This window comes from Podarcis cretensis (assembly GCF_951804945.1).
Source record: "Podarcis cretensis genome assembly, chromosome: 3".
In the NCBI taxonomy this organism is placed as follows: Eukaryota; Metazoa; Chordata; class Lepidosauria; order Squamata; family Lacertidae; genus Podarcis; species Podarcis cretensis.
Genome location: NC_137172.1, coordinates 119883363 through 120005258, shown reverse-complemented (window position 1 = coordinate 120005258; position 121896 = coordinate 119883363). Strand labels below are relative to the sequence as shown.

General features: G+C 44.5%; 1 protein-coding gene across 3 annotated transcripts; it reads right to left on the bottom strand.

Annotated features, from left to right (window-relative positions):
• Positions 1 to 885: 885 nt before the first annotated feature.
• Positions 886 to 82113, bottom strand: SPRED2 (sprouty related EVH1 domain containing 2). 3 transcript variants are annotated; one of them, XM_079969982.1, is made up of 7 exons: positions 39229 to 39334; positions 34982 to 35134; positions 24167 to 24344; positions 21149 to 21317; positions 19272 to 19336; positions 8743 to 8892; positions 886 to 5525 (listed from the first exon to the last, which is right to left on the bottom strand). In XM_079969982.1, exons 3-7 carry the CDS (start codon positions 24308 to 24310, stop codon positions 4872 to 4874), a joined length of 1182 nt encoding a protein of 393 aa, XP_079826108.1. In that variant the 5' UTR covers positions 24311 to 24344; positions 34982 to 35134; positions 39229 to 39334; the 3' UTR covers positions 886 to 4871. The 3 variants fall into 3 exon arrangements, with proteins under 3 accessions (XP_079826108.1, XP_079826106.1, XP_079826107.1); XM_079969980.1 differs by lacking the exons at positions 34982 to 35134; positions 39229 to 39334 and adding an exon at positions 81887 to 82113; XM_079969981.1 differs by lacking the exon at positions 34982 to 35134 and having other exon boundaries at positions 39229 to 39344.
• Between the last annotated feature and the right edge of the window lie 39783 nt (positions 82114 to 121896).

Below are 121896 nucleotides of genomic sequence, written 5' to 3'. Positions count from 1 at the left end.
CCAGTTTGTGGAACTGAATTTCTCCACCGGAGATCAGTGAAGGAAAAAGTAAGATGAGCTGCAATATCCGCGACTGCACTTTCTAGATCAGCTGCTGTCGTGGGGAAAGGACATGACAACGCTTTCTCAGCTCACGCTACAATTTCCTTGTGCTAAGAAATTATTGCTCAGAAAATGTATTTGGGTACACCTTTAGTATTCTGGAATGCAGCACAAAGATACACCTTGATTCTCATCTTTCAGAGACCCAAACCTTTTAGTTAAAGACTTGCAAAGCATGTCACACAGCTTTTCTTTTGATATGATGTATTTATATTTACATGGTACATTTTTAAAGCAATAGCTACAATGATCATACATATTAGAAACAATAAAAAAAGAAGTTAAGAACTAAAATATACATCATACACTTGTATATATATTCTTTACACAGAGGTAAAAAGGCTTATAAAAATCAATACAACAGAGTTTTAAACTTTTAGTATACAGATACATAATAGAAGGTTTGCTTCAGGCACTTAAATTTGTTAATGTGAGCAAGAGCTTGGGGGGGGGGGAAATGTTCTGAACTGGGGGGAAAGAAACAGCTTTTGGTTAATGGATTGTTACCACAGATACAAAAATAAAATCTGAATAATTTCTCAGATGATTAATGTCAGTACTGAAAAACCAGGAGAGGAAAAACACTACACGCTGTTCAGCTGCAGTGTGGAGATCAATGGGGAATATTTACAGGGGGGAAACCCCCCTCCCAGCCTCCCATTTCTACCCTTGTGCCAATTTCGCTGCACTAACGAAAACAAAAACACCCCCCAACAACTCACATGGAGGGGGAGAGAGGGAGAGGGAGAAGAAACATGGAACAACTGAATCAGGATTAAAACAAAACCAGAGAAAAGAGGGAATTTACAGAAGAGGACATACATCGAGGCTCGGAGTATGTCTGCTTTAGCAAAATAAATAGGGACACTTGAACTGAGAGGCTTGACAACCTGTAAGATCTCTTCTGTAGTGTTGTGCTTTTGTTGGGCGGGGGGGGGAGACCTTACAGAAATTCAGAAAAGCGGAACAACTTGCAAAACCAAAATACTGTCCCCACCACTTTGTTATTATTTTATTTTGAGGCTGGCATGATGTTTGCTAGTCACCATTTACAGCGATTTGTCATTTGCTATTAGGCACAAAATATTTATTCCTTCCACGAGTTTACAAAATAAAAATTAAAAAAGAAAGAAAATGAAAAGCTTCCCTTGCCATTTAGCAGTCCATTTACATTTACAAACGTAAAACCTAACCAATGCAAAAACATTGAAGCCTACGTTATATATGTTACAGACAAATCCCAAATCTTGAATACCAAAATATGAACTAGAGAGATCACACAGCCAATCTACACATTATATAGAATTTTAGACTGTATCACTGCAGGTTGCAGATTTTTTTTTTTTTTTACCTGCTTAATAAGCCTAATAGACTAGCACATCAGAAAAATATGCATGCTTAATCTCTGGTCTGTTAGCTTGTTACAAGCAACGAGTCTTTTGTTGTTGTTTTTTAATATGGGGGAAATTAAATGTGACTCCCTAACTTCAGTGGTACAGTCCAGAATTCTTCTGCCTTGGTTCTTTATATATATATGATGATGTCTGGGTCCATCTTTCCACTGCCTCTGAGGAAAGGTAATGTGGGAAGTCCCTAGCCACCTGGGAAGAGCCCATGCTGCAGCTCCTCCCAGAAACGAGGGTAATTATTGGCATGGGGAGGAGCTCCAACACAAATTCCCACCCCACCCCACTGGCCTGGGAGCTTATGGCTATGCCTTTGTGGTGAGTGGGAAAAGGGCTGTGCTCCAGTCGTCTTCTATGCTGCAAAGGCAACAAGGAGCCCGCAGAAGTCCCTAGGAATGTTCAAGTTTCAACACAGACCCCCACCTCCACCCTAAAGGTCTCCCCGCTTGGTTTCTGAAACTGCTCCTGAAGGTCCCCTGAGTTTCACAACAGTGGCTTGTCTGGTGGAAAGAGGGTGCAGGGTCCGTGTTTGCAAACAGGCCTCAAATGATTGCTTTGCCAAATGGCCCTGGATCCTGGCCCATGAGTTTCTGGGTTGGCCCAATGGGTGCCGCCATGTGTCCAGGAGTTTAAAAACCAAACAGAAAAGCTCGTAATCAAATCATTAGGTCAGTGCCTGAGTGTAAGCAGATCTGCTCAAGCTCCAGGTTTCAGCCGTAACATATGCCACACACACCCATTGCATATGTGACAAAAAGCTGTGGTGACTCCTTGTGGCCCGTTTTCACAAGGAGAGTGGCAAGCATGTTGCTATTTGCATCTATTTGGCAATAAAATAAAATAAAACTCAGTTCCTCTTCCTTTAAGACTCTTGTCAATGTGCAAGAAGGAGGGAGGGGGCAAGGGCACGCACTCACTTGGCTGCGGAAAAAAGATTATGGCAGAAACAGCAGCGCCAGTTCTCACAAGCCGGTGCCTATAGCTGCCTCGGATTACTCAGATTGTACTATGCTATATTATAGCTAAACTTCTCTACATTATTCCTTTGAATAAAAAAAAAATGGCCATTCCATGTCATATATTAGAAAAATATTATTATTTCCCCAGATAATTACAAGCCTTGTACACAAGACATGGCTTTGAAGAAGAAAATCAAACCCACACGAAAGTCAAAAGCATCGTGTCACCCTACTGTACGCATTTCACAACCAAGAAAGAAGCAGCCTGTTAGAAGGTACAGATCCTGCAAAGCACACACGTTTTATGCACCACCAAGTACTACGGAAATCAACTGCCTTTCCGTGTTGGGGCACCCACGGATTTCCGCAGGGCCTGCCTCTAACTTAGGGCAGGGCTGGGGGGAAATGCTTCAATGCTCCTAGTGTTTGGTTTGAAGGCACCAAGGGGACCAGGTGCCTGGGAATGACCCAGCTCTGGCCTAAGGGATCTCTGCCCTGGGTTCTCTGCAGATCCCAAATATGCTGGTTCAGTGCATTTGGAAGCAGAAAGAGGCATGACCCTCTGTTGACCCCAGGCGGATCCTGCAGTCTGCACAGCAGACAGAACTGGGGGGTCAGATCAGGACACACCATGGAAAACCCTGGTAACAACACAGCACATCTTCCCCCCTCGGTACTTTCTGCTTCCTATCTGCGCATTAAATCCACCAGGAATTATTCGTGCCCACACTGCAAGCGCGCCTACTTTGCAGATCCAAAGGCTTGGGGGATGGAAGAGACTTGCTGCCCAGGTGGGGGGAAATCCTTTATCGGTCAATTTCACCAATGAACTTGGGGGGGGGGGGAGTGGAAGAAAGAGACCCTGCAATGCGCAGCAAGGTTAAAGCTTTCTTGAAACTGACACACACACATTTCTCTACAGCTAGCTTAGAGAATCCCAGTGAAACTGATTAGCTCAGAAAGTTTTACTAGGCTTCTCCGGACTGGTGGGGGTGATGTTTGTCAATTTCACTTTTTTCCCCCTTCAGATTCCTGTAGGCCTTCTGAGGAAAACTGAATAATGAAAAAGAGAAGCCATGCCCTTACCTGCGCCCAGGTGATTGTCAAATGCTGTGATGATAGGATGCCTGCGTGGTGCTGGATCCACACCCACACCTGAAAGTCTCAGATGCAGGCAGTGGTGTTTTTCCCTCTGTCCAGAAAGCTTTCCCCTCATGGCAAGTGGTCCCAGGAGAAGTTTCAAAACACCCTCGCCTGGTCCAAAAGGCCTCCAAGGAAGAGAGGCAGGCAAAGCACAAATGAAAACACTTCGCTGGCTGGGGGAGGCTCCCCTGTATTCCTAGGTTGGTTTGGAAACGCTGGAAAAACACAGGGCCCCAGATCCATTCCCCAAATGCTCCTGGATTCTAGAGAGAGCAGAATTGTCACCCATCCTTAGTACACAAGACTGTAGACATGGTTAAAATAAAAATAAAAGACAACTATGTTCCCTCATATGTTTCAAGGTACACCACAAGCACGTGAGTGTACCTGCTAATTTAGTAACTTGTGAAATTCCCCCTTTGTTTCAAATAGAAACACTGTAGGATAGAGGAGTATTTCCACTGTGAAGAATATCAACACTAAAGCTATAATTTCCAATGTTATTTGGAGGAGAAAGACTAAGGTGTGGTGTGTGGGGGGAGGGGAGAAGAGAGAAGACACTTAAGGGTTTCCCTTTCACGTGTAAAATTGGTCTGAAACACAAGTTCTCAGATTCACAAATGTTATACAGGTGATACTAAGGCTCATTTCCCACATTTTGCTTGAATACTTGGTGATCAGACAAATCATTCAAAGCAACTGTCAAAAGAACTGATGGACTCACAATAAAGATTGTCAGCGATACTGTGTCATGGTACACATTTGTTATTAGCACAATTTCTACACACACACACATTCTCTCTCTCTCTCTCTCTCTCACACACACACACACTTACTGGCTGCAAGTTGAACACAATTTAAAGTGGGATTTCATTATACCTTATTTCCACATGTGTCAATAGGTTGCTAAATACAGATACAGCCATAATAAGTTCTGAAAGTCCACCACACTCAACCATTCAACTGAGGGGAAGGGAAGAGGGGAGGTATAAACATGTACAAGACATTCTTGCTTGATTACAGATCAATAATACAAAAGTCTTTTATGCTGCACATCAGTCTGTTAGAACTCAGTGAGCAATCAATGCATAGCAGCCGAGTGGGAAGGGGAGAGAAAGAAAGGGGGAAGAGGAAGAGGGATGAGCCCACTGGTTTCTGAACTCTTGTCAGTCTCCTTGGGCCGTGTGACGACGTACGTAAAAATTGAGAACGCTCTGGACCAAGATGCTCCTTAGCTCAAAGGGGAAAGCTTCGAGTGTTGTCATCCAGCTGCTTTGTGTTTCCCACCGCAACACCGGCACATGACCCCACAGTGATAGCAAGCCCGAAGGGGCAGGTAACAGCACATACAGGGGGCAAGGAAAGACAAGGCGATAAGGGCCAACCACCGGAGGCAAAACTTGTCATCACTGGTATCGCAAGAGCAAGGGTCTGTATAGTCTCCTTCTGGGTCAGACATACAGTGATAGAGCATGCTGTCCGCACACCACATACAGCTGACTTGGCGGATGCAACTCTTTATTCTGTCTGGAGCATCCTGGCACTGACCCCGCCTGTTCTCCTCGTGGTTGAACATGTCCCTGCAGTAGACGCACCTCGACCTCTCCCCATCCTCCTTTCGCCGCCGTGATTTGCACCTGGCAGGCTGAGTCTTAACCACAGCGCCCTTGATGTCTTCGCACAGATCGAAGTCAGAGTTGCCCACGTAAGGGTAATTGTAATCGTGTTTGGAGGCCTCGGTTTTGGCAAATCGCACATACGAGTCCCCATCGTCCGGATCAATGTACTTCTCCCGCATGGGGGTGTGGCGGTAGTCCTCATAACCCGTCACCCAGATCTTTTCTCGTGGGTTAATCCGAACAATCTCCTCGTCATCGTCCGGGAAGCTGACGTGCCGATAGGATCGTGGGATGGACTGTTGGAGAAGCATTTCAAAAAGAACATTTCAAAAGCTGGCAACGCATGACACGCTCAAGAAGTTTAGATATTAAATATATTTTCTGTTATTCTATCATCTAATCTCTCTACATAGCAACAGGATACAAGCAAGGCAGACTTCGTTTTAAATTTCTCACTGCTCCAAACACCAAAAGGTATTTGAAGTGGATGAGGAGCGCTTTCATTCATTTCAAATGCCAGAAACAGTAATTCTAAAAATCCCATTATCCATGTTATTGTGGTACATATAGCTGGAAGTGGATCAAAAGCATTTCACAGATATAACCCGCACGATATCCCAACTGTACTCAGTGAGGAACAGCAAAATGACCCAGGCTACCAGCAATGGCTGCAGTAGTTGGAGAAAGGGCCACTGCAATTGAAATTCTTGCCTGCTGTTGTCAGCTGTAAGTCTCTCTCTCTCTCTATGATTTTTATTGGTTTTGCATATAATCACATTACATAACAACGTACCCTCTTATTTATCTCTTCGGATCAACTGAGCGTTACGACTTCCCTCTCTCCTGTCTGATGGTTTACAAAATTAAACTTTGCATTTCGCTTTGTTTCCTAACCTTGTTATACCATTACCTAAAATACTATATTACTCAGCCTGAATAGGTAGCAATTTCATCTTACAGATCTTCAGATAACCCTGCTGATGATGTTAATTGCTTACGGTTGTCTTTAAAATATACCGTATTTTTCGCTCTATAACACGCATCTGACCATAACATGCACATAGTTTTTAGAGGAGGAAAACAAGAAAAAAAATCTGAATGAAACAGTGGATGTATCATTTTTGTGCTTCATGCTGTGGCCACAGACATGTGATCTGACGGTGAGTTTGGGGTAGCCCAATGCAAAAATCCTGAGGATCCATGTGGATCCGTGCTTTGTCACCACGTTTTTGCACCATTGTGGCCCCAGGCAACAGTGGGTGCGTGATTGTTTTGGTGCAGGTTGTAGCCACGGACATGCTGTGTGATCTGATGGTGAATCTGGGGTGACCCAATGCAAAAATCCTGAGGATCCATGTGGATCCATGCTTTATAACCACGTTTTTGCACCATTGTGGCCCCAGGCAACAGTGGGTGTGTGATTTTTTTGGTGCAGGCTGTAGCCATGGACATGTAATGTGATCTGATGGTGAATTTGGGGTGACCCAATGCAAAAATCCTGTGGATCCATGTGGATCCGTGCTTTGTCACCACGTTTTAAATGGGGAGGGAAGGAAAAACACAGAAGGGACAAGGAGCACGAGAGGGGTGTGCGGAGAAGCAGCTGGCTAAGAATGCAGGGGAGGGGTTTAACGGGGGGGGGGGGGGGGAGGAAGGCAATAGTTCCCCCCCCAAGCCAGCCCCCCCTCTTTCTCCCACCTGCATGTTTTCCGGCTGCCTGCGAGTCCCTAGAGCATGGAGAGGAGGAGGTGGTTGGCTGGAGCCTGCGCGCAGTGTGACTAGGAAAGAATTAGAAGGAAGGACGCGATCCTTTCCTTTCCCCTCTGCTTGCCAGGAGGGAAGGGATTTCCCTGCTCTTTGTTGCGTTTGAGCAAACACAGCAACCGAAAACATAAGAGGGTGGGCAGTAAGACCCTGAGGCAGAATGCAGGAAAGCAGCAGCCTCCTCTCCTCCGTGACGCGCGATCTGATTTTTGCCTGATTTTTGCCCCTGCACTCGGGCCAGTCAACTCCAGGGACCACACATTCGCTCAATAACACACACAGACATTTTCCCTTACTTTATAGGAGAAAAAATCTGCGTGTTATAGAGCGAAAATTACGGTAATATAAATTTGTTCCAGTCCTTTTAGAATGCTTCATCTCGCTGGTTCCAGATTTTCCTGTCAGTTTCGCCAGCTCTGCAAAGTCCATCAGCTTCATCTGCCACTCTTCTTTTGTTGGCAACTCCTGCTGTTTCCATCTTTGGGCTAAAAAAATTCTTGCCACAGTTGTTGCATTTAAGAACAATTTTTTATCTTGTCTCGGTATCTCTCTACCCACAATACCCAATAAATAGGCTTCTGGTTTTCTTAACAAAGGTGTTTTTAAACAGTTTCTTTAACTCATTATATATCATTTTCCAGAAAACTTTTACCTCTTTACATATCCACCACATATGGTAAAAAGTACCTTCCTTTTCCTTACATTTCCAACATTCATTTTTTGTTCTATACATTTTGGCTAGTTTAACTGGTGTTAAATACCACCTATACATCATTTTCATAACATTTTCTTTAAGCGTATTGCATGCTGTAAACTTAATACCTGTATATTATGTATATACTTTATATTATGTCCAATATCTTTAGCCCAATGTATCATTACCAATTTTACCTCCTCATCTTTAGTATGCCATTCCAATAATAATTTATACATTTTCGACAATATTTTTGTCTTATCATTCAATTAATCTATCTCAAATCTTGATCTTGTTGTTTCAAAGCCATTTTTTTATCCTCTTTAAGCACTTCATTTATCTGACGATAATGCAACCGATCCCTCAATGATTCTTTTATTTCCTCAAACATTTTTAATTCTTACTGGTTTCCTTCCTCCATCACTACATCTCCGTAGGTGGCCCATTTTCCTTCCATATTAAATTTTTTAACCGCAATCGCTTCCAATGGCAAGAGCCACCATGGAGTTTTACGTTCTAATAGACTTTGATATGTATTCCACACCTCATAAATTGACTTTCTTATAATGTGGTTCAGGAATCCTTTATGTATTTTTACCGTCTCATCCCATAGATATGTGTGACATCCAAATCTGTTATTAAATCCTTCCAGATCTAACAGATCTGTGTCAGCTGTACGTATCGTGCAGCCAGGCTCATGCTGACATTTCAATTTATCTCAGAAACAGGCCAGAAGAACAGCATTGGTGGAGCAGCTAGCTTTTACGTGCAAGGCTTCTCCTGAAATGCTAAATCACAGGGATTCATCTCTGACTTTCTAGGCAACTGGCATATACCAACCTTGCAAGAGAAGTCTTGCACTGCTTCCTGAAGGTCAGCCAAATAGTCCTTGGAAGACTGTGGCAAGCAAGCCTTCTTATCAAGAGATAAGCTCCCCAGCTTCAACTCCCACTAGAAATGCATCCACAGAGAATTATTTGAAGCGTATGGACTCTGGTGTGCCCGTGAGTGGCAGGGACAAGACGGCAATAGGAAAACACTGAAAACAGACTTACTTGTTCTAGATGATACTGGTCAGGGTTAAACTGGTCGTGCAAATGTCCCCGGGTGCAAATTCTGTGGTGCTCACAGGATGGAGGAGATGCCAGTGTTCGCAAAGGCTGCTCCCTCTTCTGAGAAGAATTAGAGGAGCTGTCTGTAGCATTCTGTTAGTAACATAAATGGGAACAGGGAAGGTAAGTAACACAGCTCCATTTCCATAGACAATCTGAGCTGCAATCCAGATTTCTCCTTAGGCACTGGGGCCTATCCCCCGCCCCCCGCCCCCAAATCACACTGCCGCCCTATAAACCTCTTTAGAAACACGCATGTTTTTCAGGAACAGCAACATGGTTTGAGAAATGTTGGTCTACAATATATATTTACCGTATTTTTCGCTCTATAACACGCACCCGACCATAACACGCACACAGTTTTTAGAGGAGGAAAACAAGAAACAAATATTCTAAATGAAACAGTGGATGTATGATTTTTGTGGTTCATGCTGTGGCCACAGACATGTGATCTGACGGTGAGTTTGGAGTAGCCCAATGCAAAAATCCTGAGGATCCATGTGGATCGTGCTTTGTAACCACGTTTTAAGTGGGGAGGGAAGGAAAAGCACTCAAGGGACAAGGAGCACGTGTGGGATGTGTGGAGAAGGATGCTGCTAATAATGCAGGAGAGGGGTTTAAGGGGAGAAGGAGCACACATGGGGTGGGTGGAGAAGGATGCTGCTAATAATGAAGAAGAGGGGTATAAGGGGAGAAGGCTCCTCTCCTCTCCCGCTTTGCTCCTTTAAAGCAAGCAGGCTCTGCTTTTCTCCCTCCTCCCCGCTCATCTCCGGCTTAGCGAGCTGAAAAAACTTTGCTGCTATTTAGCAAGCTGAGTGGGGAGGAGAGAGGGACAGAGAGCCTGCTTGCTTTAAAGGAGCCAACCGGACAGGAGCCGCTTACACTCATGTAAGCGGCTCCTCTCCTCTCCCGCTTTGCTCCTTTAAAGAATCAGTCTCTCTGTCCCTCTCTCCTCCCCATTCAGCGGCTCTTCTCCCGCTTTGCTGTTTCAAAGCGAGCCACGGAGGAGGGAAGGAAGGGGAACCATGGATCCTCTGCTCACGACTGCAGCAGATCCCCCCTGCCACCCGTAGGCATTCCCTCCATAACACGCACAGACATTTCCCCTTACTTTCTAGGAGGAAAAAAGTGAGTGTTATGGTGCAAAAAATACGGTAATCTGCTCACAGAAATGAAGTTGGGCAGTTCCTTGGGTTTTGCCTCCTTCGTTGGACACAACTTTGCTTTACAATAAAAATAACGTGCCTTGCGGCACTTGAAAGACTTCGGAAGTTATTGTGACATAAGCTTTCATGGGCTGGAGTCCACATCAGCAGAGACTAACATAGCTACTCCCCCTCCCCCCCAAAAAACCGCCTAGTCCAACACACACACACACACACACACAGCACACAAAAAGGGTGGGACAAGTGCCTATTTTTAACCACGTTTTAATCTAAAATACATGTAAGCTGGGGTCCAACCAACACTTGTGTGCCTCTTAAAAGTGGAATAACGTTAAAAATACACACCCTGATTTGATTCTCTGTACTTATTTTGTACTCCTTGGGTAGTCATACTCAACTTCAGCTCTCAGCACTGGCTGGGAAAAATATAGCCGCATTCTCATATAGCTATGTGACAAGACATGAAGATGCCACACTGACAAAACTGAGCTAACCAATCAACATCAGTTTATTGTCTGCTGCAGCTTATGTGCAAGTGATTTTTTTTATTTTATCTCCACATAGGTTCCCTTCAGGTAGATTAGCATCTTTGCCTACACCAGAGCAGAGAAATGGAACACCTGTTGCACCCCCCCTTGCCGGCTACAAGGAGGCCAGTATCTATGGAATAGTCCAAAATTATTTTATAAATAAATTCGCTGGCTGTTATCTTCCTTCCTTTCTTCTGAAAAAGGAGAAACTGGAGATCAATAAATGTTATGACACTTTACATAAAGCAAAGATGTATCTTGGAGAAATATTTTGGAAGTTTTAGTTGCATCAGCTGTTGGGTTCTATTTCAGTGGCAGATTCCAGTTAAAGTTAAGAGTAGATGATCATAACTGCAAATAAGTGACCCCATCTGACTTCTTAAAATATCGTTTCTGTCTGCTCAGAGAAGTCTCTGCCTGCAATAACCTCCCTTTCAACTCTTAAGCACAAGCTCATGAATGCGCAGCTGAAGTCGGGAGGAATTTTTAAAAGCTGTAAATAGCAAAAGTATGAATGTAAAGCATGTAGATCTGCATGAAATATTTATCACAAAATTTGCACTCAAATACTTCTATTTTAGACAAATATAATATCTCACCTGTCATCTTATTCATTCTTGCATATAAATCTGGAGGGATGGACATCTGTCCCTGGAAAGTATTTTCTTTCCTCTATCTTGCTTCAAAACCTTTAACCCCCTATTTTGAATTTTATGACTAATTTGCAATTTGCTCCAACAGTTTATAAAACTATGTGGTGGTGTTGTTGTTGCTGCTGTTTAAAGTTCTGGTCTTTTATAGTTCTGGCAATTAAATGTCCAGAACTATATTTAAGAAGTCAAAACTTCATGATCCCAACCAGTTAAGAATTACTTGTCCACAGGCCTGCTGCCTTGATTCATCATATTCTGCATCATCAAGAACAACCTCTTCTGGCACTGCTAACCGTCAAGCAAGCTAACAGTGGAAAGATAATAACTCTGTATATGCCAATGAAACAGTTAAGCCGGCCACTTTAAGTAGCCTATGCCTGGGAAGGAGGGGAGGAGGGAGGGATTTGGCAAGTCGAAACACTTGCCTTGATGGAATAATCAGCTTAGCAAGGCGTTGAATTCCTCCCTATATATTTTATTTTTAAGAGATTTTTAAACTGCCCTCAAGTAAAGCTATCAAGGCAGAGCAAAATCAGGACTAAATAAACATCAATTAAGGCAACACACTGGATGCATCCAACACTCTTATGAGCTTTGGAACAGGTGGGTCTTGTGCAGCATTGCAATTTCTGCCCCTTGACAAGGAGAGAGAAAGAGAGAGAGAGAGAGAGAGAGAGAGAGAGAGAGAGAGAGAGAGAGAGAACACCTTGGGACTCCCTGACACAGCCTCTGCTGCAGCAGAGACAGGCGCAAGGGAGTTCTGGGAACATGACTATGGTCTCTGGCTCCTGAGCACTTGTTGCACCTACAGGGAATGGATCTTCTACAAGAAGACAAGGGTGAAGGGCACAAGAAAGAGCAAGGAAGCCAGAACTGTGCAAGCCACAAGACCTCCAGGGCAGGAAAAAAACAGCAGCAGCAGCAGTCTGGCTCATCAACAGAACAAGTTAGGAGGCGGATGAGCTCCTGTTGTTCTGTCCCAGCTCCTGCCAACCTAGCAATTCGAAAGCATACCAGTGCAAGTAGATAAATAGGTACCGCTGCAGCAGGAAGGTAAAGAGCGTTTCCATGTGCTCTAGCACTTGTTGTTGTGTTTCGTTGTGCCAGCAGCGGTTTAATCCTACTGGCCACATGACCCAGAAAGCTGTCTGTGAACAAACACCGGCTCCCTTGACCTGAAGCGAGATGAGCGCCACACCCCAGAGTCGCCTTTGACTGGACTTAACCATCCAGGGGTCCTTTACCTTTACCTTACTCACTATTTCCAAATTCCACCAAAAAAGAAACCTAAACACGTTATCAAGGGACGTCGAAGGACAGATCAGCCCAAACAACTTTCTAATCACTGCATTCGGCTCTGAATTTTCTCTTTTTAGGGAAACCCTGATAAGGTTCTAAGGAACCCCTGGAACATCTGGAGGGCCAAGGTTGAAGAAGCCTGGCCTAACCATCCTATCTCAAGCAGATTGGAAAGAAACAAACAAACATCTGCAGAAACCATTTTTTAATCCTCTTTTCCACCAGATGGTGTGAAGACATCATCATTATAAGAGGGTCTTGTTTCTCATTCAGATTGTCAATCTTCATTATTTTCAGGGTTCCCCTGTCCTCCCTAATCTACATTCTGGCGAAACAAACAAAAATTTGTTTTACAAACTTAGCCGAGATGTTTTTTGGGAGAAAAAGGGAGAGCGGGTGGGGGTAGGGGATATGTAAGCACTGCTCTCCCTCTTGTGTGCAGATTTTAATAGTGTGGCTGAAACATACTTGACACTCATCTGGGAGACCAAAGTAGGTCAAAGGTTTTATGAAGGAGGCAGCAAAAAGAGATCTGGTTTCTTCATTTCATGTTATTTATGCTGACTACGAAGAGAAAAGGATGCTTGAGTTGGTTAGCAGGATCTAAAGGTCCAGATAAATCGTTCCCATGTGAACAGTTATGGACCACAGGTATGAAATTTACGGCATGTAATGCCCTAAGAGAAAACTTAATGAAAATGATCTACAGGTGGTACATGACACCAGTCAAGCTTGCAAAAATTTACCATTTGCCCGATAACAAATGTTGGAAATGTAAAGAGACCGAAGGTACATTCTTTCACCTTTGGTGGACATGCCCAAGGATTAAGACTTTCTGGGAAATGATTTATAATGAAATGAAAAAGGTATTTAAATATACTTTTTTGAAGAAACCAGAGGCCTTTCTCCTGAGCATGGTTGGCCAATTGGTGCCAAAGAAGGATAGAACTTTCTTTATGTATGCTACAACAGCAGCAAGAATACTGATTGCAAAGTACTGGAAGACACAAGATCTACCCACCCGGGAAGAATGGCAGATGAAGGTGATGGACTACATGGAACTGGCGGAAATGACTGGCAGAATCCGAGACCAGAGAGAAGAGTCGGTGGAAGAAGATTGGAAGAAATTTAAAGATTATCTACAGAAATATTGTAAAATTAAGGAATGTTAGAAAGATGTTGGAATGAAGTTACATGGCTTTAGCAGAAATGTTATAAAGAATTAAGTATAATAGATTGTAATTGGATTAAAGGAAAAAATAATGTTAGAATTTGTTAAGTTAAATGATAGGACAGAAGCTTGAGGAAGATGGAAAGGATTTGCTGAAACAATTAATCGAAGTGGAATACAAAAAAAGGGAGGTGTGAGGAGGTAGCTGAAACAAGTAAAAGAAAGTTAATAACATTGAAAGTAAAGGTTGTGTTTTTTTTGGTTTTTTTTAATTGTTTTTGTTTTATTTTTGTCATGTATATGTAATATTTTTGTTTTTGTATTGTATTGTATTGTATGGTTTTGTTTTGTTAAACTCTTTTTCTTTTTCCTTTCTGTAACTTTCAAAACTTTAATAAATATTATTAAAAAAAAAAAAGATAAATCGTTCCCATGTGCTATATATACTGCATTATGTATACGGAAAGTCACTTATAACAAAGCTAAGACAGTTGTCAACAGGTGGGGTCAAGCATATGCCATAGAAACCTTTTGCTTCAGGCTTCACAACTCCCATGTTCTAAGTAGTCATCAACTACCATGAGGTGTGAATTGCCATGTTGTGTTTCAGAGGCCCTCTCCTTCACTGAAGTGGTGATATTCTTAATTGTGTGGCTTTGGGGGTTAACTAAACCCCTATTGGGGTGACTGAGTAAGTCAAATATGCACATGACAGGCGGCAAAGTGACCCCAGCAAAGGCTGTACAGATCCATCAGTTGCTACTCTCCATGCCTATGGATGCTTGGCCCAAGGTGAGGTCTGCCTGCTTGCCCATTTCCTTGCCCATTTCCTTGGTGCCAGCAGGGGCAGTCCGTTCCAGTTGTTGCAGGGTCTTTGAGTGTCACTAATTGTTCATCATTTGTATTATTCTCATTTTGGCACAAAAGCACTCTCTCTCTCTCTCTCTCTCTCTCTCTCTCTCTCTCTCTGTGTGTGTGTGTGTGTGTGTTGGGGAACACAACTCACAGATTGTGCACAGGGGACACCTATCAGAAACATAGGGAGGGAAATACTTCACATTGTGTCAAAAATATAGAATTTGCAGTACCAAATGCAGTGGTGGCCACTAGTTTTAAATGCTTTAAAAGCACAATAGTCAAATTCATCAAAGCAAAAGCAGCAGCACTGGTCATGATGCCCGCACAGACCCATCAGGTTCAAAGGCAACATGCCACGGAGTATCACTGGCTGAAGAGGGATGGTGGCCGGACACTCTGGGTGTGGACTTCCCAAAAGCACGTCGTTGGTCACTGTGAGAAACAGGATGAACATTTGTCTGCTCTAGAAGGAAGTCAACAGCTAGCATAAGCAAACCAGGCTGGGAATAGCCTGTCAAAGACAAGTGTGGACAGAACACAGGTCCACACAGAGATGCCAGCTCCACTGACCTGGTCCACACAGAATGCTAAGCCATAGGCTTAGGTAACCAAAGTTAAACTTTCTTATTTGAACCCAACACTTATTCACCAAGGTTTGCTGTGGTATACACTGTACTTTTCCGTCTATAAGATTCTAAGATGTATAAGATTCCCCCTATTTTGGGGGACTCAAAGTTAAGAAAATGGAGGGATTGCCCAGGATTGTTGAGCTTCATTTAGGGGGGATTGCCAAAAATTGCTCACCTGCACGTGTCCCAAAATCCGCCTTCCGTCTGTCCCATCCCAGCAGAAGCTGCCAGTCGCCTGCCCAAGTGCAGGAGCATCAGCCAATCAACACCACCCATTGACGCAGCAACCAATAACACGCACAACAGCTACTGACAGCTGCGGCAGCAACCAATCAAACGTCCACCCTGTGCACTACCCATGTATAAGACGACCCCCACTTTTTGGCATGATTTTTATAGAAAAAAACGTAAGTCTTATAAATGGAAAAGTTAGGTACCGTATTTTTCGCCCCATAGGACGCACTTTTCCCCCTCCAAAAATGAAGGGGAAATGTGTGTGCGTCCTATGGGGTGAATGCAGGCTTTCGCTGAAGCCTGGAGAGCGAGAGGCATCGCTGCGCAACGACCCCTCTCGCTCTCCAGGCTTCAGGAAGCTATCCGCAAGCCTTGCGCGCCCGGCGGGAGGTCCCGCCAAGTGTGCAAGGCTTGGGGCAGCAGCCTGTCGCCCGAAGCACAGGGAGCCCTCCGGAGGGAATAATTTTTTTTTATTCATTCCCCCCCCCCAAAAAAAAACCCGAGGTGCGTCCTATGGGCCAGTGCGCCCTATAGGATGAAAAATACGGTAATTCTTGGTCAAAGTTAACCTTAGCATTAAGCATCAAACATTGTATGCAAAACCAGAACCTCTAGTTGCAGCTCACAAGTTGCAGAGCCACAAGAGAAGAACAGCTCAAAACTCAAAATAATGGGGGGGGGGGGGGAGAAACTATGCTGTGACTAGGTCTGAGTGACTGCCTGTGAGATGCTCTGGCTTACCCACAGTATATAATAAGCTATGATCAACATTAATTATGGTTACTGCACAAGTCCAGGCTTTTGTCACAGGGCTGGAGAAATCACTATTCAGAAAGATGCAGAGCTGTGAAACACTCAATTTCTCAGTGGATTTTTTTTTTTTAAAGAATCAATTCACACAGCCTTCACAGTCCCCAAAAGATGTTGGGGCATAATTCCCTGCCACCACAAAACTATTTGCATCCCTTCAAAAGGCCACACAGGAGGTTTACAAAGACCCCCATCTTCCAGAATCTGCATCTATGCTTTCAAGGAAAGCAATGATAATCTGCACCGTCAGCTTTTCTTAGCTCCCTGAGATTGATTTCAGGACGGTCATCTTGGGAGGGTTCCGACAAGTTTTGCTATTTATTGTCCTGCTGCAATAAGGAGACAAAGCAAATATGGTAGTTGCAGCCTCATGTCACTTCCCTTCACCGCTGCACAGAATGAGTGGCTATGCAATAGACAGAGCACATTACATCATGATTCAGTGGTACTTCCCAAAAGATGAACATTTATCCAAAGGGGAAAACAATCTGAGTGCAGAAAGTGGATTAATTAACTGGAAGCAAAGTGCAATTTCAGATTGCTGGCAAGCAAGATGCATTCTCAATCAAGGCAAAAATGAACAACTGGCTTTACTCAGGTCGCCTCTAGAGAAGAGCAAGCATACAATGCGCAGAGGCTGGAGAAATTTGTTTTCAAGCATATGGAAAACATTTGTGGATTGTAATGAGGCTCTGGAGTTAAGGTAACATTACATTACATCGCAGAGATGCCTCCTAAAGGGAAACTTCATCTTTGGAAAACACAAAGAGCATAATTCAGCCATGGTAAAGACCTTTTAGCTCCCTTTGATTTCATTGAAGGGGGGGGGAGGAGAAGGGAGAGAGTTAAGTGCATAGTAAACATTCACTGGAAATCAATAGGGCTCATATATGTGCATTGACTTTACCATCTTCCAAATAAACAAAAAGCTTGTTGTCCTTTCTGGAGCTATTGAGGTCTTTGTTCTTGGCCTGATTCAGGGATAGAGCACCATCTCTGCACAGACTGCAATTTGCGTTTTTTTGGGGGGGGGGCAAAGATATACACAGCTGATGTTTTAAGCAGTACAGACCTGATGCAGAGGTATGAAGGTATTTTTGCTGAATAATTTGCTATTAAATAGTATGCCATTCCAGCTCTCCTACAGCAAACCCCCCCCCACCTTCCATTCTTCCCTCTCCATCACAGAATCTATAAATCACTGCTGGCAGGTAGCTGGGAAGCAGCTGCTAATGATAGTTTTGCTCTGGAGGAGAGGAAGTCACCTTTTAACCCTGCCTGCTGTTGTTTGTCTTATAACTATGACAAAAGAACAGGGGAAAACGCTACAGGAAGCCCATTTCAGGCCCTCAGCATTATCAAGCCTTTCAGGCTGATGATGTTCGTCCTCTATAATCAAAAAGATTCGACTGCATGGGTCCCAATCCTCCCCCCTCCAACTATCTCCACTATTTTCTTCTCATGCAAAAAGAAAAGTTCAGCAATACATTAGAGAGGCAGTCGTGGTTTTCCATTGAAACAGAAATGTCAAAGAAGTCTGTTCTTTCAACTTTCATCTCCTTATTTTAAAAACTTGCAGATACTTTCCGCAGTCCCCTCCTCTGCTTACATGACGGCAACCAGATTTTACATTGCTCATTAAGAACAGACTTAAAACTGGGTCACACAAGAGGGTTTTTTTTGCTTACGGACAGGACTGAGACTCTGCCTCCCCAGTGCACACATCTGTTCTGTTGTGACAACTCTGCTTCAGCCGGCAAGAAGGTCTGAAACAGGGTATTGCAGAGGTTGCTCTGCTGGATCCAAAGTTTGTTGGCTCACCTGACAGGCCCCTGGACTGGATCCCTAAACTGTGGCTGCCTGGAGGTGGCGTAGCTATTGCTAGCTCTCTAGAATGCAAAGAACTGAACAGCAAGTCCCTGTTTCAGTTACTTAGCAAGAAAAGCAAGAAACAAAAATAGGGGCGGCATTATTATTATTTTCAACATGCACAGTATTTTACAGAGTACAGTCATACCTCATGTTACGTTTGCTTCAGGTTGCGCGTTATCAGGTTGCGTCCTGCGGTGACCCGGAGGTACCGGAAAGGGTTACTTCCGGGTTTTGCCACTCACGCATGCGCAGACGTGCAAAATGACGTCACGCGCATGCGCAGAAGTGGTGAATCGCGACCCTCGCGTGCGCAAACGTGGTTTGCGTACTTTTCAGGTTGCGATCCGGGCTCCGGAATGGATCCCGTTCGCAACCAGAGGTACCACTGTACAAGGCCCTTACAATTTAAAAATTGCCACTGGGAAAACTGAGGAAGAGGGAAGTACAGTAATGTTTTGTTGTTGCAGTTTCAGGCTTAGGGAGCAATCCTTAATCTTTTATGCCCTTGTCACTTCCAGGCTGGGTTATTGTAATAAACTGTATGTATGGGTTTGTCCTTGAAGACAGTCCCCAAGCTTCAGTTGGTTCAGAATGCTGCAGCCGGACATCGCATTGTGCCAATTTTGTTCCGGCTTCATTTGCTACCAATTTGTCCTGGGCTCATTCCACGGCGCTGGCTTTGGCCTTGAGACGAAATGGCCCTGGGACCAGTGTCTCTCAAGAATCACCTCTTCCAGTATAAACTTGCTCAAGACCTGTGCTCTGTTTCTGAGGCCTTCCTTGTTGCTTATTCACCAACAAAATGCATGGCTTGTGAGGTCAAGAGAGTGGGCTGTTCCAGCTCTGGTGGTCCCAGGAATAATTTATCCCGCCCCACTTCTGCCCATTCTTAAAAAACCTTTGGATCAGGATTATTGTTTCTATCAGAACTTGTGCAGGTCTATACTGATGATGCTGCGTGTTTATAGTTAGTATTCTATTTTAACTTGCTCATTGATAATGCAATTTATTTATTTATTTGGTAACGTAGTCTTGAGTATGATTTTTCACAGAAGGGTGGGAAAAGAGGTGCTGAAATAATAGAACAAAGAAATACATGTTCACATCAAATTTTGCCAAAGCCTCTTTGGACTCCGAGAATATCTTTCATTGTACTGACAGCAACCAGTCAGATACACGACAGCCTTTAGTGGAGAGCAACAAAGCCATTCACAGGGCATAAAGAGCAATTCCTATTGAGAGATACTTACTGTAAAGACATCATCATCTCCAACTTCAGTCTCATTGTGGATTGTTGAGGATGAAGTTGTAGATCCTGGAAAGACATTTTAAAATGTACACTGTTTCTGTATGTAATTATCACAACCCACAACAAGCCTACTGACCCTGGTGCAAAGCTGTGCAACATGTACAACTAGGGAATTTGCTTCGTTTTTGGCACAGAAGCGTCTTATAACTTATATATAAAAACTTGCCCATGTTTCAAAAGCCAACTGGTGATGAGGGATGGTGGAAGGTATGCTCCAGAAAAAAGAAGAAAAGGGAAAAAACTAAACAAAGAGCCCAGCTGCATGCTTAGAACGGACGTATATGTTCTCCTGGAATGTGGCCAATGTTTTTCCCCCTGCTTGTTTTTACAGAAGCAATTAATTTTATCTGAATATTCTTGGCAAGATCCAAAACGCATATTTGAAAATGGTAAAGGAAATTGTGTCAAAATAAGGGATCGTTATTCTATGTAGGTAAGAGAAGTACCGTATTTTTCGCTCTATAACACGCACCTGACCATAACACGCACATCGTTTTTAGAGGAGGAAAACAAGGGAAAAAACATTCTGAATGAAACAGTGGATGTATCATTTTTGGGCTTCATGCTGTGGCCACAGACATGTGATCTGATGGTGAATTTGGGGTGACCCAATGCAAAAATCCTGAGAATTCCTGTGGATCCATGCTTTGTAACCACATTTTTGCACCATTGCAGCCCCAGGCAACAGTGGGTGCGTGATTTTTTTGGTGCAGGCTGTAGCCATGGACATGCTATGTGATCTGATGGTGAATTTGGGGTGACCCAATGCAAAGATCCTGAGGATCCATGTGGATCTATGCTTTGTAACCACATTTTAAGTGGGGAGCGAAGGAAAAACAAAGAAGGGACATGAGAGGGGTGTGCAGAGAAGCAGCTGGCTAAGAATGCAGGAGAGGGATTTAACGGAGGGAGGAAAGAAAGGCAAAAGTTTCCCCCCACCAAAGCCAGCCATCTCTCTCTCTCTCTCTCTCTCTCTCTCTCTCTCTCTCTCCCTCCCCCCCCCTCTCTCCCCCCTCTCTCTCCCTCCCCCTCCCCCTCTCTCTCACTTCCCCCCTCTCTCTCCCTCTCCCCCAGCAGCACCCGAGCACAGAGAGGAATTCCCCTCTGCTTGCCTGGAGGGGAGGGGCTTTCCCTGCTCTTTGTTCCGTTTCAGCAAACACAGCAACGAAACAGAGGAGGGTGAGCAGTAAGACCCTGAGGCAGAATGCAGGAAAGCAGCCGCTTCCTCTTTTCAGTTTTCCCTTCTCCGTGAAGTGCCGCGATTTGATTTTTGCCTGATTTTTCGGCTCCAGGGACCACACATTCACTCTATAACACGCACAGACATTTCCCCTTCCTTTTTAGGAGAAAAAATCTGCGTGTTATAGAGGGAAAAATACGGTAACTAAGAAAAAACTGCTTCAACAAATTTAAGTTTGGTTTTTTAAATTGCTTAATCTGGTAGCATAAAATCCCAAACAATTCATTCAAGACAAACAACGATTAAGGCTGAAGTCACAGAAAGCTGCTTAAGAAGTCATGTGCTAGAATCATTTGAAACTTCATTCAATATGAGACTTTGTGAGTCAATTAATATTGTATTCATTTGTGGATTAGCTTCAAATATATAAATTCCTAGATCTTACAGAGATTGAAAGCTGACTAACTTGAATCACATCCTCCCTAAGAAATTGAAAGCTGATACAAAAGACTAAGACTTTGATTTAAGGAGTAGCTCATTTCAGTGAAAAATTTGTGAAATTCAGCCTTCAAGTTATAACAACAACAACAAAGCGACTTAGAAACAAAAAACATAGTCCCTGGGTGCTGGTTTTGTACCTTCCATGAGATCTTCAATGGCTTTTCTCACACCTCTATCAAATGCTCGTGCATCAGCAGGGCTTAGAAAAGTGAGCCCAAACTTTCTGTTGTCGACTTTCCAGTGATGAAATGTAGGGTTTGCTTTAGTGTAGACCAAGTCCTTCTTCACATAGCATTCCAATACCACCTGGGGTTCAAAATGCAAAGAGGTAAAAGTGAAGGTCGTGGGTTTGTTAGTTTGGTTCATTTACTGCCTCTTGCATTGCCAAAACATGTCTAGTCTCTATGCAATTGTTTTGGTGAGAGAAGCTCTCTTCACAGAATAGGTCAGCAAAAATAGCTTTGCAAGTGAAACAAAAATGTTTCAAACACTTCCCGCTGGAATGGCAAAGGAACACCATTACATTATACAGTCATACCTCGGGTTGAAGTAGCTTCAGGTTAAGCATTTTCAGGTTGCGCTCTGCGGCAACCCAGAAATAACGGAGTGCGTTACTTCCGGGTTTTGCCACTAGCGCATGCGCTCAAGTGACGTCCCACGCATGCGCGGAAGCAGCGAATCGCAACCCTCATCTGCGGGTTGCGTTCGCTTCAGGATGTGAACAGGGCTCTGGAACGGATCCCGTTCGCATCCAGAGGTACCACTGTACAGAGAGCCATAGCTGGCGTAGGGGGTGGGGGCTAGCCAGGTGTTTTGTCCCAGATGAAGCCTCCAGAGGGGCACCATTGAGGCTCCCAGTGTGTAAAGGTAAAGGTAAGGGCCACTGACCATTAGGTCCAGTCGCAGACGACTCTGGGGTTGCTCATCTCGCTTTATTGGCTGAGGGAGCCGGCGTACAGCTTCCGGGTCATGTGGCCAGCATGACTAAGCCGCTTCTGGCGAACCAGAGCAGCGCATGGAAATGCCGTTTACCCTCCCGCCAGAGCGGTACCTATTTATCTACTTGCACTTTGATGTGCTTTCGAACTGCTAGGTTGGCAGGAGCTGGGACCAAGCAACGGGAGCTCACCCCGTCGCGGGGTTTCGAACTGCCGACCTTCCGATCGGCAAGCCCTAGGCTCAGTGCTTTAGACCACAGCGCCACCCGTGTTGTGTATGAAAATGTGCGTGGGGAGAGTACCAACCTGGGTCTTGGACCTGGGTTAAATTAAGCCTAGTTTTGCCCCTGACATTATACACTACCATTGCAAACCATTGATGTAGTACAGTATTTTAATATTTTTTTTGGAAGCCCCCCAGAGTGGCTGGGGAAGCCCAGCCAGATGGGCGGGGTATAAATAAAAATAAATTAATTATCATTATTATTATTATTATTATTGCAAACAGATTCCAAAACTTAACCAGAGCTACCCAACTCCCTCTGCAAAATGTGCACCTTTGTCTTGCTTAGCATAAAAACCAAGAAGTTACTCTAGTAGACAAATGTAACAAACAATAAAGTACAATTGCAGTACCATTAATAAGGATATGCACATTTTGTGCATAATGAAATCAAATATATGCAGATAATGCGCACACACTCTAACTGCCCCACGGCAAACTAACTTGTCACACCCTGCCACTTATTCTGCCTTCTTCTGTAGTGAACAGCTTGCCTCATTTCTTTGATTCAACTGCAAATATTGAAAGAGAAAATGTGGTGCAGTGGATCTTGAATTGCAAGTTGGATGGGGAGACTTTGGTTCAAATCTCCACTTGGCACAGTTGCTGAGCAAGCTTCGCCTTGTGGCTCTAACCAACATCACATGCTATGAGGATTAAATGGCAACGACCCCACGTACAGGGGCTCCAAACTTCTTGGAGATTACAAAAAAGTGTGTTCTGCAAGTGTGTTGGTACTATGGATGCACCCAGTTAAGTTTCTGCTTATGGGACATTTTATAGTTTTACATTTCATGTGCCCATGCAGGGAGAGCTGCTGTTGTTTTCTCAGTAGCCAGCCTTTTATCAAACAGAGACCCACAGTAGGTGTATTTATCATATTTCAGAGCCCAAACCCCTTCTATGAAATCAGGATGTATAATAAAGATAGCAGCAAGAGGTCTGTGGTTATAGGGCACATTCTTAGATGTGTTCAGATAATGATATATACATACTAATAGTGAACTAGTTCTCCAGAGGTAGCCAGAACACCACCATCTATGCACAAGGGGGGGTTTTATCACCCCAAATTTCTGCAGATTGACCAAAAAACCCTAGGCAGAGAAGGACAAAATATGGATTGAGCATGCTCCCTGGGCATGGAGCACTGAGTGTCTGGAAAGAGGATGGAATGGAGTGTCGTGGAGAAGAGCATGGCTGGCCAAAATTCAGAACAAGGGCACGCCGTATACTGCAACATTTTGTTGCAGATCCAACTTTTATCACATAAAACAAAAATGTGTTTAAGTGATGTTGGGCCAACAACTTCTGAAAACAAGAATTTGGTAAGGATCTACTTCACAGGTCATCCGTTGGCCATCCCTGGTTGGGCTAAATCTGTAGGTGGAACCTACGTCTGGTAGCTAGCTGATTCGTTCTTGCAGCTTCATGATTTAAATGTGAATCCCCCCCCCTTCCCGTTTTATTTTGTGCAAAGAAGCAGGAACTCTTGGTTCTATAAACAGCCATGGTAAGGAGCAAAGTGTCAATCCGCAAGATAAATTACCCTTGCATTTTTGCTCTGCCAGCCTATACCTCAAGCAGAAGGTGGCATAAATAATTCATTGCCATTTTAAAAGCTTGAATTACTCAGTACAACGTGACTGGCTTTTTCTATTCTTTATACTACAATCTGCGATGCTACAGGATTTTGGCAGGGTGGGGGAAAAGTGTCAGTTTCACTTCTTTGAATAAGAAGGTGTTAACTACATAAAAATGGAGGTTTTAAAACATTAATGTGCAGCTGCTATTTTGGGGAGAAAATAGATTGTGCTCCTTTGAAGTAGGAGGAGGGGTTTTTGCCTGACGGGTCATGTATGGTCTTGTGAAATGCTAAGAAAGCTGTGGAGGCGGGGGAAGGAACCAGAAGCAAATACTGAATTAGATTAAATTACCAGTTTGTCTTTTTGCCTTTCTCCGTGGATCAGAAATCCACTTCTTCCATTGCCCTCTGGGCACATGACCTTGCAGACACCAACTCTACTGAGACCGCCTCCTTCTTGCGGCAACCATCCTCCACTGGAGTCATCTCGGGTCATAACCACAGCTTTGACTCTCACAATATAGCTGTCACTGAAACAGACAACAAGAACAAGAGACCGTTAGATCAGGCAGCGAAGTTCACAAATATTAGCATCCACTTATCAGAATCCATGGGGGTGAAATCAGCCAGCTTCTGCAGATGAAGCCGCTAACAGTGCTCTCTGATATAATAGAGAGATACCAGGAGCCTCTCATGCTCCAATAAGCCAAAGTGGTTGATTCATAGACATGAAGGGAAGTTCTTACTCTGTGAAGGAGAAATGAAACTCAGCATCCTAAAATCTCAAATATTTTGGTTTTGAATAATCAAGAGTTTGTTTTCAGAAATTGGTGTGTGCAGGGAAAGTGCTCCATTTTCATGTTTCATTCTGAAACATACATTTTGGAGGTAATAATGTATTGCCCACAAAAGCTCGTGCCACAAAAATAAGCCTTTGTTTCAACAGTCTTGTGGCAGCTTAGGCAGATGTGAACTTTTTGGGTTAAGAATCAGCTGGTGGTGATTGGAAATATGTAATTATTTTGAGGGGATTATGAAGGAGCCATTTGACTAGAGGCTGAGCTGGAGCAACAAGAAGCCTTGTGCCATAAATTCTAGGGTCACCATAGGTTCCAACTGCCTCCATCCACTAATCTGTCTCCCTCCCCCCCCCCCCGACTGGATTACTGCGCCCAGTGGGGTCACCACTCAGCGGTCATAAAAGACAATTGAACTTTGGAACATGGAATATACGGACTTTGTTGGATAACACAGATAATGAGCATCCTGAATGCAGAACTGCCATCACTGCAAGAGATTTGCAACACATTAACATCGATATTGCAGCACTTCAAGAAACTCAAAGAGCAGGAGATGGAGAACTGAAGAAAAAGGAGGCTACCCATTCTTCTAGAAAGAAAACGTTGAATACATGGAGTAGGCTTTGCTATCAAAAACAATCTTGTGAAGCTCTTGTCAGATGTCCCTACAGGCATTAATGAGCGACTTTCAACCCTTCAAATAAAGCTCACCAAAAACCAGAAGGTCACTATTCTAAGAGCTTATGCACCATGAGACATGAAAGAATTTTTTACTCTCAGCTGGATACCATCCTATCAGAGATTCCAAAGGAGGATCCTGGGTGATTTTAATGCAAGAATTGGGCGAGATTTCGAAAAGAAGGAATTGGCAGCAGCAACCAGAACGAAATCTTACTTTTGACTATATGTGCAACAACCTTGTTATTGCCAAAATACTCTTTCAACTGAAGAATAAATTTAGAACATCATGGAGGCATCCTCAGTTGAACCACTGGGACCTCTTAGACTATGTTATTGTCCGTGCTAAAGATCGCCGTGATGTGCTCCCTACCAGAGCTATGACGAGCGCCGACGACTGCTGGACAGATCACAGATTAGTATGTTCCATGATGGCTATCAAGATTATACCTCAATGCAGGCTTCAGAAGGAAACCAAGGCACAAACTGAACACTCAATCCCTTCAAGATCCCATTAAGTGGGATTGCTTCCAAACAACTCTTAAGGACCATCTGCTTTCAGAATTCCCTGAAAACATCAAGGAACACTGGACCAAGCTAAAAACATCCATTATTGCAACCTGTGAACAAACTATTGGATACCAAACCAAGAAACACCAGGACTGGTTTGATGAGAATGACAGTGAGATTGAATGCATTATTGACAAGAAAAGGAAGGCCTTTCAGATCTGGCAAAGAGAAAGAAACTGCACCACTATGAAGAAAACCTAAGCCAATGCTAAGGCTGAGGTTCAAAGAAGAACCAGAGAACTAAAGAACACCTGGTGGGTAAAAAAGCTCAAGAGATCCAGCACTTAGCAAACACTCATGATGCATAGAGTTTCTTTAAAGCCACAAAGACCATTTATGGGCCAATAAAACATGGCATATGCCCCCTACACTCAACCAATGGTACCACACTTCTAAAAGAAAAAGAAACTATTGCGCTGTGCTGGAAAGAACATTACCAACATCTCCTTAACTGCAACTCCTATGTAGCTGCTGAGGTCCTCTCACAAATTCCGCAAAAACAAATTAGAGATGAGTTTGCAGTACCTCCAAATCTGGGAGAATTGTGTACAGCTATTAACCAAATGAAAAACTACAAAGCCAGCGGACCTGTTGGGATACCTGCCGAAGTCTTCAAAGTGGACGGAACTGAACTTACACAACAAATTCACAAGCTCATGGAAAAAATCTGGGAGAGAGAGAGGAGATCCCAGCAGACTTTAGGGGTGTGAAAATTATCAATCTCTTTTTAAAAAGGTGATAGAACAGATTGTGGAAATTATCGAGGCATCTCTTTATTAGATGCGGCCAGCAAAACTCTTGCAAGGATCTTAGCAAACTGTCTTCTAACAATATCTAAGGCTACCCTGGATCCCAAAATGGTTTCCGACCTTCTAGTGGGACAGTGGATTCACCACTCGCCAGCTTCAAGAAAAATGCAGAGAGCAAAACCAACCCCTGTATATGGCATTTATTGACCTGACTAAGGCCTTCAACACTGTAAATCGTAGTGTCCTGTGGACCATCCTTCTGAAAATTGGCTGCCCAGATAAATTTGTGAACATCCTTTGACTCCTCCATGACAATGTATCCATTCACAATGGATTCAGGTGTTAAACAGGGTTGTGTTATTGCCCCAGCTCTATTATTTTCACTGCCATGATCCTATACTTTGTCGAAGGGAAACTCTCCACTGGAGTAGAAATCATATATCGAACAGATGGAAAGCTCTTTAATCTGAGTAGGCTGAAAGTAAAGAGTAAGGCTACCATAATGTCTGTCACAGAGCTTCAGTATACTGATGACAACGTAGTCTGTGCTCACTCAGGTTGACTTCCAAACCATCCTAAATATTTTTGCAGAAGCTTACGAAAAGTTTGGCCTATCGGTCAACATCAAAAAATCTGAAGTGTTGCACCAACAAGCACAAAACAACCCCTCTGCAGCGCCACAAATCCAACTCAATGGTGTAATGTTGGGAAATGTCGATCACTTCTCCTACCTGGGCTGGCATTGATGCCAAAATCCAGCATCGTCTGAGCTCTGTGAGTGCAGCTTTCAATTGAACTGCAGTGTGTTTGAGGACTGGGACATTTGCAGAGAAACCGAAATGCTTGTTTACAAAGCTATCGTACTACCAACCTTACTGTATAATTGTGAAACACGGACCACTTATAAATGCCATCTCCAACTCCTTGAAAGATTCCATCAATGGTGACTGAAAATTTTTGCACATCACTTGGGAAGACAGGCAAACTAATACCACTGTACTGGAAGAAACAAAGATCACCAGTGTCGAAGCCATAATTCTTCAACATCAACTTCGTTGGAGCCCCTTCCATTTCTCCTTTTCATTTTCATTTTCATTTCATCAGAGGCTTCGCATTGCTTTTGCTGAAGCCATGGAGCCTGCACTCACTCCATAAGATGCACACACATTTCCCCTCACTTTTTAGGAGGGGAAAAGTGTGTCTTATACGGTACTTATCCTGAAGCTACTTCAACCCGAGGTATGACTGTACTCTATTGTATGGCCACTGAACCTTCTCTCTCAGAATGAACACAAGAAGAAACGGCCCTTCCCCCCAGAATAGAAACACATTTTGAACTCTTCAAGACAAAACTCACACAATAAATGTACCACCATCTCCCCAGACAGCCAACAGAAGGATCTGGTGGAAACAAGAGATTGGCATATGCAGTAATATGTCATTCTGCAAAATGCAGGACATGACGGCTGTATCATGGCAGGATTAAGCCCTGGTGCTATACTGAAGTGAAAGTGCCCCTGCCCAGCAATAGCTCCACAGATCCTTTCCTGTATCCACTTTCCATAGCAGAACCACCAATGTCACAGATACCCTTGAAAGCGTCCCTTGTAATGTGTAACCTGTAAGCCCAACAACTCAAGTCCATTCTTGCAGCAGAGTTTCATCTGTGCAGTCTGCTCTTACTTGTGTTAATTGGCTGATTTAGCTACTTTAGCTCAACTGATATCTATAGTGGTGGAAGCTTAGGGAAAATGCAGGTCTCTGGACTCCTGAGCTACCTGGAAACCTGTCAGCCCTTTCCTTCTATCACAGTGTCCCAAGGTTTGCATTCATCCCACCCAGAACAAGACTCATCAATTCATCCAATACTGAGGTGGGTAGCCCCACACCAATTAGAAGGGAAAGCAAAATGGAGACTCCCACATACAAGGTTTTCTTCAGCATAGCTGGGCAGTATACCATACAGAAGCGAAATATATTGGAGTCTTGGGGGTGTGTGTGTGTGAGATGCCTATCATATGCCTTACACGCCAGCATCCACCAAGCCCTTGCACTGTTTCCATGCGCTGCTCTGGTTCGCCAGAAGCGGCTTAGTCCTGCTGGCCACATGACCCGGACAAACTGTCTGCGCACAAACGCCGGCTCCCTCGGCCAGTAAAGCGAGATGAGCGCCTCAACCCCAGAGTCGTCTGCGCCTGGACTTAACTGTCAGGGGTCCTTTACCTTTTTACATTTCGTCTGCTATTCACTGAAACAGATTCAATGCAACAACAGTACCCTTTCAATTTATTTATTTTCAAGTCTGCACTGCAGAATCATTTTGCTTTGACTTAAAATACAACTACAGTACTTGCAGTTTATCTCCAGGGGTGCTTAAAATCTAAAAATACTTTCTGGACTGTATTCTTTAAGTGTTCCTTGGCAAACATAGGACTTGGGTCAAGAAGCAGAACATATGCGTTTAATTATCTGCTGTCTCTAAATGTGTGGCGCTAACAGCACTCCAACACTCCCCCCCCCCCATTCTCTCTCATTTAGAAAGCAGCAGGGACAAGACTCACAAATTTGGTTACTCAAATATAGCTCAAAACACACTAACTGTCAGCTTTCTTGCTATAACATAAACAACTAATTTCCTTCCAAAATGCGTTTTGTACAATAATTATACTTATTATTAATATTTACTATTTATGTAGTGCTTTTAAGTAGTTTAAAATACTTGCGCAATAATCCTTACAATGGGGGTCAGCAAGGTTTACATCGCCTGGGCCGGTTCACTCCAGCGGAGGTCTCCTGGTTGGCCAGATTGCGCGGGCATGTAAACGCGCGCCCACGATTTCCGGTGTCTGTGTCTTCACAGACGTGATTTTTGGCGTCTGTGCAGACGCAATTTCCGGCGCCGCAGAAGCAAGTGCCCACACCACGCTGGTTTAGCGCAGCACGCAGGGACTCGCTAAGTGGACAGCTTGGTTCACGATTGGCTTGTGGGCCAGTTAATAATAATAATAATAATAATAATAATAATTTATTATTTATACCCCGCCCATCTGGCTGGGTTTCCCCAGCCACTCTGGGCGGCTTTCAACAGAATATTAAAATACAGTAATCTATTAAACATTAAAAGCTTCCCTAAACAGGGCTGCCTTCAGATGTCTTCTAAAAGTTTGGTAGTTATTTTTCTCTTTGACATCTGGTGGGAGGGCATTCCACAGGGCGGGCGCCACTGCTGAGAAGGCCCTCTGCCTGGTTCCCTGTAACTTGGCTTTTCGTAGTGAGGGAACTGCCAGAAGGCCCTCGGCACTGGACCTCAGTGTCCGGGCACAACGATGGAGGTGGAGATGCTCCTTGAGGTATACTGCTTAACGATCCCCGTGGGCCGCTTGTGGCCCATGGGCCTTAGGCTGCCGACCCCTGCTTTACAACAATCTTTTAGTTAGGTTGGAATCGTTATCCCCATGCCAGGCTGAGAGAGTGTGCATGTTTGTGTAATCAATGCACCAAGATACACAAGAACTTCATGCATCTTTGAGTATGGATTAGCTGACCCTTCGCAGCAGCTGGTACCAAGTACTTTGGATGGAAGAAAATCTGATGAGACTGAGCTAGAACTCCTTCGAGACCCGAGGACCAACAAAGAGGGCTACCAACAAAATCGGCAGAGAGAGACTGACAGAGATTTAAAGGCCTCAGATGTGAGGAATCCAGGCTAAAGACTGTTTTTGTGGACATGGGGACATTGGGAAGGGACAGAAACAAGGGCGGGGGGGGAAGAATTTTTAAAAATATGTTTATGACCTTTGTGTTTGATTATTATGACCTATTTTTAAGATAAAAGGGAAATTTGTGGAAGGAATTCGAGTCGACCTTACAAAAAGGATTTAATATATATAAGAAAATTGGATAAGTAAAATTTGGCCAAGTAATAAGAATTAAGTATTTTTTAAAAAATATATATATATATAATAATAATATGTAAAGGATGAGAGATATGAACTTGCTGAGCTAATTTAATTGAATTAGGATGTATGAAGGGGGGGTGGGGGGAGGTCAAGAACTGGGGTTAGGAAAGTAAGGATATGAAACTTTATATGTGTTGTCTTTGTCTGTGTGTGTGTGTGTCTGTGTTTATAAAATGTGAAAATTCAATAAAAAAATTATAAAAAAAAAAGAACTTCATGCATCTGTATGCAGACCTCTTATTCCTGGCTTCCCTTCATGTAAGTGGGTAAGATGACAAACAAACCAAAGAGACCCAGTTTAGCCACAGCTTCCCGTTCTCCGCAAGCTGGGAATTATGGTTCATGGTTTCCAAACAAGCCAGGATCAGGATGCCAACCTTAAACATGGATTCAACATTCTAGTTTGTGTGCAAGAGAATAACCAAAATTAATTCAATTTGCTCCCAAGCTGCAGCCATCATCACAAGCTCCAACAATTCATCAATGGGCTCTTTTTAAGTAATCAATGTGAACATTTTCATTCTTAGTGTTGTATTAAGGTAAAGGGACCCCTGACCATTAGGTCCAGTCGTGACCGACTTTGGGGTTGCGGCGCTCATCTCGCTTTACTGGCCGAGGGAGCCGGCGTACAGCTTCCGGGTCATGTGGCCAGCATGACTAAGCCGCTTCTGGCAAACCAGAGCAGCGCACGGAAACGCCGTTTACCTTCCCGCTGGAGTGGTACCTATTTATCTACTTGCACTTGACGTGCTTTCGAACTGCTAGGGTAGCAGGAACAGGGACTGAGCAACGGGAGCTCACCCCGTTGCGGGGATTCGAACCGCTGACTTTCTGATCGGCAAGCCCTAGGCTCTGTGGTTTAACCCACAGTGCCACCTGCATCACATTGTTGTATTACCTTGATTAAAATTATGGTAAAAGGGGAGAGGGAAGTCCCAACCTGTTAAATCTTCTGTCTAAAGTTTAAAAGGAACGGCTAAACTGATACAGGAAAAGCAGTAGCTGTGCTAACTTGCATTAGGCACAGTGTGAAAACATTTTGAGTGCCACCTCCTCCCATTAGCCTTAACGCTTTAAAACAGAAGAATTGTAGCACCATAACAGATGTAACACTTGAAACAGACTTACTGTGGCATAAACCTCCAAGGAGGAGGGAGCTCACTTCATCATATGCATGGAAATAGTAGGCAGGTAAACAACCAGGTGTAGAGAAAACATATGTAAATGCACCCCCAATCTCATGCCAAAGTACCTTAATATGGCTGAAAGAGTATTTAAGAAGGAAAAGGAAATCAAAGTAAACAAGAACAGCAGTGTGTGTCTGTGTACAACCCTTGCAGCAGCTCAAAGGTAAAGGTAAAGGTACCCCTGCCCGTACGGGCCAGTCTTGACAGACTCTGGGGTTGTGCGCCCATCTCACTCAAGAGGCCAGGGGCCAGTGCTGTCCGGAGACACTTCCGGGTCACGTGGCCAGCGTGACATCGCTGCTCTGGCCAGAGCCAGAGCCAGAGCCGCACACGGAAACGCCGTTTACCTTCCCGCTAGTAAGCGGTCCCTATTTATCTACTTGCACCCGAGGGTGCTTTCGAACTGCTAGGTTGGCAGGCGCTGGGACCGAACGACGGGAGCGCACCCCGCCGCAGGGATTCGAACCGCCGACCTTTCGATCGGCAAGTCCTAGGCGCTGAGGCTTTAACCCACAGTGCCACCTGCGTCCCTTGCAGCAGCTCAGTCAGCCTCAAATCATAGAATCATAGAGTTGGAAGAGACCACAAGGGCCATCGAGTCCAACCCCCTGCCAAGCAGGAAACACCATCAGAGCACTCCTGACATATGGTTGTCAAGCCTCTGCTTAAAGACCTCCAAAGAAGGAGACTCCACCACACTCCTTGGCAGCAAATTCCACTGTCGAACAGCTCTCACTGTCAGGAAGTTCTTCCTAATGTAAAGCTGTCTTTACTTTTCACTAGAAAGCTGAGAGAGGTGGTCATACTTCCCAACAATTATAAACAGTTGAGCCAAAAGACCATTAAAATCCAATGACTATTCTATGCAAAGTCCAGTTCTATACAGAATGACCACAGTCACTTTTTGCAACAGCAGTAATAGAAAATACTTGAATTTTCTAGTGGGAGCGAACACTTTTGATTTCACTTGAGTTCTGAATGGGGATGGGAGTGTTAGAAACCAAGCGTCATATGGGAGGCTGGGGGACAGCCCTTCTCTCAGGTCCTTTGATGGTGAAGTTAGAAGCAAGTCTCTGGCCTTCAACAGACCAAGCTGGGGAGCTGAAACTCTTCCAAACTTTAATAATTCTTCTTTACACTTTTAATTTAAAGTGTTGGCCAATACAAGAAATAACTTGGAAAACCCTAAATTGCTTCTTTCTTAGAGGGGTTTCATTTCATAGTTAACACCTCCCATCCCCCTCACCACTCAAAAGAGACAATTGCAGTAAAGAAATAAGCAAAGCAACTTTGAATTCACTGGCAAAACAGAGACAAACTGCATAAAAACGAACAATTACTCCTCTCGCCATAAACAAGTTGTAACCTGAAATGATTTCAGAACATGTTTATTTTTACAAGCAAGGGGGAAATTAAAATGAGCAAACCTTTCTATGCCTAAGCATTTGACTTATAATTCTTCAATAATTCTATAATTAGACATGCATTAAATTACTTTGCACTGATGTGGCTGAATGCATGTAACCCACATATTCTTACACTGTCCGCTATGACCAAACTGAGTTCTGTGGAGCACAAACCCCCTGATTTCTCTCCAGAATCTTCAAGCATAGAACAAACCATTTGGCACAGCAAAAAGCTTTAAGAATGGAGTGCTCCTAATGACTCCACAATTTACAATGGAATAATCATCTGGCTCTAAACCATCCATTCAGCAAAAGAACATTATAGTGTCAGAGGTCAAAGGTGGAGGTTGTTAAATGGGAACAGACAAAAGAAAAGGGCGGAATCCAATAAAGAGGCAAATTAATGGCTGAAACACCATTCAGAATCTGCACTAACTCCATTCAGCTTCACATTCTGCATTCGCATTCACATGAGGTCATGCTAAAAAGGAATAAACCAGATTGATCCAATTACTTGGAAAGAGCAAATTTCATTGGCTGCCTGGTAGGTGTTTTTTGTTTTCGGAAAAAGCAGAGCATTATTTGAAGGCTAGCATTCTCTAAAAACAGAATTGAACTCTAATCTCAAATCTAGCTGGGGGAATCATTTAACTACAGCAGTTCCTCAGATCTTTTACCTAGGGCTGCCATATTTTGAAGAGCAAAAAAAGAGGACGCATTTGCCGACTTCTACTTTTAACTACGGGTCGCTATGGCGACTCTCATTTTAAACACCGCTACTATACGTAGGCTATAGAAGCTGTAATATATATTGCTAGCAGCAATGTTCTTAACTTTCAACAAACGCCCTTCAGATGGCAATGCGTGTCACCACAGTTTGAAGTTCAGGTGGCCCGGCTTTCTCTGGGTCTATTTGCTGAGTCTCTGCCTGAAACTCTTCTTCAAAACACTCACGGGAATCACAGCTTTTCTAATGCAGGTGATTACACAAAGTTCTGTTCTTTTCAGATCAAGAACCTATCAATACATTATGCAGATTAAAGCAGCAAATTCCTGAATCGTGCTACTTCTGGTGGTGGGTATGACATATCTGTCAGATCTGAGTGTGCTCCTGCACAGACAGAATTCCCTGCATAACTAGGAAACCAGAGGAAAAAAAGGTTTAGTGCAGCCTTCTTTCTGGCAAGCGAATGCATATGCAATCCTAGGCTATCATCACATTCTGTGTGATATGTAGAATGGCTGCAAGTTTAGCACAGTACAAGTTTTAGTGGTGACCAGTAAATTTTAATACCCACTTAATTTGCATGGAAACTAAATGACCAGCAGCAACAACCCCCCCCCCTGCCCGCCAAGAAACCCCAAAACTCAAACACCAAACTATTCTGGTGGCTGGCAAGATGCTACCTGCTCAGCTGCTACCCAAGTGGTCTACTCTTGGTGATGAATACAGCCTACATTTGAGACTCTGTAAACACAAGCCAACATTGGGAAATTGAAATGGTTTACTTTTAAACAATGTGGGTAAGTCTCCTAACACCATAGAAGAATATCTGCTCCTACTTACAGCAGGCTATAATGATAAATGATAAATACCAATAAATCCTTTTGGAAAGTATACATTAGTCTGCATTGCTTGTACAGAGAGAAAGCAATGCATCACTTTTACCAGAATCACATAAGCAGAATTCCTAGGCTAAAGCATTTTGTTACAATATCAACAAAGGACAAGAACGCTGGCTCAAAAGACAAGTATCAAAAGATCACATTCCTAGGTTTTTTTTAATAAACAAAAATGCTTTTCGTTCAAAGATTTACCTCTTCTAGAATATATAAAGCTTAGATGCCTGGAGAAAGACAGGTCTTCTAAACACCTCTGGTATTGCCTTGGTCATGTTTCTGGAAGTGGAAGTGGAAGATGTGGACCAGCAAAAACTCTTCTCTCTATTTATTGGAGGGTTGGTCTGAGATCTGGAATCAATGACATCACAGCTTTTGAAGTTAACCAATGAAATTTATTTTATCCCAGATGGGCCAATGGTAGGGAGTTCATTTCTAGGATACCACCCATGGGATAAAACAAACCTATTAATAGAAGCATGAGATTGTTGACATGTGGACCAGCGAATGGGAGGCGTTCCCTTGTTGTTAGGATGAGGCAGTTTTCCTCCCAGAAAAAAAGTATTGTGCAATCTGCCGTGCTTTTCCTTGCATGAAACAGTGGAAAATGGGGTGCCAATTAGCTTTTTTGCTTGGGATAGGCAAAAGGATTTCTATCCCAGGAGAAAGCATATATCCAGGAATCATCAGGAGATGCTATCACTTTGATTGCATTCTGCTGCCCTATCGGTTGATCTTGGGCAAGAGTTATCAGGGGACATGGTGTCCTGTTCTTTTAGATGTGGAGCTACTGGAGTGCTTCTATGCATTCCTGGCAAACACAAAAGGTAATTGCTGCTCAGCGCAATGAAACCTTCTTGTGATGTCCCTCTGGGTCCCATTTCACAGCTTCATTTTCAGCCATCGGGAAGTTGGAGGAGTGTTGTTTTCCAGACATAACTCAAGGAGATACTATCTCAACAAGCCCTTAAAAAGCCTGGACCCCCAAAGACATTTCAAGGTCATATCTTCCCTTACATCTGGTTGAAATTGCCACAGCATTCTTCTAGGATACTTTCTCTGCAAAACTTAAGGCTGCAAGTGGCCAGAAGTGCAGAATAGAGTGGGCTCAGCAAAAAGCCTATGCTCCCCTGCAGAGTTGCCAAAGCAGGGTGCCTTTTTTGGGGTGGCTTTTGTTGGTGACGGTTGATGTTTCAGTCTTAGGAAGATCTGTTTTCAGATCCCAAGTTATAACCAGCTGGTGAGTGAGACAAGTTACAAACAAAAACCAAGATTAGCAGAACACTCAAAATGTGGAGAAGCCTCACACAAGTGGATGGGAAAGTCCAAGGTCACTGTGTTTATGTGATGGAGAATCTTGATAGGAAGAAAAAAAGGCATTGTGCAAGCTGTCATACTTTCTTCACATCCTTGTCAATTTGCCTTGTTTACTATTCATATTTCACATTCTATTTGAAAGTGTGTTTCTTTGGGGTTCACTGTTTGATCGGGGACAGACTATTGTGGTATTTTGGCTAGATTCTTTGGATTAGATCTGTGCATGATGGTCTGATCCTGACAGCTTGAGATGGTGGGTGGGGAAGGGAGAACTTAATGATTACTGATTACAGTATTGAAAATCACAAGAGAACTGCAGGCTGAAAAGTGACATGAATTCCTTAGGTGAAAAGGTAAATCTCTGGACCAAGTTTTCGAGAGAAACATCACATTATGTAACATTCCAACAAAAGGCATTTGGGACTGAGCTACATTTTCTGATTTACACCAAACATTTATTTCTCTTTTCTTTTCCTCCTTTGTTCCTCCCCCTGCCCAACTTTCTGTCCTATGGGTCATAAACTCTGTTCTTCAAAATAAAATAAAATGAACACAGGATGGAGGTGAGTGGGGACAAGAAAGATTGAAAGCAACACTGAAAACAATATAATCCAACTCAGGATATTTCATCCACCTCGCCTTTTGTTAATCCCACAAGTACACTAGCGGCAGCCCCCAGACTGACTCCGAGGATAGACCCACATAGTAATCCAAGTGGGAGGTTACACAGGGCAGGGGAGGCAATTTTCTGTTTTCCAAGATCCAGGAACCACTCACTCACAAGTTTCCTTCCCTGATGTCCAGAGAATGAGCATGTAATAAACTGTGAAAATACAGACATATACACATATCCTCTCTTGCCTTTCCTCCTCCTCCTCCTCCTCCTCCTCCTCCTCCTCCTCCTCCTCCTCCTCTTCTTCTTCTTCTTCTTCTTCTTCTTCTTCTTCTTCTTCTTTGCCAATTGGTGAACACTTTGTTTTATTCCAGCAGACTTTTGCTTCATGCAGCAAGTAATTTTTTTAAATGTTTGTTTTTAAGTGATGGCTCCTGTTTCTTTTAGATTTCAAATACTGTAAGATGCGCAGAGTGTGGGGTACAATTGCTTTTAATAAAATACCGTATTTTTTGCTCTATAAGACGCACCAGACCACAAGACGCACCTAGTTTTTGGAGGAGGAAAACAAGAAAAAAAAAAATTCTGAATCTCAGAAGCCAGAACAGCAAGGGAGATCGCTGCGCAATGAAAGCAGCAATCCCTCTTGCTATTCTGGCTTCTGGGATAGCTGCGCAGCCTGCATTCGCTCCATAAGACGCGCACACATTTCCCCTTACTTTTTAGGAGGGAAAAAGTGAGTCTTATAGAGCAAAAAATACGGTAACTAGATGTCATATTGAGAGGGTGAACACACAGAAGGGGGAATTTTAATGAATTGATAATTCTTCTACAATTGTATCCACGGCTGAAAACGGTACTCAGACAATTATTTGTTACTTTAAAAAAAAATTAAAAAAATTAAGACATACAGATGATGTATGTCATTTTTTAAAATCAAGATAACCTTGCCGTTAGACAACTACTATTCTTCCTGTTACTTCTAAAACTCCCCAGACAAGTCTCCCAGCAGATAGCATGGTCACATGTGCTATGGCTACAGTTAATTACTACAAGTATTGCTTGCCGAACCGTGTGTCAAAGCATTTGTCCTTCCAGGCTGTGATACGTTATGATTAACATTTTTTATTACTGTGTCTTCTTTGCTGCTGTTATGTTTGCATTTTGTTGTTGTTATCAAATTAATACAAAAGGGAAAGCATTTATTCAATAACATTTCTCTATCAAAATTCACTTCTGTCTTTTGGCAAAATATTCCACAGATACGGAAATGATAGGAAGATGGGCTCTGTTGGAAGATGAGCTTTTGCTGGTGAAGCCAGTTTTGGAGGGGCTTTGAAGGGGACCTGGGGACAACTGGGACATGGTGGCGCTGTGCTCTAAACCACAGAGCCTAGGGCTCGCCAATCAGAAGGTCGGCGGTTCGAATCCCCGCGACGGGGTGAGCTTCCATTGCTCGGTCCCAGCTCCTGCCCACCTAGCAGTTCAAAAGCACATCAAAGTGCAAGTAGATAAATAGGCACCGCTCCAGCGGGAAGGTAAACGGTGTTTCCGTGCGCTGCTCTGGTTTCGTCAGAAGCGGCTTAGTCATGCTGGCCACATGACCCAGAAGCTGTCTGCAGACAAATCAGCTCCCTCGGCTAGTAAAGCAAGATGAGCACTGCAACCCCAGAGTCGTTTGCGACTGTATTTTACTGTCAGGGGTCCTTTACCTTTAGGGACCATTAGCTTAAGCTGTGATGCTGAGCACATCTATCAGCAAAACTGGCCCGACCCCTAGGCTTTGTTATGCTTTACAGGCATAGCTATAAATAGAACAGTTGGATTACTGGATCTGCTAGCCGCACCACCAGGCCACTGGCAAAATGTAAGTGTCCCCACAGACTTCCATAAATGTACCTCTACCTGTGACTGAATTTGTCTGTTTTTTCATCCCTGGTTTGTTTTGTTTTTTTAATGCTGCATAAAGCAAATACAGACAAAAATCAATAGCAATACAGCATTTTGTGAAGCATAAAAGAAATTGTCCATTTTGAATTTGGTGAGAGGGAAATCCTTCCCAGGGCAAGAGCCCTCTGTTATTACTTCATACACCGTTGGTTAAAGTCTAATTTATCACAACTCAAATCAGGTATGATAGATACACTCATCCTTCAAGGAATGTTAGTCACCTGCCAACTCATATAGATAAGAGCCGCAGTCCCCAGTGATATGCTTTGCCATTCAAAATCCAGTTCCCTTTTTGCCCTGTTAGTCAGTTCATGAACAGGTAGCCTTCATCCCCCCCCCCCCAAACTCCACATTTCAGTCCAAAAGGGTCATGTAAGCACAAGTTACTCTCCTCAGTGAAACATCTTAAATCTAAGCCATGAAAATGTGCCTTCTTTCCACAACACACCACTGCAGAATTTACAGACTTGTTTTTTAAAAGGGAGACTAGAAACCACGGAAAGAGGAAAAAATCCGGCTACCTGAGCCCAGGCACACACAGCATCTAAAAGAGGAAGACACGTACCTGCCAACAGATGCCATTTCCTCTACATTTTATAACCCCGCGTGCAGTTTTTACCATTATTGCCACAATAAACCATACGATAAAATGGATTGCCTTGCTGACTCGAGTACCAGCTGGTTAGTAGAAAAGTGGCTCCCCCCCACCCTCCTTGCATGATTCAGTCTCCTTGACAAATATACTGCATTGTACTAGATGAGTCATCAGAGGACTATTCTGCATTTTATAGGCCAGTTGCATAGTTCCTCATGTTTCAGCATTCCCATAGTGAATTAAACCAAAAACTGACCAAACACTTCCACTTTACTCTTCCACCTTCTCCGTTGGTGTTGTTTTAAAAACCAACAGCAGCATCCTGCTATCACCATTTATATCCTGCCCTTACCACTGAGCAACCATTCTTGCAATGCCCTGAAGCAACTGAATGTCTCAGCATTGCTTCCAGTGTTGGGAGGTTAAAAGCTGCAACACAAACATTTTACTCAAGGACTGCTAAGGGAGCTAGGAGCTGGTGCTACTCCGATTTGGTGCAATGTACATCTGGTGGAGTGGACCACACCTGCACAAAACAGTGACCAGCCGAGGTAAACACATGCCATGAAGCCATGCGAGGCATTGTGGCTTATGGACGGAATCGGTTAAAAATAGCTTCCCCTGCTAAAAGAGCATCTGTCCTTAAAATGGACTGAAATATTTATCACAATGTCATTGTAATAAATACTTAATTCCATTATATATTTTTATTTTCTTCCTCCCATTCGTGATTTGGTGTTGGTCATTGTGGAACTACATATTGGTCCCATCCGGCTGATCACTTGGGGGTTACAGGGGTCAGCAAACTTTTTCAGCAGGGGGCCGGTCCACCTTCCCTCAGACCTTGGGGGGGGGGGAGAGACAGACTATATTCTAAAAATAAAAATGCCCCACGAATAACCCAGAGATACATTTTAAATGAAATCACACATTCTACTCATGTGAAAACACCAGGCAGGCCCCACAAATAACCCAGAGATGCATTTTAAATAAAAGAACACATTCTACTCATGTAAAAAACATGCTGATTCCTGGACTGTCCGTGGGCCGGATTTAGAAGGCGATTGGGCTGGATCCGGCCCCCAGGCCTTAGTTGGCCTACCCATGCCATAAGACATGTCCTTCATAGGGAAGCATCAATTGCCAAGCCCCACAAACACTGGGGCAGGGGCAGAGGGGTGATTTGTATTGGAGAACTGGCATGGGGAGAAGGGAGCGTTTAACCCCTTCTGCACTCACCAATTCTTTTAAAACCCCTTTGCTCCCAGAAGTTGAACATATTTCTGGTTTTGGAGCTCAACTGATTTAAACATGGCGGGGGGGGGGGGGAGAGGTAGAGGGGGGAAGTTGTGGGAATATTAGTTCTACCTGCATTTGCACACTTGCCTTTCCAACTGCAAGGGCTACCAAGGCTGGGGCCAGCAAACCACAACTGAAGCTCCCCTATAAGCAAGTCAAAACTGGATGTTAGCACAAACTTCCTACAAAAGAGAAGGGTGCGGAGGAACAGGACAAGCCTCTGTCTAAGAGAAGGGGAGGCTACATAACAATCAGAGAGCAGGAGCAGGTGGGACCCCCCCCCCAATTCCACATGTTGGGACCAGCCACTGGAATCGCCTGGAGGGACAGTTAAGAGGTATGCAGAGAAGAGTGTGGAACTAGAATTCTCTAGATTTTGACAGAAGCCTGAAACAAGGCAGATAGTTCTGCAGGCTTATGTAAATATAGCTATGCATCACAACCACCCAGTTTTGATCAATCCTGTATTAACTGTGCAGCCTACAGATGACAGAGCTCAGTAGCAGAAGTGGTTTGCGAAGAGGACGGCAGGCGTTGACGAAAGGGATAAGTGCGTCAGATCAAAAGGAGCACAGAGTGCTCTTTTTAAAATTAAAAAGCAGCATTTATCTAAATATTCAGAGTACGTTAAAGGCTTTAGTCACAACTAAGTTATCAAATAATATAGAAGAAGGCTGGAAGAGATCCAGCCTTGCTGTTTCCAATAGGCGAAAGATTCTATTGAAGAAACATGCACAAAAATGCTACTATTTTTAAATATAGCTGGCTTTGAAGCTCTAATTGCTTTTAATTCCCTTGGATTTTTCAAGGAGAGAAAAGGGGGAAATTATGAAGTACCTTTGAAACAGTTTCAAGAGCACAGTGTGACACACGCACACACAAACAGCAAGGTATTTTAAAGATTTCATTTTCATTCAAGATAGCAGAAATGGAAAGGTATCTGATGTTTATTTAAAAGCGTACTTCCTTCCCTGAGAGAGATTAAAAACACCATAACAGGCCTGTTTATCATCCTGAGGCAAGCAGGGGGTGTACTTGAAAACAAACCAAAGAGAAGCTTTTCACACTCTGGTTGCTTCCAGACAGATCTGTTTACTGAACATTCATCCTGATTTGTCTGCATATGGCTGTTTCTTGGGCATTCGTTCCAATTTTCTTTGAAGAGAGGTTACACAATGTTACACCAAGGAATTCTCACCCCACACTTCCCAGTGCATTTTCCTGTCACTTTCCTAACTGCAAGAAGTCAAGTTGTTTGAAGGTCTGGGGCGGGGAGCGGGGAGAAACAGGTTTGTTGTGCAAAAGCACCAAATCCACTTTAATTTTACAACCTGAATTTGCCAGTATGTTATTGAACCCCCTCCCCCCCAAAAAACCCCAGTGACAATATGAAAGCTGCCTCTGTTTCAAAAGAGGCAAAAGAAAAGGAAAATCTTCCACATATCCATGATGGGCAGAAGAATCCAATGGGCAGAAGAATCCAATGCCCCACCAGAATGGAATACGTAGAGTCTTCAGGCATATATTATATAATTTAACTGACATAAAGCAGTGGTGTCCAAACTTTTTTCAAAGAGGGCCGGATTTGATGAAGTGAAGAGCCAACCAAAGTTGTTGTTTTTTAATTTTTTTTTATTCATTTTCCAAACATTTTTATACAATCAACTCATATTAACTCTCACATTCATCAATTTTTGACTTCCCTCAGTTTCTCTGCAAATCTTTCGTTAACATTTCTATTGTTAACATTGTTAAGCATTTCTGAACTTATTATTGCCTTTAACCATTCCTCTTCCTTTCTCCTACTCTCTTTTTTACAATATTTCTTAATTTTTCAGAGACTCTTCAAAACCAACAAGCGTTGTCTGTGCATCACATATGCTTTTCAGATAATCTGTAAATTTCCCCCAGTCCTTGATAAACTTTTGGTCTTTCTGATATCGAATCTTCCCAGTCAATTTATCCAGTTCCGCATATTCAGTCAGTTTCATTCTCCATTCTTCCACTGTTGGAATTTCTTCCTGCTTCCATCTTTGCGCCAGAAGTATTCTTGCAGCTGTTACGGCGTATTGGAAAAGTTTACAATCTTTTCTATTAATTTCATTACCTAGTAAGAAGGCTTCTGGTTTTCTAACAAATGTATATCTCAACATCTTTTTCAATTCCTTATATATCATTTCAATTCCTTATATATCATTTCCCAGAAGCCTTTCACCTTTTTACATTCCCACCACATGATAGAAAGTTCCTTCTTTTTCTTTACATTTCCAACACTTATTACATGTTTTATACATTTTAGCTACTTTAACTGAGCCAAGCAAAGTTGTTGGCCTTTTTTTAGGGTTGGAGTTGTTGAGCTTCTTTTAGGATTGAAGTTGGTGAGGGTTCAGACCGGAGGGCCTGAAACAGACTCTGGACATGCCTGGTGCAAGGGATGTGAACCAACAACAGCTTAAGCCTTCATTGTTGGCAAAACTTCCCATGATTTCGCAACAGACACCTCAATCCATCCATGTTGTCCTGCATGTAATATCGACACAGCCATGTTTGGATCATATCTTGACTTAAGGAGAGATCAGCACAAACTGGTTTTCCCCCCTTCACAATGCACAGGAAGTATCTAATTAACCATATCTTCCCATGTGAACGGGAAAACTATGGCTACCAGCTTTGGGATCTTAAACTAACTTTAAACGGATCAAGAGGGGGAGAGAGAAAGGCATGATAGAATCATAAAATTGAAGAGTTGGGAGGTACCCGAGAGTCATCTAGGCTTCCTCAACCTCGGGCCTCCAGATATTTTGAAACTACAATTCTCTTCATCCCTGACCACTGGTCCTGCTAGCTAGGGATCATGGGAGTTGTAGGCCACAAAACACCTGGAGGGACCTAGTTCAACCGCCTGCAATGCAGTAATCTCAACACACAGCCCCTTATCCAACTTGAAACCATTGCCAACCCTGCTTAAGTGCTAGCAAATGTGCTAGCAGTTCTAGGAGGAGACAGGTATGTGTGTTGATTCTTTTTCTTGTACCTTTCTTGAGTCTTCTTCCTCCCTTAAACTTGGGTGGTGGTTGCTATATTAGTACAGTGGTGCCCCGCAAGACGAATGCCTCGCAAGACGGAAAACCCGCTAGACGAAAGGGTTTTCCGTTTTGGAGGTGCTTCGCAAAACGAATTTCCTATGGGCTTGCTTCGCAAGACGAAAATGTCTTGCGAGTTCCTGCGGGGGGTTTTCCCCTCCCCCCCTTTTCTAAGCCGCTAAGCCACTTATCAGCTGATCCGCTAAGCCGCTTATCAGCTGATCTGCTAAGCCGCTTATCAGCTGATCCGCTAAGCCGCTAATGGGCTTGCTTCGCAAGACGAAAAAACCGCAAGACGAAGAGACTCGCGGAACGGATTCTTTTCGTCTTGCGAGGCCCCACTGTACCTCTCATACCTCTCTACATGTCTGTCTCCTTATCTGCTCCTCTTGGCTGTGTTGCTTGAATGAGGAAGCGAGTCTCTTGTCTTTCTGACATCATGTATGGAGGCAGAGTTTCTATGTGCATTTATAGGTGTCCTGTGACTATGTTGCATCCGTTGCAAAAGGAGAAGTAGTGAAGGGGAACTTGCATTTGCATTTGAACTCTCTAACATGAATTCATAGATTTCCCTTGAAGCTTGTCTCTCTAATCTGCAAAATAGGCAGCTTTCTAGAATTTCTCCTGTACACACACAGGCAATTTTGACCTGTAACTTGGATCGTTTTGGGTGGGTGGTTGAGAACCATTTGCTCTGCATGCATACGGTTTATTCATACTTTCTGGTCATAGCAAACCTATCTGTTACAATCTTTGGATGTCCAATAATGTTAGAATTGTTTGGGGCACTCCTGGACCCACTTGAAACCTGTTTGGCTGCTTCTCATGTGTAAACTTTAGTCTTCATTCTCCCCATTTTTTGCTATCTAAGCTGGCTGCAAAATTATGTAACAGGCACACAACAGGCAACACTTCAGGTTACATACTTCGCTAACCCAGAAATATTATCTCAGGTTAAGAACTTTTCTTCAGGATGAGAACAGAAATTGTGCTCCGGCGGCGCAGCAGCAGTGGGATGCCTCTTTAGCTAAAGTGGTGCTTCAGGTTAAGAACAGTTTCAGGTTAAGAACGGACCTCCAGAACGAATTAAGTACTTAACCCGAGGTACCACTGTATAAGGAAATCAGCCCTGAGTGCTCACTGGAAGGACAGATCGTGAAACTGAGGCTCCAATACTTTGGCGACCTCATGAGAAGAGAAGACTCCCTGGAAAAGACCCTGATGTTGGGAAAGATGGAGGGCACAAGGAGAAGGGGGCGACAGAGGACGAGATGGTTGGACAGTGTTCTCGAAGCTACCAGCATGAGTTTGACCAAACCGCTGGAGGCAGTGGAAGACAGGAGTGCCTGGCGTGCTCTGGTCCATGGGGTCACGAAGAGTCGGACACGACTAAACGACTAAACAATAACAACCACTGTATATCCAATTCCCTCTCTTCCTAGTTTTTCTAAGTAAAGAAATTTATCTCTTGGAACAAATCAGGTATATATATATAGGCAGAAACTTTAGCATTTCCTGGGCACCATGAATCAATTTGGATGAATGTCCCCTTTGAATGTAAAAAGCTAAGTACCCGGATTTAAGCCAGGTCTAACAGTAGGTTCACTTTTAATAGCCTTTTTGAAAATGCGTATCATAGGTAAGGTTTCAGGAAAGTGCAACAGTCAGGTATATGAAAGAGAAACCTAAAAATAATAGTCTAATAATACTTCAGATGATAAATGCCATAGATTAGGGAACAATACTTAGAGGTCATCTTTTTACCTAGAAACTGAAGTAGAAAGTCTCAGTCACTGTGGTTATGTGGGAAGCTGATCTGTCAGAGAAAACCTAGTGACCCCATTACAAAACCTACTTATAAAAATATAAGGCGGCTTTTTGTGAAGTCAGATTCCATAAAGTGCTATCTCTAGTACCAGTTTTGAGCACCAGCCCTATCAGCTAATCAATGTAGGTAACGTGTGTGTGTGTGTGTGTGTGTGTGTGTGTGTGTGTGTTAACACTGGCAAATTCGCAATACCCTGTCAGCACCCTCTGCTCCCTTCAGTAGGTTCACAGGTGGAAGTACATCTCTCAGGAGCTGAATTTAAGGTGTGCTTTCTACAACACCCAATTTTTACCAGGTTAAAAAGAAACATAATTTTATCCACTGTTTTACCAAGGTTGGTGAAAAACAATTTTGATTCTGTACTCCTAGAATTGTTCTGAGGAGGGTTTTCAAAAACTTAACATCCTAAAGTTAGGAGTGAACTTTATGTTGGCCTAACCCAAAAGATACTCCACTTTCCCTCATCTAATAACCAAGGCAGAGATAACACATTTATAAAAAATAAAGGAGGAAACATTAAACTTCAGCCTTTACGGTAAAACAGATCAGCAATAACGTGATAGGTTTTAACAATTAAAGCAGTTTCCACCAATAAAATGCAAGATCTAGCCAATGGCAGCTAAAAAAATCCTCACACAAGCAGCAAGGTAATGAAAAGAATAAATTGTGAAGTCCATGTGTGCAACTGAATGCTTCAATGTACAGCGCTAATGTACAGAATAATAAATGATACAATTTAAACTAGAAGCTACATGTTCAGAATCCCAAGGCTTCAAAATAAGATTTGCAACATCCAGAGCTGCTCCCATAAACCCATCCCAAATCCAAATTTAAGAAACTGGAATTGGGGATTAAAGAGACCGAAGCATAAATAAAACCAGTGATTGATTGAATTTGGATCCTATGATAATATAGTCGTACTTCTGTTTACGTAATGCGCGCAGCAAACCCTGAAGTATTTTACCAGGTTTCATCGTGCACACATGTGCAGAAGCGGTCTTCAGGTTGCGGAAACCTCAGAATCCAACCGGACCTGTGGAACGGATCCTGTCCGCAACCGGAGGTACCACTGTACAATGATGCCCTAATATTAAGACCACATATTTGGAAATTCCATTGAAATAAATATTATGATAGTAACTAGGATCCCAAGAGCTGAGTATTGAGGGATTTCTTTAAATGGCATGTTAGGGGAGTTGTACCTCTGGTGTGGAGTACGCTGCTGTCAGAGCTGCCTCCAGGTCCCAGCTCACAGAGGACCAACGCTAGGCTGTAGTTATGTACAAAAGTCTTTATTGAGGTTCAGTTTCCATTTTAAAGCCGCAGCGCGCAGCTCTACGTCTCGACCTTAGACCGGCGAAGTCCCGTCTGAGTCTCCGCCCCTTCCACACCAGTTTAAGACTCTCGCTTTGCTCCACCTCTTCCTAAGTTCCTTTCTCCTCTGGGCCCTCCTGCCCGCTAGGGTTTCATCCTTCCTGGACTCCTCTGACGCTGACCCTGATGATTCTTCCCCCACCTTCCGGCGGGCTTTAGGACCTGGTTCCCTATCCGGGCTACCTTCTGTGCCGCTCGCCTGTACATTTGAACTTGGCGCGCGTGCCCAGCCTGCAACTTTCCTCTTGACCGTTCCCTCGCTCTCCGATGGAGGCGTGGCCACCCCTGACTCCTCTTCTCTCGCTGGTGGTGAATATGTGGGCTCTGATACCTGGGACTCCTCCCCCCCACTACGCTCTGGTGGGGAAGCTGGTCCTGATTTCCAACTGCTGCTCTGGGAGTCCCCGCTGGCCCCTTGTTTCTGGGGTGTCCCCCTTGGGTCCCCCCTTGCCCTGCCCATCGGCGCCCCCTTCTGTGAATCTTCCGATTCGCTGGAGAGGCTCACGGAATCTATTGGGCTGCTGTCATTCTCTCCTACGCTGCCCTCGGATTGCTCCCCCTCGCTCTCCATCTCCTCTCCTCCCTGCGCTCCCGCTGAGTCCCTGACAGCTGCATTCCTTCTTGGGTAGTCTGTGCACCTTTGGCCCCCACCCTGCACTCAGATCTCACCTGTGCTCCTCAAAGTTGTCAGCATGCAACAGCGGCCACAACCAAGGAACTGCTTTGACTGGCCGACAAAACCAGGTAGGGTCTCAAACTGTTGGTGAGTTAGGGACTTCTTGTGTATGTGAAGACAGCGTCTGACAGACTGAGAGGACACTTCCTATTCTTTGCTCTAGGAACTGCCTTCTAGAATCCCGAGAGAGGGGGAACAGACGACATGTAATTAGCAAAGTTTTGGGTTAGTCGAACAAACATTTTTTTTCTTCCCCCAAAACGTGCACTGTCCCAGGAAGAACCTAGGCCAATAGCATTTGTGTGTTGACAAAGAGCTTCACATGCGCTTTGTGTACATGTGTGAATTTGTGGGTCAGAACTTCACAGGTGGAGCCACCTCAAGGTCATGTGGCCCCCAACCCCTGGTCCCAATCGACACACCTGAGATGTGGACATCTGCAGGGGGAAGCCTAGGCCCATGGCTTCCCATGTGAACTAGAAGCACAGCAACTCAGGGTTTTAGCTCATGTGATATTGGGGCAAGCCCAAAGGGCTGCATGACCCTGGGGTGGGGCCAAAAGCCCCTTACTATGTGTGATTCCCTCTCTCCCAAGATGCATGTAAGGGTTTCCCTCAGCAATCCAGTAATGTTGCTTGGTATCATCATAGCCATACAGCAGATAGGGAGGTGGTGCGAGAAGGTAAAGGTAAAAGACCCCTGACAGTTAAGTCCAGTCGCGAACAACTCTGGGGTTGCGGCACTCATCTCGCTTTACAGGCCGAGGGAGCCGGCGTTTGTCCACTTCCGCAGACAGATTTTCCAGGTCATGTGGCCAGCATGACTAAGCCGCTTCTGGCGAAACCAGAGCAGCGTACGGAAACGCCGTTTACCTTCCCACCGGAGCGGTACCTATTTATCTACTTGCACTAGTGTGCTTTTGAACTGCTAGGTTGGCAGGAGCAGGGACCGAGCAATGGGAGCTCACCCCGCCGCGGGGATTCGAATCGCCGACCTTCCGATCGGCAAGCCCAAGGCTCAGTGGTTCAACCCACAGTGCCACCTGCGTGCGAGACGGTAAGGCTAAAAAGGGAGCAGCTTGCCTATGACCATGCAGAGAGTTCATGTGGGAGGCAAGAGCTGAACTAAGGCATTCCTAGCAAACTGCACAAACAAACCTAATGCCCAGCTTCTGCCTCTGTTGTCCCTGCCTGTTCCTACAGCTGCTGGCATGTGGATTCCACCCCCCTTGCCTTCCACTAATGATTAACACTTTTCAGGTAAATATACAAAAGCTCTCCTATACATTTTTTTTCTGCATCTACTGGCAGTGACACTGTATCAGGCACAAACATGCCCCTGGAATTAGTTTTGCCTGAACTATTTTACTTGAGCACATAGCCTGTCAGCTAACTCTTGGGGGTACCATCTGACGTCTACTAAACACAATCCATCTGAAAAGCCATTTCCCCAGGGGAAAGCACTGGCGGGCCAGAAAGGGTCCATTGTGTCTTCTTCTGTGTGCCTTAGGAGAAAAGGGGGGAGGGAGGCTGTGAAAATGTGGGAGTTTTAGGAACCGTGATTCTGTTGTGAATTCTGCCACTCGTTTCATTCCTGTTTCATTGCCTAGGTTGTACTTTTGTATGATGCCCTTTCTAGCGCATTGGAAGTCACCATAAATAAATAACACCACCAATAAAAATAAAATAAATGAAAGATTAAGGTTCCTTTCCTTTGCAGCACTGTGCTTACTCTTAGGAGGAGAAGGTGGCAGATTTCAAGTTACTGCAGCATTATAGACCAGTGTTTCCCAACCTTGGGTCTCCAGCTGTTTTTGGACTACAACTCCCATCATCCTTTGCTAGCAAGACCAATGGTCAGGGATGATGGGAATTGTAGTCCAACAGCAGCTGGAGACACAAGGTTGGGAAACACTGCTATAGACTAGGCATAGGCAAACTCTGTCCCTCCAGATGTTTGGGACTACAGTTCCCATCATCCCTGACCACTGGCCCTGTTAGCTAGGGATGATGGGAATTGTAGTCCCAAACATCTGGAGGGACAGAGTTTGCCTATGCCTGCTATAGAACTATAGTTCATGCCAATGTCAAAATTTAGACAAGAGGACAATTTTTAAGAATAACCAGGTATTGAATAATCAAGGGTACCAGCAGGACTAAGAAGAGTTATCTATAAACCAAGACAACTTGCAGACTACTCTCACTTCCAAGATTAACATCCTTTGGCTTCTTTGTTCATGCCCTGAAGCACCATGCAAGGAATTTAGCAGTCACTCAGAAATTCATTACACGCCCCAGCACTGTTTAAATTTGACTATATACTGTACAGAGAGAGATGCTACAAAACATCATGTCTAGACATGCTGCTGGCAAGCTTTTCTGTAACAGTAAAATAAAAGAAAAGGATTCATTATTAAAGCTGTTCTCTTTGCACCTTTTCCAAAATGCTGGTTTTGTTTTGGCTGTTTTATACGATACAAGGCAAAGATCCCACAAATCTATCCAAAACATCCATTTTTATTTTTATTTTAAGACGGACAAACAACTGATGGTGAAATTCAATGTTGTGCAAGTGCCCTTCTACTTATGATGGGGCTTCCCCTTCATAGATGCATTAGACAGGGTCCCCCACACCTCCAGAGTAGACTGAGGAGGGCATGGGAGCTGCAGTACAAAAGAGAAGGGGGGAGGCTTTCATTGCCCAAGCAGAAGCCTGTTCTACTCATGCACATCGTACACTTTCCTACACATGCCCCCTTGTACAGTGGTCCCTGAATACTCTTGCCTACCTGAAGCACCTGCAGGAGGAAAGAACAGGGCTTGCTAGTCTCTCCCCCCCATATGCCATTATCTCCTCCAAGCATAAAAACAACTGCTTTTGGGACTTTTCTGCAAGTGACTAAGAGCATCTTCACTCACCAGGAAAGCCATGCATTTTTCAACAAAGATTATGAACTGCATGGGGCTGCAGCCAGTCAACGTGCATTTGAAACATCAAACAATTTGGGGGGGGGATTAAAAATGTGCACTGTCATTAACACTAAAAGAAAAGCCCTAAAAATCAGTTACTCAAGCATTTTAACTGCAGTTTTTGCTTAGTTGTGACTGTTTATTCCCCATAGATGATTGATGTTATGTTTGGAGTTGTCGAGTTTTGCATTATTGCTTTAACATTTTAATCACTTATGGCATGCCAAGCAAGACAGATAAGGATAAGTACCATTCAAAGTGATCAGGAAAACCCCCTCTATCCCAGCAAATGTTCTGCAAACTGCAGAGAACTCAGAAGGAGGCACCAGATATTCACTTCTACTGCTAAATTCTCATTTGCTTCCTGCCAGGCTCCAGGGAATACTAAGTTCAAGTGTGTTTTTGATCAAATCCCTCCTCCAAGTTCTCTGAGCATGGCAGACGACTCTTGGGAAGAGATCTATGACAACCAAAAATAACAGCTGGCTACTAGGCCAAAACAAAATCTGTGGATCCCCTTTTGCCCTCTCACCAGTCTCTTATGCTCCAGGTTAAAGGTAAAGGGACCCCTGACCGTTAGGTCCAGTCGCGGACGACTCTGGGGTTGCTTTACTGGCCAAGGGAGTCGGCGTTTGTCCGCAGACAGCTTCTGGGTCATGTGGCCAGCATGACTAAGCCGCTTCTGGCAAAACCAGAGCAGCACATGGAAACGCCGTTTACCTTCCCACCCGAGTGGTACCTATTTATCTACTTGCACTTTGATGTGCTTTCGAACTGCTGGGTGGGCAGGAGCAGGGACTGAACAACGGGAGCTCACGCCGTCGCGGGGATCTGAACCGCTGACCTTCTGATCAGCAAGTCCTAGTCTCAGTGGTTTAGACCACAGCGCCACCCATGTCCCTTATGCTCCAGGTTACATTGCCACAATCATTTGAGGTCCAAATCTCAACTAACCTCCAAAGAAAGAAAGAGTCCATAAAGCAAACCAACAAATAATTCTCGTGGCATCTTAAAGACCAAAAAATGTAGTAAAGAGACGTATTGTACAAAATTTTACTCACAGTTACACTATAAGGATGGTCTTGCTTTTCCCCCCTTGATGCACTCCAATTTGAGGGCAGAGTAAGAGAATCATATCATAGGATCATAGAGTTGGAAGGGACCCTGAGGGTCATCTAGTCCAACCCCCTGCAATGCAAGAATCTCAGCTAAAGTATCCATGACAGATGGTCATCCAACCTCTGCTTCAAAACCTCCAAGGATGGAGAGTCCACAACCTCCCGAGGGAGACCATTCTACTGTCAAGCAGCTCTTTCTGTCAGAAAGTTTTTTCTATACGTTTAGTCGGATTCTCCTTTCTTGTAACTTGAAGCCATTGGTTTGAGTCCTACCCTTCAGAGCAGGAGAAGACAAGCTTGCTCCATATTCCATGCGACAGCAATTAAGATATTTGAAGATGACTATCATATCTAGATCAAGGGAAGTAATAGTGCCACTGTATTCTGCTCTGGTCAGACCTCACCTGGAGTACTGTGTCCAGTTCTGGGCACCACAGTTCAAGAAGGACACTGACAAACTGGAACGTGTCCAGAGGAGGGCAACCAAAATGGTCAAAGGCCTGGAAACGATGCCTTATGAGGAACGTCTAAGGGAGCTGGGCATGTTTAGCCTGGAAAAGAGGAGGTTAAGGGGTGATATGATAGCCATGTTCAAATATATAAAAGGATGTCACATAGAGGAGGGAGAAAGGTTGTTTTCTGCTGCTCCAGAGAAGCGGACACGGAGCAATGGTTCAAAGCTACAAGAAAGAAGATTCCACCTAAACATTAGGAAGAACTTCCTGACAGTAAGAGCTGTTTGACAGTGGAATTTGCTGCCAAGGAGTGTGGTGGAGTCTCCTTCTTTGGAGGTCTTTAAGCAGAGGCTTGACAACCATATGTCAGGAGTGCTCTGATGGTGTTTCCTGCTTGGCAGGGGGTTGGACTCGATGGCCCTTGTGGTCTCTTCCAACTCTATGATTCTATGATTCTATCTCCTCTTTTCCAGGCTAAACATACCCAGCTCCTTCAAGCGCTCCTCATAAGGCTTAGTTTCTAGACCCTTGATCATCTTGGTTGCCCTCCTCTGCACATGTTCCAGCTTGTCAACATCCTTCTTAAATTGTGGTGCCCAGAATTGGACACAGTATTCCAGGTGTGCTCTGACCAAGGCAGAATAGAGCAATACTGTTATTTCCCTTGATCTGAACACTATTATTTCAGTTGATGCAGCCTAGAATAGCATTGGCTTTTTTTTGCTGCTGCATCACACTGTTGACTCATGTTAAGCTTGTGGTCCACCAAAACCCCTGGATCCTTTTCACATGTACTGCTAGTAAGCCAGGTGTCCCCCATCCTATATTTGTGCATCTGGGTCTTCCAGCCCAAGTGCAGAACCTTACGTTTGTCCCTATCAAAATTCATGTTCGTTAGCTTGGGTCCAGTTCTCCAACCTGTTAAGGTCATTTTGAATTATGAATCTGTCTTCTGACAGTAATATCCTAGTGCACATTGGCACACAGTTAGGCAGTTCTGATCGGCAAATTCACTGACTTTTGAGTCCAAGAGCCTTTTCCCTTTGATCTTGTAAATAACCCATGTTGCCATTTTTCTGTCTCTTGATAACAGAGGCTCTTGCTGCTATAACCAAAGCTGTGCAAATTGTGTCATGTGGTGGATCAGTGGGATGCTTGTGCCTATGCTAGAAGAGTTTACTTTTAAAAATTGTTCTGCTCTATTTGACTTCAAATACTTTGCCACTTTAGACACATCAGCTTTGGGGAATTGCAAACCAGGTCATAAACAGTGAATATCAAGTTCTTGTCAGATACCTGCTCTCCTGGCTTCAGCAAAAGGAACCCAAAGCCTTCGGAGTGCAGCACGAGTTCCCGCTGCGCACCGACCCCTCTCGGTCTCCAGGCTTCAGCAAAAGCAACGCGAAGCCTCCTGAGCGCAGAGGGAGCGCTCCCTCTGCGCTTCGGAGGCTTCGCGTTGCTATTGCTGAAGCCAAGGAGCCTGCATTCATTCCATAGGAAGCACACACATTTCCCCTTCATTTTTGGAGAGGAAAAAGTGCGTCCTATAGTGAAAAATACGGTACACATGCCATTTGCAGAGGATCCAACCTGGATATTTAGTGAGGGGTGGAAATGGACTAATTTTATAGAGATGCAAAGAACAAGAGCATGCAACCCTATAATCTGCCACTGGCATGTGCAACTGATAAATACGTCAAATGTATCACCCAGTGTTTGAAACTCCCATTGTTCTAAGCACATTTTGGGGAATTTCATTAGTGTGAGCAGTTTCTGAGCTCTGGGCACAGTACTTCACTGTGATTTCAGAGTGAAAGGAACTGCCTCCCCATTTCCAGCTACTCTCTGAAGACCGGAGAAAAGACCCTCTTAAAAATATTAGGGGGGTGGGCAGGGGAAGGACTAGCCTATGTGAAAAGTGAACATAATATTTTAGCTGCAGTTCATTCACTTTCAGCTTTGTATTCTTGTTATAAAAATGTGTGCCTAGATGATACATTACACCAGAGAAAGTGGCTAAAATGTATAAGACAGAGTCAAAAACTTGTTGATGTAAAGAAAAAGATGGTACATTTTATATTATGTGGTGGGAATGCAAAAACGTCAGAAATTATTGGGAAATGATATATAATGAATTGAAAAAAATGTCTAAAATGACTTACGTTAAGAAACCAGAAGCATTCCTCCTAGGGATTTTAGATCAAGAAATAGGAAAAGACAACTGGAAATGATTTGTGTATGCAACAACAGCGGCAAGAATTCTATCAGCACAAGCTTGGAAGACAGAAGAAACCCCAATGAAAGAACAATGGCAAGAGAAACTCATGGAATATGCAGAATTAACAAATTAACAGATAAGCACAAGCTTGGAAGACAGAAGAAACCCCAATGAAAGAACAATGGCAAGAGAAACTCATGGAATATGCAGAATTAACAAATTAACAGATAAATTACATGAAAGGGACAACAAAGACTTTAAAAGAGAATGGGAACCATTTACAATATATATGAAGAGACAACATGAAGAGTTGGACTCACTGGCAGGGTTTGAGTAAACATTCACAAATGTATATAATTAAAAAATAGATGAAAATGTATTAGGAATTAATTGGGGAAATGCTACGCAGGATGAATAAATTGAAAGTAAAACAAAGTGGAAGTATGAGGGAAGTCCAGGGGAGGGGGGCAGGAAAAAACTGAAAATTGTTAAAATATATTTCATAAAGGATGTATATCTCGAAAAACCAATAAAAACTATTTAAAAAAATAAAAATGCATGCCTAGACATTCCATTGTTGTGCCCATAACCTAGGTTTAAGGTGCCATTTAGCTGCTAGCTTTCATATCTCAGTTTCTAACACTGACATCACCACCACTATTCAGTAACAGAATGCTTAGGCTGAAGACAAATGTCATGGAAATCCATGTTCTGGAGACATATCGTAGCATTACAGCTTGATTTCTCACTCACTAGCATCCAGCTCAAAGACACATTTAATACTGAAGCTCACCTTTAACATTTTAACTGTACAGATGATAAGAGTCAGAACTTCTCAAAGATTTATCTAGGTATCACAGAAGTCAAGGGTCTTCAACATGGTGTCCTTCAGATGTTGCAGACCCCCAACTCTGATCCTCCCTCACCATTCTGTCTGGGGCAGATGGGAACTGGAGTCCACAACATCTGATGGGTGCCATGTTGGCTATTCCTAATGCAAGTGATGAAAAATCACCACCATTATATACCCAGAAGAATAAAATTAGGGAAATTATAACCCCACTCGACTCAAAGTAAACCACTCCTACTGATAATCCAAAAAGGATAATCTGTACTGATAACAGACTCAGTCAACACCAGATCTGACGTAATACCCATGAAAGTATGTTGTATGCAAGTATTATTCTTATAGAACTAGTGATATGAGGTACTCGTGGTGGATGGGTGATTTCTATCACCAGCTGTTGCCACAGGAACTAACCACCACTGATGATAAGCCACACAGGCATTCCTAGTCCAGACAGAAGTGGTTACATACATGGTGTTTAAATCCAGGACAGTAGCCCTGGGCAATGTATCAATACATCGTCCAAGATCAGTATGAGGGCCAAACTGCAATGGTTGCTTCACCCAGCAGTATACCATGGATGAAACAGAAGCTGCTCCTGAGTCCCTCTGCCACCATAAGGTCATATGGAAACGTCATTGTAAGTGTTGAATTCCACACATGGGAAATCATTCTGCTATGGTTGTGTTCTTCACAACGCTATAACCCAACACCATAAATCCTTCTGGGATTCACTCCACCCAAACATTTTAATTTTCCACGTAGTTTTGCAATACATTTCTTCTATGTAGTTTTGCTCTCCCCTCTTTGACTCTTGATTCATGCTACTTTGAATTGGTTTGGTTAGCAAGGCACTTGAATCTACTCTACATTCCCCAACCTCTTAAAGAAGATTAACCATTTAAACTGCTTTAAATTGATGAGTTTTACCCCCACTGCTCCAGGCAGCACTATAAGTAGTCTGATTCTGCTCTGTTTGTTGGCAGACAATGCAAAGGAGAGAAGCAGAGACTGCGTTATTACTTCTTTTTGTTGTGAAAGTTATTGATTTGGGGTAACATCCAATTATGTCTACCCACATATGACATGGAACCTTCAGTTCCTTTTCACACACACCCTCAAGAGCGGATTTAGGGGGTGAAAAAGCAGCTAAAAGGGGGTGGAGAGGAAGGACTCAGACCATGGTGGATTCCACCATTGGGGCTTATCTGTGTCCAGTGTTGCTTAAAGGTAAAGGTAAAGGTACCCCTGCCCGTACGGGCCAGTCTTGACAGACTCTGGGGTTGTGCGCCCATCTCACTTAAGAGGCCAGGGGCCAGCGCTGTCCGGAGACACTTCCGGGTCACGTGGCCAGCGTGACATCGCTGCTCTGGCGAGCCAGAGCCGCACACGGAAACGCTGTTGCTTGGGTGTTGGCAATGGCCAGGTTGATTTCTAAGTGGTATTTGCATAGTTTTAGAGATATCTCAACTCTTGACAGTAGTAACTATGCTAACACTAGAGAACAGAATTCTAAAATAATTGGTACGGAAAGAACCAGCAACTGAACCAGGTATGAATTTTCATTTTTTAACCAAACTGTATTTATGGATGGTTTTCACTTATTTTATTCTTAATAATAAATTTTTTTAAATATATACCCCCGTCCATCTGGCTGGGTCGCCCCAGACACTCTGGGCAGCTTCCAACACATATAAACACACAATAAAACATCAAACATTAATAATAACAATCTGATCCAAGACAAAACGTCACAACAGCTTTGAAATAAACAACTTATATCAAATAAAGCAATATTCAACAATCCATTAGAATCTAACAGTAAACAGTAAAATTAAACATCAGTAAATAATAATTACATAGTTTACACTTATCAATTACAATAAAGGATTACTAATCTGTAATCAATAAAAATAATGGCATAAAATACCACAAAACATACAAACCATGTAAAAGGATCAAAATGAGAAACAAGGACACACAACTTACAAAATTACTTTTAAAAATGGTATGCTGCATATCATATTCTTATGTGAGGCATACCACCATGATATCTCTTTATGAGATTGCTGATTATAAACACAGAAACAAATACACACACACACACAGAGAGAGAGAGAGAGAGAGAGAGAGAGAGAGAGAGAGAGAGAGACAAAGACAATATTGGCAAGAACAGAATGCAGAGCTGAATTATACATACTCTGCTTACTATCAGCTCTTGAGAAAGCGTGTAAAGTTCGCCTACAAATGCAACTGCTCTTATTTATTTTGGAGAGATAAAACTGAAGCACTTTCTATGTAGCCCTTTGCACATGGGCCAGCAGCAGGTTAAGAACTTTTCCAATCGCATTTAGTGGTGCCTTTGGATTCTTGGGTTATCACAACAGCCTGCAACCCTTGCTGGTCAAGTCCTCTCTCTAAGGCATCTTAGACCACAGGTCAAATTCTTAGGATGTAACTACTTAGTGTAAAGTTACCACAGGCTTCCCTATCTCCTCTGATAAACTATATGCCAGTATAACCTTACGCTTCAGTGTAACATTATATAAACTACACTCCCATTCCAGGGCAGTATTGCTTGTATTTCTCACACACCGTTAAAATGAAAGATTTCACCGTGATTTTTTTTTCCAGTTAAAAAAACCTTCTCTATTGGAGAAGTATCAGAAGATGTAGGAAACCAAGCTGCTAACTGCGTAGAAGGGAAAAACACATGCAGAATTCCTAGACACAATCACTATCTAGGACTGAACAGTTTCAGATTTTTGAGCAGTAAAGGACATTTCATGAACCACATAAAAGCCCTTTTTTCCACAAAGTGAATAAAAGACAGTACACACTCATAACCAAGCCTAAGAACAACTGCCTTTACATGGTGTCACTGTGAGTGCATACGCACAGAGTTCAGTATTCGCCTTTTGTGTGTGTGGTTCTAAAACATGGGTGCAGTAAGTCATTTTTCTGCTTTCAAAACTACTTTCAAAGTGAGGAAGAATAATCCCTCTAGAACAGCAAGTGTGCTGACTTTTGGAACACATGAGCGCATCATCGAGATGAAAAACTACACAGATACAAGTTAAGAACTTGCAAAAACATGAATTGGCTTGACTAATGGCTCTGGAGAAGCTGCTGGATAGAACGGGTGTTTAGGAATCAATTTTAACACACACATCTGCTAGAGATGCTTGAAGCCTTGTCCCCCAGGACATACTGGGAGACACTACAATTAGCTCCTTTACCCACTGCAGGCACTGGGGAAGGGATGTGGTTCGCTTGACACAATGCACTTAAAATGAGAGCTCGCTTTATCAATCATACCCTATGATCTGGAAGCCCTTTTCAGTAACAAGGTTGTCAGGTAACTAAGAACGCACCAGGTGCAGGGAGCACTTCAGATGTTGCAGACTACAAACCCCATAACCACTGGCCATACTGGCTGTCAGTAATTCTAGTTCACAATAACTGAAGGGCACCTTGTTGGCTACTCTTGGACTAGGTCAACAGCAGCCTAGGGTGCTTGAAACCATGGGCAAATGTTTTCATTTCCCCAGTGGCGTAGCGTGGGGGGTGCAGGGGGGGCCGGCCGCACCAAGCACAACATCTAGGGGTTAGGGAAATCCACGGGTTAGGGGGCGCAAATCCATGGGTTAGGGGGTGCAAATTACTTGCCTTGCCCCGCGTGCTGATAAAACCCACGCTATGCCACTGCATATCCCAGAGGGGAAAATTGCCACCTGTTCATGTCTGCAGACCAAGGTGCTGTTAGAGGCACAACAGACAGATCTGCAAAGAAGATGGAAACCCAGGTATAGTGTGACTATTTCAATCCTTCCGCATATGCAAAGACATTTTCATTTCAGGTTCAAAGCACAGAATTAAGACCTTGGAACAGGCAACGGGGGTGAACTTCAAATCCAGCTCTGACATGACGTCTTAAACGCAGGCAGCAGTCACAGTCCTTGCTTCCCACCTGCCAGCCTACCCGCCGATTCCGGTCCCGATCATTTGGACTAAGGAGGCTGCTTCCCTTTCAGTTTTCCGGATTTAGGAACGGAGTGAACAAAGTGAACCACGAAGTCAGCTACATTAGCAGCACTCTGCCATGGAAACAAGCTGCATTGCCATGGAAACAGCCTGTTCCAGTGGCATGCAGTTGGTGGAGGAAAAGGTGGGCTGTGACAGCCTCTCCTTTCTTAAAAAAGGTACAAGAGTGATGAGAGCTAACGTTTGGGGAGGGGGGAGGAAGCAATATATGGGGTCAAATCACCAAATAATCCCATTTAAAGGTATCCACTGATTTGATGCCTAGTGATGGGAGGACAGGAATTTCTTGAGGCAAAACAGATTTCATAGCCCTTTGAATATCTGGCTCCTAAATAAGTTAAAGTTCTGTATATGGACAGCTGACTTCCAGTTATTTTTTTTTTGGGGGGGGGGCGGAGAGAAAACTGGTAAAGTTACCAGAAAGTCTTCCTATGGAAATTTGGGTGATTTTCACTGGAAATTTTCCTGACACCCTAGAGTGTGATCTAACTCAATGTGTTTACTTTACTTGAATTTTAGTAAACAAAGCTTGAAAGATTGAAACTGCCAAGCTTGTCTTATTTTGCAATTGGCAGGCATTCACAGTTAGCAATAGACTTATGAAATGGGGGAAATTGTTGCTGAAGAATAAAGCACTTGAAAAATGTTATGCCCCGCAACACCACCAACTTCACCTCAGGATATGCGCAACTGTACGCCACCCCTCAGTCTTAAAACTTTGTAAACAAAACAAAGAACGACCAGCAGTTAAAGGCCCTTTGCAAGAGGTATTTTATTCAAGACTATTAACAACAACAACAACAACATTTTATTTGTATCCTGCCCATCTAACTGGGTTGTCCCAGCCACTGTGGGTGGCTTCCAACACATATAAAAAATAACAATTTTATATATAATATTTTATATACTGTTGGAAGTTGACCAGAGTAGCTGGGACAACCCATTCAGATGAGCTGGGTACAGGTAATAAAAAATTTGTGGTTGCTGCTGCTGCTGCTGCTGCTAAATGCTGCCATGGGATTATGTCTTATTCCCCCCACCCCAGCTGTAATTGCGTGTCGAGGTCCCCAGGTCCACCCCAATAACTCACACATCACACAGAAATTTTTGTTTAAGATTTTTGGCATAATTTTGGCCACAACTTTATTAAAATACAAATTTGTGAGTGGTTGCGTAGGCATTGGTTGCGACTATCTGCCCCCACCATGGGGGACAGACTGACATTCCGCACAATGCGAAAGTCAGAATGGGGGAATACACTTGGGGGTTACGTGGAGCAGGGAACCTGCCCTCACCCCAAATGCAACCAGGAGCTCATTGCTATGGCCCGAGCCCCCTTGACAGAGTGGACAAGCAATAGTTAGCTCCTAATTCCTTTAACGGAATCCCTTGCAGCAGCAGCATTAGAGGGGCAGGCACAGCCAATCCATGCCCCTCAACCAACCAAACCATAAACCAATGCCTAACCGCCACCGAGCACTCAAGCTCGCCGCCAACCACTCACAGCTGCAACCCCACCTTCAAACCCAACACAACAGAATTTAACCATGTGTCATTTCCCAACGGGGAAAGATGCACACCATCGTCCCTGAAAAGGACGGCCTCCTTGAAGGTGATATTGGGGTGCACAATCACGGAACCAACATGAGCAATGACTGTTTTCATTGCCACCTTATTAACGCGCTTTCTGGCTCCTTCAGTGGCAGCTGGACAGTGACTGCCACGCCAGGTGCACCTCTGCAGCAACGGGGACCAAAAAACTTTCACACTCGGCAAAAACTCTGCCAATTCAACTAAGTCCCTTTGAATTGTAAAGCGTAAAGAACAACAGTCTGTGGCGGGCAGTCCCCCACTGCAATACATGCTCTCCATGAAGGAGAACACGCTTTCTCACAAACCACTCTGGAAATTGTAGCTTTGTGAGGGGAATAGGAGTTCTCAGCTCCTTTAACAAGCTACTCTTCCCAGAAGCCTTTGGGGGAAGCCATGGCTGTTTAAAGCGGAATAATGCTGCTTTGAATGTATAGTGCAGACAGGACCTTTAGGCATTCCACCGGAAACTGGGCAGCAGTCCACTAGCAGATCATTATCTCCTTAACATAATCAATTACAATGCGGCCCATTTGGAGGAAAGAATAAAAAGTCCAGCAAAATAAATTGCAATAGAAAAGTGAAGCTTTGTTGACAAAAATTTCAAGGTTCCTAAGACTTAAATGACATTTCTATGCTGCATTTCAATGGACTGAAGAGTTTCAGTAATCCATTCAGCAGTCCTGTACACCAGCCACTATAATTGTTCCAGAAGAGACAGAGGCTAAGAGAATAACAGCTTAGTTAAGACTAAGAAGGTAAAATTTGAAACAGAGACTTCCTGTGTCACATCTCAACCACATACTAGGCCGTATTATTTGGCACAGTGTGGCAGATGAAGCTATTTCATTGGATCCATTCTTCTCAGGTTCTCTCAACTCAGAATGACTATATTCCTACTATCTGAAGCCAGTGAGATATTGGCATGTCACCTTTTAAACATTTGTGGTGCAGTTTTTAAAGAAGGTGATGGGCTGGTTTGGGCAACAGGTCAGGGGAGATTAGATATCAAAACTTTTACACTAACTTTTATTGTGCTGATAGTTTTAAGCAGGGGTCAGCAACCTTTTTCAGCAGTGGGCCAGTCCACCATCCCTCATACCTTGTGGGGGGCCGGACTATATTGTGGAAAAAAAAAATGAACAAATTCCTATGCCCCACAAACAACCGAGCTGCATTTTAAATAAAAGCACACATTCTACTCATGTAAAAGCATGCTGATTCCTGGACCGTCCGTGGGCCGGATTGAGAAGGCAATTGGGCTGGATCCAGCGCCCAGGCCTTAGGTTGTCTACCCCTAGTTTTAAGTTCAGTGGTGCCTCGCAAGACGAAATTAATCCGTTCCGCGAGTCTCTTCTTCTAGCGGTTTTTTCGTCTTGTGAAGCAAGCCCATTGACGGCTTAGCAGATTAGCGCTATTAGCGGCTTTTAGTGGCTTGTCGGCTTAGCAGATAAGCGGCTTAGAAAAAGGGGGGGGGGGAAGGAAAAAAACCCCACAGGAACTCGCAAGACATTAGGAAATTTGTTTTGCGAAGCACCTCCAAAACGGAAAACCCTTTCGTCTAGCGGGTTTTCCGTCTTGCGAGGCATTCGTCTTGCGGGGCACCACTGTACCAGAAATACGAACCAGTTGCACAAGCACAGCTTATAGACCTGACATGTATGTGCACATACACCCCTTGCTTCTCCTCCAAAGAAATCCAAATCCATGTTTTGATCTTGTGCAAATAATATTGTAAAGTGGGGACAGAAGCCTCACTAGGAGTATGGAAAGTCAGTACGGAATGAATTATGTAGTAGGGTTATGCAATAAATTGCTATAGCATCCAATACCAGTATTAAAATGGCATCGTGGGCAAGTGCTTGAACCAGACAATATACCGTGAGGGAAATGTGAGCAAAAGGTGGGGACTGACAGCTTCTCAAGGGGGCAGCACTTTTCTTGGCAAGAAGGCACCTCATGCTGAGGGTGGGGAGCCAATTTCCCGATGAGCCCTTGCCTGCAAGCACACAGACCAACTCTTTAAGAAGAAGAAGAGTTTGGATTTGATATCCCGCTTTATCACTACCCGAAGGAGTCTCAAAGCGGCTAACATTCTCCTTTCCCTTCCTCCCCCACAACAAACACTCTGTGAAGTGAGTGGGGCTGAGAGACTTCAGAGAAGTGTGACTGGCCCAAGGTCACCCAGCAGCTGCAGGTGAAGGAGCGGAGACACGAACCCGGTTCACCAGATTACGAGACTACACCACACTGGCTCTCATAACTTCCTGCTCTTGCCCCCAGAACTTCCAGAGTTCATCTAATGACGCGGATCCTGCTAATAATCCAGGAGCAAACACACGTGTGCACACACACCCATGGCGAGACAATCAAAGAACCAGCGGCAGAAACGCAAAGCTGAGCTGAACTTTAAGCAGTCAGCAGAGCCCAGACACGGCAGCTCCCAGCCCAGGGAGGGACATGCCAGCGACTTGGTACAGCAAGATCTGGAAAGCAGAGCCCTCGGCAGCCGACTTCCCAAACAGATACTTTTCTTGGCAGGAAGGTCCCTCCGTCTCCCTGCTTGCTCCTGGTATGTTGCTGCCTTTACGTCAGAGAAAACACACAAAAAAACCAAAACCTTGCTGTGTTGTTTAAATCTCTGTACCCCCAACTCTGTATTTCCTTAAATGCTTCATCTTCTTATTTCCTTATAAAGTGGATGCTCGGGTTGTGAACATGATCCGTGCGGGAGGCACGTTTGCAACTCGCAGCGCCGTGTCTGCGCACACGCAGGTTGCAATTCAGCGCTCCTGCGCAAAGCGTGATTTAGTAGTTCTGCGCATGCGCCAAAACCCGGAAGTAACCCGTTCTGGTACTTCCAGGTTCGGTGCAGTGTGCAACCTGAAAACGCACAACCTGAAGCGTGTAATCTGAGGTATGACTGTATGCTTCGTCATTTCCACCACCATGGTTGGCCTGCCTAGGAACTCAGCCGCCGCCGCCGTGGGGAGACCCAGCAGGGTCCGATCCCTCAACACTGGGAGGGTTCAGCCCCATCCCTGCATACTTTGGGGCCCCATAGAGTTGGTGTGTATGAGTTGAAGCATGCTATCAGACACTGTGATATATAAAAATATTATGATTTAGTTGGTGATATATCGCAACGTACAGGGGCGCAGGTGGCGCTGTGGGTTAAAGCCTCAGCGCCTAGGACTTGCTGATCGAAAGGTCGGCGGTTCGAATCCCTGCGGCGGGGTGCGCTCCCGCTGCTCGGTCCCAGCACCTGCCAACCTAGCAGTTCGAAAGCACTTCCGGGTGCAAGTAGATAAATAGGGACCGCTTACCAGCGGGAAGGTAAACGGCGTTTCCGTGTGCGGCTCTGGCTCGCCAGATGCAGCTTTGTCACGCTGGCCACGTGACCCGGAAGTGTCTCCGGACAGCGCTGGCCCCTGGCCTCTTGAGTGAGATGGGCGCACAACCCCAGAGTCTGTCAAGACTGGCCCGTACGGGCAGGGGTACCTTTACCTTTACCTTTATATCGCAACGTTGAAAACTAGTTATCACCCAGCCCTATTATGTAGGCTGGGCTACAAATCCTGGCTGCAAGGTAAAATTTCCACTGTAAACCCTTGCGTAGAAATGCAAGAGCATGCAGCAATGAACACTATTTATTTCATATAAGCATGCTGGCGATAGAAGCTAACCATCAATGCATTTACTCCATTCAGAAAAATTGTAACGCTCCTACAAACATTGTGTGTTCTCTCTCTCTCTCTCTCTCTCATGTAAAGTCACTCTCACAGCAAATATTCCTAAAGAGCCCAAGCTCGTGCTTGAAGGATTAATTTATTGTTACCAAGTACTGAAGTCAACTTCTACCTGTATCTAATTCAGCATTAATTGCACCCAAAGCTGAAGTGGCTTAGTAGACACAGAATGCCCTTTCAATTCCCTGCCATGAATGCCTTGGAAATCTCACTTCCATAAGCAAATTCAACAAAAATACAAATGATCCGTTCTGATGGTATGTGGCTCCCAAAATTTTACCTGGGGAGGGAATTGTGAGGATGCCCCAGCATGCCCCTGCTTCATTCATCCTCCAAACCGCCCTGTACAGTGGTACCTCGCAAGACGAATGCCTCGTAAGACGAAAAACGCTCAAGATGAAAGGGTTTTTCGTTTTTTGAGTTGCTTCGCAAGACGATTTTCCCTATGGGCTTGCTTTGCAAGACAGAAACGTCTTGCGAGTTTGTTTCCTTTTTCTTACAACCGTTAATACTCAGGGAATCCGCGCTCCGCAAGATGAAAAAATCGCAAGACGAAACAACTCGCAGAACGAATTAATTTCGTCTTGCGAGGCACCACTGTATCAGGAAAAGACCCAACCAAGAAGATCTTGTGTTTAAACTGAACATGAGATTTGACTGACTGAGTGATGCAGGACCCAAGATCTCTCTGGTTGGATCATTCACTGCTTCCTGCATTGAGGTGGTGAGGGGAAAAGGCACCGGTGGACAGAGCAAGGGAAGAGGCCAGCCAAAGAATCCAGTATTGTCTTCACCAGCCCTTAGAAAAAGAGATGCTATGGTCTGGACCCAGAGAGAGAAACAATGACCTTCCATTTTATCAATGGTCATAAGCTTTTCTGCCTCCAGCCACATTTTATGTTCCTTTAAAGTTTCCAGGCATGGCCAAACTTGGCCCTCCAGAAGTTTTTTCAGACTACAACTCCCATCATCCCTAGCTAACAGGACTAGTGGTCAGGGATGATGGGAATTGTAGTCCCAAAGCATCTGGGGGGCCAAGTTTGGCCATGCCTGCTTTAAACACTATATGAATTAATTAAGAAAACAACCATGTCTCATTAACAAAGGTTAATGAGAGTTAGGGGACTGCTGGTTCCATGGCAATTTTAAATTTGCTGCTTTAAGCCTTATATAAAATGCCTGTGTGAATCTTTCTGGGCTAAGTCTAGAAACTGCCTTGAGGGGACTAATCACTATCTGTGCTTTGCCCATTGTGAGCTCTCTTCCAAAGGATTACAAAACAGCATCCTATTTCTTCCTACTATGTAGTACAGTGGTACCTCAGGTTGCGAATAGGATCCATTCTGGAGCTCCGGTCACATCCCAAGGAATTCGCAACCGGAGGTGCCGCTTCTGCACATGCATGGTTTAGCGCTTCTGCACATGTGCATGGCGCTTAGTGTTTCGGTGCATGCGTGCACAGCGAAACCTGGAAAAATACTTCCAGGTTTGCTGCGTACGTATCCTTAAGGATACCTAACCAGAGGTGAATGCAAGTAGAGGTACCACTACAGTATACACACACACACACACACACACACACACAGGGGTGGGGTGGGGGAGAAGCAGCAGAAGTGATTTACTGTTGTGTCTGAAAATGCAGGGATAATATTAGAGCTGCCCATTTCACCCATCTGGTAGAGAGAATGCCCACTGCCTCTGGTATCACATCCAATGCAAAAACGGCTTCCAAAATGAACACATCAAAACCCCATCAAGATTGCACTAGATCCTGATTTAAAGTATTTATTGCTATAGAGCATTGTGCAAAAATATCTGCTAACTCTAGATGCACATTGGAAGGAAAGCCATGAAAAAGCACCCATTTAAAATTTCAGGTGAGGCCAGCAGAGCTTCACATTTCACCTCACAAGCCTAGCAATTATTCACATAGAAGATTTCTGAAAATGCAGTCTTAGTTTTCCCTATCTGATTAGTACATTGATTCCAAAAAGTTGCATACGAAATGTTGCCTGTTCGTGATATGGTGGATGAGATAACGAAATACAATTGAAATGTTCTAACTTCCCAATTTTATGGCTCACCTCCTGCCTTCTGGTTCTGAAAAATCACATCTCTTAAGATGTGTCAGACCAAATCAGAGTTATCTGCATAGAAGGTTCCTCAACAATGTAACTGGAAATAAGATAAGCTTACCAAGAACTAAGCATGATGAATCAGATCAGCGCAAGACAACTCTTCTCCATTTGCAAGATATCATATCACCCATTGTGCCATTTAAAATAACTTTGCTAAAAGAACTGAGTTGCTAAATAATGTGGTTCTGATGTCTTGCCGTTCAGGTTTAGAAAGTTAGCTATTAATTCTTTGATTTCAAAATATACAGGGGATACCTAGGCTTCAAAAGTACAAAACAGAGAAAAGTACTAATTGTATTGCTTAACCTTAGAAGCCTGGTGCGGCCAACACCCAACAAAGATTTCAGGACAAATTTAAGAATATACAAATGAGATCACCAAGTATCTACAGTACTTTGATTTTCTTGACTGTCAAAAACAGGGACACAACCTTAGATTTCAAGGTCAGAAGATGTTTAGTTGCTCTCCCTTTAGATTTTCAACAGACTGCTGTTATGAACATTCTGCAAGCTATCAATCCCATTGCTTTTCCTACAGTGGGAGGAATACAAGGTTAAGAGAACTTGTATTCAGAACAGAGGGCAAAGTATCAGCTCCATACATTGCAGGTACTCGAAGATGAACTGTTTTTATCCTTATAAAATTCATCATATGAAAAAAAAAAAAAGGATTGGATAGACAAATACACTCATTTTCAAACCTAGAATCAAAAGCCATAAAGAAATGACCAGGGGCCTGATCCACTGAACACCACACATCTCAGAATTTTCCTCACTACGTGTAATAAGAAATCAGGTAAAATGCCTGCAATGTTTTAGATTTTTAAATATATACTGACATGGCAATGGTTCAGGCTTATTGCACAATTTCATTAAATATCAGGTCCATAGCCAGAAGACAAGGGATAAGAAAACACACACACACACACACACACACAAGTCCCAGCCTCCCACCCACTCTGGCATTTGAGCATTAGTGTATTCATAGCATTTATGTGCTTTGCTTCAACTTGAGATTCACGTGTGTGTGTGTGTGTGCGCGCGCACACACACGCACACACACGCACACACACACACACACACACACTCACTCCTGTATGTGTTGCAACATGAATTTTTCATAACCTAGATCAGCTCCAGGGCATAACTTTTTACTCATAGCCTATATAAACAGGCAGAAGATTCCTTACAAAGTGTTAAAATACAAGCACAGAACCTTCCCCCCCCCTCACATCTTAACAGTTCTAAAATTACACTGTTAAAACATGTTTGTGGAAAATATAGGCTGAAAGCAGGAGTTAACTATACAGTGTTCGCCTTGTCTCTAGGTGGTCATTCCCCTGAATGCCTTTAAAAAAACAGAGAGAATGAGAGGGGGAAGTGAAGCGGAAAGAATCTGCTCTGATTTAACTGCCCTTCTTTGAGGAGACCATTTTGACTTGCTTTATGCTCTGTGTCCCGTCTCTGTTCTGCACTGTCCAACTGCGCCAACCCAATTTCTCAAGATCCTGAGAAAGGTAAGCAAAGGTGGTCATCCATGATGAGACCAAGTCTGAATCGAAGTCAGGCATGTCAACTTTGCTTGGGGGCCTAATCCGCCCCACAACTGGTTTTATCTGGCCCCTGTGGCAGTTTATTTATTGGGGTCAAACCCTTAAAAAAGCTTAAGAACTTTGGTCGACCCTCACGCATGCTCATTTCACCAAATCTGGCCCTCTTTGATAAATGTTTGGGCACCCCTGATCTAAGTCATAGAGGAATTAAAATAATGTGCAACTTATGCTCCACTTCAGAATTATACAAAGAAGTACTTAAAGACAACAGTAAATGTCATCATCACAATCCTACCAGCATTTGGGAACCCATTTCACAAATGAACATTCCCCAATCACATAGTTTGCTTTTGGGGTGAAACAAAGGATCACTAACGTGCAAGGAAAAGGGGACACCACATAATCTTCTATGCCCCAGTGCAAGAAACACCTCCAAAAAGGTGAGGTGCTGTTCTAATGGAAGCAGAAAACCAACTTTACTGCAGTTTTATCTGTGTACCATAAACACTTCATTCAGAAACCAAGAACTTTCACAGCTTCTGCCATAATTATATTTCATATGCTGCTTCTCCATGTAGTTGGTCCAAATATATGCAAAGCCTCTACAACTTCCATTAACCAGCTAGAGGACACACACCCAAAAAATTAAGAATGGGTAGCATTTGACCAAAGAAGGAAGAAAACTTTAACTCTATATTCAATTTTATTTACCTTTATATTTTCAGTACTTAACTTAAAAAAGAGGATTGAAAATATTCCAAAATTTCCTGGTTCGACAAAGGTCTGAGTACCTAAATTCCCAAGATCATGGGATATTTGCAGCTCTCTTGTCTAGTATAAAGAGGCTTGCACTGAATTAACAGGGAATAAAAATTACTAAGTGGGAACAGAGGTATTCAGTTTCTTAAATATTCTCAAATTCCAGAATATTCTAAATTGTTGCATATAATGCCAGCAGGGTTAGAGACAAGTTGTACAATGTTGTATATTTTGCGAATCTAATTTGCATTTGCTGCATATGTATTCAGCATCTCTCAAGCCCTCTTGTTGCACAATAAATTCATTCGCTCAGTTATTACTAATCCCAACAGCTAGATTACTATTCCTTATTCCTCAGATACCAGAATCACAACTGAATTAAGTTAAGTACCGTATTTTTTGCTCTATAAGACGCACCAGACCGCAAGACGCACCTAGTTTTTGGAGGAGGAAAACAAGAAAAAATATATTCTGAATCTCAGAAGCCAGAACAGCAAGAGGGATCGCTGCACAGTGAAAGCAACAATCCCTCTTGCTGTTCTGGCTTCTGGGATAGCTGTGCAGCCTGCATTCGCTCCATAAGACACACACACATTTCCCCTTACTTTTTAGGAGGGAAAAAGTGAGTCTTATAGAGCAAAAAATACGGTAGTTAGAATTGCTCCAGCTCACAGAATCATAGAACTATAGAGTTGGAAGGGACCTCGAGGGTCATCTAGTCCAACCTCCCACAATGCAGGAATATCAGCTAAAGCATCCATTGACAGATGGCCAGCCAAGGTCTGCTTCCAAACCTCCACGGAAGAAGAGTCCACAACCTCCTGAGGGAGACTGTTCCGCTGTTGAACAGCTCTTACTGTGTCAGAAAGCTTTTCCGTGTGTTTATTTGGGATCTCCTTTCTTGGCGCGTGAAGCCACAGGTTTGAATCTTACCTTCCCCAGAGCAGGAGAAAACAAGCTTGTTCCCTCTTCCATGTTCCTCTGAAGCAGAAGAGGGGAACTGCTACCCCATGACCAGATGTGGCCCACAGCACCATCCCTCCTTGTCCCTTTCCATGTGGCGACCATGCTTAAAGAGAAAAAACAAGCTTTCTAATAACTCCAATAACTGTTTTGACCATGGGTAGGCAAACTAAGGCCCGGGGGCTGGAATCCGGCCCAACCGCCTTCTAAATCCGGCCCGCAGGCGGTCCAGGAATCAACGTGTTTTTACATGAGTAGAATGTGTGCTTTTATTTAAAATGCATTTCTGGGTTATTTGTGGGGCCTGCCTGGTGTTTTTACATGAGTAGAATGTGTCCTTTTATTTAAAATGCATCTCTGGGTTGTTTGTGGGGCATAGGAATTCGTTCACCACCCCCCAAAAAATATAGTCCAGCCCCTCACAAGGTCTGAGGGACAGTGGGCCGGCCCCCTGCTGAAAAAGTTTGCTGACCCCTGGTTTTGACTAATTGCTAAAGGCATGTGGGTGGGTGAATTGGTCGGGTTATAAGACCACCCTGCCAAAGATCTCCCTTGTGGAGCAATTAGGCATTTGAAAACAAAGAAACAAAAATCAAAAACCACCATTCCCATTGGCTCAACTGAGAGGCTACCTTCCAACTCTTAAGTGGTGCACAGGAAGGGGAGGAGAGAAACCCACACCTGGAGAGGGAAGGATTAGGCCTCCATTACCTGTGATCTCTGCTGGAGGAGACTCTTGAGAGTCCCATGGACTGCAAGAAGATCAAACGTATCCATTCTGAAGGAAATCAGCCCTGAGTGCTCACTGGAAGGACAGATCGTGAAGCTGAGGCTCCAATACTTAGGCCACCTTATGAGAAGAGAAGACTCCCTGGAAAAGACCCTGATGTTGGGAAAGATGGAGGGCACAAGGAGAAGGGGACGACAGAGGACGAGATGGTTGGACAGTGTTATCGAAGCTACAAACATGAGTCTGACGAAACTGCGGGAGGCAGTGGAGGACAGGAGTGCCTGGTGTGCTCTGGTCCATGGGGTCACAAAGAGTCGGACACGACTAAACAACTAAACAACAACAACAACAACACCTGTGATCTCTGCCATTCCTCATTGGAGGAATGCTTTTTTCCAGGTCAAGTTGCCCGGTGTCAAGGTGTGAATATACACGTGCACACACACATATGTACCGCGGACTGCAGCGCTGCAATAACACTGTTAACTAGATAAAAGTTGTGTCTCTCTGGCCTACAATTTCCTTACCATGCAACTTCAAAAAGCCCTTACATACAGAAGTTAAAATATCTCAACTTTGAAGGCAAGCATACTGCGAAAATCACCCGTTTAAACCCTCTTCTTGCCCAGTGCCCACTATTTAAACTAAAAGGAGCTTAATTTTTGTTTTGTTTTGGATGCAAGGCGCTGGAACTCATGCTTATATTTCCCAGGACAGCCTTTCTTGCCTTAAAAGTGCAGGCTGATGTCGCGACAGGAGAGCACAACAGGGGTCCCTCTGCACAGCCAGTGCTCCCTGAGGATAAATACAGCTGGGTAATTACTGTTACTACAAAGCCATTGATAATATTTCATAGGAAGGGGCTGCCTGGGAGAAAGAGATAGAACTAACATCACACAGAGCAATCTTTGGGAGTCCTCTGAAGCAAAGTAACGTTATATTCAGATTTGTTGCGCTTGTTCTCACTGCTATCCACGGACCGCTTGGTTCCAGAGCTCAAGGAACAAAAGCAGCGCATGAAATGTTCTCTTGCTCAGGAAACATACTAACAACAACAGTCATTGAGAAGCAATGGCAGCAGCCTATGTCCTCCCACCCACGCAGGAGCAAAAATCATGCATTAAAGGCACATTAACGTTCGGTTTTTACAGTTCTTAAAAGAGCTGATAGAACAGCTGTGCTGGCTGGGAGTTGTAGTTCAAAACATCTGGAGGGCAACAGGCTGGGCAAGGCCAACACAATAATTAATCAAGCAGGGAACAGGATTTTATTTATGGAACAACACTGATGTACTGCTTAACTGTAATAAAATCTCTAAGAGGTTTCCAATAAAGACTAGAACTATAATTTTTTTTAAAAAGTAACATTAACAGTAAGAGAGATTGAAATGCAAGTGGGATATTCTTCCCTCAGCCCCCATCAGCAATTTTGGAATAAGAGTGGCCTAGGCTGTTTTTAAAGATCACTGAGGTAGCACATGACACAGACTAAACACGTTAAAGTCCTCCATATACTATTATTGGTTATTTTTTAAAAAAAATCAAAAAGGGCATATCTAGACACAGGTCTGTTGCTTACCCAGTGTTCGAAATTAGCCAGGTGCCAGACACATTTTGCACCTGGCTTTCAACCACTTGCGACAAAGTGAAGATGCCTGGGCGCCAAGATGGCAGATGACATCTCCACCATGGAGGTGCATGCCTGGGGATAACTGAATCTAGACTATTTTCGCAAGCTAATACCACATCCTCTTAGAATTCTATCAGTTATATTTTATCTGCACAAGCAGAATGAATTCTGGAACCAAAATGCTTTTTCTGTGCAGGCTGAGCAGGAACAGTCATCATAAAGAAAAAGAGGTCTGTGTTTATCATGTACAATTTTGAATTGAAAAGATGTAAGGATGGTATTGGACTAAGTTAAGTTTATAAGAATTAGGATTTGGAAAACCGTTGTAGGGATATACATGGAAATTCAACTAAGGGAAAGCGAGGAAGTCACTTAACAATGTCAATAAGTGTAATTGTAATAAGGATATGATTTGTGTTTGTTTGTTTGTTTGTTTGTTTGTGTGTTTTGTTTGTGTATAGTTTTGGGAAACTTAATTTAAAAAAATGGAAAAAAAGAAAAAAAGAAAAGAAAAAGAGGTCGGAGTAGGCCAATAATACGTGGACTGTCCCTGGATCATGGGACTTTTCTTCTTTATGTTTTCAAAGCTCTTAACCTAGCTCAAGGTAGTCATCTGAACTAGCCAGATTTTTAACTGAGACTCAATCACGGTCAGTCCATCATTTGGAAAATAAGACTTTAGAGCTGTCTTGCCCCAAAATGGCAACTAGACATTCCATTTTGGGGCTTAAGAAGCCATTTTGCGCCTGGCTTATATACCTGAGATTCTAACACTGTTTTTACCCCAGCTTTCTCACAGAATGCGCCATTACTAACACAAGTACCGAAATATCACGAAGCAATTCCTGTCATCAGACCAGGAGAACAGACATGCTGGCTTTGCTTACTCATAGGAATCTGCCTTCTACAGAATTAGACCACTGGTCCACCTTCACAAAGCGGCTGCAGCTCTCCAAGGTTTCAGAAAGGGGTATATCACCATCCCACTTGGAGCTGTCAGGAATTAAAACTGGGGCCTTCTGCAAGCAGAGCATGTGCTGTGCCCCAGATACGGCCCTTCCCATCATTGCAGGCTCATCAGGCAGCCAACACTGACCCCTTCCCTTGAGGTCGTGTTTCTCCCTCGCACTGGGCTTTCTGTGGGAGTTATGAGCAGCAGCATAGTGCCGCCGCCATAGCTTTGCAGAAAAGCTCAGCAAAAATATAATTGCACTGGGTGTGCAGGACGAGGCAGGAGAGAAGGGAGGAAATAGGGACACACTCTGCCAGTGCACAGGAGGGAAATGACTTTATGGAACCTGGAATCAAAACACTTCATCTTTCCATAAACTGACGTGAGAAGGAGGAAGAGAAAAGAGGAATGTGTATTCATTCAGCTGGCTCCCAATTTGCAAACCATGGTTTGTTGGGGGTCAGTGTTATGCCCACATTAGGCCAGTATCATAGAGATGCAAACTTCTGCTTCCAATGTCACAAGCTTGAAACAAATGTCTTATGTCTAAGAGTGAGCTGGCAATAAAACACTGCTCAAAGTTGGAATTAACTCTTTATCAGCAAAAATATGATCTCCGCAAACTTGGTTGAGTGTCAGGCCTAATGACACTTCAGTTGTCGAGACTGAAAGTCCCTGTCGCCTCACAGCCTTCTATGTCCCTTCTCCTCCAGGGCTTTCCATGGAAGGGGCTTTTTTCCATTGCAAGTCTAGGTTTCTAAACCTAGAAATGATTACATACATAGGAAACATTCACCTACAAGCAGCATTCTACGGCAGGGACATGGAGTTTTCAAACAACAAAACAAAACCATATTGTCCCATACAGTGGCAGGCATTTATTTCATTCCACTTTTACCCATGTTCTTCCAAGGAGCTCAGGGACACATGTTTGATTCCCATGCAGGCAATTTCAGACTCAAACCAGCTCCAGCCTCCAGCCTTCAGCCTATTCTTAGGAGACAGCTTCCTGGCCTCCCATGCTTCTTTCCTATTCCACCGGAAATTCCCTTGAGCAAGAACCTTCTTAACCACAAAACAGAAGCCGACACCAGGCAGTTTTACAACCTATAAAACAGGACTCTAAAACAGGTAAGGATGAAAGGGATGTTGCAATGGGTCCAGTGGAGGCAGATCTGACACAGCCGCTTGCCTGCTCTGCCCTCAGTGAACTGATCTGCAGAAAATTTAACGCTGCTACTAGGTGGGCAGCTAGCAAGGAAAATAAGCACTTTTATTATTCTTAATTATCAGTTATATCCTTAATTTACTCACATGAGCTCTTGCTTATGCCTTAAATGGCAATTTATAGAAATGTTCCCACGATACCACCACTGCCACCCACACTTAAGGTTTAAATCAGACTTCCTCGACCTCAGCCCTCCAGGTGTTTTGAGACTACAGTTCCCAGCATCCCTGACCGCTGGTCCTGCTAGCTAGGGATCATGGGAGTTGTAGGCCAAAAACATATGGAGGGCCGAGGTTGAGGAAGCCTGGTTTCAATCTTTTGGATTTCATAGACAGGAAACTTTGGATTATTTATCCATTCAGCATCAGAGTACCACAAACAGGTTAATTTTATTTTCTAAGGCCGAAATCCTTAGGACGCCTACTCCAAAGAAATGCCAATGACCTCAATGCAGCAGTGAGGAACCTTAATTAGGGGCTACATAGGGAAGCCAATTTGTCGCATGAAGCTACTATCCAATTGGGAGCTCTGGGGTGTAGCTGATCCAAGCAGGGCTTTAAGTCACCACTGCTCAGTTGATTATTGGTGACTTAAAGCTTCCCCTTGGATTGGCTGGGGTCTTCTTCTGCAGTGTGTCTTGAACTCAAATCACACTGCAAAGAAAAAATGGGTAACCTGCTGCCATGCAAGGGATGGCAGGGATGGCTCCTCACCTGACAAAGTGACCTGAGTGGAGGGGCAGGAAACAAAGGAGATGAAAAGGTTCCCTGCTCCCGCTTAGTGGAATAACCCTGGAACAAGCTGTTGAATTGCAGTCTAACACCTGATCTTACAATGGAAGGGGTGGAAAGGTACCCCCAAACAAAATTAGCAAAACTGTGAAGGTCAGCTTACAAATGACCAGCTTCACTTAAAAGCATGATTTACACTAGACCAAAGGATGTCTAAAGGGATGCAGGTGGCGCTGTGGGTTAAAGCCTCAGCGCCTAGGACTTGCCGATCGAAAGGTCGGCGGTTCGAATCCCTGCGGCGGGGTGCGCTCCCGCTGCTCGGTCCCAGCGCCTGCCAACCTAGCAGTTCGAAAGCACCTCCGGGTGCAAGTAGATAAATAGGGACCGCTTACCAGCGGGAAGGTAAACGGCGTTTCCGTGTGCGGCTCTGGCTCTGGCTCTGGCCAGAGCAGCGATGTCACGCTGGCCACGTGACCCGGAAGTGTCTCCGGACAGCGCTGGCCCCTGGCCTCTCAAGTGAGATGGGCGCACAACCCCAGAGTCTGTCAAGACTGGCCCGTACGAGCAGGGGTACCTTTACCTTTACCTTTAAAGGATGTCTAACACTGCAGGGCAAGGGGAGGAGGATCCAACTTCCAAGGAAAAATATCCTTTAATTCCAGAGTTTTCATAGAATTGTAGAATAGGAAGGGACCCTGAGGATCATCTAGTCCAACTTCCTGCAATGTAGAAATATGCAGCTGTCCCATATGGGAATCGAACGTGCAACCGTTGCATTATCAGCACCACACTCTAACCAACTGAGCTATCCAGATGTTTTATATACATCTCTCTTGCTGTGGTCTAAACCACTGAGCCTAGGGCTTGCTGATCAGAAGGTTGGCGGTTCGAATCCCCGCAACGGTGTGAGCTCCTGTTGCTCAGTCCCAGCTCCTGCCAACCTAGCAGTTCGAAAGCATGTCAAAGTGCAAGTAGATAAGTAGGCGCCGCTCCGGCGGGAAGGTAAACAGTGTTTCCGTGCGCTGCTCTGGTTCGCCAGAAGTGGCTTAGTCATGCTGGCCACATGACCCGGAAGCTGTACGCCGGCTCCCTCGGTCAGTAAAGCAAGATGAGCGCCGCAACCCCAGAATCGTCTGCAACTGGACTTAACGGTCAGGGTTCCCTTTACCTTTACCTCTTGCTTCAGAATACATCTTCTTTCAAACTTTATACCTTAGGCCCCTGCCATACATTTGTCTGCAAAGGAAGTTCTGGATATTGCAGAAGATTCTAAATGCAAACTAGAATGCACATCCAATCCTCATTCTTTAACGTTAACCAAACCACTCTTCCAAGTAATCATAGAATCGTAGAGTTGGAAGAGACCAACTAGTCTAGTCCAACCCTCTAGTCCAAGCCTCTGCAATGCAGAAATCTCAGCTACAGCATCCATGACAGAACCTCCAAGGAAAGATAGTCCACAATCTCCCAAGGGAGTCCGTTCCACTGTCAAACATCTCTTACTGTTAGAAACTTTTTTCGCAACTTGTCAGACCATCTTCTTGAAGATCCCCTCCCCCAACCCCACAAAAAGCTTTCAAGGAACTCCAACTTCCCTTGAAATCTTTTCAGAGAAACCTCTCGGTGGAAGACGAAAAATAGTTCCTTCTTTCCTGGAAGTCTTATGAGTACTTTCAGAACATTAAAAGATCAAACCAGGCAGACTGAGGCAAAATTGAATGAGGCAGAAGTTAAAAATATGCAGTTCACCAATATCTTCTTCAGAATGCATCAACAGTGACAGTGCGTTTAGAAATTTTTATTGTTATTGTTGCTTAGACAGGCGGCAATCCTATTTGTAAAATAACCACTTCTATGTAGATATGCATTTCATTAATGATTCTGTGTGTGGTAGTTTTAAGAATATGGATTTTGGGAGTTGTTCTTTGACAATGTATTTCCACAACTGTAAACCTTGGAAATATTAGTGTTATAGTGTTACCCTTTAGCAATGCTTTAGCAATCGTACTTTTTACAATGTTAGCATACCAGGCTAGCTGGTTGTAAAACCATCTTACCACGCTTTGAGGATACAAGCAGTATATCATACCCGAAGAATTTATATGCCGGCACAAAATATCTTTATATCAGATCATATCCGTAAGGTTTTAGGTAGTGTCTCCATTGGTAATACTTACAGTGATCAGTTACTTTTAAAGATTGTTTCTAATAGGAAATGAAACTAAAGCTTAACAGTAATCAGTTAATTGAACATTTACAAGAAAGTACATTAAAATCATTGGAGAACTTCAGCCCCCCCAACCAGCTGCTATTTAAATGGTATATTGCTAACAGAAAGCTGCATGTAAAAAGACTTAATACTTCCATTCCCATTCAACCTTGGTTAACATAATGCACCGAAGGGAAATGTCTTGCACAATTAACTGTCGATTAATGTACTGGGATACAGGAAGTTACCTAGGTTAGTATTCAAGTGCATGGAATCCCGTAACAAATGTAAATATTCATGCAAATGGCCTAGAATCTCTGCCATCAATAATGGTATTAGCTAAATCAAAGGGGGGGGGGGAGAAAGACATAGTCTTCAACGGCCAATACATTTCTCCCTGTTGTGCAAAGTCAAGATGTCTGAACAAGGCAGTATGTGCTGAAAAGACACCATTCAGTTTCTGAAGAACAAGAAGCAGTCATCACAGGGATGTCCCTGATAAACAGATTAGAGCTCAAGCAGACAATATGCAGCCCCCCCCTGCATTTACAAAACTAGTTCTTCATCCTCATGCACCCAAATATAAAGGTAAAGGTAAAGGGATCCCTGACCATTAGGTCCAGTCGTGACCGACTCTGGGGTTGCGGCGCTCATCTCGCTTTATTGGCCGAGGGAGCCGGCGTACAGCTTCCGGGTCATGTGGCCAGCATGACTAAGCCGCTTCTGGCGAACCAGAGCAGCGCACGGAAACGCCATTTACCTTCCCGCCGGAGCAGTACCTATTTATCTACTTGCACTTTGATGTGCTTTCGAACTGCTAGGTTGGCAGGAGCAGGGACTGAGCTCACCCCGTCACAGGGATTCGAACCGCTGACCTTCTGATTGGCAGTTCCTAGGCTCTGTTGTTTAACCCACAGCGCCACCCGCGTCCCTATGCATCCAAATATAAGCGATGGCAAAAATGGCATCAATGAAAGCAGCGAATGAAACACAAATTTGCTATTTCCATTTTCAGGTCTAACAAATCACCTGCATTAATATTACAATACAACTATTAGAAGGAAAAAGGATAACATGTCTGGCATTGGCCAGGCCAAAAAATAATATTTGGGGCATACAGTTAAACATTGGCTCCCTCGGCCAGTAATGCGAGATGCGCGCCACAACCCCAGAGTCATTCGCAACTGGACTTAACTGTCAGGGGTCCCTTTACAGTTACATTTATCCTATGAATTAGCTGTGGCCCTCTGGTTCATTAAACACTGTCAATGTGCTGGAAAGGGTTGGCTATCCTGATTTACAGCTACTAATATTTTTGCAGCCATCTGCAAGAAGGAAGGATTTTGTTTTGACTCTTGCACATTCCATACTGTGAAATCAATGATGGGAAGCCTGAGGTCTTAAGAGATCTTGTTGGAAGCCCCAGCCCCAGCCAGCACGGTCCATAGTCCGGGGTGATGGGAGCTTAGCCCAGAAACATCTGCAGGGCCACACTTTCCCCAACCGTGCTACAAATGAATGCTAAAAATGGTTGCTTATAGCAGACACCCCACCCCTGCCAAAACTAAAATAGCCACCGGCATTGGTAGAGAGGACTAGGCAACTGTTTTTATCATCCTTGTACGCATGCCAAATAAGTTTGCATCAGACTGCTTACTATAAAAGGGACGGAGATTCTGCAACAACTGTGTTGGTCTCACAGAATAAAGGGCATTTCTAGATGTTGCTCCAATCAGTTGATGGTGCTGAAACAGTAAGTGTGATGTAAGGTTTCTCACAGTTAGGTGCCACACAGATAAGGCGACTAGTTACAAATGCCCACTGGATTCTAACTTTGAGCTATTCCTTTGGATTGCATGTGGTCATATTCAAGTGGATTGATCGCCAGCATCATCAGCTTGGAGGAGAGCAAAATGAGTGGCTATAGCTAAATTTTAATGGGATTTGCCTTTGCTGCACCGGAGTAATTAGTTCAAAACAGCTACAAACAAAGCTATGAGGTGAAAGCCAGCCATTTTTTCCTAGTCGCAACCCTCATACCAAATCTACAATATGGGGGATGCAGCTCTGAACTACATTACAAAGCTGTTCTAAGTCACTTTGCCACACGTCCCAAAATATGGTCATATATAATCTCTCAGCCTTGTCTACTATCCCTACTTTGCAGCATGAGTTTACTCCTAATGCACATTTCTTTTTCTCACAGTGTAAGAAGTGTTTGCAGAGCATTCTTTAAAAAGCTCCAAAGTTCAGATTGTTCCCACAAGAGCAATGAATTTCTCTCTTACTTCTTTGGGGGGTTGGGGGGGGGTGAGAGAAAACAGAACAAAGCTACCAATGATTTCTACACTGTCTGTTGCCCAGGAGCAGTTTTCATTTTGCCACCCTTCTCCATGAAAAGAGAGCATCAAGGCAAGTCAGTGTAAAAACTTTTACTCTGGCCCTTTCCCTATCCGCACAGCAGCAACCTGTCAAGGTGAGAAGTTTAAGGCTTGATCAGAAGAACAAAAGACCTTAGGAACAATGCAGGCCCTTCAATTCAGGGCCCAACAACAAACCACAGCCGCGTATTCAAATTAGCATTGGAAGCAGAGCCACAAGCAAGATGGATGTTGAAGCAATCTTCCGTCCACCTTTACAAGGCCCAGAAGCCCGAGAGGATTTTGCAGCAGTCAAGTGCAGCTAAATATTATTTTCACGGCAGCTACGGATCACAAAGTAAGCAGCAGGCGATTCACAATACTGCTGAGCCTCTCTCTTGTCAAACTCCAGCTAGAAACGGGCAAAGGCGATTTATGTAAGAACTGCTCTTTCCCTCCAGCCCTCCCCATTTCCACAAAGCTGAATTAGCAACAGCAACATCCTCTCCACGGATGTGCGCTTCAAACCTTCGACCATCAAACGTTGCATTAAGGAGGGGGGGAAGGGGGGGAAGAGAAAGTGACTCACTTCCCATTTCCAGCATGGAAACGAGGCCCCTTTCTGGTGCCAATAAGGTCTATTTTGACCAGGGCGCCTATTTCCTAATTCTGCAGGGTTGCCTCTTCTCTCTCTCTGTCCCCCCCCCCCACACACACACAGAGAGAGAGAGAGAGAGTAACCCCTGCTTCTCTCTCCCTATTCAGGAAAAGGGCAAGGCAGCAACGACAGCGAGTTGGTGAATGAACGAAGGCTGAAGGTTACCGGATTTATGAATGTCAAGATCATGTGACAATAACGGGAACCCGTCTTATTCACAAAAACACATGCCGAGGGAAAGTGCCGCGGTGCGGAGGAAACGCTGCCGAACGAGAGAGTGAGTGAGTGAGTGAGTGAGAGAGAGAGAGAGGTGTGTGTCCCCGAGGCAAGTCACCTTTCACCACTACTAGCCCCAGCCGCCCCGCCCCGCCCCTTCGCCAAAGGAAAGCCGTGCCTTGCAGGAGAGGTGCGGTTGCACGGAGATCAAGCGCGGGATTCGTCTGTAAATTAAAAAGCTTTCGAGGGAAAAGGCGGCTTGAAATTAATTAAGGACACCCCCCTTTCTTTGCACGCACTTTCCCGCTCTTACACACACACACACACACACGAGATGCCGATCCGCTGCAACACTAACCACGAGCTCCGAGCAGCGCCTGGGGGCCCGACATGCCTCGCCTTCTGCTAAGTTATTTTTTTATTTCAGATCCTATGCCGCCTTTCGCCCGAGGACCGCAGGGCGGCTTGCAACAGAAAAGCACACGAATGCGTGGCATAGAAACAAGCGGACACAAACACCGCCCCCCCCCCCTGCACAGCTTCGCAGGCCGACGGGAGCTGCTGCTGCTGCTGCTGCTGGCCACCCGCTCCCCCCCCCAGCGCAACTTCGGCGCCGGCCCAGGCCCAGACCGGGGGGGGGGGCTTCCCTCGCCGCGCGGAGAGCCGAAGCCTGGCTTTCTCCCCTCGGCGGGGCCCGGATCCGCCCGGCAGCAGAAGCCCGGCCTCTCTCTCTCCCCCCCCCCGCCCAGCTCGCTTTCTTTCTCCCGCGGCCAGAGCCCCGACTCCCGGCTTCCGAGGAGGGCGGCTTGCATTCTCGCTCTCTTTTTTTTTTATGAATGGAAACGCGTTATGCAAATGAGCGCGATTCAAGAGGGGTAGGGGGGGGGAGGAGGAACACGACGCAGCAATGGCGGACGCGAAGGGGGCGTGGGGGGGGGCCGAGCCGCGGAACAGAGCGGACCGCGAAGGAGCATTGGCCCCCAGCACATCCGGCGAAGGAAGCGCAAGGCCCCCCCCACCAAGCCACTTCCCAGAGAGGGGGGGGGCTGCAACATCTTTCCCCCCCCCCAACCACAAAAAAAGAGAAGCGGGGCGGCCTCCGCCCCAGCCTCGCCACCCAGGAGGGGGCGTCGTCGGGGGGGGAGAGAGAGAGAGACTTGGGAAAGGGCAAAGATGCCCCGCGCGCGCTCCAGATGTTCCCCCGCCAGATGTTCGCCGCTTCCCCCCCCCCCGCCCCGCGGCCGGCCACTTACTCGTCGGGGTGGGCTGCTTCTTCGGTCATCTTCTCCCCGTCGGAGCTCATCCCCCTCCGCCAGCCGCCTGGGGGGCTGCGCGCCTCTGCAACATCTTCGCGGGGCTTCACATCGCCGGGAGAGATGCGGGGAGCGCGCGAGAGAAGGACGGGGCGGACGGCGGGGAAGGCCGCCTGGGGGGCAGGGATGGAGAAGGCAGGCAGGCGGGGGGCCGGTCGCCCGCCTCCCTCCCTCTCCCCCCCCTCGAAGGCCTGGTCCGGGCAGGCGAGGACGCGCGGGCTCAGCGCGCGGGGAGGCAGCGCGGCGTGGGCGCCTTGTCGTCCGGTGCGCCCGGGCGCCTCCTCCACGGCAGCGGCAGCGGCAGCAGCAGCCGGCGGCCCCGTCCGAGCCCCATCGCTGCCTTTACTCCATGTTGGATTCTCGCCGCCGCCAACAGGAGGAGGAAGCTGGGCGGAAGCGATGACGTGATCCCAGCCCAGCTGCTGGCGGGGAGGGAGAGCGAGGCGGGCCGGCCCCGCGCTCCCGGGACAAGAGCTGGGCGGGAGGCCCGACCCGCCCTCCGGCTCCCGAGCGCAGGCGGGATCTCGGGGGGAACGGGGCGCCCCCTCGGCCCGCGGGTGGCTGGGTAAGGCTGTCCGCCCCCCCCCGGAGCTTCCAAGGTCCCGGCACGTGCGGCGCAGCGACGGGGCTTCTCTGAGCATGTACAGAATGCTCCGCGAACCGGGCGCAGCTTTTGGTTGTTTTTTTCCAAATTTTTTTATTGGTTTTCCCGACATTATAAACAAACAAACAAACATAAGACAAACAAACATAAATCATAGCCTTGTTGAAAATTACACTTATTTTCCCCCCAAATTTTTTTTATTGGTTTTCCCGACATTATAAACAAACAAACAAACATAAGACAAACAAACATAAATCATAGCCTTGTTGAAAATTACACTTATTTTCCCCCCAAATTTTTTTATTAGTTTTCACAATATTATAAACAAACAAACACACAAGACAAACAAACATAAATCATAGCCTTATTGAAAATTATACTTGTTAACGTTGTTAAGTGACTTCCTCGCTTCCCCTTGGTTGAATTTCATTGCATGTCCTTTCAACGGTTTTCCAAATCACAGTTCTTATAAAATTTAACTTAAACATGAACATCCTTAGATCTTCACCTTATGAAATTAAACATATTAATTCGACACTTAACATAAATAAAATCCTAAGCCAATTAAGTATCTGCAAGTTGTTTTCTGTTAATTTAACTTAACATATGTAACTAAGTAATCATTAAATTTAATCCACTCTTCCTGATACTCCTCCTCCTTCTGGTCGCGGACTCTTCCGGTTAGGTCAGCTAGCTCCGAAAAATCCATCATCTTCATCTGCCATTCTTCTATAGTTGGTAATTCTTGGGTTTTCCACTTTTTAGCGAACAGAGTACGAGCAGCAGCTGCGGCATACTAAAATAATTTAACATCTTTCTTGGGCAATTCCAAACCTGTTATTCCAAGAAGAAAGGCCTCTCGTTTCTTTATAAATGTATAGTGGCCAAGGAAACCAGGCCAGGGCATTTCGGAGGCCCTAGGGCTGAGCCCAACGCAGACTTGGCGCTCCTTTTGAATTAAATGCGAAGTGCTAGCTTGGTAGCCAGGAGAATTTCCTCACGGGATCGGGCCCAAAGGTGCTGGAGGAGAGGAGGCAGAATTACGGTATTCGACAGGTTGCTAATGCCATCTTCCAATAGATCCTTTGCAATTTCCTCCACTCCAAGCAATACACAAATTATTGTTGTTATTATTATTAATTGGCCTGCTGTGATCATAATGTTTCTTTTAAAAATTCATTTTTGTTTTTATTTTAACGGTACTCAACCCACAATTATACATTGGTTATATTTCACAGTCAAATAAAATGGGAAAAAATATATTTGGAAAATCTGGCCTTCCTACAATAAGCCTATCAACAAGAGCTTCCCTATTTCACACTTCACATGTTAGAAACATTTCATATTGGCATGCAGCTTATTCATATCATTAGTATCCAACACCCTTTCTTCAATACCTCACAGTTTTACACAATCTAATACTCTAGTTTCCAACTTCAATCGACCTTCCCTCAACTTTCAAAGCAAGCAGCTCATTTTTAGCTTCATTAACCTTAGAACCTTACATTTTTGCACTTCTGTTTAGCTCCTCCACTGATTCCTTTGCTGATTCCTCTTATGTTAAGAAATATAACCAGATTTTCAGCATACCAGTTTATATGGCTTCAATATGTATGTCATCTCATTTCATCTTCTGATAAGATATTATGGTGCTTGTAGCTCAACAAGTAAAGCTCCCGCTTTTTGCCTACAAGGCCCCCAAGTATAAATTTTGCATTTCCAGTTAAAACAGTCTTCCAAAAGACTCTTGCCATAGACATTGGAGAGTGTCAGTGTATGGACTAAGATGTACAAATGACTGAGTTTGAGGCAGAATCTGTTGGACATCAGTTCATTCAATTTCACTTTTAATTTGTATAGGTAAAGGTAAAGGTACCCCTGCCCGTACGGGCCAGTCTTGACAGACTCTGGGGTTGTGCGCCCATCTCACTTAAGAGGCCAGGGGCCAGCGCTGTCCGGAGACACTTCCGGGTCACGTGGCCAGCGTGACATCGCTGCTCTGGCGAGCCAGAGCCGCACACGGAAACGCCGTTTACCTTCCCGCTGGTAAGCGGTCCCTATTTATCTACTTGCACCCGGAGGTGCTTTCAAACTGCTAGGTTGGCAGGCGCTGGGACCGAGCAGCGGGAGCGCACCCCGCCGCAGGGATTCGAACCGCCGACCTTTCGATCGGCAAGCCCTAGGCGCTGAGGCTTTAACCCACAGCGCCACCTGCGTCCCGGGCTTTAATTTGTATACCACCTTTCTATATCACTATACAGTGGTACCTCGGGTTAAGTACTTAATTTGTTCCGGAAGTCCGTTCTTAACCTGAAACTGTTCTTAATCTGAAGCACCACTTTAGCTAATGGGGCCTCCTGCTGCCGCCGCGCCACCGGAACACGATTTCTGTTCTCATCCTGAAGCAAAGTTCTTAACCTGAAGCACTATTTCTGGGTTAGCGGAGTCTGTAACCTGAAGTGTATGTAACCTGAGGTACCACTGTACACAAGGCAGTTTACAAGCAGAGGGGGAAAAGAGACAATGAAATATACAACAAAGGTCACACACATAAAAATTAGATCCATAAAAAGAATCCTGGAGACATATCAATAAAATAGTATAACATGGGAGACATCAACTCCCATCAGCCTCGCTTAGTATGGCCAATGGTCAAGAACGATGGGAGGTGTAGTCCAGCATCACTGGGAGACCCCAGGTTAGCCATCCCTGCAGTTAATATATCCTTCCTACAGTGAACTTCACACAGTGTTCAAAAAATATTAATATCCTTCACGCACAGTTCATGGCCTTGTCTTTAGTAGGGTCTTCTTCCACAATCAATAAGGTCAATAGACCAGGTGTTGGGAACCTTTGGACCTCCAACCAGCGTACAGCTTCCGGGTCATGTGGCCAGCATGACTAAGCCGCTTCTGGCGAACCAGAGCAGCGCACGGAAACGCCGTTTACCTTCCCACCGGAGCGGTACCTATTTATCTACTTGCACTTTGATGTGCTTTTGAACTGCTAGGTTGGCAGGAACAAGGTCACGGGGATTTGAACCGCCGACCTTCTGATCAGCAAGTCCTAGGCTCTGTGGTTTAACCCACAGCGCCACCCGCGTCCCCTTTGAAGCAGCATAGTACGTTGCTGATGATTAGTGAGCTCACGGTGTTTTCCTGCTGCACACAATAAAGGGAACATCTTGCTCAACATGCAGCACAGAAGTCAAAATGTGTACAGTGGTACCTCAGTTTACGAACTTAATCCGTTCCGGAAGTTTGTTCTGAAACCAAAGTGTTCTTAAACCAAGGTGTGCTTTCCCACAGAAAGTAATGGAAAAGGTATTAATCCATTCCAGACAATGAAAAACAACCCCTAAAACAGCAATTTAACATGAATTTTACTATCTAACAAGACCTTTAATCCATAAAATGAAGGCAATAATCAATGCACTGTACTACAAAATAAACAAGACAGTATTATAGATGATAAAAATTAAAATTATTATTTTTTCTTACATGCACTAATTATAGTCACTGTTTGGATGGGGGGCTTTTATCCACTTCTGCAGTCACACAGTCAACCAGTAGCTGAACTGGGTTCCACACAGTCACAAAAACAAAGTAACAAGCTACAGTCACAAAAATGAAGAACAAGCTACAGTCACAAAAATGAAAAAGCCACACAAAAACACAATTATTTTTTTTTTTAGCAAAAACAAAAGCTCCAAATATCCCCTCTGTGTTGCATGGGTGCTTGGGACTCAACAGCCAACAGACTCAACAGGAAGCCTCTGATTAGCAGCGGGAGACTCAATTTACAAATGGAACACACTCAACAGGAAGCGGAACATGTTCTGCTTCCAAGGCAAAGTTCACAAATCAAAACACCTACTTCCGGGTTTGCAGCGTTCTTAATCCAAGTTCAGAAACTAAGCTGTTCTCAAAGCAAGGCACCACTGTATGTGAATGTGCAGGTGCATTTACCACTGACCCATTTACCACACTTTTGATGCGAAGGGAATGTGACTCTTTCCCCACCCCTGGATTAAAGCAAGCTCATCCCGCATTATAAGGCATCAGAATGGCTTCCACCTTGTATTTGGCATATTCAAGTCCAACTGAGTCAGCAACAACTCTGCCCTTGATGTGGCAAAATGGATGTGGATTGCTAGATGGCTTCATAATGAAACAACAGTACAGCTCCTAGCACATTCTTGGTGCTGAATAATTTTGTAAAATTTATAATAGGGGCCATAATTTAGTGGTTGAGCACATGCTTTGTGTACAGAAGGTTTCGGGTTCAGTCACTGGCATCTTCAAGCAGAGCTGGGTTTGCTCTGCAACCTAAAGAGCTGCCGTCCGTATAAGGCAACTTCCTAATGAAAGGTAAAGGGACCCCTGACCATTAGGTCCAGTCATGGCCGACTCTGGGGTTGCGGTGCTCATCTCACTTTATTGGCCGAGGGAGTCGGCATACAGCTTCCGGGTCATGTGGCCAGTATGACTAATCTGCTGCTGGCGAACCAGAGCAGCGCACAGAAACGCCGTTTACCTTCCCGCTGGAGCGGTACCTATTTATCTACTTGCACTTTGATGTGCTTTCAAACTGCTAGGTGGGCAGGAGCAGGGACCGAGCAACGGGAGCTCACTCCGTTGTGGGGATTCGAACCGCCGACCTTCTGATCGGCAAGCCCTAGGCTCTGTGGTTTAACCCACAGCGCCACCCGTGTCCCTAATAACTTCCTAATAACTTGTACATATTTTAAATCTGTTTACGTTTACCATCTCCAGTGCTAAGTCAGAAGCATGGAGCATCTCTGTTTGTAGACTGCTTTTATCTCTTTCCCTAGTGGTTGTTTTCATAAGTCATTTTATTGCCCGCTTATATAAAGTGCCTTCCCCTAAGGCATGCTGTAAACAGAATCCCATGCAGGGTAATAAGTCATGATTGCTATGTATTTTAAGTGTGCAGCATGCATACCTATTATCCTATAATACTTAATGGGCAATTCTGCAAAACCTCACATGAATGTACAGCGGTGCCAACTGCGAGTAGCTGCATGGAATTCAGTGGCAGTGACTGCCAGGCATAAACAGCCTAGCCAGCACATGTGTCTTCAGGATATGAGAAGTCATCATTACTTTTCTGATTTGAGATGCTGTATTATTTCCTTAATATGTTCAGTGGATCCCTTGTATAGTTCCATCATGAAAGCCCTGTTTTGGAAGCATTGCTCCGTATTTCTCTTCTGTCCCAAACCTCATGGCTGACTTTGTACGTTTCCAAGCACAGTTCAAAGTGTTGGTGCTGACCTTTAAAGCCCTAAGCGGCCTTGGTCCTGTATATCTGAAGGAACGTCTCCACCAACGTCTCCACCCCCATCGTTCTACCTGGACACTGAGGTCCCGCGCTGAGGGCCTTCTGGTGGTTCCCTCGCTGCGAGAAGCCAAGTTACGGAGAACCAGGCAGAGGGCCTTCTCGGTAGTGGCTCCCGCCCTGTGGAATGCCCTCCCACCAGATGTCAAAGAGAAAAACAGCTACCAGACTTTTAGAAGACATCTGAAGGGAAGCTTTTAATGTTTAACAGACTATTGTATTTTAATATTTTGTTGGAAGCCTCCCAGAGTGGCTGAGGAAACCCAGCCAGATGGGCAGGGTATAAATATTATTATTATTATTATTATTATTATTATTATTATTATTATTATTATTCAGGCAATTAAAATGACGGTCATTGAAATGATCTGGGCTTGCTCTTAAGAGTGCAAAGTGATGGTGATTGTGCTCTGACACTCCCCAGCCTTTGGTAACCTGGTGCCTTCCAATTGTTTTGTTTTGCAATTTGCATCAGCACCAGCCAGGACAGCCATGCTGTCCTGAGGCTGATGAGAGTTGTAGGCCAAAGCAAACAGAGCTGCAAGAATGAGTTCAGTTGCCACTGGAACCTTAACAATGTGGTCCCTGGGTTGCTGGAAAGGTCAGGAAGTCGATTTTTCCTGTTATGTACTGAAGTTCTCACCCTGGGCCAGCAGGGGGAATACTGTAGATAGTTTTCACTCAGGTCCAGATATGCAAATAAGGGATTGAAAGTGACGTTCAGTGATTGGATAGTTACAGAAAGTGGTTACTGTTGCGTTGTAGTGGAGCTCTATATAAGCAGGCTGGCTGAACCCTTCAGCTCAGTTCTGTTCTGGCCTCTGAATAAACAAGAGCTGTTTGAAGAATCACTGTGTCGTCTGATATGTTCGCCCACAACTTAACACATCCTACTCCCCCCCCCCCCGCGCCCGATTTACTGTTGTGCTTCATCCCACTCCCTTTCTTTCTGATGAGAACAAACACCCCTACCTAGTTCTACCTAGAAAGGCTCCCAGTTCAGAAGCTATAATTGCCAGTGAGGCTTGAGTAGCCCCAAAAGGAGGGGGGGGGGGTAAAAGAGGGAAGGGAATATACCTGAATATAGCAGTAGCAACACGTGACTCCAGCTCTTACTGGTGTGCCCAGGTCTTTGTCTCTCCTCACAAGATGTCTAGAAAATCTGGTTGGCTTTTTTTAAAAAAATAATAGTTATTCAAAATTTAAGAATTACAAAAAGAAGAAAAGAAAAATACAAAATACAAAAAGAAATAACAACATCAAAAAAGAAAATACACTCACTTTAAAAAAAACCAAAAAAACAAAGAAAAACAGATTAAACCTTTACAAAACTTAACTTTCTTCCTTTACTTGTTTCATTGACTTCCTCTCGCCTCTCAATTTTATATTCCAATTTGAATTGTTATTTCAGCAAATCCTTCCAACCTTATTTCCATTTAAGTAATTTAATATAATATATTGCAAATTAACGTCATCTCTTTCATTAATTTCATCAACTCATCTTTACTTAACCCTTTATGTCATTTCAACCAAGGCCACCTAATTTTCTTTTTCCAACATCTTTCTAACAGTCCTTAATCTTACAATATTTTTGAAGATATACTTTAAATTTTTTCCAATCTTCTTCCACTGACTCTTCTCCTTACATTTACCTGAAAGTGCTGGGAGCTGTCATTAGGAGATTTGGAGCCAGGTGTTAGCAAAATACAGTTGACAGCCTGCTCTGTCTTCAGTCTGAATCAGGAAAGGTGGTTGAGGTGCCAGATTGGAGTTGGAAAAGGCCTGGATGTGGCTCCATAAATTGAAGCTGAATCCTGAAAAGAAGAGATGTTATTTGTTCTGAGTTCCTGGGTCCAGAGGGTGAGGAGGCAGCCTGTTGTGCATAGAGTTGCACTCCCTCAAAAAGTGCAGGCCTGTAGCCTTCCATTGGCAGAGCAGCTAGATTACTTGCATATACTGCAATGGTTGTCAATTTGTTTCTGGGAGCAATTCAAAGTGCTCATTAAGGTTTAAAGCCTTAAACTACTTGGGCCCCCAAAATCGGGGTGGGGGAATCCTCCTTTCCTGTAGAGATTCTCAGGTATTAATACCTGCACATTTCACCTGTAGTTCCACCACATTTAGAAGTTTGCAGGGGGGCATTCTCTGTGGCAGCCCCTCAGTTTTCGCATTCCCTCTGGGACATTCATTGTGTAGTTTTCATCACATGCTGAAGACACACTTTTTTCACTTGGCCTTTGACACCTGAAATGTCTCATTCAAACCCACCCTGCTCTCTTGATTGTAATATGTTGTAACTGCTTTTAATACTATATATTTAAATTGTTGCAAGCCTCACCAGGACTTAATGGTTAGGGTGGGGTAACAAATCTAATTACTACACACACACCACAAGATTTGTGTGTAAGAGAGACAGCTCTGTGAGGTGCATCACACTTTGTCAGATGCACCAAATGTAATCTTCAGCTGACAGAGGTGTCTGTCTGTGTGCCATGTTGCTTTTCATTATAAACTGGGACCAGGAAGCTCACAGTGCAAGAGGTAGCCCTGTCCCATTACCTTGCAGAATCAAATGCAAACAAAGTCCACTGAAAAAGATAAAGGATGCAATCAGAGTGGGTGTGACTCTCTCCCAACCCATAATGAACTGGCAAAGCAATGATGAATAGGAACACCAAGGGAAGGGTACTTACAGTACTTCTGTAGCGAGCTAGCCACTCCCAGTCTCGATTCAGTCCAAAGCTGATATTTTCCAATCTGCACATGGATTCCAACTCAGCAGCTTTTGTTTTGCTGAAGTATAGCAACTTTCAAGTCTTGCTTTATATCGTTGGTTTTTGTTAAACAATGGTACAGTAATCTCCCTTCCATCTCAGCCACAGCAGCCACTATGGAGAAAACATCTTAAAACTGAATCCCTGTGGATGTGAGCTTAATCTGAAATGTAAAAGGTTTTCCAAGTCTGTTTTGATGCATACAAGGCATGCATGTGTATTTGGCGATCACATGATGTGGTGCACATACACAGTTTGAATGGCATTGCCTATCAACTTTGGGGAGGCCCGGCCTGCTCAAATGTTTTATTAGGGGGGCAAAGGGACCTCAGCTCCTATGTTGTGGAATGGCCTTTACTTGGTTGGGTAGGGTTTAATTGCAAGTAAGCATGCATGGAACTGAAGCATGCATACTATGAAAGACCAGTTATTGCGTTTCAGAAAGCTGTTGGAGTCATGGTAAAGGCATTGTGTTGCTTTCACATGAATGTATCACTTGCTTTCTCTTTACATAAAGGTAAAGGACCCTAACTGTTAAGTCCAGTCGCGAACGACTATGGGGTTGCGGTGCTCATCTTGCTTTACTGGCCAAAGGAGCCGACGTTTGTCCACAGACAGTTCTTCCGGGTCATGTGGCCAGCATGACTAAGCCACTTCTGGTGAAACCAGAGCAGTGCACAGAAACGCTGTTTACCTTTCCGCTGGAGCGGTACCTATTTATCTACTTGCACTTCGTGCTTTCGAACTGCTAGGTTGGCAGGAGCTGGGACCGAGCAACGGGAGCTCAGCCCATCATGGGGATTCGAACCGCCAACCTTCTGATCGGCAAGCCCTAGGCTCTGTGGTTTAGACCACAGTGCCACCCGCGTCCCTCTTGTTACACATGTGTGTATTAATCCTGGCTTTGCAATACCTTTTCTTTTGTAAATATCTTCATGAGAAGCTTGCCTGGTTGTCATAGCAATGGCTTCCAATGCCTGGAACCCTCCACTTTCCTTTCAGGTTTTTGCAGGCAGCAACCAGCCTCTTATTGTCATTAGCTAATCTCTTAGCAGCATTTAGCCTTTTCATTGTTGTTATTGTTTTGTTTTTATCTCTGAACCCTGTCGGCTTTGCTTGCTTACATTCCTTCAAAGAATCTAGGTCAAAACAGGTTTGGCTTTGCTCTAACTTTACAGAAGAACAACAGCCACCCCACCATTTTGTACTTCATGGGCAGATTTGCCATTGTACTTGTTGGGGGCTGAAACATTGATGTTAATGTGTGGCTGTCATATGTCATTGGATGCTGAGGAATGACTGAAGAGCCAGACATGTTAGCTTCAACGTGTTGCTTCTATTTTCTTCTCAGTCTTTGTCAATGGGATGGGGGTGGCGCTACCACTTCTAAATCCAACTTCGCCAACCCACAAAACCCCTCTGCCTTGGATCATTATGGTGACTGGGTTATTATGGTGATTGGGACACTGCCTCAGACCTCATCCACCTGCCTTCCCACTTGCAACAGGCTCAGAAAATGGTTCTGGTTGTCAACATGGATTAGAGGCAGCAACTTTGCAGTTTTGGAGCAGCCATTTTGTGAAGATGCTCCATTAACCCTTCCCTTAGTGTAAACATAACAGTAGATGTGTACAGAAACTTCGATATATTCAAGGCAAATTCTAGTCACACAAAAAATATTTGGGAGAGGTAGGGTTGCCAATATGGTGCTGGAGGAGACTCTTGAGAGTCCCATGGACTGCAAGAAGATCAAACCTATCCATTCTGAAGGAAATCAGCCCTGAGTGCTCATTGGAAGGACAGATCCTGAAGCTGAGGCTCCAATACTTTGGCCATCTCTTGAGAAGAGAAGACTCCCTGGAAAAGACCCTGATGCTGGGAAAGATGGAGGGCGCAAGGAGAAGGGGACAACAGAGGACGAGATGGTTGGACAGTGTTCTCGAAGCTACCAGCATGAGTTTGACCAAACTGTGGGAGGCAGTGGAAGACAGGAGTGCCTGGCGTGCTCTGGTCCAGGGGGTCACAAAGAGTCAGACCCGACTAAACAATGATTGCCATCTTTCAAAAAGTGAAAATCTGAGCTCAAAAGTTGTTGATTTTTTTTGGGCAAGGTTGTTGAGCTTTTTTTTTTACTTTTGCCCAAAGTTTTGGCTATTTTTTTGGGGGGGGGGCATTGCCGACATGGCTTGCTGAGACATTTTGCTGATTTCCGCCCAGATACTGCTTCCGGCTGCAGTATTCCGCATTTATCCAGAACCCAGTCTCATAGTTACGCTTTAGGGTAAAATCATAAGAACCCTCAACAACTTAAAAGAAAGGTCAACAACTTTGGTCGGCCCTCATGGCCCTTCACTTCATCAAATCTGGCCCTCTTTGAAAAGGTTTGGACACCACTGCAATGGGAGTTGCAGTTGAACAACCTCTGGGGGGGCACTAGGTTGGGGAAGACTGTCCACTGTAATGTATTCAGCCTAACTTTGTTTTTTTAATCTTGCAAAAAGCCAATCCAGATGTTCCAAATGAATATGTCTTCAAACAATTAATTCAGCTGTGTTTATCGTGCATTAACAGAACAGTTAAGTCTGCATTAGCTGAGAAGTACTTGAGCTGAAGTGGAGGTCTTTAGGGAAATATCTCTCACCAGGGGGTAACTATTTGACTGGATGTAATTATATATGGAGAAGTAATCTCATCATCTTCTCTGTGTGGAAGATTTCGACATAAGGAAAGTGTTCCTATCATCATGCCTTTTTTTTTTTAAGGGCTCTTGATAGCAAAAGCCAGTTAACTTTTCGAAAGATGTAGAAACCAGTGGAAAAGATGGAAAGAAAATGTTCTGGAATTTAGATTTTTCTGCTCCTATGCGGCACTGAAATGTTCAGTGCCAGGGATTTAAATATTCTGTAGGTGCAAAAGGTTGTTACAGACATACTGTTGAGGTGTGCCTTCCCACACTCAAATACGAAAATGGATCATCCCAATTGAACTATGTCGCAGGAGGATTCTAGGGCAGTGGGAAACATTACTGGATGGTATGGTTTGAGAGTTACAGATTGCATTATCTCTTGATCTATTAAAACCATCAACTTGGGTGGAAAAATGCTTCATGGATTCAGTGGCATAGCATCAGTTGCCAGAGCCCAGGGTGCGCACAGCCCAGTCGTCACCACCACAGCCCCCAACCCCCACTGGATCAAAGTGGAGCCACACTGAGCTACCTGCCTGCCCATGCAGGGGGGAACCAGGCCAGCTGACACAACCCTTGTTGGGCAGAAAGCAGCAATGGGCCAGGCACACCTACTTTAAAAAAAGGTAAAGGACCCCTGACAGTTAAGTCCAGTTGCAGACGACTCTGGGGTTGTGCCGCTCATCTCGCTCTACAGGCCAAGGGAGCCGGCGTTTTTCTGCAGACAGTTTTTCCGGGTCATGTGGCCAGCATGACTAAGCCGCTTCTGGTGAAACCAGAGCAGCGCACAGAAACGCCGTTTACCTTCCCACCGGAGCGGTACCTATTTATCTACTTGCACTTTTTGGCATGCTTTCGAACTGCTAGGTTGGCAGGAGCTGGGACCGAGCAACGGGAGCTCACCCCGTCGCAGGGATTCAAACCGCCAGCCTTCTGATCGGCAAGCCCAAGAAGCTCAGAGGTTTAGACTACAGCGCCACGCGCGTCCCCTGCTTTGCGCCCCCTCAAAAATTGTGTGCCCGAGGCCCTGCATAGATTTCAGAGGAAAGAAGCCCTGGCAGAAGTTCGGTGTCCTTTGCAAGAAAGGCTGATAAGGAACACCCCCCCCCCCCGCTATGAGGTGAACTGGGAGCATCACACATAAGGTACATCTTTACAGGCAAATGAAAGTGCCATGCTTTCTGTCAACCCTTAAGAAGCCTTGCTGTCAATGGTGGTTGAGTGCTTGTGGGGCTGCCTTGAAAGCCAGCTTGAAGGCCTCTGTTGGTGCATTTACACTTTTATTTGCAGAAGTAAAATAGTTCAGAAAACTGAGGTGCCACCAGTCTCACTATTGGTATTGCCCATCTCTCCCCCACCACTCAAAGCAAACTTAACTCTTTTTACTTCTCACTTCCTGTGCATAAGGACGCAGGTGGCGCTGTGGGCTAAAGTAGTTTCTTTCCAAAATAGGTTTTACTTTAAACAAGAGCAAAGGCAGTAATAAAGAGCTCACTTGTGATATACCAGTGGTTCAGTGCTCGGACGTCGTTTCGGTAATCGGATGTTTTGTTGCTAAAGAGCTTAGTCACGAGCTTTGTAGCCAGTGCTGGATTTATGTATAAGCTAAACAAGCTATAGCTTAGGGCCCCACTCTCTTGGGGACCCCCAAAAGATTTAAAGGGGAAAAAACCACTGGATGTACATTTCCAAAATATAAGATAAGAAACAAATAAAATAAAACCTACATACAGTAACAGTGGCAAATGGCTTTAGATACCTATTAGATCCATAAATTACGGGACGCAGGTGGCGCTGTGGGTTAAAGCCTCAGCGCCTAGGGCTTGCCGATTGAAAGGTCGGCGGTTCGAATCCCTGCGGCGGGGTGCGCTCCCGCTGCTCGGTCCCAGCGCCTGCCAACCTAGCAGTTCGAAAGCACCTCCGGGTGCAAGTAGATAAATAGGGACCGCTTACCAGTGGGAAGGTAAACGGCGTTTCCGTGTGCGGCTCTGGCTCGCCAGAGCAGCGATGTCACGCTGGCCACGTGACCCGGAAGTGTCTCCGGACAGCGCTGGCCCCTGGCCTCTTAAGTGAGATGGGCGCACAACCCCAGAGTCTGTCAAGACTGGCCCGTACGGGCAGGGGTACCTTTACCTTTACCTTCCTGTGCATAACAAGTAGGTAGGAGCCTGTTTTCTTCTTGCTGTGGTAGGGATTGAATTCTCCCTTTTCAAGTCTTGGGTGATAGTGACACCTTGTGATCATTCTTTTAATTGCACCTGAACACTTAAATGGCTCGCAGAGTTTACCAATGAATGAGCCCACCGTAAGGAGTTCCACTCCTTGTGGCGAAAAGTGAACATAAAGACACAACGATACCTTCGTGATTTGCTTGTGATCTTTAATTTATTTGGGATGGATCCAGGCGCTTGTTTTAAAAGGAGGGAAGGAAGCTGCATTCAAGATCACACTCCCATAAAGGTAAAGGTAAAGGGACCCCTGGCCATTAGGTCCAGTTGTGGCCGACTCTGGGGTTGCGGCGCTCATCTCGCTTTATTGGCCGAGGGAGCCGGCGTACAGCTTCCAGGTCATGTGGCCAGCATGACTAAGCCGCTTCTGGCGAACCAGAGCAGTGCACGGAAACGCCGTTTACCTTCTTGCCGGAGCGCTACCTATTTATCTACTTGCACTTTGACGTGCTTTTGAACTGCTAGGTTGGCAGGAGCAGGGACCGAGCAACAGGCGCTCACCCCATCATGGGGATTTGAACTGCTGACCTTCTGATCGGCAAGCCCTAGGCTCTGTGGTTTAACCCACAGCATCCCCCCCATATCCATCTCCTATTGCACCAGGGTAATAATGGCCCTCAAGAGGTCCTTTGGGCTCATGGTGCTGTTGGGGCAGCTTCAATACTGGTTTCACCTGCAAAAGTTTTGGAGTAGTCACATGGCTTGCTTTATATATAACAGAGCTGGAAAAGGTACTGGAAAAAGTAACAAAACTATCATGGAGTAAGTCACCTCCCAGATGAGGAAAAACGAAAGCATTTGGGGGAGGCAATTTGGGCATTTACACACAAGCTAAGAAATCTACAGTTTAGGTCATTGGATGATAAGGGGTCTCTCTCTCTCTGGATATATTACTAAATTTCAAGGTTGACACAGTCGGTTAAAAAAATACAGGAAGCAGGGGAAACATGCTAAAGCAGAGATTATCATTCTGATATGACATTTGTTCTGTTGAAATAGGACTATTGCAAGATACATATTTCAGTTACATGGTTGGTTTTTAGTTGCATCCTCACCTATGTGCTACTACATATGCAAATATACAAGTTAATTATTTGTATTTTCTATTAAAATAATACACATTACGAAGAAAGCATTTTCGTAATGTCATGGGGCCTCTTAAACTTAACATAGTTTAGGACCTCGGCATATTCCAAGTCCTGAGTTCTGAGTCCTCCTTCTCAGTTAACACTAGAAACTGGGACGAGTGGTCAGTGAAGCTGATTTGTGTGGTAAAATGCCCCTTCAAAACCCTTGGAAATCTTATCTGTAAAATTAATTCTTTTAATTCTTCAGTTTTCTGGTTGCATTTATATTTCCTTACTTGACACTGACAACTGCTTGGGTTCACTCTCATGAGCGGCAGTAAAAGGGAAAGGGAAAGGGACCCCTGACCGTTAGGTCCAGTCGTGGCCGACTCTGGGCTTGCGGCGCTCATCTCGCTTTATTGACCAAGGAAGCTGGCGTACAGCTTCTGGGTCATGTGGCCAGCATGACTAAGCTGCTTCTGGCGAACCAGAGCAGCACACGCAAACACTGTTTACCTTCCCACCGGAGTGGTACCTATTTATCTACTTGCACTTTGACGTGCTTTCAGACTGCTAGGCTGGCAGGAGCAGGGACCGAGCAACGCGAGCTCACCCCATTGCGGAGATTTGAACTGCCGACCTTCTGATCAGCAAGTCCTAGGCTCTGGTTTAACCCACAGCGCCACCTGCGTCCCATATGAGCGACAGTAGAAAAGCGCAACAAACATTACTTGTACAGCGAAATAATTTGCTGAATTCATTGCCACAAGACGTGGCAATGGCTAGCACCGTAGTTAAAAGGTAAAGGGACCCCTGACTGCCAGGTTCAGTCGCCAACGACTCTGGTGTTGTGGCGCTCATCTCGCTTTTTGGCTGAGGGAGCTGAGCAACGGGAACTCACCCTTTCGCGGGGATTTGAACCGCCAACCTTCTGATCGGCAAGCCCTAGGCTCAGTGGTTTAGACCACAGCACCACCCGGAACCCAGCACTATAGTTGGGCATAGCTAAACAGATTGATGTGAACTATTGCATAAGCATGAACCACATTCTGGAATCATACATATATAAACATGCATACTTCTCTCTCAGCACACCCAAACACTTTCTGCTAACCTTCTCTACTGCCCCCCACCTGATTTTAAGAGCAAAGAGGGGTATGGAAGTGAGGAGCTTGTGTACCTCTGTTGGCTGCCTCTCCTTTTCCCTCTGTGTCAGGTAGTTTGGACTGGATTCTGTATTTCTCTACAAGCTCCTGTCAGAGTCCAGCAGAAATGCCTGGAGGCAAACATTGGAGAGGGTTGATATAAAGAAAGATCAGCAGTTTTCATTGGCATCTATAGTAATTTACACTTTAGGTAATTGGTTAAAACTTAGCTTGAAAGAATAAACAACTTTTAAATATCATGGGTAGGCAAACTAAGGCTCGGGGCCCGGATCTGGCCCAACCACCTTCCAAATCCAGCTCATGGACTGTCTGGGAATCAGCGTGTTTTTACATGAGTAGAGCATGTCTTTTTATTTAAAAGGCATCTCTGGGTTATTTGTGGGGCATAGGAATTTGTTCATTTCCCCCCTTCAAAATATAGTCCCCCCCCACAAGGTCTGAGGGACAGTGGACTGGCCCCCTGCTGAAAAAGTCTGCTGACCCCTGAACTAGATTAATTAGTTTTTCAATTTCATTGTTCTGTATGGGACAATGACAATAAAGGTATTGTATATCGTATATCGTATAATAATAATATAATAATAAATTTGTGTCCCGCCCATCTGAGTGGCTTCCAGCATATAGAAAAACATAATAAAACATTAAACCTTAAAAAGCTTCCCTATACAGGGCTGCCTTCAGATGTTTCCTGATGTTACAGGATTACTCAACATCTGATGGGAGGGCATTCCACAGGGTGGGCGCCACTACTGAGAAGGCCCTCTGCCAGAGACCCTGGAGATGGATATTTAGTTTAACCTTTAGTTTAACCTTTCCTACTTTCATAAACCCACTCACCCTTTGTTCCACATTTTCCATTTCTGGCATCTAACTTAAAAGTATGTGTGTCTGATTATGACAATTTTGAAGTTATACACCCTTATAAATATCCTAGCACATGCTCAATACATGCTTCAGTAAAATGCTTTGTTCCTTGACATCCACTTGCAAAGATGCCACAGTTTGCATCTGAGATAGATAAGGGGTTTTTTTTTTATGCCAGGAAGAATGAGAATGCGAAGAGTCCCACCTGCCTCCCTCGCTGCACACAGTCTTTGATCTATAATGAATCATAGACAGAAAATTATACCTGCTAGAAACAATTGAATAACCAGACACTAACTCTGCAACCCAAGAAAAGCTGCCTGTCTGTCAGGTCAGAAATAGGAAGATGGTCAACGCTAGAAGGGGCTAAAGACTGTTTAAGCAAACTTTTAAAAATTAAGAAACATCAGATTGACCTATATGCTGTGATGCCCCTTCTCCAGCAGAACAACTTCTTGAAGGTGATACTTGCGTTCCACTCTGAAAAGATACCATCTATTATAGTTAGGAGGAAAATGCTTTTGTCCATGGCCGACATCGTAGCAACGAGGGTTTTTGCAGATAGCAAGATCAAACCTCTTCTAAATAGGTGCCCTGGCGGTGAGGACATTAGGACAAGAGACTCTGCCTTACCTCAAAATACTGTCAGGCTCCACTGCGATGACTCTGCAGCGTGCCATCCTCGACCAAACTCAATACCCTCTCAAACAGCCATATATGAGGACGAAAATCTGCAGACTGCCCTTGACGAAAGGGAACTTATTGATTCGTTCAGAGCCCTCCCTCCAAAAGAACAGTCGGTGATGATGCAAAGATTTGACACGCTTAAATCTCAGCTTTTGCAAGTCCAACATAGAGGGGAAGATACTAACGATGTTTCAAATAACTCCACTTGGGCTCTCCGGACTGAAGTGGTTGACCTTCTTCAGCTAAGCCCCACTCTGAAAACAAAAACCATCCGGCAAGACTCAAATCTTCAAGTTGTTTCTGCCCCGTGCGCTATATCACGAGACGACCAGGCTCGGCCATCCTCACTGAACCTTCATCTACATTCATCGACCAACATACCTAAGGACAAAATTCTGATTTCCCTGCTTGACTCAAATCCCTCTTTAACTCACTCTTCTATGCCAGAGCTAGAATCTTCTCCAGTTTCGACCAGATATAGAAGCAGTCCACAAGTGATGCCCCTGAGAGAGCCTTCCGCAATTCCCGCCCCCGTGATGCCCCCTCAATTACCTTCTTCAAAGGAAAATGTGAATGTTACACCTCAGGACCCGCCGTCGGAAACGATTGAAGACCCGATGGGACGCATCAATAAAATCATCCTAATGTCTGATGATAAATCTGCGAGAGGGTTTCCTCCGACGGACTTAACTTCTCCCTCCCTGGGTATTGCTCTGTCAAGTTGTACCAAGAATTTCGAAATGAAGAGACTTCCTGTTCAGGGATCTACTTTCAGTGGATCATCCACGGTGTGCCAACATTCGAACCAAATTGTTAAAATTTTTAATTTGGAGGGCTCCTCACAGTTACCATCTTCCCAAAGTAAAATAACTGATTTTTTTGTTACATCTTCTGTCTTTAACAGAGAGTCTGCCCCCCCTCCGTTTTGACTGTTAAAAGAACAACACAGAAGTCCCCAGCTAGCAGTCCTAAGTTGGAACATTGCTGGCTGGAAAAGGAAAAGATTAGATCCCGAATTTCTGTCCTATATAAACTCTTTTCAGATAATCCTTTTGCAAGAAACTTGGGAAGAAGATAAAATAGATATAAATGGCTTTGAACTGATATCACTTCCAGCTAGCCCCTCCCAGAAAGGTGGTCTTGCAATCGCCATATCGCTTAAAATGAGAGCTAAACTCTCACTAGTTCAGACTTTCCCTCCTTTTGCTTTTACAGGTCTGATTTCAAGCGAAAAATTCTCACTATTAATCACCAATGTTTATCTTCCTCCAGGTGGTCTTATATCAGACCTCCATTATAGATGGAATTCTCTGGAAGATCATTTATTGGCGTGCTATGTTATGTACCCTAATATTCCATCGATAATGGGTGGTGACTTTAATGCACGTACAGCCGCAAACTGGGATGGGATAATTAAGGCCAAGTGGTGGGTATCTCCCCCCTACCCAAAATCTGATTTAATCTCTTTTACATCAAGAAGATCTAAGGACAACAGAGTGAATGAGGCGGGAGTCCGTCTTTATCAATTGGCCATTCGTATGAATTTGAACATTTTAAATGGCAACTGCCCTCCAGACGTGCCAGGAGAATTCTCTCATTTGGGCACAACATCAAATAGTGTCCTAGACTACCTTCTAGTTTCAGATGACCTAGTTTCAAACTTCTTTTATTTCAAAGTAGACAATGTACAATCCAGTGACCACCTACCTCTAGCGGCCAAGCTAACGCTTGACTGGCACCCGGTTAGCGGTACACACCCAATTCATGTAGGTTTAAATGCCGCAGCTCAAGTAAGAGGCATTAAATGGTCTATGAAACAGGCCCAAAAATATGCAGAATTCTTCCAGAGGAATATCTCCGAATCCCTTATTGCTTCAATGGCGGATACTGGAGTGGTTCTCCCACTTCTCTGCAGATTTAACTAGCTTCTTTACGATGCCGGCTCACCTGGTTAACCGAGATCAACCCAGGTTCGGTGCACCTTGGTTTGATTCCAAATGTAAGCAAGCTAGACTCTCTCTCTGTTGTATCTACAACAGATACAAATCTTCTGGAGCTGAAACTCTTCCCCCAGAGTACTTGCAGGCCAAAATTGCTTACAAATAGGCACAGAAGTCAGCCAAGCATGAGTGGCAGCTAAGACGTTGGCAAGCGCCGATTGCTGCCTCTAAGCTTCGCAACTCTCACGGTTTTTGGAATTTAATCAACAAAAGATCGAGGAAATACCCATTGACGGTTATCCCAGCTCCGACATGGGAACAATTTCTAAGAAAATATTTCTCCCAGACAGATATCTCTAACATTCATTCTGATACTCTTTCAAGCCACTTGCCCATATGGCCAGATACTGACCCGGAGAAAATAGTAGATTTAATTGCTAAACTGAAAACTGATAAAGCCCCAGGGCCCGATCTGATCCCGGCTGAAGCTATTAAACAACACCCAGCATGGTGGGCCAAAATTCTTGCAAAAATCTTTGATGCAATCAATACCACGGGCCAGATACCTAGATCATGGAAGGAGTCCATCATAATCCCTATATATAAAAAAGGACCACCAGAGGACCCAGGAAACTATCGTAACATCAGTTTATTATCAATCATCGGGAAAATCTATACTCGCTTCCTGCTAACCAGACTAACCCAATGGGCCGAAGATTCCAATCTGATAGGCCATGAACAGGTCGGGTTTAGACCAAATCACGCTTCTATTGACCATGCAATAATTCTATATCACCTGGCGCGGAAGTATTCTTCCCCCCACTCATGGTCTTCTATGTGCCGCTTTTATAGACCTGAAGGTGGCTTTTGACGCTGTGGGTTAAAGCCTCAGTGCCTAGGACTTGCCGATCGAAAGGTCGGCGGTTCAAATCCCTGCTGCTCGGTCCCAGCGCCTGCCAACCTAGCAGTTCGAAAGCACCTCCGGGTGCAAGTAGATAAATAGGGACCGCTTACCAGCGGGAAGGTAAACGGCATTTCCGTGTGCGGCTCTGGCTCACCAGAGCCGCGATGTCACGCTGGCCACGTGACCCGGAAGTGTCTCCGGACAGCGCTGGTCCCTGGCCTCTTAAGTGAGATGGGCGCACAACCCCAGAGTCTGTCAAGACTGGCCCGTACGGGCAGGGGTACCTTTACCTTTACTAGAGAGCTGTTATGGGAAAAACTGGCAAAGTGGGCATAGATAAAAGGCTGTTATGGCTTATGATTAAATTACATGAAGGGACGGCCGCTAGGGTGAGGTTAACACCTGAGGGTGACCTCACAAACTTGGTACCAATAAATAAGGGGGTACGACAAGGGTGCATCCTTGCCCCCTATCTTTTTAACCTCTATATTAGTGACATGAGAACTCCCCTAGCTGAGGCCCAAACCACCATTCATGCACCCAGGCTTGCAGACTATCGCTGCCCCTTATTATTGTACGCTGACGATGCGGGGATCCTCTCATATTCTCAAATCGGTTTGAGGAGGGCCCTTAAGATCTTTGCGTTATATTGCCAAACAAATTTACTTACTATTAACCATTCCAAATCTAAAGTCCTAATTTTTTCCAGGAGTCGTAAACTGTATAGATGGGAACTCGAGGGGAAGCCAATTGAACAAGTTTACAAATTTCAATATCTAGGAATTTACTTCCAGTATAATATGGGATGGAAAGCGCATATCACATATTTACAAAATAAGGTTAAAACCCTTATCTACGCTCTATTACGCTTCTTCTTCACTGAGGGGGCTATGCATGTTCCATCGGCCTTAAAAGTTTACAGTGCAAAAGTGGTTGCAACTATGGCCTATGGGGTCCCTTTATGGGGCGCCTTTGTAAATCTCATGCCTCTGGTGACATTGCAAAATCTTTTTCTAAGACGCCTTTTGAAACTACCCTCCTGTGTAAGCAACTCTGCCATTCGCTTAGAACTTAAGACCCCCTCCTTCTGATGTGGAGACATGCCTTTAATTATTGGCTGTCCCTCTGGCATAAATTGCCAAATTACCATCTTATTCAGTGCCTTTGGAGAGACGAATTCACCAGCCCATGGGCAACAAAAATCCATTCCAAACTGTTGTCTTATGGAATCTCTCCTTCCGATATACTTAATTTAGATCTAATTACAGCTAAAAAGGTCATCAAACAAAGATTGGAGGAGGTTGATTTGCAACAAAATCTTACTACAGGTGGAGGTACATGTTCCCCAATAAATCAGGGCATTACATCTATGTCCCAGATACCTCGATATCTGTCTACCTTATCGGCTGCGTCGCATAGATTCGCATTTGTTACAGCCAGATTTAATGTGTTCCCCTCAAATGTGCTGAGCAATAGATTTTCTAACGGTAAAACCTCTGTTTTATGCGCATGTGACAACAAATCAATAGAATCCCTTTATCATATCTTGTTTAATTGCCCCTTATACATTATTCCCCGATCAAGGATTCTGAGTTCAATCATTCTGGAAATTGTTGCTAAACCACCTGAATTACATCTAGCTTATCTACTCCAGGACATTGACTCTTATAGAACATTACAGGTTGCCAGATTCCTGATTTCAGTTCTTTCATATAAAAGACTTCATGGAATGCTGCATGACTACTAAAAATCTAGTAAACTCTATGCACCATCTTTATCTTCAAGGCCATAATACGGTACATCTGAATAGTGTGATGGAGATTATGCGTTGAAATATTTTAGTTGATATTTTAGATTGTAAAATGCTATTTTTATCTATTGATTTGTTTTACCTTGTGGGCTTATAGCCAAATAAAGTATTATCTATCTATCTATCTATCTATCTATCTATCTATCTATCTATCTATCTATCTATCTTTGGCACCAATTGGCCGACCATGCCCAGGAGAAAGGCCTCTGGTTTCTTCAGAAAGGTATATTTAAATACCTTTTTCATTTCATTGTAAATCATCTCCCAGAATGTCTTAATCCTTGGGCATGTCCACCAAAGGTGAAAGAATGTACCTTCAGTCTCATTACATTTCCAACATTTATTTTCGGGCAAATGGTAAATTTTTGCAAGCTTGACTGGTGTCATGTACCACCTGTAAATCATTTTCATTAAATTCTCTCTTAGGGCATTACATGCCGTAAATTTCATACCTGTGGTGTTTCTGTATATCTTCTGGCCACTCTTGCAATCTTCTCCTGCCACACCAGTGTGGCGCAACAGACCCTTTGAGAACTACTGGTATACACAGTACTGACCGTTGACCTGATTGAGTCTAAGGCAACATCCTATGTTCCTAAAAATAGGTGCCAGGGAGAAGGGTGAGCCATGACTTGCTTGTTTTCTATGTGCAAGGACTTCTGTGGACCTCCAAATACAGTTCAAACTGTTACAGCCCAGACATGGATTTCCTACCTATCACAGAATCTTAGAGAGGGAAGTCCCAGTTTGGATTGCCCCCTCCCCAACAATATGCATGGAAGGGACAAAACCCCAACCTCCCAGTTTTCTTTCCTGGGAGCTGACATGTGTAGATGGGTGTCCTGACCTGAACTGGAAACTTTAGGAAATGGCTAAAGCCCCTGCCCACTATGCTAGGCACCCAGTGTGGATTGGAGGGTTGTGTACTGTCAATTTACATTTTTTAAAAAACCTTGCACTTAGGTTGCAATTTGATGCATACCATATTTCCTTGGGCATAGGTCCAATTGGATTCAGTGGGGTTTTCTTCTGAGCACATGCATAGGATTGTGCTGTCAAGGGCGCACAAATATGGAGCTGACTTGTGCTCTAACTTTGGCCCTGACAACCTCGAGAGAAGAAGAAGAGTTTGGATTTGATACCCCGCCTTTCACTCCCCTTCAGGAGTCTCAAAGTGGCTAACATTCTCCTTTCCCTTCCTCCCCCACAACAAACACTCTGTGAGGTGAGTGGGGCTGAGAGACTTCAAAGAAGTGTGACTGGCCCAAGGTCACCCAGCAGCTGCATGTGGAGGAGCGGAGACGCGAACCCGGTTCCCCAGATTACGAGACTACCGCTCTTAACCACTACACCACACTGGCTCTCAAGCGCCATTGCCATTAAGAGCAGACGAATGCTGAGCTGGGTGGACAAATATTCTGATTCGGGATGAGGCAGCTTACTGTGCTAAAGATTCACAAGGTCTCATGTTGCCATACACAGCCCTGTAAATTGGCTCTAAGGAGACGTGGAAATGTTTCCCTGTGAAAATGTAATGCAATGGAAACGTGATAGAAACCAATCATCTGAATAAGCATATTTGCAACGAAGCGTGCAAAAGTTCTTTAATGACATTTATGTGTATCTTACAGTATGGTTTTTTTACGTGTGTGTGTGTGTTTGCGAAAGATTTATGGAAGTGTGTCTGAGCAACATTTGTCCCTTGTATCTCAGTCGGAGAACGATCCTGAATCTGTTTAAATCAGACTAGATTGTTTGCAGGGATGGCCAAGTCAGTTTGTGGACCACATTCTCTCCTGGGAAACCTCCCGAGAGCCACACGCCCATGGTGGCTTGGGCCAGGGGCAAAAGCGGACAGAACAACAAATAGAAATTTTACATTTGTACAGTAGGCTATTTTCTACATGCATTCACTCAAGCCTGTCTAGCCTCAATCCAGGCAAGCAAGCAGCATTATCAGAGTTGAAGGGCACAATCCAGCTAGGCAAGAACAGAGCAGAGGGGGGTGGTGCGGGGAGAGGCTTGCATTTGGCCTCTGGGCCTGAAGTTCCCCACTCCTGCTCTACACACTTACCTGGGAGTAAGCCCCATGGAACTCAAGGGACTTTTTTCTGCATAGACATGCACAGTATTGCATCTGGTAAGCACTTCTCAGCAAGGAATTTCTTCATTTTAATTATGACAGCATGCCATAATTTATATACCACTCTGTTGTGTGCGTGTGTGTATATATATATATATTGATGATATGTGATGCCCAGACTCTTTATATTCAAAAGAACTTTACTTTTATAAACATATAACCGAGAAGAATAAATTTTCAGTTTCATGCTTCTTCACTTTGTTCGTTATAGAGAGCTCCTGCACAGGTTTCTCCCTGTTAACGTTTAGGGATCTTTCTCTGTCTTGTTTCACTTCAGACAAATCACACTGGCATACACTGTCCTCAGCAGTATCCAGAGAAGCCTCTCTCAGCAGCCATTCTCTCTCTCTCTCTCTCTCTCTCTCTCTCTCTCTCTCACACACACACACACAGAAGCAGAAAACAGTTAAAAACGACAGTTACTTGAATAACAATCACAACAGAATGGAATACCTCCCTCATGTGTCTCACAGTCAGCCAATCATGAGAGCTACTGTCAAAAGAGGAAAAAAACCCATTTAAAAATACACAGTAATTTAACATAAGTAAACATTCTCATTTCAGGAAATTAAACCATTATCCTTAACTCGCTCTTCATCCCAAAACTGTGATACCTTAAGTACTGCCTCTCTTCATATGAACCAACCTGGACCATTGGAGGCCCTTCTTCCTGTGCCTCCTTTGTGTGAAGTCTGGAGGGTGGCAACACAAGAATGGGACCTGTTCTGCAGTGGCTCCCTGTTTGTGGGATTCTCTACCTAGGAAGGCTTGCCTGGTACCTTCATTATACATCATTAGGCGCCGGGCAAAAACATTAATGTTCTTCCAGGCCTTTGGCTAATTAAACAATCCATGGCCTTCTAGACTGTGTGCATCTGTGAGGGGCTATTATTTTTGTTTGTTACTATGGTACGGATTCTCAAATAGTAAACCATCCTATGATCCTCAGATGAAGGGCAGTATGGAAATTAAATAAATCATCATCAGAACCACCACCAGCACCACCGGGCAGTTTACAATATAAAAACACAAAATACATAACACAACAACAACAAATATTTAACCAAGCATGCGTGACACAATATAGTCAAGGGTTTTGCTGAATGTGGGCCTTGCTGTCTGTCACGGCATGTGTTGTATGAGCGTCATTGCATGTTATGGATTATTTGTATGTTGGCCTATGGAACACATCAGTCTCAAAAGCATTTTAATGTTTTCCAGTTTGCTTTTGACTTAATTCAAGGTGGTGGTTTTAAAAGTCTCCTTTCTAAATGTCTTAGGGACAGATTACTGCAAGGGCCACCTCTTTTCATGTGAACATGCCCAACTATGGAGATCTTAATTTATTCATTTCCATAAAATTTATATACTGCTTGATTGTAAAAAAACAACCCCCCCACACAATCTAAGAGTGGGTCTCTGCACTGAGTGTGGCAATGTGAGATATGACTCAGGATAGGAGCTTGGTTTCATCTCTCTTATCTTTTTGGTGCTAGGTATGGTGGCCAGGGGAAGTGAGAGCTGGACCATAAAGAAGGCTGATCGCCGAAGAATTGATGCTTTTGAATTATGGTGCTGGAGGAGACTCTTGAGAGTCCCATGGACTTCAAGAAGATCAAACCTCTCCATTCTGAAGGAAATCAGCCCTGAGTGCTCACTGGAAGGGCAGATCCTGAAGCTGAGGCTCCAATACTTTGGCCACCTCATGAGAAGAGAAGACTCCCTGGAAAAGACCCTGATGTTGGGAAAGATGGAGGGCAGAAGGAAAAGGGGACGACAGAGGACGAGATGGTTGGACAGTGTTCTCAAAGCTACCAGCATGAGTTTGACCAAACTGTGGGAGGCAGTGGAAGACAGGAGTGCCTGGTGTGCTCTGGTCCATGGGGTCATGAAGAGTCGGACACGACTAAACGACTAAACAAAAACATGGTGGCCAGGCAAATAAAGGAGTTAGGTATCCTGTGCTTTTGCTACCTGCACAGAAGAGGCACACCTGCTGAAATCCACTCTTCTACACAACTCTCAAGGTGCAAGAGACCACCTGTCCTCTTCTACACCTCCCCCCCCCAGGTGGTTCAAGATGTTTAGTTTAGTTCAGGGATGGGTCAGGCCCAGAGGGGAAAAGTGGGTGAGACAAAAGATGCGATGCTTGACTTTGTACATTCAAGTCGTGCAAAATTCAGGGCTTTCTACATTCACATCTCTCTGCCCAGGCATGAAAGTACAGTGGTACCTTGGGTTGCATACGCTTCAGGTTACATACGCTTCAGGTTACAGACTCCACTAACCCAGAAATATTACCTCTGGTTAAGAACTTTGCTTCAGGATGAGAACAGAAATTGCACAGCGGCAGTGGGAGGCCCCATTAGCTAAAGTGGTGCTTCAGGTTAAGAACAGTTTCAGGTTAAGAATGGACCTCCGGAATGAATTAAGTACATAACCAGAGATACCACTGTAAAGATGGTCAGATCATGGGGCATGGTAGGGATCCTGAGGGCCAAGCAGTGGGGCACCCATGGGGTGGTTTTCCAACCACCTACACCTCCTCCATGGCTGGTTCCCTTAAAACATTTGAAACTCACAGCACCAGGTAGTCATCCGGGAGCACTCCAAATGGGTGCATAATAAATCACATGCCATAATTATTAGGTTTCAACCTTCCCTTTTATATAATTGGAGATTTCTCGCTGTGCACCAGTAACATATTGCAAGCAGTCTATTTAAAGGGACAGGTGAGCTCGGAGAGAGTATAAATCAAAGGCACACTTTTGCAGTTAAGATGATAGATTTATTTTTAAGGAAATAATTGCATTGCATTGCATTGGAGAGCCAGTGTGGTGTAGTGGTTAAGAGCGGTAGTCTCGTAATCTGGGGAACCAGGTTCGCGTCTCCGCTCCTCCACATGCAGCTGTAGCAGGGTGACCTTGGGCCAGTCACACTTCTCTGAAGTCTCTCAGCCTCTCACTCACCTCACATAGTGTTTGTTGTGGGGGAGGAAGGGAAAAGAGAATGTTAGCCACTTTGAGACTCCTTAAAGGGAGTGAAAGGCGGGATATCAAATCCAAACTCTTCTTCTTCTTCTTGCATTCACGCATAAAATAAAATCATTTGGGCCCGAGAGAAGATGGAAACTGATAGAAATCCTAGTTAATCTAGGCCTGGTTCATACTGGGCAGGAGAAAACAAACAAGCGAACCAGGGCAAGAGGTGCATTTGGTGTGCAGCAAGAGTGGGGAACTTGGTGACACACCTCTGGTGTGTAACATCCTTTCAGATGTTGTTGGATTCCAACTCTCCTCAGTGCCAGCAAACATACCCAACAGCAGGGATAGTTCAACACCATTTCAAAGGCACATGCTTCCCATCCGTGGTGTGTAGCGGTTTGCCCAGCCAGTGTGTGAAACGTTTTGTAAATTGTATATGCTTTGCATGTTTCTTTGTTCTTAGTGTTCTGTGCTTATAGTTAAAAATGAGTGAAGTGTCTCCTTCTTTTGGAAGGTCCCTGGAATATGCAACAGTAGCAACAACCTCAGCTGCTCTCCCAGGATGTGGCTCAGGAAGATGCCAAGGGCTGCTTCTTCCACCTCCTCCTCCTCCTCCTCTTCTTTCTTTTCTCCTGTGCTTTAAACTGTGACCAAATGTGTAGAACTTAAGCAAACTGGAAACTGATAAAAATTATAGGTAATCTAGATGTGATGGCCTGGGGTTCCGATTCAGAGGATGAACCAGAGGAATCCCAGCCTGCACAGGAGTCCCCGCCTCCAGGGCCGGCTGAACTGGGGCAGGGCCTTGATTCTGAAGCGCCTGCACCTGTGCTGGATCCTCAGGAGCAGGCACCAGGTGAATCCACTCTGGCTCCAGAGGTGGTTGAGGACTCAGTGCCTGCAGGTGAGTCTCCCCCTGGGCCCAGTAACCCTTTAGCCTCTCCTGAACTGCAGAGGCTCAGGGCAGAGAGGTGAAGGGAACTGGTTTCTCCCAGGAGGTGTGCTCGCCTTAAGGCCAGGAGAGGCGGGTCTCCTAGGGGCCGGGGCCGCCCCTGGCCTCAGAACAGATAAAGGCCAGTCAGCCCGGTCCCAGGGTGTGGGAGCAACGTCGTTGTTGAGTACCTGTTCCTGCCCGGACCCAGACCTGACTCTCCAGTGCTCCTGTCCCCGCCCGGCTTCCTGCTTTGGACCTTGCCCCACTCCTTGTGGACTGATTCCAGGCTAGTGACCCAGGACCGGACTTTGACTACGCCAACAGTAACCTTCCCCCCGGGATCAGCACACTAGACCTGGTTCATCACAGGTAGGGGGGGAAAACGCACCAGGACAGGAGGTGCTGTGTTTCTGCACATCAGTCTGATGCTTCTGCTCCTGATTGTGGTTTTATGGTATAGGCGTTCATGCCCTGTGACAGCACTGGCAGGGCAAATCGCTTCCAGTGCCATTAATGGCAGCTCCAACCTGTCTCGCATTGCGGAGCATCGTTTTCTAGGAATATCCGTGTGAACTCCTTGTTCAAATATATAAAAGGATGTCACATAGAGGAGGGAGAAAGGTTGTTTTCTGCTGCTCCAGAGAAGCGGACACGGAGCAATGGATCCAAACTACAAGAAAGAAGATTCCACCTAAACATTAGGAAGAACTTCCTGACAGTAAGAGCTGTTTGACAGTGGAATTTGCTGCCAAGGAGTGTGGTGGAGTCTCCTTCTTTGGAGGTCTTTAAGCAGAGGCTTGACAACCATATGTCAGGAGTGCTCTGATGGTGTTTCCTGCTTGGCAGGGGGTTGGACTCGATGGCCCTTGTGGTCTCTTCCAACTCTATGATTCCTTGCATGTGTGGGAGGGTAACAGTCATTTGGTACCAATGATGTTTATTTTCTGTCCTTGCACGTTATATCTCCATGATGATAGGACTAGCTTGAAGCCACGCTAAACAGAAAAATGCTTACCATCTTGGCTCTACTATAGGACTGGGCAACATAGAATAAGGTGGAGAGATTTGATGGTGAGTGTCTGTGAGTGGGCTCTTTTGCTAAAAACATCCCATTATTTCTTGAGTTACAGTTCCCTTTAATGTTGTCAACTACTATGAAGATATTAAATATGAATATATGTATGATGAATTACATATACCTAAGATGCTTCTAGTAGCCTTTAAATTTTGTTGGATAAAATACACTTTTTAAAATGGGAATTGATTTTGATATCTTCCAAAGATTTAGGTTAAAAGCTTATTCAGAGTTTTGATACTATTGATGGTCGCTATTAAAAATGATCAATAACCATGTTTCTTGATAGGAAACATCATCGTTTGACATGATACAGATGCAAGTGAGATAAATGTATTAAATTTCAGTGTAAAAATCATTTATTTTACACTGAATTCTAATAGATTTATCTAGCATTCCTTTGTATCATATTGACTGAAGATTGAGAAGACTGTTAATTCTTACCATGTGGTAATAAACCATAAGACTGCATTAGTGATGGGAAAATATTTTATTTACAAGGAGATTCAGAATGAGGTATGGATTAGCTGACAGACAACAATTCAGAAATTCACGTACCTTCATGACCATAGCAGTCTAAAAATAAATGCTGAAGTAATGTGGAAAAATATATTTGAACAAAATAGTACTGCTCAGACCAGTGCCCAATTATCCTGATTATGACAGGGGAGGGGAGTTATAAGTATGGGCAAACATATAGATGATTACAGCAGCAGTCATTAATTAACAGCAGTACAAAGCCAGAAAATATTAGTTTAGACCCATTTTTTCACCAGTTACTTTATCCTCTTAACAGTTCTGAGTAAGCAAGGATAGCCATGCTTTACAAAGACTTGCCTTTTAAAGGATCTATTTCCCCCCCTCTCTTATATTGTACAAGCCTTTGACAGTGAAGTCTAATGCCCAGGGAGTAGGGATCATAAAGGAGTTGTATCTAAACCTCTATAATTTTTATATAGGTGGGGTTTTTTTAAGGTTTGTATCCATCAAAGTCATCTTGTTAGTGCAAGAACTTTCACTTCCGGATCATCTGGAACTATCTGCTTGCATGGACTTTATTTAGAGCCTCTCTGCCCCGCCCCCCACCCAGTTAGGAGCACGTTTGACCCTGGATTGTGTTGGCTCTTCTGCTATTCTCTAGGCTGCCAGGCTCTGTCCCAAGCTCCACCCAAATGCACACGCCTTTCTTTATCTTCACTGATGAAATGTTGGAGGTTATTGTCTTAAGATGTGCATGTTGAATGCTTTTGGGGCACGCCTACTAACTTTGAGGTGTGCTTGCAAACACCTGTATCATTTCAAGTTCATGGGCCAGGGAGCAACAGCTGACTGCAGTTTCTTGCTGTTCCAGGTAGGCTAGTGTGATAAGCATGCTGGCCACTGTCAAACAGGTCATAGCCAGTGCTTTTTTCCTAGAAAAATGGGTTTCAGTTCTCACCATGAGTGCCACACTTTTTAACAAAAAAAGAGAGAGGTGCCGGTATGGTATACCTTTGAATATCCGCTAAAAATAAGCACTGGTCATAGCTCTGTCTTCTTGCAGGGTGTTATGGAGTGTCATTGGAATTTTATAAAAACAGTCTCTGCATCCTCACCTATGTGCTATTGGGAAAGACTAATGATTTTTTTAAAAGGACAAGGACTGTGGATCCCTGTTCTGCCAGTTCATCAAGCTTGTTTAATTATACTTCTCAATATCATTCCCTTTTTTTTAACGAACAAGATAGGACTTAGTTGAAACCCCGAAGCACCTTTTAGCTGTACTGTATTTATAATCCGTTGTTTAGGGTCCTTGAGCCAATTTACCTACCACATTACACTCTAAGCTGAATTTAATTATATGATTGAGATTTCAGGCATAAAGGACTTTTGCTGAAAATTGTATTTTTTTCCTGGCCATGGCAGTTGTAAACAAAATGAAGGGGTAATATGGATTTGTTCTGCTTTCGTGAACAAATATTCATCTGATACAATACCTTACTTTCAAAAATAAAGAATTCTGCAGTCTCCTATCAAGATCAGAGAGTGCACAGTGCTAAGGGCCGTCTTTAACCACAGGTGTGAGGGGTGCAGGGCACCCGGGCGCTGAATTCTGGGGGGCGCCAGGCACCCGCCGCTGAAACCATCTAAGCTCTTAACTATCTACCTGTTATGAAATAATAAATAATTTTGATCAAGCTAGAAAAACAAAATACACATACACCTAGGTATTACCGAAATGTATACCGTACATACTGTTTCACTAAAGGACTTTCAACTTTGTGCTCTCATTTACCAATGGCGGCGCTTGAATCAACGATGGTGCTTGTCATTCTCAACGGTGCCGTGCATGTGAAATTAACTCCTACATCATTATAAAAGTTAATTTGGAGGCTAAACTAAATTTGGGGGCACTGGGCGGATCTTTGCACCCCGGCGGCGCATATGCTAAAGACTGCGCTGACAGTGCTTTTAAGAAAGTAACCATCACCACCAACAAAACAAATAGAATAATCAGTGGTGGCTCATACACTGGTGATCCAGTGGCAAAAAACCTTACTACTGGGTAGTTTGAATTTGATATATCTTTTTGATATCTGATGCATCTGGTTTGAATCCAGAGCAAATCTATTGTAGTCAGGGGAATTGTGTGAGCCACAACCTCAGTCGCTTTCTCACTTAGATTTTATTTATATTAGCTAATCTGTTAAGAAATGGGGAATTATTAGGGATGGACCAATGACTTCAATATTTGCCTAGAGGCTTAGATGCTGAGTTCAAGCCTTAAAGGCAACAGTATGTGTTTCAGAGTTATTACGGAAATACTGGGATTGCTATTATCTCTGATCGGGCCTGTGGAAAGCTTGCAAAATACCTGTGGAGCTGCATGGATTGGCACAGCCTTTGGTGAATACGTGCCTTTTAAAATGTTTATCCAGGCAGTACTGTTTTGGAATTTTGCCACTTCGCATGATGCAGAGTAACTCAGTATAACTCCTGCAACAAGTGGGGGCATGATGCAAATATTAACTAGGAAAGTGTGTTATGTAGGGCAGAATAAGGTCAGTCAACAGGGGCAGGCATTTTAAATAACCAAACCAGATTATTAAGCATGAGTGTTCTTTGTAAATGGACTCTATAAACAGATTACTATCTAGCCGTGGAAGCAGTGTATTTCATTGCAGGGATTAAATACTTAATGGGTTTTCAAAACCACTTAATCTGGACATTGCCAAGGCAGTGGTAGCCAAAATGGTGCACTTGAGATGTTGCTGGACTACAACTCCCATCACCCCTGACCATTGGCCATGCTGGCTAGGGACGATAGGAATTGGAGACACCTGGCCTGAGTGGCTCAGTGTCTTTTATAAGCTTCATGTGCTCTGCCAGCAACCTGACCACTGTAGTTCACTGTAGTCTACATCAAGATTGGATTATGCCTACACACTCTATGTAGGGCTGCCCTTGGCTCTGGCCTGGAAGCTTCAGCTCTTGCAGAATGCTAGACTTGTGATGGGAACATGCTAGTGTTAAGAGATGACTCTGCTGTTAAAGATCTGCACTGCTTTCCTTTCTGCTACCAGACCAGGTTCTAGATTTGTGTCTTATTTATTTATTGCACTTATATTCCACCATTTTGTCCAAGGAGCTCAAGCTGGATTACATGACTATGCCTGCCCCTGCCATGGGCAATGCTATGCACATCATTCAAGCAAGGAGTGTTGCCATGTGAGTGAAGAGCCTTATTTGGCCAGAGGTCCCCCTTGCATGGAAAATCTTTACATATATAGTAATGTGTGCACACAGAACCCCTTCACAGGACAGCCCAAAGTACAGATGGGGCTAACCTGCCTTCACCCATGTTGCCTTTGAGAATGCCTCTTGCCAGAGATAATTCACTACCAGTGGCCTAGGGGATGTCACCCCGGGCACAATTTTTGAGGGGGCACGAACCATGCGACTACATACAGGTGCCCCCAGCGTGGTACTAATATCAGTGTACTGGAAGAAGCAAAGATCACCAATGATTCTTCAACATCAACTTCGCTGGACTGGTCATGTTGTGCGAATGCCTGATGATCGTCTTACAAAGCAACTACTCTATTCTGAACATAAAAATGGAAAGCGTAATGCTGGTGGTCAACAAAAGAGGTTTAAAGACTGTCTCAAGGCAAATCTAAAAAAATGTAGTATAAACACCAACAACTGGGAAACACTGGCCTGTGAGCGCTCCAGTTGGAGAACAGCCTTGACCAAAGGTGTCATGGGCTTTGTAGACACTCAAACTCAGGACGCAAGGGAGAAACATGCTAAGAGGAAGGCACGCTTGGCAAATCCACACCGTGATCAACTCCCACCCGGAAACCAGTGTCCCCACTGTGGAAGGACGTGATCGCTATCAGCTACAAGTGATCGCCAAAGAAACGGCTTGGTGCTCTTCTCCACTGGTGTCAGGGGGATTTGGCTGTTGGGGTTCCCCTCTGTGCAGGTGGGCAGGAGGCTCGGTGTGGCCCCACTTTACTCCAGTGGAGGTAGAGTCCCGTCTGGGCTTGTTGCCCCCACAACAGGCTCTTTCACTAAGCCAGAGCTGTGGGGAGGCAAGCTGCGCCCGGCCAGGCCTTTGTGGCTGGGGTGGTGGCAGCACCTCCTTCTCCTTGTGGCTAAGGGACACCTGTACGTGCCAATCCGGGGAAGGAGGGGGAGGGCACTGGCATCGCCCCCCAGCAAGGGAGGAAGAGGGAATGCTTGGCACACCTCCCTGCCTGTACCTCCCCCAGGTAAGGGCAAAGCATGAGGCACCCTTCATGTACTGAGTTTGGGAATAATGGGGGAAAAGTCACATTGTGATGCTTTTTACTCATCATAAGAGGTTGTGTAAACCCACCTTAATTATTCAGTAGCATAATTTACTCTTGGCTTTGGTAAGCTGAAACATCCATAGCCAAGAAAATGCAGAATCCGTGCAAAAGCCGAAAATGATGAACGTGAAAACTATAAATTATAAACTTGAATGAATATCTCCTATTCCTTACCTCTCCCCCTCCCCCCACTATCACATGAATCATACTGGGTGTATCAGTTAATTACCTTAGATTGCCCTTCATGTTCAAACAGCTACCTTCTGAAGCTGTCTTCTATCAAGCAGCAACTGTCAATGCGATGACCTATATCGCACAGCTAGGTGACCCCTTCCAGTTGAGAGACTGCAAAGTCGTTCCCTGCTTGTAGGACTAGGAAGTGTGACCACAGTAATTAGCAGGGGGGGTGTTGGGAGCTGGGTGCAGCACATTTAATGCTGGGCAGATTCTTGGCGGCACTTGACCTTGGAGTGTCAAGAGTGAAGATTGTAGGACAGGAGTTTCGGAAAGGGAGAGGCCTTTCTGGTTTTTGTTGAAAGAGACTGGCAGTGCTGAGCTTGGTGGCAGGTTGGAAATGATGGTTCTGACCCTCGCAGGAAGCCTCACTAAAAGGGGCTGTTGACAAATGGAGCCATACGAGTTAAAGGGGACCAAATTTCCTGCTTCAGTGAAAGTTAATGTTCCTAATGTTACAAAGGAAGCAAGTGTTACAACACTTGTTCTCCCCAGGTTGCAGTGATATAATTGCTAGCAGTTGTACAATTTATGGGGGAGAAATGTGCAATGCAGTTAAGGAGGATAAAGGTGAACAGTGGGGGAAATTATGCTCTCTAAGTACCCATCTACTGTACTCTCTAAATGTTGCCTCCAAGGCAAATGCTAGGTTTCACCTCCGCCCCCTTTAGTGTGCTGTGCTTGTATTAGTCACACCCATTTATTTCTGGCATAATTTGTGTGCTATTTCAAACTTGGCAAGAGTGCAGGTGTTGCTTCCAACATTTGGTCCTGCTTCAGAAGTTTCTATGAATATGAATGCCTGAAGTTTTTTACAGGCTTATGGTATCACTATAGCAACATGTTAGGAGCTTGCAGGTTTAAGGCAAAAATCTGTAAATTGAACTCTTAGTCAATGGGATGCATGTTGCTGGCTTCTTTTGAATATCTATAATCTAGTTTGATTTGTTTTGAGTTACTGGAGATAAAAAAATGCTTTATTTGAGGAACCCAAATGAAGCTTGGGTGTCTTTATCCAAGACCCTCAATTCACACTGAGGTCAATTAGTGTTGAGGGCCCTCAGAAAGTAGTGTGTTATTGAACCAAAAGCAACAATGACTATTATATGTAAAGTATAATAAACGTGTATGAAATACCATTGTCTAGGCAGTCAATGAAGAACATAAAACGATTCAAATGCTTTCCTCCTTTTTCTTTTTCCAGGTGCTTTTTAAAGATAAAAAAAGGGGGGGACAGAGATTGATATCTGAAATGAGCCTTTTTGTTGTTGTTGAAGGCCCTGCCACAGCAAAGATCCTGTTCCAAATTTGACAGGTGGGCAGAACCATCCATCAATCACCTGGAATTACAATGACATCGGGGATAAGCTTTTCTGGGGAAAAAAACATGCATTCAATGCACCCTCCAAGAGACTTGTTCCAGGGTTATGAAGTAGTTTCTACTGAAGCCTCTGCTAAAACAGGTTTTCAATACAAACCCCTTTGCAATCCTGGAGCAAGGCATGCTTTCACCACCCATCAACTGTTGGTTTTAGGGAGCATGCCTCGGTTCAGCAAAGGAACAGTTGGGAGCTCACTTTAAGATCCCGATTGTTCATTTATTGCCACATCTATACCTGCCCCACACCTGATGTGACACCTGATGCCAGGTGTGGCACAGGTGGATTTGGTTGGCCTGGTGGGTCAAAGTTGGTTCATTGGCCAGAGTTTCCCCACCATGAGGCTTTGTAGAATAAAGTCCTTTGAAAATATAAATGGATAAATAATGATAACCATCATTTTATTATTTGTACCCCTTCATCTGGCTGGGTTGCCCCAGCCACTCTGGGTGGCTTCAAACAAATATAAAAGCATAAAAAACCATAAAAAACCCTTCCCTATACAGGGCTGCCTTCAGATGTCTTCTGAAAGTTGTATAGTTATTTATCTCGTTGACATCTGACATGGAAGCCACCCTCTTTTACTTGACAAAGACTTTCTGAGCATCATGGTCCATGGAAGAGCTGGATCTTGAAAAGAGGGGGAAGGAAGACAGCATCACCTAATAGCTGCACACAAACACACACCCTATTCTATTTTAGAATAGAGACAGAGTACTTGTTTTTTCCAGGTGCGCAGCTGGGAGTCATTTTGGACTCACAGCTGTCCATGGAGGCACAGGTCAATTCTGTGTCCAGGGCAGCTGTCTACAAGCTCCATCTGGTACGCAGGCTGAGACCCTATCTGCCTGCGGACTGCCTCGCCAGAGTGGTGCATGCTCTGGTTATCTCCCGCTTGGACTACTGCAATGCGCTCTACATGGGGCTACCTTTGAAGGTGACCCGGAAACTACAACTAATCCAGAATGTGGCAGCTAGACTGGTGATTGGGAGCGGCCGCCAAGACCACATAACACCAGTCTTGAAAGACCTACACTGGCTCCCTGTATGTTTCCGAGCACAATTCAAAGTGTCTGTGCTGACCTTTAAAGCCCTAAATGGCCTCGGTCCAGTATATCTGAAGGAGCGTCTCCACCCCCATTGTTCTACCCGGACACTGAGGTCCAGCGCCGAGGGCCTTCTGGTGGTTCCCTCACTGCGAGAAGCCAAATTACAGGGAACCAGGCTGGCATTCTCGGTAGTGGCACCCTCCCTGTGGAACGCCCTCCCACCAGATGTCAAAGAGAACAACAACTTCCAGACTTTTAGAAGACATCTGAAGGCAGCCCTGTTTAGGGAAGCTTTTAATGTTTGATGTATTACGGTATTTTAGTATTTTAGTATTTTGTTGGAAGCCGCCCAGAGTGGCTGGGGAAGCCCAGCCAGATGGGCGGGGTATAAATAAATTATTGTTGTTGTTGTTGTTGTTGTTGTTGTTGTTGTTGTTGTTATTTTCCCCCTATGTAGGCCTCACACAATCTATATTTTTTTTGTGTCTGAAGAGTGCATCTTGAGAAACTGCTTTCATTCTGAAAATAAAAGATTGATTCTGCGTTACCCCACAGTGTGGAAATGGATGAAGGTGGTCCTGCAATGTGTTACAAACAGGTTAGTGCAGGCTTCCTCAACCTCGGCTCTCCAGATGTTTTGAGACTACAATTCCCATCATCCCTGACCTCTGGTCCTGCTAGCTAGGGATCATGGGAGTTGCAGGCCAAAAGCATCTGGAGGGCCGAGGCTGAGGAAGCCTGGGTTAGTGTGTATGTAGCCTTATGCTTCATGCACCCTGCATCTTTAAGCGCATTTCCCCCTCAAGGTATTCTGGGCACTATCGTTTGCTAACTGCAACTGCATGAGCCGTAAGCTACAGTGCTCAGAATTCTTTGAGGGGAAAATGTGCGTAAGGGTATAGTTTATATGCAGTCATAGTCTTTCCCACTGCTAAGCAGCAGAGAAGGTTTGCTAATTTGCCACCCAGAAGTTACAAGGTCTGAAGTTATTCCTCTTTAACATAGTCTCTCTGTGGTGGCTGCATGACTACAAACTGCCGTTGTGTAGCTCAGTGGGTGTTGCATTGTGGTTTCGGTAATTCTTGTGGCTTTCACCTCTGGAACACAGTGGAATGATCTCTGGCAACAGAATCCTCCGCTTTCTTCCGTCCCTTCCCCCTGTTAATTCCTCAAACAGCCTGGAAGGAGCCCCGCATTAAAATCTAGCTCCCTAGGCAGTATTTATCTACAATAAATGTTCATCCCAGATGATCCTCATGGGCCCAAGAAACATACACTTTTCAACTGCTCCACTGGATGTCACTGTAAGGCTCTACAGAAATCCAACTAGAGAGAAACACAGAGAAGCTTGTTTGGATATGCAAATTCCAGGAGGTTCGCTGGACTCTTAAGAGTATTTTCGTAGTCAAGGTTTCCACTGCCTTTCAGCCTTTTTGTAGCTACTGGTGCAAATGTCTAATTATGCAGAGGAAGAAAAATAAAAGGGAATTAGTATTCTGGCTAATTTAGTGTTCACACTTAGTTAGAAACCCAACAGAAGTGACAGCTACTTTAAGCCTTCTGTGTAGTTACTGGACAGAACAGTTTTGCCTTTCCCCCCCATTCCACACCCTCCCCCAAAAACCTTCTCTTTAGTAGTAAATCAGAACAAATGGCAACCTGCAGAAAACCCAGTTCAGTGCTCCAGGTCAAAAGCCAAAATAAAGGAGAGTTAGAAATGGGGTTGCCACATGTCCTTTAAAATACAAAGGGCACAGACTCCCCTGTTCTGGTTTTTTTTGGAAGTCATTAAAAAAATAAATAAAATAAAAAATGTTTGCGCACTCATCCTAACTTGCTTGGATTGCGAGGGCCCTCAGAAGTTCAGCCCGCCCTCCAAAGCTGGCTGATTGACTCTCCAGGCTAGCCAATAGAGCTCACCAGCCAGCTGGCTCTTCTGGGTTGGGCAGGTGTGATTCCCTCCTCACACAGGTGTATCTAATGCCTCCATTGCATAGCTTCCATCACATATCGAAGACATACGACTCTGGCCTTTGGGAACTGAGCTACATTTTTAAAAGCAGCCCTCCCATTTCTTCCAATTGTAAATAATTTAAACTGGTTTTAATCTTGTATAGTTGTAACCTTCTTGGAATCCTTATGGTGAAGGGTTGGTATTATTATTATTATTATTATTATTATTATTATTATTATTATTATTATTATTTCAACCTGAGAAGGTAGAAATTTGCTGTCCAGGCACAATGTACATTTGTCTTCACTTAAAAACACCTCACACGTGACTTCGTTCTTGCGCTCACTAACTTCCTTTCTGCCTCCTCCCCCCAATTGTTGTTGTTGTTTAGTCGTTTCGTCGTGTCCGACTCTTCGTGGCCCCCTGGACCAGAGCACGCCAGGCACTCCTGTCTTCCACTGCCTCCCGCAGTTTGGTCAAATTCATGCTGGTCCCATCATCTCGTCCTCTGTTCTCCCCTTCTCCTTGTGCCCTCCATCTTTCCCAACATCAGGCTCTTTTCCAGGGAGTCTTCTCTTCTCATGAGGTGGCCAAAGTATTGGAGCCTCAGCTTCAGGATCTGTCCTTCCAGTGAGCACTCATGTGCAATCTGGATATTTATTAAATGAGCAATGCCTCTCTCTTAAGAGGCAACTCCTAGGTCCCTTCACCACCCCTAAAATATTTGAGGGGGGCACCTCCCCAAATTGATGGGCATTGTCATTCCAATAGTGTGCTTGTGCCCTCTTACCTGCCCCCTCCAATGTTTTATTCAAGTTGGCACCCCTGGGTATTGCTCAGGGTTTAGAATGTTGCCAGAGTCCAGGGAGCCCCTGAAGTAAGTAAGTAAATTTTTATTTATACCCCGCCTTCTCCGTCCAAGAACGGGCTCAGGGCAGCTAACATCAAATATCAAATACATTAAAACACAATCAAATAATTGATTAAAATACATCTTAAAAATTAGAATCAGGAGAAAATTAAATGACTGCCCACAAATTGCAACCATAGGGGTCAGGAACCTCAAGTATTCACCAGGGCCAGCTATCCATGTTGGTCCCACATGAGCCGATAAAAGGGCCAAAGGCTTACAGGGTCCCATAGAGGGGGGTCAAACTGGGCCCGGACCGAAGGCCAGGTGGAACAGCTCCATCTTGCAGGCCCTGCGGAAGTATGTTAAGTCCCGCAGGACCCTAGTCTCCTGCGATAGAGCGTTCCACCAGGCTGGGG

Bases quoted from the DNA above. Each gene is read 5' to 3' on its own strand.
- SPRED2 (XM_079969980.1), bottom strand. From the start codon at position 81,936: ATGAGCTCCGACGGGGAGAAGATGACCGAAGAAGCAGCCCACCCCGAC. The intron at 21,318-24,166 runs GTAATTTAATCT...TTTGAACCCCAG, and splicing joins AAAGGCAAAAAGACAAACTG to GTGGTATTGGAATGCTATGT. The intron at 5,526-8,742 runs GTAAGTCTGTTT...CTTCTCCAACAG, and splicing joins ACCAGTATCATCTAGAACAA to TCCATCCCACGATCCTATCG.